The sequence below is a fragment of the Crocodylus siamensis genome, chromosome 5 (assembly GCF_052110815.1).
Source record: "Crocodylus siamensis isolate JL-2025a chromosome 5, ASM5211081v1, whole genome shotgun sequence".
Lineage (NCBI taxonomy): Eukaryota > Metazoa > Chordata > Crocodylia > Crocodylidae > Crocodylus > Crocodylus siamensis.
This window is the reverse complement of record NC_143399.1, coordinates 155,673,257-155,817,435: the sequence shown is the minus strand read 5'-3', so window position 1 is coordinate 155,817,435 and position 144,179 is coordinate 155,673,257. Positions and strand designations below refer to the sequence as shown.

General features: G+C 42.8%; 1 protein-coding gene across 6 annotated transcripts; it reads left to right on the top strand.

Annotated features, from left to right (window-relative positions):
- Nucleotides 1–29,241: 29,241 nt before the first annotated feature.
- Nucleotides 29,242–125,332, top strand: ITGB8 (integrin subunit beta 8). Of its 6 annotated transcripts, none has more exons than XM_090046806.1 (15): nucleotides 29,246–29,808; nucleotides 55,710–55,795; nucleotides 69,622–69,796; nucleotides 74,393–74,639; nucleotides 79,145–79,310; nucleotides 84,616–84,774; nucleotides 95,153–95,248; nucleotides 95,350–95,439; nucleotides 97,320–97,454; nucleotides 101,365–101,767; nucleotides 104,758–104,983; nucleotides 113,296–113,399; nucleotides 115,441–115,604; nucleotides 124,812–124,937; nucleotides 125,222–125,332. In XM_090046806.1, the coding sequence occupies exons 1-15, from the start codon at nucleotides 29,544–29,546 to the stop codon at nucleotides 125,273–125,275; spliced, it is 2,496 nt and encodes an 831-aa protein (XP_089902932.1). In that variant the 5' UTR covers nucleotides 29,246–29,543; the 3' UTR covers nucleotides 125,276–125,332. The 6 variants fall into 6 exon arrangements, 5 of the variants coding, with proteins under 5 accessions (XP_089902935.1, XP_089902932.1, XP_089902933.1 ...); XM_090046810.1 differs by lacking the exon at nucleotides 29,246–29,808 and adding an exon at nucleotides 33,809–33,827; XR_016442287.1 differs by lacking the exon at nucleotides 115,441–115,604 and having other exon boundaries at nucleotides 29,243–29,808.
- The last annotated feature ends 18,847 nt before the right edge of the window (nucleotides 125,333–144,179 follow it).

Sequence of the window (144,179 nt, the reverse complement as noted above, 5' to 3'; positions counted from 1 at the left end):
TTTCTGTGTGCTTTTGAATTTTTTATTTGGCATTTTCCATCTGCCTATCCTAAGATAAATTGGTGGACTATTCTGGTGAAAGGAATGAATGGTGTTGTTCTGTCTAAAAATTATTTTTCAGCGATGCCACATCCACATTAGTGCTGGCATGTGGATACTTTGACAAGAGGCATACAATCAAGAATAAAATATAGACCTGCTTTTTATAACAGAGAGTCACACCGCTGTTTCAGACATACACTGTGGACAATAAAAAAGAAAATGAAGTGTTAATGATTTAATTGCTCACAGCAGGCAAAGTCTACAAGCATCTCAGACTCTGCAAGTGTAGTCACTCATGGGTTAGTACTTTACCACCAGCCAAGAAAAGAATGTGTTCAGATCTATTTGGTGGGATGAGTAAACATGAACATTATTTTAGGATATCAATTAAAACAATGTATTTAAATAGTGTGACAGTGATTCAGATATCATTAGTGGATAAAAAGAAAGATAACATCATTCTTATTGAGGAAGAACACTGATAAAAAAAAGCTTTTCTTTCCTGTGAAAACTGAAAGCAGTGGGTTTACTTAAGTACTTTCATTATTAAATTGTGAATTATTTAAAGCAGGCTAAACTGAAAAATAGTAACATTTAGATGGGGAAAAAAAACTAAGTACAATGACAATGGTATCTTTGTTCTTCAAAATGAATTCCTTGTGGGGTGTATATGTGTACTGTCACTGCACTATGTGCTCTGCACTGAAAACCACTTGATTTCAGCTGGAGCCAATGGTACTTCGTGTCTGAAAACCAGGACCTAGCTAACTGAAGCACTTAGAATAATGTCACTTATGAAAACTCAGACAAAGGATTTTTCTCTTGCAGTAATGTTTGTCAGTCAACAATCTTTGCTAGCATAATACATGAGGAACTGCAGAAATAATCAAACAAATTTCAGCAAAATTAAGGAAACTGGAGGCATTTTACAGAAGTAGGGAGTCTACAGAATTCAGGACTCATATGCTGACACAAAATCATCAGGTGAATGAAATATAAACTAAAAACAGGGCAGTGAAGCCTTGAAAGATATTTTTAAATAATACATGGAAAAGAAGAACTAATAATTAGATACAATGCATTTATTTATTTATTTGTGAGATATATATGGAGCCCTTCCTCAGGAAAGGCTTGGGGCAGCTTACAGGAATGACATTTCTTGAAATATGTGGAAAATCAAAATGAATAATTGGCTGACTGTATTTCAGGAAACTGAAATGCACAATAGCTTAAATACATATATAGGCATACAAATATATATGAAAGAGCCAGTGGACATATGCTGCAATGTAATGCTGCTGTAATAAGAAGAGGAACGACTAGCTTTTTCATGGCAAAGGAATATTTGGAGAGAGATCAGATAACAGGAAAAAGTTATGCATAAATAAACTTCCTATCCTTTAAATCTAAGACTGTCTCTGAAAGTATGGACACATCTTTGGAAGCCCACGGGAATGTTGTGAACATGTTTTGGATCACGTAACAAGTAAATGCCTTTTGACTATGGTCAGATTAGAATCAATGGTATATCAAAGGTTGCCTGAGGATATATATGATTCAGATAGGAAGGTAAATGTATAAAGTAACTAATGAACAAAATAAAAGGGGACAACTTCTTGTTGGTCTATGGCAATATATGTTTTATATAGCCACATACTATTCTTATGCTGCACTCACCTCCACAGCGTATGACAGCCTTCTAATCCTGTACTTAACAAAATGATTTTCATGTATTATGTGCTGGATTTTCTTTTTTTCTACTATTGCAGAAGAGAAGAATGTCTCCCTTGTTATAATAGATTCTTCTTTTTTCCATTAATGCATTGCTGTATATTTGTATTGGAGAAGATAAAGTCATATAAATGTGCCTTACACTTGGAGTGGAAGGTGTGAAGTTTGAGGTTCCTTAATTCCTTCATGCGTGTATCCCACTAGATTGCCCTTCCCCTCACCACAAGAAAACTTTATCCTCTGTGCAGGTGTGCTTTTCTATTAGAAAGCAGAGAATTCTCTGGGTCAGAAGAATAAAGAAGTCTAACACACTCTTCATATAAGACAGTGACTAATGCCCTCGCACAGATCACTGGGAGATCATGAGAAAAGCTCAATATCCCAGAGCATATAGATGTTGGAGATGCCCATGCTAAGCAGCAGGAGAATGAAGCAGAGCTCTAGAACCCACCTAGTTATAAAGAAAATTAACCTTCATATGTTCCCACAGGATAATCTCCTACCCCAAATGCATATTTTGTGCCATATCTTAAAGTTAATTAAGTCTAAAAAAATGTCTTTTTAAAACATTGTCACTGGCACCACAGCACACAATATCCCCAAAGAACAGCCAGCGTACATGAATGGTTTGCTCTCTGTGGATGAAAAACTGCCCAAGGTAACATGTTACTCCTGGCATGAATGTGTTTTTCCATGTGGGGTAACAACCTACCCCAAGCCCATGTTGACGCATTGGGGTAACTTTACCCCAATGCAATTTTTGTATAAAATGACAAGCCTAGGCCTGTTTGGCCACTTTGGGTGGATGCATTTCAAAGGTCAGCATTCATTCACACCTCATTCATGTCCACTTCACTTATCCACGGTAACTAATGGGCCACCAACTGGCTGGAGGGCCGCATCCAGAGGGTGGTGGTGGACGGGTCCTTCTCAACCTGGAAGGACGTGGGCAGTGGGGTTCCGCAGGGCTCGGTCCTCGGGCCCATACTGTTCAACATCTTCATCAGTGATTTGGATGAGGGGGTAAAAAGCACCCTGTTCAAATTTACTGATGACACTAAGATGTGGGGGGACGTGGGCACACTAGAAGGAAGCAACAGGCTGCAATCAGACCTAGACAGGTTACAAGGGTGGGTGGATGAGAATAGGATGGGATTCAACACAGACAAGTACAAGGTGATGCACCTGGGGAGGCACAACCGGCACCATACCTACAGGCTGGAGAACTCCCCTCTTGTCAGCATGGAGGTGGAAAAGGATCTTGGAGTCATAATTGACTCCAAGATGAACATGGGCCGGCAGTGTGGGGAGGCAGTTAGGAAGGCCAACCGCACCCTGCCATGCATCCACAGATGCATCTCGAGCAGGTCCAAAGAGGTGATCCTCCCCCTCTATGTGGCACTGGTCAGGCCACAGTTGGAGTACTGCGTCCAGTTCTGGGCGCCATGCTTCAAGAGGGATGTGGATAGCATGGAGAGGGTCCAGAGGAGGGCCACTCGTATGATATGGGAACAGCAGGGCAGGCCCTATGTGGAGAGGCTACGGGACCTGAACCTGTTCAGCCTCCAAAAGAGAAGGCTGAGGGGGGATCTCGTGGCCTGTTATAAACTAGTCAGGGGGGGATCAGCAGGCATTGGAGGAGTCACTGTTCCCCCAAGCACCTCCAGGAGTGACCAGGAATAACGGTCACAAGCTGGCAGAGGGTAGATTTAGGTTAGATATCAGGAGGCGCTACTTCACAGTCAGGACGGCTAGGGTCTGGAACCAACTTCCAAGAGAAGTGGTGCTGGCTCCTACCCTGGGGGGTTTTAAGAGGAGTTTAGATGAACACCTTGCTGGGGTCATTTGACCCCAGTACTCTTTCCTGCCATGGCAGGGGGTCGGACTAGATGATCTGCTCAGGTCCCTTCCGAAACTAGAAACTATGAAACTATGAAGTCTATCAAGGCTGGTATGACTGTCCTAAATTACAGATTGTTACAACGCACCCCAGTAGAACCTTCTGCAAGCATGAGTGGACATTGTGCTTTTTGTCCAAAGACAGATGACCACAAAACCCCAAAACAATGCCAAGATTGTAAGCAATTTTCTTGTGTGCACCACAGTACATCACTGCTGGTTTATGAGGACTGCAATATTTAGTTAAAACAGTTAGGAAATATTTTTGGAAGTAATTGTTAGTTTGAAAAAAGTGTGAACTGCAGACTTAGCAAATTTTTCATTCATGTTTTGAAACTCTAAAAAAAGTTTAAATGTTATTCATAGTTTTAGTTAAATAATATTTTGGTTTCAAATAATCACAAATATTCTTTCAAACAAACAATCTGATTGCTTAATATGTACTTTTTGGTACATTTATACTGTTGTCACTGGTTCCATTTTTTTCATGCAAGTGGGGTAACAAGTTACCCCATGAGACCAACAATGTCAAACTGTGGAGTAACAAGTTACCCCATGAGAACAACAACCGTCAGGGTTTCATGAGAACAGATGAGGGTTAAAGCAGCTGGGATAAATGTATGAAAGGGATACAGAAAAGGGGGTTCTGGCTCACCACTTAGTGTGATATGTGGAGTTACCCTTGCTGTTCCCAGGGTACATAGGAGAATGGAGGGTATTTAGTTTTTCCTATTCTTCTGGGCTTTGCTGGTTGTCACATGGGGCCAGGAAAGGCTCCAGGCCAACCAACAGTTCTGATTCAGGTCTGCTTTAGTAATCATCTCTGTTCCTCTACTCCCTGGCTTTCCTAGTTCCTAACTCTGGTTTGTTTTGTTCTTAGACTCTGGTTTATGCATTTTACTTTGAATCCAGTAATTTGGCATCCAGTTCCTGTATGCTGACTCTGTCTGTGTTTTAGTCCCTGAATTTCCCACTGGATCTGGCAACTTGTCCTCAACCTTACGATCCTTGATCTAGCCTGTGTTTTGGGCTCTGACTTCCTGCTTGTATCTGGTAACTTAGATCCTAAACCCTGATTCAGCCAGCGTTTTAAACTATGCTCCTGGCTCCTCTCTTTCCTCAGTGGCCTAACAACTAGGCCAGACAGCCTATGACCCAGTCCATTACATGATGCTGCCTGGAGCAGGAAGTTAACTAGATGACTTTCAGAGGATCTTCCAGCCCTACTTTTCTATGATAAGCAACCTAAACCATGTGGAAGAGCAAGTAGTCTGTGTCTTCTGTTTCTAAATTACTGAAATATAGAGTCACAGTCAGATGCTAGATTTTCATTCCTGAACTTGAGAAACCTTGCCAGTGAAATTTCATGAAAATCAAGTGAAGAGAAATTGTTTTCAGTAGAATTTTTTTTTTTGGTCAAGAATACTTTGATCAGATTTTTGACAAAAGGTATGAATAATTTAGGTCAGGTCAGGGTGCAAAACAATCTCCTAACCAATCAGAGTAATTTATAAATAGTCATAAATGTTTTCTAGATGACCTGAGCACTAGCAAAGAATCCAGAAGAAATTCTATCCTATGGACTGAATTACTAAATGTAAGTTTGCATCTTCAAGAAAGAGAAACAGCACCAGGGCTGTAATTTCTTCAAAATGTTTTCTTCTGCCAACCAGCATCACGTGTCTTGCATGGATTCAGCCTCACAGAATCCTAGAACCATAGAAAGTTAGGGTCAGAAGGGACCTCAGGAGGTCATCTAGTCTAGGGGTTCCCAACCTTTTTATGTTGAGGACTAGCAAGCTGCAAACTGGAAGTGACCACAGACCGGCAAACTGCAGACATGCAGTGACCAGCAGTACTCAGTATAAAAAAGGGTTGGCTGCTGGTCCACAGCATGCCAGTTACCTTCAGTCCACAATTTGCCAGTCCGTGGTCACTTCCAGTCCAACAGCCAGCCCTCCTGTGGACTGGCAGTCAGCCCTTCACAGCCCAGCACCGGGCTGCGGCCTGGGGGTTGGGAACCCCTGATCTAGTCCAATCCCTTGCTTAAAGCAGGCCCAGCCTATAGCAGGTTGTACAGCAGAGCATTTATGCCCCTGGGGCAAACCTGCCCCATGGGACAGAATATAAATCATAAGATATCAAACACCAAGTACAAAATAATAAAGAGTTAAATCAAAACCTGTGGTCTTTTCCCAGACCCTGAGAGAGCGCCCAGTCTCAGTGTTGCTACCTCTTACCTCAGAGCCTTTCCTCCCTCCCCCTCAGCTCCCTTCCTTGGGAGCTTTTAATTTCCTCTAGACCAGCCAATTATCCTCATCAGCTGGCCCAGTCCTCCTAGGCACCCCTGCAATCATAGCCTGCAGCTGGGCTGCAGCCCCTGAAACATGTAGCTTGCTACACATCTTCAACTATATCATCAAAGCCAAAGCTTTGTGTAGCTGGGTCTTAAAAACCTCCAAGGATGGAGATTCCACAGCCTCTCTGAATAGCCTGTTCTGTCCACCTTAGAGTCCACTCATCCAACCCGTACTTCCTTAGTTTGCTGGTTGGAATGTTGTGGCAGACATATGAAAAGCCTTGCTAAAGTCAAGATATATTATATCTACTGTTCTCCCCACATCCACAGAGCCATCATCTCATCATAGAAGGTGGTCAGGTTGGTTAGAATTGACTCGCCTTTGGTGAATCCATGCTGACTGTTTCTAATCATCTCCATCTCTAAGTGCTTAAAAATTGACTCCATGATTTTTTCAGGGACTGAGGTGAGCCTGACTAGTCTGTAGTTTCTCAGATCTTCCCTCTTCCCTTTCTTAAAAATGGGCACTATATTTTCCCTTTTCTAATTGTCCAAGACCTCTCCCAATCACCAGAAGTTTTCAAAGATAATGGCCAGTACTTATGCAGTCACATCAAATGACCCCCTCAGCACCTTTGGGTGCATCAAATCTCACCCTATGTAGTTGTACACATCCAGCTTTTCTAAATTGTCCCTAACCTATTATTTTGCTACTGTCGCTTGCTCATCTCAAGCCATTCATTCTTTATGCATAACCTGTTCTCATAAAAGAAGCAGCCCTTCCTGGTAGCAGTTGTCTGTAGTAAAGGATCAGTAAGACCAGTATATCTATGAATATCCCTATATTACTGTGAAGGAGTGAGACAGAACTTACAGCATGGAGACCGGCAGGGCTGCAGTTGCAACCCGGAAAGGAAGGAAAGTACCCACCCAATTTCCGGAGCAGCATCTCACTCAGGATTGGTGGAGGGAGGCCACTCAAAGGTATTTCCAGCCCCAGAGAGGGGCAGAGAGGGGTCAGTTCCCTGCAGGCCACAGGGAGAGAGGAGTGACTGAGCATCTGGTCAGGCAGAAACTGCAGAAGGTGCCTGAGGAACACTCAGGGAGTGACCCTGAGGCAGGCAGAGGCCTGCAAACAAGTGGCTAGTGGTAATCTCTGGAGCCGATCTCCAGCTGAGGATCTGGAGCGAGGGAGTCCACAAGGCCTGAGAGAATCTCTGGATTGGAGTTTTCCAACAGAGGATCCGGAGGAGGGCCTGAAGGAAAAAAACTACAGCCACAGGTAAAGCCTTCCTGCACAGGGGGAACCTGTGAATGTTTATCGGGGTGCAGGGCAGGCTAACACACAGCAAAGAATGGACGGAGGGATTGCTTTGCCTGAATTATGGTGATCTGGAAGTTGAGCACCTGATCACGAGAAAAGGGGACATTGCCAGAGCCTAACAAGTAGGCTGAGAAGCAGCCAGGGTTTTCTGTGATTTCTTTTGCTGTTTATTTTGATTTTTTCTGAGCACAGGCCAAGACTGGCTCCTGGAAGGGTGTACCCAAAAGAGGCACTAGAACACCCTGGGTTGGGGCAAATAAGGTTACAACTGGCAGCACTACAACCTGGTTGCAGAAGAATATCGTAAACACCATCTGAAGAGGCTAGGCTGGGGTAAAGGGGAGGTTCTGGAGCCCCACGGAAGACACAGGGATCAAGACCAGGAAGGAACACCGTGAGCAATGTCTCCCAGAAATATATAGGTCATCAAAGTCATGTCAGGTGAGAAAACGTAAGATCCACTTCCTGGCAGACCAGGTGATCCAGAGCCAAGGTCTACCCTGTTGCCACCTGTAGGCAGACGAGCGAAGGGCAGTACTAGCAAGCCTACAGATGTCACAATTACATACATATTTTATATGATAAATGATCTAGATAGCAATATCTATGACAAAGCCCATGGACTACAATTAATATGCATATGATGCAGAGCCAAATCAACCAACAGTTTAATTCTATTCTAATTTGTACACTGAGAATCTGAATGTTACTAGTGAAGAAATAGTTATTTTCCTGAATTTTTTACATATACAACAAATTTCAGAGATGGAGAAGAAAATTTTAGATGCTCAGCTGCCTTGTGAATTATGCAGAGAGGGAGGCAATAGGGAGGCATAACTGCAGCAGGTACTGGTGTCTCAACTGTCTTCTAGAATGTGAGATGCCCCAAAGGGGCAGATGTTTCTAAAAAGTTAGGGCCACAGACCCACTCTTGAACAAACCAACAGGAAATTTACAGTGCAGAATTCTAGCACTGTAAATGTCACCAGTTTACTTAAGTTCAATGTTTTTCATTTCCTTGATGCATAGTAAGTAGTTAATACCTGCCTGTATACTGCCTGTATATTCCAGTATACTAAATACTGGAATGATGTATTATGATGTTTTAGTTCAATAAAAACCTAATTTTCCACAATAGAGTGTTATACATGTGTGTAGCTTATTAAAAATGATGGTCTCATATTGTACTCCATAGAGCATTTTCTGTAGAATTGTGAATGAGAAATGAATTAGAATGTTAGGAAGAAGGTCCTCGTGCTGACTGACTATATGAGATCCAGTGGACTAATCTCAAGCTATTGTGATAAATTATACTCTCCATATTAATGCAGTCTTGTATTGTTTATTTCCAACAGAGGATCCGGAGGAGGGCCTGAAGGAAAAAAACTACAGCCACAGGTAAAGCCTTCCTGCACAGGGGGAACCTGTGAATGTTTTTGTGCTTCAAGTATATAGAGAAAGTAGAAATAAAGGAGACGAGAAAAAACAAAAGTGTGCTAAAGTAAAAGAGTTGATTGAGAATTAAGTACTATGTTTCTCTTAACCAGCTCTGTCTGGCAAAATATCGGTTGTATAGCTTAATCATGAGTCTCAGACCCAAAACTTTAGAGACCTCTTTATCAATACATTAAATAATTTTGCCTTTAAAGGACATGAACAACAATAAATCCCTGGGCAGGAATGTATTTCCTGTGAAGTTTTATAAAAAATGGATAGATAGTTTGTTTCCTTGATTATTGAATGTATAGAATTATAGTAAAAACCAAGGTACATTTCCAACCACTTTACATGAAGCTATTATTTCTGTCATTTCTAAGACAGATAAGAATTCTATGAAGTGTTCTAAGTATAGACTAGTTTCTTTAATGAATGTAGACACCAAAAATCCTGGGCAAAACTTTATCATGTAGATTGATACTGGTACTTCAGAAGTTAATTCATGAGATTCAAGTAGGATCTATCCAAAAGAAAACCCAATGCAGGTTCAGATAATGTACGTCAGGTTCTTGATATAGTAGCAACAGTACAAAATTCCAAATTCTCTCTGACTGTTCTGGCACTTCATTGTGTTTTTGGAGGTACCTTTTTGTATATTACAAAAGATTGGCTTTGGTAAAGAATTTATAAGGGGAATACAATTGCTTTATAGAAACCCACTTTAAGAACTGTAACCAATAATATGTTATCTGATCCATTTCCATTGCAAAGGGGGATCCAACAAGGTTGCCCATTATCACCCTTCCTATTTAATTTAGCACTTGAGCACAAAATAAGTGCTCTGCTTCCAGCTTAGTTGTGGCCTGAGATTTTGCTGTGGTCAGATGAAATGCTACAGAATACCTCAAGAAAACGAATGCTGACATCAATGATGGGAGGACCTGGCTCTTCAGTGAAGTGGCAGCCCATTTTGAGATAAAGTATCTTGCCCTCAAAGCAGAAAAGAGAGACCCGAAGAAGGAAAAGGAGAGGAATCCTACCCTACAGCCTACTCTCCCCTGAAGAAAGACCTGCAATTAATGTGGATAGATCTATGGCTCAAGAATTGGACTCTTAAGTTACCTCAGAACGCATCACTGAGCTGTGGTAGAGACCGTCCTGAAATTAAGGGATTGCTGATGACAATCAGTTGATTTAGCACTGGAATCACTGGCTACAGCCATAAAGAATAAGGGTGATATAAAAGGTTTTAAGTTAGGATATAGTTAACACAAGGTCCTGTTGCATGCAGGTGATGCACTAATACTGTCACAGCCTGAGAGTTCAGTTCCTGCCCTCTTTTCCTTGATCAACAATTTTAGCCATCTATCTGGGCATAACATTAATTGGAATAAATCTGAGTTACTTGGTCTAAATAATGTGCAATACAAGAATTCAACTGTATGGTTGGTAAAGACATAGTCAGCTCTCAGGCATCACAGGCCTCAGGTCTGAGGAAGGGTACTGTGATACCTGAAATCTTGCATATAGCTACACCAACTATATAGTGGGTCCAATAAAAGACATCACCTGCAAGAAATCTTGTCTCTCACATATCTCCTGAACCATCACAACACCTCAATATTACCTCAACACTGCCTTGAACTAAATATGCACACCACAAAGTATATATGGCAATTACAACGGCAATTGAAACACATACCTTATTTGTCTATTAGAATACCCAATAATATTAATGTTATTGCCTGCTGAAATATTCAGAAGATTCTTAATATTATATGACAGGATCTGAACCAATTGAGCAGTTTAGCAGTACCTTTGTGGGGTGTGTTAATATTTTTTAAAAGAATGTCTTGTCTCCCCTAATTTACCTATTACATAACCTACAAGTTGTAATTCCCCAATCAACCGAATGTTCAACAGGTTCATCAAAAATGATGCAACTACCAATTGAAATGGGTGATTTTGATTTTCCACATCTTTCACAACATCCCAATGCCTTCTTAGTAAGTCAGGCTTTGTACTGAATAACTGATATACCAGTAACTGATAACTCTCCTGTGTGGGCAGAAATTAAATGGGCAATTATGTTTCCTCTTCCATTTTCAACCTGTGTAAGTTTGCTTATCACCACCTTTAAACTCTCCAGTTCCAACAACTTTTGCATCAGAACAAGCTCAGCGAATTTTGGCAGATTTACTGAAATGTCAAACTTTATATCAGATGGGCCAATCCCCTATTTGGGTCAATCCCTCTTTGAACCTGATGTGGAGAAAATGAATGAATTGTGCATGTAGGACTACTTTTAGTAGGAAATTATATGAAATCCTTTTCTGAGTTATGTGATGAATTCAACCTTTTATAGGGAGTAAAAGGAAGGCCCAGAGAGGAATAGGACCTCTGCTAAATGGGCAGAAACAATTGGTGACGGACAGAGGGGACAAGGCTGAACTCCTCAACGAGTTCTTCGCCTCAGTGTTCCTAAGCGAGAGGCATGACAAGTCTCTCACTGGGAGTGTAGGGAGGCAGCAGCAAGGCACCAGACTTCCATGTGTGGACCCTGCGGTGGTGCAGGGTCACTTGGAAGAACTGGATGCCTTTAAGTCGGCAGGCCCGGATAAGCTCCATCCGAGGGTACTGAAGGCACTGGCCGACATCATTGCAGAGCCACTGGCGGGAATATTTGAACGCTCGTGGCGCACGGGTCAAGTCCTGGAGGACTGGAAAAGGGCCAATGTGGTTCCCATTTTCAAGAAGGGGAGGAAGGAGGACCCGGGCAACTATAGGCCAGTTAGTCTCACCTCCATCCTTGGCAAAGTCTTTGAAAAAATTATCAAGGCTCACATTTGTGAGAGCCCGGCAGGGCAAGTTATGCTGAGGGGAAACCAGCATGGGTTCGTGGCAGGCAGATCGTGCCTGACCAATCTACTCTCTTTTTATGACCAGGTTACAAAACGCCTCGATGCAGGAGGAGGGGTGGATGTCGTATACTTGGACTTCAGGAAGGCCTTTGATACGGTATCCCACCCCATACTGGTGAACAAGTTAAGGGGCTGTGACTTGGATGACTGCACAGTCCGGTGGGTGGAGAATTGGCTGGAGGGTCGCACCCAGAGAGTCGTGGTGGATGGGTCGGTTTCGACCTGGAGGGGTCTGGGCAGTGGGGTCCCGCAGCGCTCGGTCCTTGGACCGATACTCTTTAATGTCTTCATCAGCGACTTGGATGAGGGAGTGAAATGTACTCTGTCCAAGTTTGCAGATGACACTAAGCTATGGGGCGAAGTGGACACGCCGGAGGGCAGGGAGCAGCTGCAAGCAGACCTGGACAGGTTAGACAAGTGGGCAGAAAACAACAGAATGCAGTTCAACAAGGAGAAATGCAAAGTGCTGCATCTAGGGAGGAAAAATGTCCAGCACACCTACAGCCTAGGAAATGACCTGCTGGGTGGCACGGAAGTGGAAAGGGATCTTGGAGTGGACTCCAAGATGAACATGAGTCGGCAGTGTGACAAAACCATCAGAAAAGCCAATGGCACTTTATCGTGCATCAGCAGATGCATGACAAATAGGTCCAAGGAGGTGATACTTCCCCTCTATCGGGCGCTGGTCAGACCGCAGCTGGAGTACTGCGTGCAATTCTGGGCGCCGCACTTCAAGAAGGATGCGGATAATCTGGAGAGGGTCCAGAGAAGGGCCACTCGTATGGTTAAGGGCCTGCAGGCCAAGCCCTACGAGGAGAGACTAGAGAAACTGGACCTTTTCAGCCTCCGCAAGAGAAGGTTGAGAGGCGACCTGGTGGCTGCCTATAAGTTCATCAGGGGGGCGCAGAAGGGAATTGGTGAGTATTTATTCACCAAGGCCCCCCCGGGGGTTACAAGAAATAATGGCCACAAGCTAGAAGAGAGCAGATTTAGATTGGATATTAGGAGGAACTTCTTCACAGTTCGAGTGGCCAAGGTCTGGAACGGGCTCCCAAGGGAGGTGGTGCTCTCCCCTACCCTGGGGGTCTTCAAGCGAAGGCTAGATGTGTATCTAGCTGGGGTAATGTAGGCCCAGCACTCTTTCCTGCTTATGCAGGGGGTCGGACTCGATGATCTATTGAGGTCCCTTCCGACCCTAGCATCTATGAATCTATGAATCTATAAACAATTCAATGGCAGTCTATGAGGTTGCATCAAGCATTAGAAAATCAGTCTGGACCTGAGTCTTTAAGTGTAGACATTTTCCCAAAATATTATTGCTTACCTTGAAATCTGCTTCTTTAGTCCAACCTGTGTTCTCACTCTATGAATATATAATGTTGCATAACAGGTCTGATACAGAGTATTTCTGACTGAAGTGGAACAAACACTTTGGTGTAGAAATGACAGAATCCCAGAGGAAATCAGATGTTTTGGTCATGCCTGATTACCAATTCTTTCTGGAAAGAAATTATAACTGGAGTTAACATGATTTTGAACACAACACTGATACTTTTCGGAAGGAATTTAAATGAATCCTTCCTAGACTGCTCTCCTACGGTAAGCCTTAATAGTGGTACACAGGATTATATTACTTGCATTGGAAGAGTAGGATATCTCCAAAGAGAAAATTATGTTTGTCAGACTTAACTGCTATGAAGAGTTTACCGTAATTTGGAAAGAATTCTTAGATTATTTTCATAACTAAAAAATTAGTCCGATAACAACAACATTCTTCTTCTATCCCTCGCTCTTCCCTCCTCTTTTCATATTCTTCCCATTTATTACTTATTGTAACAGACAAGTACATAGTTTGTTCTTCATATATAGTTGATATATTGTTTGTATTACATTAAAATATATACAAATAAGAAAAGAAAAAAAAGCAATGACCACAGTTGACCACAGATCAGGCCCATACCAACAGTTGTTGAAGGACTTAGTGGTAATATATTTTTTTAAATAAGCTTTATATAATGTACTATGTTTTATAAAATCATTTTGTCTGTGTCTATGTCCTTTCTGTCATGTGTTTGTTTTGAGATCACAGTGCCTCTGTTTTTATTATTTCTTTTAATGTAATGCTAGTGCGTGATATGCTACAAGTATTATGTGACTTGAGAATATTAGCCATTTAAAACGTTGCAGTCGTAGTGGCAGCTGTTTAGAAACTGAAATTTAGCCACTTTAAAATACATTTTCACTACAGGGCAATTACCAATAATTGCCTTTTTTTTATGGGAGCTGATGACCTAATTTCATCTGCACCACAGTCAAAATACGCCCTGTTATCTCCCATTATACAAGGCAGGATCTTAGGAGCTGACAGAAACACTATATACTCTACTGTGACTTCTGAGATATTTTCTAATGTTTTGCACACTAACATTTTAAACCACACATAACAAAAAGCAGGCAATTCCCTCTGAAATTAAGAGTGTCGCAAAAAAAATTATTTTAGCTCAGTACAAGATGGAATATAAATGATACACTGATCACAGATATTGAAAATACCACTGTATTATGAGGCATATGCTCAAAAGAAATGTTACCCCCTTGAGTCATTGCATGCCTGAATGAGATTCATTTAAAAATCTAATATAAAATGTTTGCTCAAGGACATATGATTTAACTAAAAGCAAGCATTTTTGTGCTTCTAAAAACTCATTCCCTGTTGTTTTGTTCTGTAAACAAAAATAAATTGCCAGTATTAATGAAAATTCACATGAGGGAACTTGCCTTTGGGTGAATGACTCTAATCTCAACCACTTCTAATCACTGATACATCTTTTGGTACTTCTACCAAAGGAAAGGGAATCTTTTGTAGTGCCTTCAGTATCTTGCACAGTGGGTAACAATATTTTATTTATTTAAAGAATTTCCTTTATCATTCTGATTAGAGAAGGTATGCTTCAATTCCTGGGACAAATTCAGCCAAATATAGCTATTAATAAAAAAAAAAGGCTCCACGCCAAAGTAGTGATTTAAATGTTGGGAGAATGGGTCTGAAACTGGGTATGAGTAGTTATAAATGCAAAGCTTGCAGTCATTTTGCACTCAGTGTGTATGCAATGCAACTTAATATCTTGGGTGGAAGAAGTAAAGCAATTAAGTGGAGGGTGCAAGGAAAGGCAGGGCTTCTTGATTGTAACAAATGCCTGTAAATTCAGCTGAGCCATTAGCAGTTAAAGCTAATTAAATGGAAATTGTTCTCCAGGGTTAAAATTATGGTATAAATTGATTTTATTTTGCACAGTTGAATACTAAATCAGTGCAAGCTTTGTGTTGTTTGGTCCATCCACCTGCTCTGTGATTGGCTTACACAATGACTTACACTGCTGTTAAATGAGCCCTTTTTATGTAAGGTTAGTAGTACCATTGCAGCAAATAATGCACTCTATTGCTTGAGGTGACATTAAAAAGTTCACTGTATTTAGCTGCAGAGAAGAAGGCATTCTGCTGTTGGGTAAAAATAAATTATTCAGAACTGCATACAGTTATTAAGTAAAGATGATTTAGAACTGTAAAATAAATATATGCAACTCTGAAAGTAGTTCATATTTCCTCTTTCTCCAGCTGCCATTTGCCTACCACAGACATGATCAAAGTTTAAGGGATGGGTGGTCAGACAAAGTTAGGTTCTCAAATGGCATGGCATACTTCATTAGTGCTGTAGAAATAAGTATAGATTTTATCTATAGCCAACTGGATCATTAGTTCTTCCTCTGAAGTTCCCAAGTTTTTTTAGGAGAATCGCATCTTGAATGCCAAACATTTTGACATCTTTAGATGTCTCCATGGCATACCATAAACATATTCTATAGTAAAACTCTATTTAATCCCATTTCATTGTTCTAACAAAATACGACGTGCATTTCTACAGCCCTGTTTCAGGTATGTATATTCTTGATGGCTTCTTTGTTTTTTAAACCTGTTTTGTTTGGTACATGTACATCATTATCACTGATGATGGACAAGGTAGTGCACAAAACAAGCTGGAAACAGAGGTCTTATTTACTAGTCATTTATACCCTCAGGCCTTTATCCTGGAAAGACTTAATGTGCGGATAATCTTCAGGATTTAATACTCCCCCCGAGTACACTGGTATTACTCATATGATTAAATGAATATGTGCATAGGTCTGCAGGAGCAGGGCCCTAATAAGACAAATGAAACACTACTTGGAGGGAGACACTGTTCAAAACATAGTACTGGCAGAACTACACCATGCCTTGGGGAGCAGCAGGGGAGCACTTCATAGTTTCAGTTTCATAGTTGGTAGGGTCGGAAAGGACCTGAACTGAACCAAGTCTGACCCCATGCCATGGCAGAAAAAAGTACTGGGGTCAAATGACCCCAGCAAGGTGTTCGTCTAGCCTCCTCTTAAAGACCCCCAGGGTAAGAGCCAGCACCACTTCTCTTGGAAGTTGGTTCCAGATCCTAGCTGCCATGACAGTGAAGCCTCCTGATGTCTAGTCTGAATCTACCCTCTGCCAGCTTCTGACTGTTATTTCTAGTCACTCCTGGTAGTGCTTGTTGGAACAGGGATTCCCCCAATGCCTGCTGGTCCCCTCTGACTAATTTATAACAGGCCACTAGATCCCCCCTCAGCCTTCTCTTGTGGAGGCTGAACAGGTTCAGGTCCTGTAGCCTCTTCTTGTAGCGCCTGCCCTGCTGCCCCCATATCCTGCGAGTGGCCCTCCTTTGGACCCTCTCCATGTTGTCCACATCCCTCTTGAGGTGCGGCGCCCAGAACTGGACGCAGTACTCCAGCTGCAGCCTGACCAGTGCCGCACAGAAGGGGAGGATCACCTCCTTGGACCTGCTTGAGATGCATCTGTGGATGCATGACAAGGTACGGTTCCTGACTGCATCCCCACACTGCCGGCCCATGTTCATCTTGGAGTCAACGATGACCCCAAGATCCTTTTCCACCTCCGTGCTGACAAGAGGGGAGTTCCCCATCTTATAGGTATGCTGCTGGTTCTTCCTCCCCAGGTGCAGCACCTTGTGCTTGTCAGTGTTGAAACCCATCCTGTTCTCATCCGCCCACCCCTGTAACCTGTCTAGGTCCAATTGCAGCCTATTCTTCCCTTCTAGCATTCCCACATCCCCCCACATCTTACTGTCATCAGCAAATTTGAACAGGGTGCTTTTTACCCCCTCGTCCAAATCACTGATGAAGATGTTGAACAGTGCGGGTGTGAGTACTGAGCCCTGGGGAACCCCACTGCCCACATCTCTCCAGGTCGAAAATGACTCATCCACCACGACTCTCTGGGTGTGGCCCTCCAGCCAGTTGGCAACCCATTTGACTGTGTAGGTGTTGGCACTACAGTCCCCTAGTTTTTTAATGAGAATGGGGTGAGAGACAGTCTTGAAGGCCTTCCTAAAGTCGAGAATGATGCAGAAGGATTTTGTGACCTGGTCATAGAAGGCTACTAGGTTGGTCTGACTGGACTTGCCTCTAACGAACCCGTGCTGGTTGCCCCTAAGTATAACCTCCCTCGCTGGCCCCTCATGTACATGCACCAGGATAATTCTCTCAAAAAGCTTACCCAGGATCGAGGTAAGACTAACTGGCCTACAGTTTCCTGGGTCCTCCTTCCTCCCTTTTTTGAAGATGGGAACCATGTTGGCCCTTTTCCAGTCCTCTGGCACCATACCAGAGCACCACGAGTGCTCGTAAAGCTGTGCCAGGGGTCCTGCAATGACCTCAGCTAATTCCCTCAGCTCTCTGGGGTGCAGATCATCAGGACTGGCTGATTTAAATACATCCAGTCCCTCCAGAAGTTCCCTGACTAGATCCTCACTGACCCTTGGCCTGGGTGCACTTCCCCTGGGGCCTGAGGGGGTCCCGGTGGAGGGGCTGCTCCGGTCCCTGCTCAGGAAAAAGGAGGCAAAGAAATTGTTAAATAGGTTAGCTTTGTTGTCTGGTGTGATGACCAGATTTCCTAGCAGGGGTCCCACATTACCCGGTTCCTTCTTTTCGCCTCCTATGTATTTGAAAAAGGACTTCTTGTTGTTCTTGATCCAGGTAGCTAGTCCCAGTTCCATCTCTGCCTTGGCCTTCCTGACTGCCTCCCTGCAGCCCCATGCAACCGCAGTATAGTCCTCCCTGGTGATGCCCCTCCCTTCCATTGGGTGTACGCCTCCCTTTTGGCTAGGAGACATTCCCAGATGCTTTTGGTGAGCCATGGGGGCCTTTGTGCCCTCCTGCCCCCTTTAATCCATGTTGAGATTACCTCTTTTGGGCTTGGAGGATCATCTCCTTAAGGAGCGACCACTCTCCTTGGACACCTGGCTCCCCTCCCCTCCAGGACTTCAGTGCCTCCCTAACTATTCTCCTTAGCTCATTGAAGTCCACCCTCCTGAAGTCTAAGGCTGCTGCCTTGCTGTAGGCCTTTGCCACCTTGTGCTGGATGGTGAATTCCAGCAGGCAATGATCACTGTCACCCAGGTGGTTCAGCACCCTCAGCCCCCTCACCAGGTCATCGTTGGTGGCCAGCACCACGTTCAACAAGGCATCTCCCCTGGTGGGGCTGTGCACCTCCTGGGTTAGATGGAAGTCCTGCATTTCGGCTAGGAACCTACGTGAGTGGTCAGACCTGGCTAACTGCTCTTCCCAGCAGAGGTCTGGAAACTTCAGGTCACCCATGATGACCATGTCTTTTGACCTAATTACCTCTGTGAGCTGACTTAAGAATTCCAGGTCTAGCTCTTCCCCTTGGTTGGGTCTAGCTCTTTCCCGTGGTTGGGTGGTCTGTAGGTCTCATGTCGTCTTCCATGTCTGCTCACTGGTAGGCCAGAAGAGAATAGCACCTATGCATCTATCTCCCTCAGCACACCCCCCAGAGCGTGGTAGTCTGCCATCAAGTAATTAGGGCTTCTCCTGGCCACTTCAAGAGGCACAGTCTCTCCTGAGTCTGTCACAGATTTCTTCCCCAAAGAGGGCCAGACCTGCTCTGCAGGCCAGTATTATATAAGTGCAGAAGAGTCCTCTTTCAGGCGGTTTGTTGTCTTCACCCACAAAGACTGCCATTGCAATTAACTTAACCCTGGTGTAGGGGGGTATTGGATGAGAGACTTCCCCTGTGCCCCTAAACCCCCTCTGCATGCATGTCCAAGGACTAACTTCAGTCTATCCCACAGGTAGAAGACCTAGTCCATAGGGATCAGGCTACAATACAGTCAATATTTTTATGCCATATTATTGAGGGGGCTTAGATTTCATATTTCACTGAAGAGATGGATCTGTAAGAGTAACCTGAAGAAGGGAGTGGAGGTCTGAGGGACTGGGTGAAGGAAGGAGTTCCCAGCTAGAATCCTAAGTATCCAAATCTGTGTGTTTAACAGTTCTTGCTTTAAACTGTTAAGTTTTTCACTGTGCCTTTGAATGAACAGTAAATTCATTCTTCACTTAGGAATTCTCTATACTGTTAAACTAGACACCATATACCATACATCCAAGTAAATCTAAGAATTTAAACAGTAGCTCTTGGCTGCCACCTAAAGGTTTCATATGTTGTTTTAAAGGGACGTTATCAGCTTAAAATCATATTTTATATGGAGATTGTGTGTACAGTATTGTTCAAAGCAACTTATATGATCACTGTAGCTGCAAGAGGTTACAGGGGAAAAAAACATCTGCAGGGGGGAGGGGAGGGAAGGAGAATTTATGTGCATCTGGTAGCACTCCAAAAAGTGTAAATTCTCCCATCTGTACATGTTTAGATTTGTGATGACAGATCTAAAAATTACGACAGATTCCCAGCAACACAAGTTAGTTTCAGTAAAGGAAGGAAAACGAAAAACCATTAAGCAACAGATGGCTAATTTAGGGCCAAATTATGCCCAGCTGCCTTGTAAATTATGCAGAGAGGGAGGGCAATAGGCAAGCATAATTACAGCAGGTACTGGTGTCTCAACTGTCTTCTAGAATGTGAGATGCCCCAAAGGGGCAGATGGTTCTAAAAAAGTTAGGACCACAGACCCACTCTTGAACAAACCAACAGGAAATTTACAGTGCAGAATTCCAGCACTGTAAATGTCACCAGGTCACTTAAGTTCAATGTTTTTCATTTCCTCGATGCATAGTAAATAGTTCATACCTGCCTGTTCACAAATGCTGGAATGATGTATTATGATGTTTATTTCAATAAAAACCTAATTTTCCACAATAGAGCATTATACATGTGTGTAGCTTATTAAAAATGATGGTCTCATATTGTACTCCATAGAGCATTTTCTGTAGAATTGTGAATGAGGAATGAATTAGAATGGTCCTCATGCTGATTGACCCATGAAGTATTCACAGAATGACGATATGAGATCCAGTGGACTAATCTCAAGCTATTGATAAATTATTCTCTCCATGTTAATGCAGTCTTGTATTGTTTATGTAACACCCATGTTTTTGTGCTTCAGGTATATAGAGAAAGTAGAAATAAAGGAGACTAAGAGAAAAAACAATAGTGTGCTAAAGTAAAAGAGTTGATTGAGAATTAAGTACTATATTTCTGTTAACAAGCTGTGTCTGGCAAAATATTGGTTGCATAGCTTAATCATGAGTCACGAACCCAAATCTTTGTTTCTCTAAAAATCTGATTATTTATTTCTGGTTTACTGTCTACAGGAATGACACCTCTTGTGCTTCACTGGGGAAGTGAATTGACCAAATGTCGGTGATATCATATTAAGTAAACCAAGAGTCTATGGAGAACTATTGGTTTTCGCCCACACATGGAAGAGGTGAAGTGATGACATCACTTTCACTGTAAAAATGAAAACTCATAGTTTTTGTACTAAATGCATGACTGCACATTTTCAAGCTCTGTTCAATGGTAATTGAGACGTGCTAATCCCTCTTCTATCCTTAGTTAAATGGCCAACAGCAAAAATGATGCAACTCTTCTGTTTTATCCCCACACGTAGTCCATGCACATGGCAAAAGCAAACAGAAAATGATTTTACCCGAATATCGTAGAGAAAAAAAATCCCCGCTTAATCCATGTAGTATAAATTACTCATGATTTACACTAAGGTAAATGAGAACCCAACCTGGCCCTGTATTCCTTCACCTACATGAAATTGATATTTTGCCCATGTTATTTTCTAAAGAAGAAGTCACAGTCTGTAGACAGACCAAACAACATACCATGTTAAAGGAGAAAAAGAGACGTATTGCTCCTTTAATGCTCGTCAACAGATCTACTGTAATTGTTCTGTTTTTGTTCCTATCCCATAGTAAATGAAGATAAATTAGGCCCCTCACACTAGAATATACTAGCTACTAGTTTAACCTGTTTGCTTCCATTATTAGGAGAGAGCAGGCACAGTAAACACTGACAAGGGAATGCTCAGCAACATAATAGTCCCCCCCACCCTCGAATGCCTGCGATCAATATAATTTTGTTTCTCCATGCCATCTTCAGCTGAAATGGCACCCTATCTTGTTTTATCACATCTTTTCTCTACTTTCCAAGTACTTATTTGTTTCAGTACTTTATGTACCAGAGTGATAATGAAACTGGAGAATCTCTGCATTGCTGGAGATACCACCACATCTGAGCCAGCACTGAGGTGAGAAGAACCAGTTACATTATTTACAAAGCAGCAGAACTTTAAAAGATTCATAGATTTTTAAACATAGTAGGAAGACAGCCCATGGAGCACTGTTCAATAATTTCTTCATTATTGTTTGTGTTGTTCTTTAGAAGTTCTTTTTGAACTACAGAAAGATATCCAATCTTAATTTAATGACTGAAAACAAATAGAGGGAAGAGATTTAATTGTAGCATATTTTATTAAATTATTTTACAATATTTTTTCATGTTGTTCCCCAGAGTTCTTCAGTATATCATCCCACGTAGAAATTACTTGTTGAATTTTAACATGCTTTATTAATAGTTTGCATATAATTATATAAAGTCCTTCCCATTGAGATAAGAAGATACAAAATGGGCCCTGAATCAAAGTTGCTATATGCTTTTACCATGTGTACAGTAATAAAACGACCTGTACTTTTAGTCTAAGATTGCTCCATTCCTCAACATACACTACCTCTTTAAATATTGGTAAGCATATTAACTATGCCCAAAATTTTGCCGCAACCCAGGCAAAGATAGTAGGAATATCATAGACCTAGGATCCATCTAGCCCAAAGTCCTGTCTCCAACAGTGGTTTGTACCAAAGGAAGAAAACCTCAGCAGAGGATAATTGTGTAATAATTATTATGTTATCTCACTGAGAAAGTCTTATCCCAACTAGTGTAATGGCAGATAACACTCATATAAATGTCTCATCTGTTTATAAATCCTGTACAGTTCCTATCTTGAACCAGCAAGTTCCACAAATTAAATACTTCAAGAACCTTGGCTCCGTCTACTTTCTACCATGACACGCATTCTTGGGGTGGGGAGGGGCTGCAGGAGGGCAAAGAGTGGGAGGGAGTTATTTTTGTCTTGTTTGTTGGTTTTTGGCTTTTGGCTTTTTTAAAACAGTTCTATTTGTTCTTGAAACTGGGGGAAAGAAAAGCTGTCCTTAATGAATGAGTTATTGGTATTTAAGAATAAGGACTCTGTTAAGTGCTGCACTAACATGCTGCTAAACACTATTCCAGTGCCAAAGGGAAAATTGAGGCAACATGTGGAAAAGTAGGAGAAGGAGGTAATTTATATACAACATTTAGACACATATCTACATGTGCAGGTAATATGCACACATTTCAAATGATTAAATGTCAATGAATGATTTTTTTCCCCCAGAGATCCCTTACCTGTCTGCCATTCCTCTCCCTTCATTTATCTATCCAAGTGTTTCCTGGTCTCTCATAGGTATGGGATAAATGAGTTCAGGGATGACACTTACAGGAGGAGGGAGAAGTCTTATGTGTCAGGCCAGGGAGGGTGTTCCTTATACAATTAACACACCCAGGTTCACAGCAGTAACTCAACTTGATTTCAGCAGCTGAAATCCAAACAAGGCTTGATGATCTTCTGATGACTTTTGCTACAATTTTTTTATGTGATTTCTGGATTTTTCTGGGCTTGTCAGTCCATAACTGAGTGGACCAGATTTCACAGGTCTAGTCATGGGATTTTAGAAACCATTTATGACCATCAGTCACAAGTGTCCATTTTATAACATGAGTACTAGCTGAGTCCTGTGGATGATTTTCTGTTTAAAACCAGCCATTTATTTTTACCTTACTTTAAGTCTGTTAATCACTATTATGTTTGCATCCAAACCAGGGCTCTTCAATTGGCAGCCCCTGGGGCCAAATGTGGTCTTGGAGAGGTTAACCTTTAGCCCCTGAGCACCCAGTCTGAGCACCCATCATCACTCTCCTGCTGCTACCATCTAGCTCCTCTCCAAGCTCCCTCTTCCTCCTCCAGTTTCCAGTACCTGTCCCCTCCCCTGGAGGTGGGGTGGCACAACCCATGGGAGCTGATGGAGGCTGAGGTCAGGAAGCTTGGGGAGACCTGGGGAAATTATGAAGATAGGGAAGGGGGGAGTATGCAGTGCAGTATGGAGGCACAGGTACATGCAGGAGAGGTGTGGCACAGTTTGATGGAAGGGTCCACATGGCTTTGTGTGCAGCCTATGCACATGAGACCCAGGGGGGTATGTGGCATGTACAGCATTGGACAGCCCTGACCTAAATCTCAAAGTAAATTTACTTTTCTATCTATTTGAAACATAACTACTTGATTTCCTAAAGGATTTCTTACCAGGAGATCCTTTTATTATATTTGTTTAATGTCTACTTTTGCTGTAGATGGCAAAGGACATCTGTTCTACCTGCCTTATTACCAGAAGAAGCCTTACTACAGTGAGTAATAGTGACTCCAGTTTCTCTGGGGAGTTTTCAAAGGAAAGAAGTTTCCAAGATGTTGTTAGAATTGCCACATTTTGATGTAATATCACCACTTCTCATTAGAAGGAGGATATCTATACTAGGAAGGGGACTAAGAAGAGACTGCAGGATCACTGTGGACAGACTACAGAAGAACAGGCTTGGAATTCCAGTACAGAAGTGAGATGAAATGGTTTAGAGGTTTAGCAAGGAAAATAAGGCAGTGGTTTTTGGGGGATATCTGAAAGACAGCAAAAAATACTGGAACAAATTAAGAAGGAAGTAGAATAAAGGAAACGGTGCTGAGGACAAAGGAGGGGAAAATGGTCTTTGAAAATAAATCTGAAAAATGCCCAACAATAAAGATTAAGGATGGAATTAATTTACCTTTTCTAGTTTCCTGGTCCTTTGGTATCTGACATCAGTTATCAGTGGACACCATAGGCCATTTTCCAATACCAGGTCAGACACAAGGAGGAAATAGGTTTTGCTAAAGGGAATGAAAATATGAACATATAATACAGATGAAAGTGAGAGGGTTTTTTTGTTGGTTTTTAATATGTATGAATCATGTTCAACTCTGATGATAAAAAGTCCATTGATATCTATCTTATATACATCTAGAGATGTATATAAGCACACATGATGTTCATGAAATACTCTGGGCTACCAAAGCAACAGAAGGAGGGAAAGCAGCAGCAGGAGGTGAGTGCAGCTTAAGACAAGGAAAATGTGAACAGATAACACATGAGAACAAAAGGTAGGTATACGTACGTATATTAGTTATGTTAAAATATTCCATACATTGATTGTATCTCAGATCATGTGTGGTATAATAATACAAATACATGCATCACACAGGGTCAAATCCAAGTAGTTTTCATAAATAAAACCTAGGTAGAAATTAAGTGTTTTAGTGACAAAAAGCTGTGCAAATCCTACCCAAATTCCAAATTCCACTTTATTGTAGATTGGAGCTTGGAGACCACTAAAGTCTCCCTAAGCATCTGATCCATTCGGCTTCTGCAAAGCATGCCTAGTTCATGATTGATGGTGCCTGCAGTACTGGATTTAGTGCAAAGAACAACATCCGTGGCTACTTTCACACTCAAGCATTATTGGTACTGGTTCCTGCCTTGTGCACACATGCCTGGTGGCTAGTGCACAAATCCAGGAAGTAGGAAGTATAGATTCTAGCCCTCCTCATCCCACCTCTCCTACTTCCCTGGAGAGTGCTGTAGTCAGGCTAGGTAGGGCCTCCACCCACCTGTCCTGCTGAAGCTGGACAAAGAGAGGGTATATGACAGGGCTGGCCCATCCTATCCTGCAGAACCTGTGGCCACAGGGTCCCCACAGCCAAGGGACCATGCCCCACTCACCCCCCCACCCCCCGGCTGCCTGCATCATGTTTAAATAGCTTGATGCAGGCAGGGAGCTCCATTTCGGCCGAGTGGGAGAGGAGTTCCCGGCTCTTCTCCTGTCCTGGCCCTGGGGAGGGAACCCAGACATCCTCAGCATGTGCTGCCCCTACTCTGCATCCCCTGCAGCTCAGCCCACGTGTACGCAGCCTGGCCCTATTTTATTTCAGTGAGTTTATACCTCAATTAACTGCAATTTTGATTTCTGATGGATCATGGGACCCCAAAACTATATCTTGCAGGGGGCCCCCAAAAATTGTGGGCCGGTTCTGGTGTATGACTTCTTAGTTTTGTCATATGGAAATTTCCATGGGAGAGAGGCAACCTGGGCTTCAGTCCCTTGTGCAATGATTATTTCTGTGTTTGAATCAATGACTGTCTAATGGAAAAAGCATAATCAGTCCTGGGGCAGTGCTGTATTGGAACCCAGAAGTTGTTTTTTTCCAGGGCTCTGTCCTGCACCATTGGGCTACAGGAGCATGAAAATCAAGATCCTTTAAAATGGGTGGGCAAAATGCGGCCCAGCGGCCAGATGCAGCCAGCCAGGCCATTCTATCTGGCCCAGGGGGCCCCTAAAAAATTTAGAAAATGAATATTAATCTGCCCTGGGCTGCGCGTCATGCGGCCCTCGATGGCTTGCCAAAACTCAGTAAATGGCCCTCTGCTCAAAATAATTGCCTGTCCCTGCTTTAAAATAACATGTTGGGCACTTCCCCAACCAGCAGTCATTTCTGAAAATCTAGGCCTAAATGCTCTGAGATTTTTAAATGAGTGTAGTTATGACTGTTACTATAAAACCCTAAGAAAGTGAGGCAGACATTGCTTCAGCTCAACTTTCTGTTTTTTCAAGGGGCTATAGCAAGGAAAAGAAATCCCCAAACTACCACTAGCTGCTCTCCTGAATGCAGGCATTAAATTTTCCCTCTATGTTGTCTTGAAGTCAATTCTTAAAAGTGAATTAGTTCAAGAATCATCTCTAGTTTTTGCTAAAGCCCCACAGGTTTCTTCCCAACAGCCATGGTGTCTCATTCATGGTGTATCTGCACATTTGCTTACTGTTGTGAACACTGCTGCATGTTCTGGCTAAAAGACTTCTTCCTTATTTGAAAATTCCTGTTGCTCCAACTATGATATATTCCCTGCATGCAAATATTCAATTCTTACCATCAACAGTATTAGTGGAACTTTCTCAATTATGTCTACGCTCCAAGACAACTGTAAAAGCTAAATTAATCCCCAGTATCCGGGGTCATTTGACCCCAGTACTCTTTCCTGCCACAGCAGGGGGTCAGATTTGATCTGCTCAGGTCCCTTCCGACCCTACTAACTATGAATCGCTGATTTCAACAGAAACAGCTCTTACAATCATACTCGCAAGAATTTGGCCATCACTGCCCCTGCCTAACTGAACAAAAACATACAACTAAAACAAAAGTAAGCATTTATTGTTTTTGTTATTATTTGGGTGGGTTATTTTCTTCTCATTACAATGAAAACAAGAAAATGTATAAACTTCTAGTCATCTTCTACACTGTTGGCCAACAATTCTTATTTTTCATTTGCTTGAAAAATAAGCTGAGAAATGAATCTGCCAGCAGATTCTCTCATTCTTATATTCCAGCCACTGATGTAGACAGGAGCTGCAGGCTTTTAATACTCCTTGGCTATGACATTTCCAAGTGTTCCAGTAAGGATGCCAAAAGTGAAAACCCTATGAAATACTTCATAATTCTGCTTGAGGGTAATATTATCTCCCAATACAACATTCTGACTCATTCTTATTTTGAAAGTAGCAGAAGCCTTTTTTTTTTTGAATGATCATCAAGAAAATGTCAGAAAGACATTAGCTGCATAAAATATTTTCAACAGTGCTTTGATAATACACAGCTTTGGTAATCAGGAAGCCATTGCAGGATTTCCACAAGTTTTGCAGAGCAACTAAAATATTCCAAATAAAGATGTTGCATCAGAACACCAGAATACAGCATGACATCATTTTTGATGAGCTTAGGGTGTCCCTAATGTCAGAGCCTCCTTTTGAGGAATCACAATTTTAAGTCCAAAGTTACACAGCATTTGCAAAAGCTTTGTCCTTCTCCTTCACTGTTTTAAATTATATATAATTTAAATATATGATGTAAACTGAGTTATGCCAAAGAAATTAATCCCAGAAAATTTGAGTTCCTTCAGTGAAAAAAAGCTTTGTTCCTTTCATTGTCAGTCTTTGTTGCATGGCCATTTGGGCTTTTTCAGGTTGAGATGTGGTAGTCAGCATTAACTGAGTTGAGTAGGAAAGTTTTTTTTTAACTTATTTGAGCAACTTTAATAACAAATCTCTAACACAGAAGTTATATATACACAATATTGGAGTTGTTATATTTTTATAAAGAAAATACACAATTCTTATAAATTATCACCTATACTACCAATATAATGATTAATATATGTAAATATAGCATTTAGTAATATTCATAAATATTCAAATTCACTGGCACACTGGCTAATGGGTTTTTTTAATTACTTATTTTTGTCCTGTGCATAGATCAGAAGTGGAATCCTTTTTTTTCCAAATCTAACCTGATGGGCCAGTTTTTCCATCAGCAGGATGTCCTATACCATATCTGCAGTGAGAAAGCAAGGTAAGAGACCTTATAGACTGAACAAGAAGCATAGGTCTCAGTGAGGCTTGAGGCCCAACTATACTAGATGCTGTTCAAATACAAAGAAAAGAAGTCTCTGCCTTAAACGACTTATTAAACGGTAAAGCAAAATAGAAGTGGACAGGGCCAATGAATATAGTTCCATTGATTTTTACCTGACACACAACAAGTTGAAAGTCCATGGCTTGAAAATGCCATCTCTAATCCTACTGAGGCACAAGTTCTGCTTCAATCCTATAATTTACAAGAAGGTATGGTGTTTTGAAAACCGTGCCCTAAAGAAATAATTTGTAAATTGTACAGAATTTTCTTACAAAGATATGAGATGTTTGTTTATTAGCTTTATAAGCCACTCCTCCAAAAAAGGCTCCGGACAGGTTATAATAAAGGACAAAATAACTTAAGAAATATTAAAATGAGATGATAGAATAAATCCCCTCCTTACCCACAAATGCAAAGATAATCCAACCCACCCTGTCCACTCTCACTTCCCTGCCCCTGACCTAGGAGACTGCTTCCCCTTGCATTCACTAATTCTACAGATTTTTTTTCTTTCAATATTCCCTCCCATCCCTACCCTCTCTCACTCCCATTTCCCTGTCTCACACCCAGAGGAGTCCCTTCTTACTACCTTAATGTCCCTCCCAGTATCTTCTTTCACAGGAGGGGCTGTGGCTTCCCCCACCCCTGCTCCAAAATCCCATTCATCATCCCCTTCCTGGAAAAGAAACACATTATTCATGGAAATCCAGGACTCCCTGCCCTGCCCCTGGCTGGATCCCTGCCAGAGGGTGTCCTTGAACGTTATGCTGGGTGCAAGTGAAAGAATGCACCTGAGGGAGGGAGTTTCCTTGCTTTTGCGTGAAGGCTAGGTACTTTCCGCTCAGGAGGGTGTCTTAACCTTTGCTTACTCCTACTGTGCCTGGCGGGGGCGGACAGTCTGAAAGTAGCAGTCTGCTTGAATGGGGTGCTGGGAGGGGTGGAAGGGGGTTTACAAACTCCGCTGGGGCTGGTTTTCTAATCACGAGACAAGCCAAGTAAAAGAAGTGCTGCCAGGTAATGCCCGCGGGTGGGGAGCCAGGGTAGCAGCCGAAGAGCTGCAGGCAGCACTGCCTGGCAGGCGGGGGACACAATATCCCGGGCGGGGGGAGGGTGACAGGCGGGGAAGGAGCGCAGGCTGCTGGGCCTGGGAAGCAGGGAGAGGAGCCCATGGGGGGGGGGGCAGGTTATCACAGCCATGGGGCGCAGATGCACGGGGAGGGGGTGAGTAGATACACGGGGTGTGCCTGTGTATATACCGAGCGCGCGTGTAGCACAGCTGCCAAAGCTCGGGCCCAGCGCCCTGCTCCTCCGCACCGCCTCACCCCCGAGGCGGAAGGACAGGACCCCCCCGCCCCGTGCGGTGCTCTCCCCTCAGCGGTGGGGTGCCCCGCGGCCCGGGACTGCGGGAAGGCCGCGACACGGGCAAGGGGCTCTGAGAAAGACGCGGCAATTGCGGAGGGGCCAGGGCTGACGCAGAACGCGGGAGCGGGACACGCGGAACAAAAGCGGGCGGGCGACGGCGTCGACAGGCGCTGCCTCCCCCGCCCCGCCCCGCCCCGGGCTCCGCCCCCGGCCGGCACTGGGACCTGCCCGGCAGCGTCGCCCCGGCAACCGCGGACCCTGCCGCACGCGCCCAGTTGCAGCCGCAGCCCCGGCCGAGAGCGTCGGGCGCCGCCAGCCCCGCGCGGCGGGAGGGAGGAGGCGGTGGCGGCGGCGGCGGAAGAAGAAGAGGAGGAGGAGGAGGAGGAGGCGGCGCTGCGCACCTGGCCGCGGCTCCGGGCGGGGGATGGAGGCAGGCGCTGCGGCTGCGGCCGCGCCGCGGGGCCCCCGGCGGCTGGCCGGGCGCTGGGCTCGGGGGGGCCCGCGCCGCCCATGACATGCGGCGCCCCGCGCTTTGCCGCCCACCTGCCGGGCCCGCCCCGCTCCGCCCGCCTGCCCCGCCGGCCCGCGGGCCCGCGCCGGAGCCAGCCGCCGCGCCGCAACGCGCTCGGAACAATGTGGATCCCGCTCCTGGCTTTCCTGGCGGCCGCGCTCGTCTCGCTGCAGCGCTGCCCGCGCGGCCCCGGCCCCGGCCCCAAGCTGGCGGCGGCGGCGGCGGCCCGGGTGCTGGCGGCGGCGCCGAGCTGGTGCCAGCGCGGTGAGTGCCTCGCTCGCGGCTCGCGGTGCGGGGGCTGCAGGGGCCGGGGCATCCTGCGCAGGCCGGCTCCCCGCGCTGCGTCCTCGGCAGCCCCGCGCCTCCCCGCAGGCGGTGCCACCGCCCGGCGCCCTGCCGGGGAACTGGGGACTTGTGTGCCGGGATTTGATGGCAGCCTTCAGCCACCTGAAGGGGGGTCGCAAAGGGCATGGAGTCGGGGCTGGCAGGTGACAGAACAAGGAGCCACCGTCTCAAGTTGCAGCAAGGGGGGTTTAGGTTGGCAAAACTTTCTCACTAGGCGGGTGGCAAAGCACTGGAACAGGTGACTCGAAGAGGTGGCGGCATCTCCGTTGTGGGAAGTTTTTAACACCAGGCTAGACAAAGACTTGGCTGCAATGAATTCATTGGGGATGGTCTGGCTTTGGGCAGGCGGCTGTCAAAAATGACCTCCTGAGGTCCCTCCCAACCCTCGTTTTCTATGATTGTAGGAAAGGAGTTAGCCTCTAGCCAAGACGATGAAAGCCTCACCTGGATATTTAGGCCAGGCCCTGATGGACTGAAGGGCTCCTTGGCTCTTCTCCCTCACCTAGAAGAAACAACTGTGATGCTGAGAGAGGGTTTCTATGGTACGGGTGCTGTTGCCAGTGGCTGCAGCCCCAATGTCAGACATCCATGCATTTGCTAACTTCCCCGTGGCATCTTTATGCAGCCTGAGAATGTGTTGCTATGCTCTGAAGAAAATCCAGCTATTTTAGCGCCTGAGCAGATTTAGGAGGAGTAGCTGTAGCTGCACGTGGTCAAGAAGCAGGTTGGGTTGCTATTGACCCAAGCCCTGGTCAATGAGCAGGTAAAAGATATCACCAGTTTTGGGGTTATTCTTTTGTAGCCAAAATGTCTTCTGACTCCTAGAACCGTATGCCAACTTTCAGCTTGGCATTAATTAAAATGCCTGTTGGGTCTACCTTTATAAAATGATAATTTTTAAAACTAAATTACCACTTTAGTTTTAAGGAATTATTGCGTATGTGTCAAGCTAGTCAGGACCAGTGTGCCGTGGCACCCTGAAGTGCCTGGAAAGCCTTTCGAGGGTCCCATGGAGTGCCATACAATGTTAGCAGTGTTAGCACAGTTAGGTGTGCAGACATTATTCACGAGGAAATGGTAGTGTTAAAAACATTCTGAGCAGTTGTGAACTTCGTGAGTTCTCTGTACCAGCAGAATTGTTTTGTATTTTTCTGTAGCCAAAAAATGAGTGAGATTTAAGAACTGGCATTTTCTGAAGGGTGCCTTGAGTCTAAACAGATAGATACTAGCTCAGTGGCTCTCAAATTCAGTAAGAGATATCCATTGCTATTAAATAAGGTAACATGGGAATAATTTCTCTTAACTTTTAAGGCATAGTCATTGTTTTGTTTTTGGCATAAAGCTTTGAATTAAAAAACAAAATTAATGTTAATAAGAACAATAAGTTTAGCAGAGCATGTTCCCTATGAAACAGGACATTTTACATGTTTGTATTCTAAATGCAGTTCAAAGGCTAATTGAAACTTTAAGCAGGGGGCATCTATATATGGCTTGCCCAGTGGGGTTCTGATCCATAGCTGTGGTTCATAGGCCTTCCACAATACAGATAAATAAGAGTAGAAATACACTGGTGAATCTCGTACTTCGGGCTTTGTTCCAGTTAATCTGTTGCAAAATAGCTGCAACAGAAACTGTTGTGGCATGAGTTAGACTAGCTTTTGGACATTCAGGACATGTCATAAGACTATATACTGCCCTTATGACACTTGCTAGTGAGTTAACACCTGAATAATATATCTATAAACTGAAACAGCAAATATGGAACACAGGTTATGGATCAAGCCCAGTTTACAACTAAAGACATAATTTTCTTAAAATGTGTATATTCAGTCTCTGTTAACTTTTGATACCTGGAAGTGATGGCAAATGCTTCCCTTTATGTGTACCATTTACATGTTTAAGGATTCCGTCACATTTGAAGCTAGATGAGTTGTTTGGTTGTTTTTTAATGAATGATATGGCACTATTATTTGGGGAGATGAGATTGAAGTGAAATCAATGTAGTCTATATTTTAAGGACGGGTTGAAAGTCATTATGCTCCTGAATTCCCTGAATGTCCAAAGATTATTCAGCAACAAAGTAACTTGAGCAGACACACCCCTGTGCCAGGTGTAGCAGAAGGTCATTTTGTTCTTTCAGTACAACTAAAGAGTTCACAGTTTATATATTCATAGATTTGGTATACGGAAGCCACATCAGATGTTGTAATCAGGACCTATACGTGTGCTGTATTGCACCTGTAGCTCTGAAAGGAGAAAATGAAATAAAATTAACTCGGCTGCATAATACCTCTGTTTATTTCAGTCATTCTTCTGATGTGCTGTTTTTATTGGTAAAGTATAGTAAACTACAGCTGCATTAAAAATAGCACCAAATGTTTATTTCACTTAGACCCATGACAGTCTGAGAGATGTTGCATGGGTTTAAGCAGAATTTGGCCTTGTATTTAGATTTAAGTAGGAGAACAAAAAGAAATCTTGTAAAATTGCAAGTCCCAAATGAAGTGTCTTATAAGCTCAGATAAAAGATTAGTTTTGCTGCTAGTGACAAAGGATCTCTTGTTCAGTAGCTTCTACCAAAGGAAGTTTTGCACTTCTGCATTGCCAACTAAGACAAATACCTGACACGAGAACGAAACTATTGCAAAATGAAATTTGTCAAATAATTTACACAGATCCTGCTAAAAAACTGTCTTTTAAATTACTAAACCATTGAATAAAATAAAATTTAATATTAGGTATATTTGTACATGGGCAGAGTTAGCTGCTCCACTCCACTGACTTCAGGAGAAATAGAGTACTATTAACTCCTTTTGTTGAGGAACTGGATAGAGAAAATTCTGCAGCTTTTGTCTATTAAGTATATACAGTGCTTTTTATATGCATGTCAAATAAGTTCATGCTTGCTTCACTGTATTGCATGATGCCGGTTGCATCATTCATTACCTGTTGCTTATGTTATAGTAGTTATCTACCTGGGGTTTATATGCACACACTACTTAAGAGTCTGGAAACTCTCAGCCCCACTGCCTACTTTATAATCAAAATGTATTCCTCCTAAAGTGTGTAGTTGGTGAAACTGATTAAGAGCTGTCAATTTGAAGGCTGCCATTAGGGCATAAGGTTTTCTGATGAACAAGATAATGAGCCTTAATGATGTGTAAATAACTTAGGGTGGCTGTTCTCCTAATTAATTAACATTCTTTATTTTGATTTCTGGTAACTTTATACCCCAGGTAAATTCATAGTATTTTACAGTCCAGACATTATGTACTAAAAACTTTATGTATATGAAACTTTCCCAGTGACCAGATATTAAGGAGTAGTCAGTAAAGTTAATGGAGAAAGCGGGTTCAAACCCCAGGAATGTTTGAACAGACACTTTTGCATTTTTAAGAATTTACATGCTAAGGGGATGGGAGCAGTGGAAGTACCTGTCACTGCCATGTAAACTTCAAGTATCAGGCTTTGTTGGCTGGTTGGGACTAGAGGTCTGGAGTAGCTACATTGGGGTTTCATGGTTGCCACTATGATCTCCAAGGTTGACTAGACTTTTTATCATTTAAGAGTTTGTATTTTCTGTTTTTCTTTAAATATCAGGCAGTTGGCCTGATTGGGAGGAGTAGGAAAGTGGAACTCATGAGGAGCACATATTAATTGATCCATCCTACTAGAGTGATTTCTAATTCTAAATATAATGCACAATTGTTCTGTCTTCTCCCGTGGTATTTTGTCAGTCTTACCGCATGCAATTCCCCTGTCTGTTCACTCTACTCTAGGTTAGAATATTTCATATTTTATTGTTGTGTTATTTTCCTAAGGTATGCAAAAAACCCCCAAAAAGAACCTTGAGCACTCCCGTGAAAGAAATACTTTTGAAAGGAGGTGCTCCGGAAATGTCCCTACATACAAAAATCTGAAACAAGTGGTGCCTTTTGGTAGGTAGTTTTAACATGTGGGCAGGCTTGCTTGTTGATTTCTCTTTCTTGCTGTCTCATTTCCATTTAGGACTCTCAAAGCTGCATTGTATAGAATACTCAGTATTCAGACAGCTCTGCTTTTCCTGAGTCTTACATGAAAACAATCCAGGAAAAACAAAAATCACTTTTTTCATTTTCAGTCGGCCTGCTAGGGTGGTCTTCTTTTAGAAGAGACTGGATTCATCAGGAAAGCCAGCCTAGAGGTCACCCTTGGATTTGGGATATAATTTGTATTTGGAATACAAATACACTTGGGATTTGTAGTTCTTTGTGCTTTATTTTAAGTTAAACTATGCTCATTTGCTGATGCAATTTTGTTATTTCTGGTGACCTGGTGAATGTTGCCACTTTTGTGGAAGTTCCATGCAAAGCTTTGCACAATACAGAAGCCTCAGGACTGTTTTTTCAGTAGGAATGGAGTAGGGATGGGGCATGAACAACGTGTCCCTGGAAGGGGAAAGGGCTTGGATATTTGATGCATCAGAGATGTTGGCTCTATATGTGACTAGATATTCACCATGGCAGGGGTACCATTGAAGGCAGACAGGGTTTGTATTAGCCAGAAATTCATAAGGGACAGTTGTTGCTTTTCTGGGCCTCAGTCTGTTAAGAGCTTGAGGTATTACAAGCACCAGTCATACTCCACTGATCAAGGGTTCTGAAATGGATGGCTCTTTATTTCACTCTGAAATGTGATGCAAGAGAATTCTCACAAACAAATTACAATATGGACTTTTTGGGATGTTTAACAGAATTAAGAAAATCTGTATCAAGTAAATCCTACCTGATCTACTATCCAACAAAAGGTGACCAATAGTAAGTATTATTTTTCATAGAATTAATGACTGGCTTGAATGTTTGACTTACTTTTCAAACATGTGTCTAAAAGAACTAGGAATCACAAGATAAAAATGTGTGCAGCACCCTGCACAAAAACACATTGGTGATCTGTAGGGGGTGCACATGGGTACATGTGTACCCCCTGAGATTGGCATTGCACTACCTAAGAGAAGCGCCGCTGACATCTCTGGCAGTGCTGCAGGTGGTTGCTGATCGCTAGTTGGCACTTGCCACCCCTCCCCGCCACTGCTGACTCTGCCATGGTCATCTGCAGGAGCTCCCCACTCACTGCTGCCACACCCCTGCTGCCACCACTACTGCCTGCGGGCAGTCACCATGCCCCCCCCAGCCTCTGGAGGCATGCGTCGTTTATGCAAAAACCCACATCAATTTAAAGAATGAGCACAAAACTAACAAAAAAAAAAAAAGACTTCATGAAGACATTTCAACTTTGATTTTGTTATTAATAATATGCTACCCATCAGAGGTGCATCACTAACTCTATTAAAAATGGGTGATGGATATGAGGAAATTTATGGGGATTGCTTAATTTGAGTATGCCTGTTTGGCTGTTAGAGAGTACTGTAGCATGTATTTTTAGATTATTTTTGAGATTATTGTAGTAAGGCTGGCTTCACCAAGATGCCAAGAATTACTGTGAATGGAAACTTAGGACCAGAGTCTGTTCCACATATTATGCATCTAAGTGTGATCGTATCCTACCCTGCTTGAGTCCCTGAATAAAAGGTAAGTGGGTCCTCCTCTTTCTCACTCCCTTTTGTGACTTAATTTTAAGGCTAAGATGCCCAATAGGTGAATTAGGATCTGGCTCTTACTTTTCCCAGCACTGAACCAGGTTCACAAATTCTAACCCTATTTTACCACTTCCACTCTTAGTATCTCCCATCTCAGTCTAATCTAAAATGAGAGCTCTATTTAGCTGACGTCTTGCTAGCCAAATACAAAGATCCAGTGTTGCCTTATATCTGTTTAGGGAGGCAAAACTTATTATGAATAAAATAGGATGTGTTCTACCAATTTTTTCTTTAGCTGCCTGAACTTTATTAATTAAAACCATTCCATTTTTGGCATTTAATATAAATGGACTCAGGCTATTTTGTTTAACGTTTGGAAAGGAAGTACAGCTCTAATGAATTAGCTTACTGTCTACTGTAATGGAACCTTTCTTCAGAAGAAATGTGAACATCTTGCCAGCTATTCAGGAGTCCCACTTGTTCTGGTGGTGGCAGAACAAGAATAACCCCTTGAGCAAAATGTGAGGGGGTTTTCAGGATGGTAGGAATTTACAGCACTTGCACAGAAGAGCAACTTCTAGCAGAGACTGCATTTGCTTAAATACAAGTGTTTGCAAAGCTCATAATTGACCTTTCTCTTTAAATGTTCCTATACTTCCCATGACTTCATTGTTATGAGTTTGAAGTAATTTCTGCCTGTTCTAGTGAATAACACTAATACAGCTGAATAACTTATAATGCTTGAGACATTTGAAGACTCTGAAGATTTTTTTCATCCTTTTTATTTCTGGTAATAAGCATCTAAGGAGGGGAAAATACCCTTGCTTCAGGTAAGTGGAGTGATGCTTAAAGGAGTGACTTCACCAGGGTGCTGGAGAACTGTGAGGTGCACAATATTAGCAATGTTGGGTGTCTAAATATCTACACAAGTCACAAGATAAACCTAGAAATGTCAAATGGAATTGGTAGTGTTAAAAACTTCTTGTTGTCTGTCTTATTTCTTTGCAACATAATAATTGCTCTATTTATTTTTTTTCAATAGTCAAAGAACAAATGAAAGCTAAGAGCTAGTATTTTTTTTGAGGGGATGCCTTGAGTTTAAAAATGTTGAGAACTACTATTTTCAGGTTGTGCCAGTTTTCCAAGAACCCTCAACTCTCATCCGTTTCTTTAGGAGCTTGATATTTGTTGCCCTGCAGCATGAGATTCACACCTTTAAAACATTCAGCATTTTTGGCATAGAATTGTAACTTGGGGCGTATAGTTATAGGTTATAATTTAGTGCTTATATAGTCAGTTTTCTCTGGATACAGGAGAGAAGTGTTTTCTCTTTCCATAATCCCCACTGCTTCTTCATATTTCTGTCATACTTGTGAAGATTCCTTTCTTCTCCCACTTCTTTATATTCTGTATCCCATTTTATAACCATGTTCCTTCCCTCCAAAGATTTGTGGGCTGGCTTCCTTTTAGATACCATTTCTCTGTCATGACTACCATGTATTCAATAGAATTGCTTAATTGACTGAAGGGGTCTTGTTGAATGATTTGGCAGGTCCCCTCATGGTCCCATTTTAATCCTAGTGTAGAACAGGATTTTTTTGGGAAAACAGCATATTTTTGATAGACAGGAAAACAGTTTTCTGCCCAGCTTTCCTGGGACTTGTATCTGTGTGCCATAAGAAATGTTTTTTTAATAAATCCCTTTTAGGGTTTTGATAACTGGTTGCTCTAATTCCTTTCAACTGAATGATCCACCTATTACTAATAAGTCATACTGAGCTAATCTATTTTCTGCAGTAATTTGTAGATGTATGTAAATGCATAAAGGGATGAATTCAAAGATGAATTTATACTGGTATAACTCATATGGTGAAGAATTTTTAGTAAAAGTAACTAACAGGAACACAAATATTTTAATATGGTTTTCCCCTAAGGTATTTTAAATAATATCTTTAGGTTCTGCCAAAAGTTATTGAGTTGCACCCATTTACAAGTACATAACTGAAATATTTCTCTGTCTTTCTGATCCAGATAGGCAGTGTTTAAGCTCTTTACTTGGGATCACACAAGAAATTGTAGCAACAGGTAGTTGGTTGTATTAGCTGTAAGTCAGACAGAAGGCAGGACAAGGTGGCACCTTAGGTTCAGTACAGATATTAAAAAAGCCCCTGGCAGAAGTGCTCTATCACACTTTACTTATAGTGCTATAAGTAAGAGCGCAAGTGAATTCAATGGGTATGCGCTGTTTGGTGGGGGGTGGGGGAGAGGGCTTAGAGCCTGCCCACTGGGGGTGCTCCTGCATGCCTCCCAGGGGCTGCCAGAGTGGCCTCTCTCCCCAGTCCTGCAACCCCTGCTTCTACTAGCTGGCAACTGTTGGCAGTAGCTAAGAGGGGAGGGCCTGCAGGGAAAAGGGGTCTGGGCTCTGTGTGTCCACAGCCACCCCAGCCAGGTCCTGGTGCACTGCAGGGCCAGGGCAGCTGTGGAGAGAGAGATCCCCCTCCCCACTACTCTCCTGGAAGCTGCAGCTCATAGCTAGCCAGACAGGAGGCAGGGCTGGGATCAGAAGCTATCATTGACTTGGCAGCTGAACAGTGACAGCTGAGGGAGCAGGGCTGGCCTGGCATTCAGGCAGAGAAAACAAGCTCTACTAGAGGCTAGAGCACAGCCCTGTGCAACACTATGACAACAATCATGCTCTAAGTTAACCCTTGATGGAGTCTGGTACAGATATTGGATAAAGCACTCCTAACAGAAAATGCTATAGTCTAATACTTCATCCATTCAGGGTTAACTTAAGAGTGTGATCCACCATTTTTAAAGCACGCTAAGAGCTGTGAATATCTGTTCAGTTACGACTTTAGAGTACTGTGCGCTTAAAGTGCAATAAATATTTCATCTGTACCTAGCCTTAGAGACTGATTCAGAAATCCTAAACAAAAAGTGTGATGGCCTGTTTCATTATATGCTATGAATTGTAATAGAAGTAAGTACTAAGCAGCAGTCTGTTCCTTTTAAAAGGACATCCTCCCTCCCTTTTTCATGCAGTGGGGCAGATTCATGAATGTTGCATCTCACTCTGTTTTCTCTTAGTATTGTGTGTGCTTCCTGCCTACTTCTGGTTTAACAATAAAACAGTGCATATTCTAAAATATGCAGTAGTTCTAGTATCAGACAGAAATTTCTTTCCTTCATTTTCTGTGAGAATGGTTGGTGTTACTGGCAACACTCATGAGAATAAATTTGTATTTCCTAATTATTTGTTTTCTATTACCTTGGCAATTTCAGAGGTAATGCTGTATTGCAGAGTTGACATCCCCATAATATGTTGCTTGGTTTTTTTCCTGTAGAGGTTGTTCATTTTTGCAGAAGGAAGTTTGTAAAAGATTATCTTTCTGACTTAAAAAGGGTACACTACACACTGGTCACTATGGAGACAGAATTCATGAGATCATTTTAGAAAAGGAGGATGAGAAAGTGAACTCAAGTAACAGAACTTCCTTATTTTTTACTCCTGTACTCAAATCAAATTATAGACAACTTCTAACAGGACTAAAGTATTCATAATTATAACCTGTATTTCAATCTTGTTTTTCAGTTCTATGTTATGACACTAAAACTGAGGCTTGCATGCCCAGTAATTTTAACAGATCTCTAATTAAAAGAGTAGAGACCGAAAGAAGAGTGGGGAAAAAAGTACAGTTCTGAAAACGTGAGATGATATCCTGTCTTTTCACATAATAGTTAAAAGTACATCCGTCCTTCACCACAAGATATATCTTGTAACTACTATCTGTTAGGCTGAATTAGGTAGGAAGCATTAAGTCTATCTATGTGGTTTAATTGGTTTAATTCCTGTTTTTAGCTCCTCAGTCTGACAGGGTGTAGCGCCTTGTCACACATTGATTTTAGGCAGCTTCTGGACCTTTTAGCCCCTAGATTGTTCACACAGTAGCACCTGAAACTAGTTTTAAGCACACTTAAAGCCATCTAAAGTTAGACCACTACAGAGCAGGTTCATCTCTGATCTGTGTTACCTAGTTCATGTTCTATTAATATGTAGTCACTCCCCACACATAAGCCACCCACATTTCAGCACTCCAGCCTCCCAGGACACAGTGTCTCCTCCCCAACCCATGGGTGACTAGTGCCTCCTGAGTCTGGGGCCAGTTGCTGACCCTGGAAACACCAGTGGCAAAACCAGAAGTGATGGTGGCAAAACCAGAAGTGCAGCCAGCACTGCTCTAGATGCCCCTCACTCCCCAGCCAGTGAGGGCCAATCTCAGGGGAGGCATGTGCTCCCTTTGTGCATTGCCTATGCCCTACCCTCCTGTTCTGTGTGAACAAACTTTCCACCTCTGAACTCTAGTGCCCAGGGGGCAGTTCTGGCACCAAGCCAACTCCCCCTCCCACCTCCAGGGCTAGGAACAGAAGTTATACATAAGCTGGTTTAAGTGACGAGAAACTAGTTTAACTCTGTAATAGAATAGAAGTTCAGTGCACATAAACCAGTTTCAATGTGGCTGAAACGGGTTTAAAATAAACCTGGTTGAATGTAGTATCAGACTTAACAGATTTTGGTCAAACTGGTTTAGACCCCTTTCTGGTTCAAGTTAAATAATTTTTCCTGAGCCTGAGAAAGGGTGCGTGTGTCTAAAAGCTTGCAGAAAAAGATAATTTCTTTTTGTGATTTCTTAGTTGGTTTAATAAAAGGTATCATTTCTGAACCAGGGGTTCTAGAGTTTTGCATTTCTTTCTGTCTCATACCAACACGACTACCAAATACATCCCTGAATCAGAGGCCCTCAGCATTTTTCAGCCCTGGGCTGTGCTGTGCTGACTCCTCCAGAGAACAGGACTGGCTTCACCCCTCTGCTCCCTAAGTGGAGTAGTGAGGGCTGGCACAGTCTTCCCCCCCCCTTCCCCCCACTCCTGGGCAAACATTTGCCCCATGTTCTGGGGCCAGGGAGGGGGGTTAAATTCCCCTTCCCCCAAGTATGGAGCTGGCCTTCCCTGCTTGCTTATTGCTGACTGAAACTGTGGATTACAAATCCCAGAGGCACCTGGAAACAGGAAGAGGAAGTGATGAGCAACCCTGCAGAGTGCTGCTACTGTGATTGTGGACTGCAAATCCTAGAGACCTCAGTGGCAGCAGGAAGAGGAAGCGAACCCATAGCCCATCCTGGCTATAAGGTAGAGAGCTGTGCTCTACCGCCCCCCTGGCTTCTGGTTTAAGCCACTGCAGGCATGTGGCTGCATTTCCAGAATCAAAAGTGAATGTACTTATTAGCCTAGGAGTGTGACCTTCCCATTCCCAGGAGTGCATCCCCACACACACAGCCTTCAGAGTACATGCCAGCTAGCCAGCTTTCAGGGCACAGACAGGTCTAAGAGTGGGGTCAAGGAAGGGTGCAGGGGAGCAAGGGGAAGGGTGCAGGGGGATTGAGTCCCCATGAGCTGGGGCTTCTGTCCTGGGGCAGTAGGTTCCCTAAAAGTACCTTCCTGCTCCACTCCTACTTTCCAGCCACCCTGGGAAGCAAGACCAGCACCCCACACCCCAATCTCAAATCACTGTTTATTAAAACATAATACTTTATTTAATGTACTTCATTTCTTTTTAAATGTTTTTTACTTCTTTTTATTTTATCCTTCAGCTGACTTCATTCATTTCACCACTCTTTCCACATGCATTTCATTTCTGGCTTCTATTTCATTACATACCCTCCTCCCATTAACTCTCTGCTTCTTAGCTGCATGTTCTCACCTGCCTGCCCAATCCATCTCATACCCCCCTCCCCCAAATACAGGAGGGATAAAAGCCTGTCCTGGCTCACCTGCTCTCTAGTGGCAAGTCACAGCTGTAGCTCCTAGTCAGGCCCCCGCTTCCTAGTTCTCTAGTGGCAGGTCACAGCTTTGCAGGTGGGGGACAGTCAGAGAAGGCTTTTACCCTTAAGGTGTGACTGCTGTAAACTTGAGCTAGCACAAACACCAATCAATATTTGAGTAGCTCAAAGTACAACATGTAACAAGGCCCTAAAATGACAAAATGAGGATTCCTTAGCTTTCATGACACCTGACCCATTCTAAAATGGGAAAGTTATAAAGCCAGAGGAGAAACATGGGACTCTGCACATGTGCAAAGAAGACTCCTAGACAAAACTGAAAATATTTATACTCTAGCAAGAACACTGCAGAATATCTTTAGCAAAACCAAAACTAAGGAAATAAAGGTGGTTTTCCAACCTAAGCAATTGTAGATTTTGATTGTGCCTTAGAAATAAAATGGCCTTAGAACAGTGATTCACTGACTGTTTAAGATCATACAGTGTGTATTCTATAGACTTAAAGGGCCCATTTTCTCCAGTGGACACTTAAATTCACCTGCGAAATATATGTACAAAGAAATACTTATTTGCAAGTACAAATGGAAACTTGCATATACAGGGTTTTTTTAAGTGAACATGTAATTACTGTTGGCATATATGTCCGCATAATGTGTGGCATTTGGGGGTTTTTTTGTTTATTTGGATTTTTTTAATCTTGGCTCAAAACTTGGAAATATATGCGTTTTCTTAACCAACATTTTCTAGAATCTCTTCTATTAATTATTACCATATCATGTATTTTGGAGTGTAATTCCTTTGAAGGCAATGATAGTTCTCTAATCACACACAAGGTTTTAAATATTTTAAAAGAAACATGGGAGTTGTCTGTTCTTAGTTAGCTGTATGTTTCAAATTGGTGCAAGGGAAGTATATAATCATGATCTCATAATCGTGAAAACAGTAGACTTCAAAATATTGTATTAAAAGGTGTAAGTTTACATCTTCAGAATAACCTTGTAGTTAGCCTTTATTTATTTTTACTTGTGTAGTCACAGGAGTTTTCTATTACTTTTGTGCCACAGGTTAAAGATTAATTAACTGTTCTAAATTCAAGGGATGTAATATTAAAAAACAAACACACCTGGGGTTCTGTTAATACACCAGCATCCACGTATCCTCCTAGTGGCCAAATTAAATAGCCGGAACTATTTAGCCAGGGGGAGTTGTCAGCTTTCTAGATGCTGCATATTGCAACTGTGGTGCCAAGCAGCCTAAGTAGACCTGTCAGAACTACAACAGCAACTAATGCCTGTGGGAAATGAATATGTCTAAATTATAAAATCAGTTTAAATTAGAGTGTAAGTATGCATTTAGTAAGAGTTGGATTTAGAGCAAGATGGTTTCTGGAACTCAGTGTTCTTTGACTCATTGTTTGCAGTCAAGGATTGTATCGGAGAAGTTGAACCATTTTGTTCAAAGGCAGGCAGCTGCGCATGGAAGTTGTTGGGGAGAGGCGAGATTTTAAGTAGTTTTGACTGGAAAACAAAAAATTGAATTCTGTGAAGTATTTTGAGGTTGCAGTATTTGGATTCATTTCACATTGGATCTAGTGAACAAACCCAGGCCCCAAAAGTCCATAGTTTGGTCTCCCATAACCTATGCCTGATCTGTAGTCTGTCATATCCTGTATGTGTACCCTAGCCACTGCTCTGGAGTGGGCATCCTATTCCAAAATGTGTTTCTGTCTTGGACTGAAGACTTTTCTGATGAAAATTTTAATCAAAACTGATGCATTTCCTTAAGAAAAATGTCCCAGTGAATCGGAATTTTTCAATGAGAAAATCAGTCATTGATTTCCAGCAGAAGGCAGGTTAGATTTGCACTTTATAATTTACATACACCACAAGTTTTCATGGGCTAAAGCTTACTGCATCAGGTATTGTGAAAGGATGTTCAAAAAGCAGTGTATAAGAAGGAGAGGATTTGAAAGGCAGAAAGTGGGGGAGAAGAGAGGGAAGGGGAAGTGCTGGGAGAGGCAAACAAGCAAGCAGTAAACCCATAGGAACAAAGGGGTCACAGAAGCTAGTCCAGGTAATGAGATAAGAATCCACAGTCCCTGTTTAAACCAACTTAACACAATCCAGTCTGTGGATGATTATGCGTTCTGCAGTTTCCTGCTCAGTTCAGTTTTTAAAGATTTGCTGCAGTTCTAATTTTCTGGCAGTTCTAGCTGCCACAGGTGAAATGGATACTCTCTGATATTAAGGATCACAAAGACTTACTAATTTTAGATATGAGAGACAAGAGTAGATTCAAAAGTAGCATCATGATGAAGTCCTGTATAAATGTCATTCCTACTGTACACTGATTATAGGCTCTATCTATATCTGCCATTGGGTACTCAACTTCTGAAAAACTTGACCAATCCCTCAACCCCCAGCCCTCTGTCTCCTCTCTTTCCTTCACAGCCTATTGGGAAGTTGTGTACCTGAGACTTCCTTCAACTCTCCCTCCTACCAAGAATCTTCTGGCTTTGTGGAAGAGGAGAGAGATTTTTGTTTATTCTTCCCCTAGCTTCTGTTTTCTTGGTTGCTTGATATCTCAGTGAATTATAATGACAGCTACTGCTTCTCATAACCTCTCTTATGCAGTGTAAAATTGAGGTGAGTCTTCAGTGTTTCACTGCTCACAGGATTATGTTACTTTGCAAAGCCATGAGGAACAGGAGACTCATGGAAACAATGTGCCATCCATTTACATTTTGAAGGTTTTCTTTGCAATTCTGAAGGCTTTGAAACTCCACTTTTCAGATGAAGTTTACATTTTGCAGTAAGTGATTATTTAGGAACTTACAAGCTGGAAAAGGTAACTTCTCACATCCTGACTTTAATAGTACTTAGCATGGGCATTTAATAGCTTTTCTTTTTATCCACAGCTCTCAAAATGATTAGCTAAGGTAGTGGTTTAAACTGTAGAGTGGCTGAGAGTTTGTAATATATCCATAGTAAAAAAAGTGAGACGATAGAGTTAAAAATTGAATCCACATGAGACTCATCTTGATTACTAATAATAATTTCCTCAGTACTTATCTATATATTTATATTTATATCTTACTGGGTGCATCTACATGAGATAGTTACTGTAGAGCTGCCTAATTAACTCTGCAGTAAGGCATCACTGTCTTCATGAATGGTGCTATAAGGCTGTCGTAAACCAATTAGCTCTGCCATGGAATAGCCCAACACAAGTACTATTCTATGCCAGAGTTATTTGTTCTGCCACAGCCCATGTGTAGATGGTGACTGGAGCTGGCTGGGGCATGAGGATGCTACTGTGTGAGGCTGCCTACTGGCTAGTCCCACACGGTAGCATCCTTGTGCCCCTCTCAGCCCCTCCACAGCATGTTGAGCAGTAGAAGCCCTGGGGTGGCAGGCTAACCCTTTTCCCTCCTTCCCCCAGCCGTGTCCCCTGCCAGCCAGAGCTGCACTGCCCATGCTTAGTGTGCTGTGGTCCTGGGTGCATATGTATATGCTGCACCTGCCAGCAATAAACTCCGTCACTAATTGTGTCAAGAGTTTATTGTGTTGAATTAAATTCATGCATAGATGCACCCCCTGTGTGGATTTCCTTCCCTTTTTGTGGCATTTTGCAAGAGTTTGTCAGTATGCATCTGCTGTTTCAGGCTAAATAAATCTAGATACTGTGTATAATTTGGGACATGTATTTGCTGTTCCACTCATTCAGAATGAAGTTTTCTTAGAGATAGAAAGATAAAGGTAATACTATATCACCAGCACAGAAACGGTACATGATTGTTGTTGAGGGACACAATAAATATGGAAAACGTCATACTGGTGGACTGAGACCCTTTAAAGAATGTTTTTTGGTTCACCAGAAGTTAATGGTCTTGCTGCACAAATTGGTGATTGAACTTATCTGTATTCTGCAGGCTGAATGACCTTAACTGTCTTATATCATTTTACCTTAATCTTCACATAGGAATTCATAGTTTCATAGTTGGTGGAATAATTGGTGGAAGTCTAAGGGGTTGACAAGCCTCTAGTTACTGCATTTACTCAAATCCAAGAGGAGACAGTTTTTTATTTCTAGTTAACACTAGGGAGGGGGAGAGAGAGTGTGTGTGTGTGTGTGTGTGTGTGTGTGTGTGTGTGTGTGTGTGTGTTGGGGAGGGATGGGAGGAGAGGGAAGCAGTTGCTGTGGCTCTGACTGGCTGCTCTAGCCCTCATGTTGGTGTATGGTTGGAGTTGGAGCTGCACTTCCCACTGCCACAGCCACTGCCTGAACCTCCCTCCTCCCCCTCTTCTTTATGGCAACCCTTCAGATATTGGAAGATAGCTGTTGTCTCATCTTAATCACTTTTCTGCAAGCTGAATATGCCTATTTCCTCGACCATGTCCTCATGTGACTTGCTGCCCAAGCCCTTTATCATTTTTTGTTTTCTACCTCTGGACCCTCTCTAACTTCTCCATGTCCTTTTTAAAATGTGTAGCACAAAACTGCACACAATTTCTCTAGTGCATCCTTCAGAAAGTGATGCAGACATGTTCCGACAGTCAAGTTAATGTAAAGCTGAATATTGTCCTAGTAGTGGCAGGAGATATACCTGTGTGTGAATGGGCTTGGATCTCAAAACTGCTTCATGTCCTCACAAGTGAAAGTGTACCTACAGCGTGCACAACTTTTATTCTTTTGCTGAAATGGAATATGCTAACTGTTATATAAGAGTATCTGAATAGCATGGGCAGTGGGATGCGTTTCAATCTTATTTTATTGCTCCCTTTTGGTGCTGAAGCCTTTTTCTTGCGTCATGTGATCATTTTAGACTTGTTGAGGAATTGGACATGTTTTTTTCTGCATGAATAGCTGGCTAGGCAATATTTAACCTGCTACACTTTTTATTTTGTATAAGTCTATGTGGTTCTCAAGCCAAAATCTGGCCCAACTACTTTAAAATACCTTCTGGCATATATCTGTTAAAACTAAGCCAGTAGAAACTTGCCCTTAACTTTGGCTGGTTGGTAATTAAGCCTTGTCTGGACTTTTTCATTAGTGGCAGGGAAAAAATTCTGCTCTTTTCAGAGCCAACTTGTAACATTTTTTCTTGCTTAAGCACAAGATTTTAAAAATTAAAACTGAGAAGCTTATACTAAATCAGTTTTTAACGTAGTTGTGTGACTACATGATAAATACTTTGTGAATGAAAACATGTTCATAACTGTTATTTCTATAAGAGATTATGTTCTTGGGAATGCAATAATGATATATCCAGAATCTATTGGGTATTAGTTAAACTTGTTTCAAGTTTCTCTCCTCATCATTCCAAATGAATTAGGGTAACATACTTGTCCATTGCCAGTCATTGTCTTTATACCAGAAAAATGAAATTATGACACTGAAAAGTTATCAACGTAAACTAAACAGCGTTAAGTAAAGGTTTACATCCAGAAATATTTCAATTTCCTTAGTTAACACATTTCATCTGACACAGATGGATTAAAAATCCAAACTGTGGAATTTTAAGGTGTTCTCTCTCTCTGCTTTCTTATTTCTTTTCCACTTCTTTTATTTCCCAAGTCATTGTAGACAGTAGATATATTACTAAACAAAAATAGACTCCAGATATATCACCAGACTAAAATAGATGTGAGATATATTTATGAAGTAAGATAACATTCAGGGAACAAAAAAAGTCTGGGAAAAAATTTGTGCCAAATCCATTTTCTGGTGTGTTAGTTGCACTCACCCTGTTGATGAAATGTTGTCATGTCATTCATATATGTGTGTAGTTGTGGAGTTCATATTACACATGCAGTAAGACTTCATTCATGGAAATATTAAAAAATATGTATGAGAATTCTGAGCATGTTATACACATTATATGAGAGTTTAAATTTGCAGTAAGGACTCTCCTATATACCTGTAGGAAAATAATAGGGCCAAATTCATGTGCCCACCAGATCTGTGCACAGGGCAGGTGCAGGCTGCCCACTATGGACTTAGGCTCCCACCCTGTTACCTTCCCCCAGGACCTCCATACTCAGCGGGTGTGACCTGGCACTGCAGGGAACAGTAGGGCTGCATGGGGAAGATGGTTGCTGCTGTGAGCTCCACACTGCCCTAGCAATGCATCCCCTGCACATGTGGCAGCAGTGGGGTGGTGGTGTGGAGCTGTGCCCCCCACTGTTGCCACACATGCAGGGGATGTGTCACCAGGGCAACGCAGAGCTCACAGCAGCAAGAAGATTGCTATATGACCCCACTGTTTCGTGTAGCGCTGGGTTGCACTCACTGGGCTGCAAAGGTCCAGGGAAGGGCAGCAGGGTACCCAAGCCTGCAGCAGACGACCAATGCCCTCCCCCACCCTGTGCACAGATCTGGGGAGCATTGGTCCCCCTGTTTCCAGGAATGTGCACAGTGTTAGGGAGTCGGCACTACCCTGCCCAAGCCCATAGCAGGCAGGCAGCAGGGGTGGAGGGACCTGAGCTCTGCTCCACTGCAGCAGCTGTCACCTCCTGCCAGGGGGCTGTGGACTCGACCCTGGCCCCGTAGCCATGGCAGCTGGGGGCCCCCGGCAGCAGGGCTGAGGAGGGCAGGGGGCTGTGGGTGGGGGATGAGGGGCATGAACAGGGCCAGAAGGCTGTGATGGGGTTTAGGGGCACCAGCAGGGTTGGGAGGGCTATGGTGGGGAGTGAGGGGTCTTTTATTTTAATTATGGATTTTGCAGCTTTTAACAGAGAATTAGCTTTTTTTTTTTTTTTTGGTCCTTAAATCAGGGAAACCCAGGATCCCTGATGATTAACAAGGATTCATTTGTCCCATTTGTATCTTCTACATCGGGGTGGGCAAAATACGTCCCTCAGGCCAAATCCAACCTGCCAAGTGATTCCATGTGCAGCCCCAGATGCATAGGTGCTACATGGTGTGAAGCGCAGCTCAACCCATCCCTATGCACAGTTCTTGGGTATGCTGGGAGCTGTAGTCTGCAGAGTCAGATGGTGCAGCAGTGGGGCAGGGATGGCATAGTAGCTGGACTTGATTTCTTGGCAGTCCCCGGCTGCTGCTGCTGCCAGTGTCTCTGCCACTGCTGGACCTATCTCCGCTGGCCAGGCACACTGGCCCATGCATCCCACACTAACTACTGGGGGCACTGGATGGAGCAGGTGGGGACCCTCATGAGCAGGACACACTCAGGTGGGCAGATGGAATGGGGCCACAGGCAGGCAGGGAGTGGCACTTGGGAGTGGGACAAGCAGGTGGGTTCAGGGCCAGGATCACGGGGCAATGGTAGCTCAGGGCCAGGGCCCTGTGCAGAGCCATGATCTCACTCCCCACACATCCCTGTGATGGGCATCCCCTGCAACCTCCCTCCAGGTATCCCTGGCCCCCATCCCCCCGCCACATTGAGTGGTGTAAACAGCTGTGATGTGGGGCTGAGGCTGGGTCACCACGCCCCATCTCCGAACTCAGGAGTTCACCAAAACCTGTTAAGTGGTCCTCCAGCCCAAATAATTGCCTATCCCTATTCTATACCATTTGACACTTTCAGTGACTGCTTTTTTGTTCCTTTCTTCACCTGCCATGAAAACATATCAAATTGAAAAACAAAGTTTGTTTTTTAATCAAGCAAAATCTTGAATTCAACCCCATTCCCTCTACATTCCTCCTCCAACACCTTAATATTATTACAGGGCTTCTAATTCTCCAAATATTGTCTTCCAGTCTGTTTACAGCCAACTCCGTTGTCGATTTATGTACTTCTTTGAATCTGTTCAGACTGAAATTTCTTATGTGCCACCTCCGTCCTTCCTTACAAGTTGTAATGATCTCTCTGCCACAAGAGTTTCATCTCCCTAAATTCCAGCACATGAAGATTGCTGCTGGTCATCATCTCACCAAACTTACTTTATTTACCTGAATCCAAGATAACCTCAAATTTAAGATGACCCTGCCATGATTACATTCTTTATATGGAAAACTTACAAATTTATTATAATTTCCTATGTATAGAATCTAATTATAGGAGGGTCATCTTAAACTCATCTCCCCCACTGCTGCAGCAGGAAAGCATGACATATAAAAGATGGATTTGAGAAAAGGATGATAACAGGTGCTGTGTTTGTAGACCTGTTATCAGCATACAACACAAGTAGCCACCAAAATCTGCTTGCCAAACTCTACAACATGATGCACAACTACCACCTAGTGCAGCTTATCCAATCTTTTTTGGAAAATAGGCATTTTTACATCAAACTGCAAGAAATGGAGCCACTGGAGATGACAATGAAACAGCCTCCCACAGGGTAGTGTGCTAGCACCAATCCTTTTAAACATATGTTCCAATGATCAACCCATACAGTGTAATACAAGGAGCTTCATATAGCATCACATCACAAGAGAAGCACTTTGCCACTGCCAAGAACAGTGACATGCCCTAAGAAACCTCTCAGATTGCTACACTGAGAACCAGCTTTGTGCTACCCCAACCAAAATGCACACCTTTTCACCTACACCAGACAAGCCAAGTAGAAGTCAAATATTGTCTGGAATGGAATCCCACTGACTAATCACTCGAACCCTGTGTACTTGGGGATTACTTTGGACTGAACACTTACCTTCACAGCACATGCAGAGAAGATGAAAGGGAAAGTCAGTGCCTGCAACAATATACTTTGAAAGTTGATCACCTCAAAGTGGGGAAGAACTCCAGCTACACTTCAAACCACTGCTATTGCCTGTGTTACTCCACTGCAGAGTATACATGTCCTGTATGGGAATGATCAGTTCATGCCAAGAAAATAGACTCAGTTCTAAATGATGGCTGTCGTGAAATAACAAGATGTCCAGAGCCAAAACCAAAGGGTGGTTTGGACTTACTGGCATCCTACCACCTGATATCAGAAGAAAGGTAGTCATAAACAAAGATCACAGCAGGCAGAAGACCTCAGGCATCCATTCTGTGGTCACACAGAAGTAACTAAATGACTTAAAACAGTGTTTTCCAACCAGTGTGCTGCGGCACAAAAGTGTGCCATCAGAAACGAACAGGTGTGCTGCGGAATTTTGCCTCAGGAATGAGCTACAATAGGTATGTCTCAATAGGTGTGCTGCAGAAAAAAATTATTAATTTAAGTGGGCCTTGGGCTGGAAAAGGTTGGGAAACACTGGGTTAGAACACAAAAAAGTTTTGTGACCAGCATTGTGCCATTAGACAACAACTGACAGGGCATGACTGAGGTTATGGAAGGAAAGATTACGTGCAGACAAGTGCTGTGAAATGGACCTGGAACCACAGGAGGATCTTCCAAGAGGGGCAAATCTAGATTGGCCAGCATGGTGATGCTTGAATTGCCTGAGCATACAAACTGGAAGATCAAAAACAAACATGATCAAATGGGGCTACTCTAATGACATGAATATATGAGAATGCAATGAAGTGCAGACTATGGAACACCTGCGTGTTTGCTGACTCCTTGGTGAGACCTGTTCAAAGGAGGATCTCACTGCAGCAATGGAAAGATCCATCACTTGTGCACAATTCTGGAAAAAACATCTAGTGTATGACAAGGATATGAGAAGAAGAAGAATTTTAAGGTGAGGTCCAAACTAAGTGTCTCCAGCCTCATTTTGTTCCTGTTACTCTCTTCAGTGTTTTCTTTAGTCGCCTAGCACTGACCACCTCTGCCTTTTCAGGCAGTTTCACTGTGATCAGGCCTACTCTTTTGTCTCTCTTATGTAGCCCAGATAACATGGGTGTGTACTCCCTTCTCCAATTGAAGGGGATTGTTAACTGGCAGGTGTGCTGTGGGGTGGGAACTGCAGTCCGCACAGTTTCCCTGCATCCCTATAGAACCAGGCTAGGACAGTCAAGGGACTTAACTGTATACACATTTATTTACATTAACTTATCACAAGGGAAAGGAACATGGATATAAACATATGTACAATGTGTATATATATACTTGCAAGAAATCTAAACCAGTAACGTAAACAATACCCTCTGGGTAAATGACATAAAACCTTATACCAGTGCTCCAGATACAGGTAAGTCACATGTAAGTATCTGATCTGAAACAGATAAACCTCAAAAATAAACAATCCGAAGGGGATACCCCAATGACCTTGGGCTTTTCCCAAGCCCTACAAAGAAGCTGGCAACTTTAGGGGGCCCTCTCAGTGGGACCTCCCCTTTTAGGAGCCCTTAAGTAGCCAGGGGGGGACTCCCCTCCCCTGTGGGGAAACCTCTTTTCCCTGCAACTCACTGCTCCCAGGCCTGGAGGGTGGTCTTCGTCCTCTGCACCAGGATGCTTTCTCACCTGCAGTGGGCTTCGGTGGGGGGGGTGGTCCTCTGTCCCCTGTAACAGGGCTCTGTTATGCAGGGCTTCTTGGACCTCTGGCTTGGGCCTGTTGGCTGGCTCAGTAGCCCGATTACTGTCTGGTTCTCTGGATTCAACCTTTTGCTATGGGTTGGAGGCCTGGGCTGCCTTGTGCAGCGCCAGGCTTGGTCTACTCCCAGACCCTCTGTGTTGCAGCGCCTCCTGCACCGAGCTCCCAGCCTCGTTTCAGGGGTTGAGGACCTGAGCCACCCAAGCACTCCAAACTGTTAGACAAATTGCCAATTGCTCAAATCGCAAGCGAGACTTTACAAAAGGGGATAAGGCAAGGTGCCACATTTATTGATTACATGAGTTAGACATAGAGGTTCAGGCACACCATTCATACAAACACACGCATATCATCATACACATCATTACGCACAGGCATACACATACACAAAAAAACCATTTCATCCACACACACACCAATATAGTTACTGGCAATAGTTGCTCAATATCAGCCCAGGGTGGCCAACCCGGGCTTATTGAGTAGATGATGATGATTTGAAGATAGCAGATTTGAAGATAACAGCTGGAGTGGGGTGAACAGATGCATCTGTGCTCCGATGAAACAGCAGTAGAGAAAGACTCACAATTCGGCATTTTCAAAGTGTTCTTTTATAGGGATTGGCATCCTTTGTTTCAGTGCTTTGAGGTTTTTCCATGCCCAGCTGCTGTTTTTGTGGTTGTTCTTCTTTTGTCTTCAGCTTATCTTAGCCTTGGAGTGTTTTTATTGCCCGTCTGGCAGAATTTCTTCTTCTGTTATCTCCTTTGTGCCTTCCAGTTTCAAAGGGATTCTTCAGCCGTTTGTTAGTTAGTGGTTGGTAACTTACATTTGGCACCTTGTTGCTTACATAAACAGTTGAATCTTCTTCTTCCATCTCTATGCCATTCTCTCACCATTCACCCTTTTACACACACTCATACATAAAGGCTATGCAAAGTTCATTCACTTATGTCAAGCAGAAAGATACAAAATGGAATTTTCATGTTGCTTACAGGACAAGACTAACATGGTTACATTTCACTATTGTTACACTCTATGTTACCATCAGCTACATTAGTTCAGTTTATGCTACAAAAGGTCCTCCGTGCACCAGCCTGTGCACCATGTCTCTGGCCACACGCCAGAGATTGCAGACCCGAGCTGCCTCATGCAGGTCCCAGGGTCTGGATGCTGTGTGCCGTGCTGCATGCTGAGAGCCTACTGCTGGAACCATCTGCTGTTCCCCTTTGATGGAAGTCTTCAGGGGTGCTTCTGGGCTACTGCTTCACCCTGCTGAGCAGCTCTTCTAAGCCTCGCTCTTCTCTCCCTCCCGGATGTGCTTTCCTCATGCTGAGCACCCAAATTCTTTTATATGCTCCAGAGCTTCGCCCCCAAAGTCTTCTGGATCTGAGTGTTGCAGTCTTCAGTCAGGCCTGTGGGGGGGGGGGCAGGGAATGATGATTCCTCTCCTCCTCCCCTCAGGAAAGGGGTGTGACTGAACTCCTCTTGCTGCCTCCTGATTGGGGGATGAACTCCACCAATCAAAACAGCAAGATTTCAAGCCTGGGACTCAACCCAAGCTCCAGAAGGCAAGCCTGCTACACTTACCTCATAGAACTCCATGATTATTAACTAATTCTCATGTGCTACCTTATGTTCTTCCTTTCTTATGCACATTAATCTTGCTTCTCATGTTTCATAAAAAAAAATTGGAAACAGCTTATATGATATATAGATATAGGACTGATTATGCCTTTGTTGAAGTTGAATATTTTGCCACTGTTTTAAAAATGTAGGAAGGATTATGCCTTAGAATTGTATTGCATGAAACATAGATGTTTTGTTTTTAACAGTAGTTCACAAGCTATGATCAATCCCATGACATATCAGTTATGTAAAGCACTCTTGTGGGTGGCCTGTGGAGAGTTGGCTCATCACAAGGTGCTGGCTTTCTTGCTTGAATCTAGCAGCTGAAATCACATATTAAAAGAAACTAAAATATATTGGATACATTCCTAATACGAGTTTTTAGTGTGAGTAACTGCTTTTATTACTCCAGCACTGGTGTTCTTAAAGTGGAGGTTGTTTGCATTATAATTGGATGAAAGAGATTTGTGAAGTCTTAAAATACAAAAAAGGTAGAGAGCTCCAGCTTTATTTAAAACAAAAGCATTGGATGAAAAACAAACATCTTATAAGGCAGCACAAGTGTGTTGTGATTATAACAAGTTTGTACTGTTCTGATAGAAGTATATCCAGGTTCTTGCAAAGTGGGGTGTGGGAGCAGCACCTAGCATTGCAGGGGTGGCTACACCCCTGCTCCCAGCCTCCTAGACTCTCTCCCCTTCCCCCCACTCCCCTCCCCTGGGATGGGCAAACTGTATGACAGGAGCATCAATCAGGGCCTTTTTTACGTCCCCAAAGCAAGTGAGAATTTTCTCCACTCCCCTCCCTGCTCAGAGGCACATCCCCTCCACTCCCCTTTTCCTTTCCCTTACCTCCCACTGCCCCTGTCCCCATTATTCTGGGACGAGGAGGAGATCCAGAGTCACTTCTGCCAAGCTGCAGCCAGGCTTCATGAGGGTTGCACTCAGTCTGGGACAGTGGCAGTGAGCAGGCAGGTTCCCCCTCCTCACATCTCTCCCTGGGCTGGCAAGGGGAACCTGCCTATCCACTGTCACCAAGGGGAACCAAGCAGGGAAAGAGAACCCACCTGCCCTCTGCTGCTGCCTCTCTCTTAGGCTGAATCCATACAGCCCTGCTGGAGTGGGACAGGAGCTCCCCTGGGACAGGAGGGATGGTGTTAGCAGTAGGAAAGGAGGGGGAAAGGTGAGGGGAAGGAAGAAATTCTTATCTTCTTCAGGAACTTAAAGTCCCAGCTGCTGCTCCTGCCTCAGAAAGCAGGGTTCAACTGCAATACTGGATCCACCCCAGTGTACTGACAGACAAAGGGTACAGATTAGATGTGCTAGCTCACTACTAAGCTGTAATATAGTTCTGTGCTTATTCACTTTTGTTCCCAATATAAATTATGGTTTTAATATTTGGTTTCATGAAACTAAAAGTCTGACAACCAAAGTTCCAGCAATGGAGACTGCAGTGCCATGTCAGATACTTTCCAGTGCTGGTGCTGGGTATTATCACTTTACTGAACTTCGTCTGTAAAGGACACCTTCCTAATGACTCATCAGGAAGATTCTTTCCTACATATATGCATACACAGACTCTCTAAAGTCAGGGTCATTCAGGATGAACATGTTAAAAGAGTAAATAAGTTGTGATGTTTGAGGAGAGCTGATTGGAAGTTTGTCTTTGGAAGATCTATTCTGTTTGGTCCTGTCCAAATGTTGCATCAAAGGTTTGAAAATAGAGGTGATACCATGACTTCCAGTATGCAGACATGAAACAGGATGCTGACCAGCATAAAGATAGATCTGTCATAGTAGACGTTATTCCCAGTAGCTCTAAAATAAGACCACACAGTCTTTAACATGTGGCCTGGTTAATTGAGCAGTAAGCGTTATCAGCTTGAGAAATAAAATGTTCTGTGGTTCTTTGTGGAGAAAATAAAAACCTTCCCAGAAGATGCAGGCAGGAAACTTTTATGAGACTACAAAAACCCCAACTTCCAATTAACTTGTTCCATGTAATACAGAAGAGAAAATAGTTACTATGGAAAAAAAAATGGTTTTGGTTGGAATCTGAAGGAAAAGAGAGACAATAAGAAAACAGTCCAGGAATAGAGAAGGCAGCACATAAGAGAGTCGCTTGTGCTTTAATATCTTGCTGAATTGGGGCCTTGGAAACTTAGAACTAAAGATGAATTTTTTGTCTGCTCATTAGATTCTTAAAATCTTACAGATTATAATAATGGCATGTAAAATTGCTTTGCTAGCTTGTCTTATTCTATTTTGCTTTTATTCAAAAGTAGCAGCATTAAAATACTGCATTAGTTTCCTTATTCAGATTTGAAAAATAGGCATTTTGCAGTTTTTCATTTTACCATCATAAATCATTAACATTTGGTTTTATGTTTACTACAGCGGAAAATAAATGTGCCACCTCAAATGCAGGAACATGTACAAAGTGCCTTGCTGTAGGTCCAGAGTGTGGATGGTGTACTCAAGAGGTATGTTGTCTTGCAGCTATATTTATCCATTTTACCTGGTTCTCATACCTGTGTGCACAATTATATAATTTGAACTTACTTCCAAATTATGGGAAAGAAAAGGTATTGAAGTAACAGAGGAAAAAAATCTGTTTCTTATTCTTGGAGATGGCACTTGAGAAATCATGCAGTACATATTCAGTCTCTAAAGAGAAAATGTAACATTTTTATTTGCAAATTTACAGTGTTCTTTTAAATATAAAGTGTGAATCTTTTCATGTTTTCCATCTGCTTTGTAGACTGCATTGGCAGGCAAGTGGTAACTTTTGAGAGTTCAAAAATTTGTTATTTATAAGTTATTTATCCATAATTTGTAAGAACTGTTATCACTAAATCAAAAACAAATCTATACAGTTATCTTACATTTCAACAGGTAGTTTTTCTAGTAATTTTGGAAATTCCTGACACTAATTTCTGTTTCACTGTACAACATTACCTTTGTCACGTGGAAAAACGTATGCTTTTCTGTTCTTGACATATGAAACCTTCAGTTTTGAGACTTATCATGAAAGCATTTACGATCTCTGGTAGACAGAATTATTCTGATATCATTGTTGTTTTGGTAATAGTGAGATTTCAGAGGGAGGGTGGATTGAGTTGGCAAAAGACCAGTATATTACAATTAGATATGTCTAATTATGAGTAGTCTTGACATTTAAAGGTAGGAGGGGCATGTTCAGGATCTGGGTTTTTGCCAGATTGCAAAGCTAGTAATTAGCAGTGTACCCACACTTGAAGGGTATCTGTAAACTGTTGAACAGGCAATGAAAAGCTCATGAAAAAGACAGAAATGATCCTAATGGGTAAGGAATAGAGATAGGATCACATTAATGCCAGTAGGTAAGATACTGGTAAGAACTCTCTGGAATATGGCATACAAAACTGGTCATCTGTTTTTTAAAGAAGAAGAATTCTTACTACAGCATGTCCAGAGGTAGTCTTTGGGGATGATCAATGAATAGATAACCTACTTTACAAGAGAGGGGGTAGATACCAGGGAAGATGAAGAAGCAATCTGGGTTCATGGTAGCGGTAATATCTTTTATTAGACCAACAAGATTTTTGCAGAAAAAAATCTTGAATTGCAAGCTTTTGGGCACAAACACCCTTTATCAGGCATTGGAGAAAAGATTGTAAAAGTTTTCCTGGATAGAAATGAAAGTTCATATTTCACAGGATTTCACAGAGGAGTCAACAGATGGAAAATTTCTTTGGGCAGGCAGGTCTTAGGTGTTAAAGAGTCTCTCACCTCTCTTGTGCAAATTAGCTTGGACAAAGGCAGGAGCAATATCTCAGGTTTCAGGTGGTCAAAGTTGCTTCCTCCTTGGGAAAATATAAGTATTTTATTTTTAAAAAAATCAGTTAAAATGCTATATCTTCTATGTGTCAGGTATCCAGGTTATAGCCATATTGGTCTAGAGGAAAAAGCAATCTGGGCTCATGGTAGAAGGAAGATGAAGAGCTATTTAACCTAAAGGCTAACATTGTCACAAGAACAGCTAGGTATAAACTGAACATGAATACATTTTAAGCTTGAATTCGGAAAAAGATTCCTAATTATCAGCAGAATGAGGTTTTAGGCCAATACATGTGCTAATTAACTTTCTAATTAGAATACTGTAACATCGCCACAGTGTCACATTGTATTAAGCCCCTTGCGTTAAGATGGCTGTGGGGCGCTTTAAACCTCATTAAACAAGGTTTAGATAAAGCATCCTGTGGCCATTTTTAAATGTGTGGGGCTTAATACATGTGACAGTGAAGCATTTTAATAAGAGCAGCTGCACAGGAACTTCTCTCATTAAAACATCCCCACCTCTGAGCATGTGTATAGGCAGCCTGGATCTTACCCTCCTCCTGTAGGACTAATGAAACCAAACAGCTATCTGTTTTTCAGATGGAAATTAATTCTATATGGGATTATATGATATGGTAAATTAATTACAAATTTGAAATGAATGTGTGTAAGATAAGATGTGTAAAACCTTTGTTTGGATGCTCTTAGGAAGAACTAACATGATGTGTGATTTTTGGGAATGGGAAATAAAATCTGTCAGATTCCTAACATGCAGCTGCTGGCATACAGGGAGCCTGGCATCATGGTCTGGTCACTGTTGGGTTCCCTACATGCCAGGAAGTTGAAACCTGCACAAGCCAGATGAGCTCCCTGTGCGCTGACACCTGGTTGTTAAATCACCCATTAAGACTAAATATTTCTTATGGAACTTGCATTGTACTTGAATTTGAACATGTGGCATGTTTGGCACTTTCTCTTGCCATAACTTGGCTGAACATGTGACATATAACAATTTATAGCACAGTTAACATGTTAATTGTGTGATTAAATGTAACTTCTTCTGTGGTCCTTAGGTTCACTGGCACCAGCTTTTATTTGATTTACCTTATCTTGCTTGAGTGTCTCCATGTGGATATTAGGGCTGTGCGAAGCTTCAGTCCCTGATCTGATTCAGCAGAGATTCAGCACAATTTGGTGGCCAAATCTCTGAATCCATATCGAATCAGAGGACCCTTTAATCTCTCCAAATTGAATCGGAACCCTCTGAATCAATTCAGAGAGATTCGGAAAGCTTTGAAGATTCAGAGAGACAGCTTTAAATGTTTTTTTTCTACACACCTCTAGGTAGCAGGGGTTCATGAGTGCTGAGATGCTGGGGTGCATGGAGTGTCCCACAGAAGCACGGGGGGCTCCCCAAGCACGCTCGGCAGCAGACCCAGAAGTGGACCAGAAGCACTTGCGGTCCATTTCCAGGTTGCCGGGGAGTGCGCCCCTCCAGCTTGGTGACTGGTGCCTCCTGGGTCTGGGGGGGCACCCAGAGTCCCCCTGTGGCCGATATGAGAGGGGCGCCCCAGCATGCTCCATGGCAGACCCAGAAGTGGACTGGAAGTACTTCTGAGTTTGCCACTGAGCATGTGGAGGGCCCCCTTGCACTCCTGTGGACACTCCATGCACCCCCACTATCGAGCTGATCACGAGCTGCGCCTGCCACCGCAAGGTATGTAGAAAAACTTTTAAAGCTGCGTCTGTCTGAATCACTGATTCTCTGATTCAGGACTTCAAATTTCACTGAATTGAAATCAGGGACAGTGATGGAACGAATGGAATGGAATCACTGTCCCTGATTTGGGTTGAATCCAAAGCTGGATTGAATAGGGCCCTGTAGCAGGACACTAGGGTGCCTGCTACTGGATAATAGTAATGTGGGCTCCGCTGCCACTCACCAGGGCAGCACAGGTGGGGGTTTCCAAGGCAACCAGTTTGGTCAGCTGACCAGAAGGGGGAGGGCCTGTCCTAGATGAACAGAGAAGGCTGAGGCCAGAGGTCAGTTCCCCTTCTGGCAGCCAGGGAAGAGGGAGCTCTGTTGGAGCAGGCAGAGCAGAACATAGCGAAGAGGCCTGAGGGCTGGAGAGTGTCTGCTTGACAATACTGGGCAGAGGAAACCCTGAGAAGGATACATGAGAGAGAGCCAGCTTGGCTTGAAGTTTAGGTTGTAACCCAGGAGTGGGAGTTTTCTGTTTTGGTTGTGATATTACACCGGAGGACCGGGTGAGGCTATAAGGGGTGGAGGAGGCTTCATAGGAGCTCCCCAGTAGTGTGGGAGGTTCCTGGTGCCCTGGGAGGGCACAGCAATCTGGTGCCAGAGAAGGTGCCGGCAGTTTGAGCGCCAGAGAGTGGCGCTGCGTTTCGGGGTGTCCCGACCCCAGCCCAGTGTGGGCGGTTATCGGGAGGAGCCCAGTGTGGGCTCCAGCAAGAAGCCCCAGTGGGGCGTAGGACTCAGAGAAAGGGGTCTGGGGCCAGATAAGGCTGAGGCCGCCTGAGCCCCAATTGGGAAAAGCCCAGTGGGCGTCAGACCCGGGAAATGGGTCTGAGGCCAGGTAAGGCCGGGGCCGCCTGAGCCTCGATTACAGGAGTCGCAAGCAAGGCCCCAGTGAGGGCGAGCACGAGACACAAGCCCCAGTGGGGCGTAAGACCCAGGAAAGGGGTCTGGGGGCCAGGTGAGGCTGAGGACGCCTGAGCCCCGATTCTGGGAAGCCTGAGTCGGGCATAGGATCCGAAAAGGGGTCCGGGGGCCAGGCAAGGCTACGGCCACCCGAGCCCCAACTGCGGGAATCACGCGGAGATAGGCCCCAGTGTGGGCGGGCATGAGTGCAGGAGAACGTGGGAGTGCGGAGAAACAGGCCCCAGTGGGGCACTGTCTGTGTGGGAGAGACCCCAGAAGGGGGGCGAGCCTATTGAGAAGCCCCAGAAGGGGGCGAGAGTATACTGAGAAGCCCCAGGAGAGGACGGGCACACGCTGAGAAACCCCGGGAGAGGGCGAGCACACCGAGAAACCCTGGGAGGGGGCGAGCATATTGAGCAGGCCCCCAGGGTGGGCGACATGAGCACAGGGGACAGGCCGTGCAGGCGATGGCCGGACTTATGGGTAGCCCTAAGGCTAGAGTGCACTGGGGCAACTGGACAGATCACTGGCTAAGTTAAATCAAGGCACCGTGTCAAAGCAGATAGAAAAGGCAGCCTCCCTTAAACATTTAAACATCAAAGATGTAGTGGGCAAGATCGGTGAGGGTGCATTGACACCGGCTTGACATGGTAGCCAGGGGGTGCTAGGGGAGGTCATGGCGCCCCTAGAGGTCGTCCTGCCACAGGCCAGCTTCGCATTTCCCTAGTGGATATGGCCAGGAATGTTATCCTAGCACTTTGCTTTGATTCTCTTTTTGGGCTCAGTCTAGTTCTTATTGTAGTCCGCATGTGTGTTTTGTTTTGTTTTGTTTTCTTTCTCTGTAGATCACTCTAGCATAATTTTAAAGGCTGGGTAGAGGGTCAGTTAAAATACTACATTATTACTTTAAATTTTTGCTTATTTTTCACAGTGTTGTATTATAAATTTCACTTTGAAACTGGACACTATCTTAAGTCCATATGTCTTAGGAAGAAAAATCAATATAATCACATCAGCAGTTATGCATTTTGAATCCTAACTTGGATCTGTTGTATTATTTTTTTTCTCTTTCTGTTTATGCTCCAGCTCAAACTTTTACATGTGTATGGTTTATACCCAAGCGCTCACAAAATAATTTACCAAAAGTCACACCACAGAAAGTTTGTAAGCTATTCCCTTTTACTATGTTTTTAATCTTAGTGATGTTTCATATTTTTATGTGTGGTTGATCATCTGAATGTCATAGTATTTTTCAAAACAAGGAGAAAAAACTATTGTTGTTTTTGGTTCTTTTGCTTAGGATGATTCAGATAGTAACTAGCAAATAATGAACAGCATACTTCCAGATACATTTTCTAAATGAATCTTTTTATGTCTGTTTAATCTTCATTAAATTTTCTGGATATGCCAGGACTTCAAAAATACCTAGTAGTCATTTCAGATGCAGAAATGGAAAAAACAAACTATATAACATCTTGCAACATTTATTTATATGTACAGACATAGACATTCACTCTATCCAACTAATCATCATTACTAAAAAGAAGTAAGCCTGCCATCAAAATTAATAGCAAAATGTTCTTATCCCTGTAATGAGCCTCTTCCCAAGCTCACTGTTAGAGAATATTTTTCAGGCACATTTTTATAATTTTTCTTTCCTTTTTCTATTAAATACTCCTCATGGTTTTTATTTAACTGTATATGCTACTGTAAGAGAGTTTTATCAGTGTCAGCTAACCCATGTTTAGTTTCTTTGCTAATTCAGTTAAGAAGGTTGATTCCCTTTTGTTTCAGAGTAAAAGAAAATCTCATAATTTCATTTATCATCATAAAAATGCTTTCTTTGTTAAAATAACCCATTCAGAATAATCTGTGACATCAGAATTTCATGGATTAAAGTTGAATGAAGGGTCATCCTTCTCTGTAATTAGGCTTGTCTAAAATGAAAGTCTTCTCTTAGTTGGTGGGAAAAAATAACAAAAACCTTTCAAACTCTGTTTCTAAGAGGGCTCTTTTGAATGAGTTGTCATGTGCTGCCATCCCCATCTCTATGACAGTTTAAAAGACTTCATGTGCTATGCCCAACCAACCACAAAGCAAATAGGGTGCTAGTCTAAGTGTCTTTTTCATACTTCAAATGGGGGGAAATGGAGACCTCAAGAGTTCATTAGTTTAAATCCAGAATGACCAACATTTTATCTGATCTGACACAAGCCCATAGAATTTCACCCAGTTAACTCTGTATTGAGCTGAAGCCTTTTGGGTATGATGCAGAGCAGTGGGGTTAAATTTTAATGGCCTGTGATCTATAGGAAGACAGACTTAAGTTGGACTTTAATTGGAAATTGGAATATTTCTGACTATCAGAGGAGGTTCTGGAATGGTTTCTAAGTCACATAGTTAGTGGGAGCAAGGACCATGTATTGCCTTAAGTTTGAAATTGACAAGTCTATGAAAGGGATCATATGGTTGGATAGGGGGTTCTTGGTTCAACAATCAGTATGTACAATCCACACATGAAGGTAAAGACTCTTGTGGTAGGTGTCTGGTTGTCCCATGCTTCAGGATTTTGGTGGTAGCTTATGGGGCTAACCACAGACAGTCAGAAATCCTGAGTCTGAATCAGTTCAATCTTCACAGGTTAGTCTAAACTGCATAAATTGAACCTATAAGCAAGTGAACAGATACTCACTTTTGATTCTAGAAATGTGGCCACATGCCTGCTGTGGCTCAGGCCAGAAGCCAGGAGGCACTAGAGCACGCCTCTCTGCTCAGATGGAACAGACAGCTTGGGCCTAGGTTAATCCACCCACCGTACAAGAAGGTGTTTGCGGGGGGAGGTTCAAAGCATCCTGGGATCCTGGAGGACAGTGAGTTAACTGGAATTTGGAAGGGAATTGGGACAGAAGTTCAATAAATAGATTTAACCTAAATCAGTTAAGTCTGATACTACATCCATCCACATTTATCTTTAACTGGTTTTGGCCATTTTGAAAGTGGTTTATGTGCATTGAACTTCTATTGTCTTACAGATTTGAACTGGTTTCTGATCACTTGTACCAGTTTATATGTAATTTCTGTCCCTAGCCTAGAAAAACAAGAGCCGGGCCCCAATGCATCCAAATTAAGGAGAAAGAGGGGTACAGTTTTGCTTTCTTCTGAAGCATTGAAACATTGGTCACAGCTAATGCTGGGAGGTTTTGAGTTGGGGGTTCTGACGCTTTTGCAAGTAACTCAGAAATTCCTAGCTAGAGGGTCTTGCTGTCCAGACTTATGGACTGGAATTTTCTGCTTATGTCAGATTGGTAAGGACTATGCACCTTCATCTGTAGTGCTGGGCCTGGCCATCCTTCTAGGATTTTTGAGCATATATCACTGTGGCAGAGCACCTTTGCTGTTTGCCATTTAAGGCTGAGAGCAGGAAGCCAGCAGGTGTAGGCCAGCCCTGATGAGGCGGCCATTTTAGATCCAGGCCCACAGGGCTGAGCTAGCAGTCTGCCGCAAGCAGCTGGGGAGCAACAACACCTGGCTGAGCTGCTGCTCGCAATACCTCAAAGGTAAGGAAGGAACTAAGGGGATGGCAGCAGGCTCCTAGGTGCCCAGTTAGGTCCCAAGGCTCAGAGAGAAGGCTTTGGGCCTGAATAGAGTTTGGCCCAGCCTGGGAAGGGGTTTATGGCCTACACAAAAGCTAGGCAAGCTCCTGACTTAGAACAGGCAGGGATGAGGCCTGGGGCTCTGCTGAGACCAATTGAGAGTAGAGCCATGTTATTAAGATCCCTGGGGCTCTAAACAAGCTGCGCATAAGAGAGCCATATGGTGGGGCCCTGGAGGGGACCCCTATTGCCTAGGGACATCAGCTGCTGCACTGCTGGGACCAGAATACCCCAACTGGTCAATGCAAGAGAGCCAGGGCCGAAAGGCCAAAGGGCATTGATGCCCAGTGCGAGGGGTAGGCTTGGGTCATGATGAGTCATCTGGCACCCTGACTGGCCTGGAGGTGGGGCCAGAGCCTAAGGAGGCTGAAGGTCCTCTTGATGGGGAGGACATCACTATCTAGGGGAAGAAAGGCCCACTGAGTCGGCAGACTGGAATGAAGGAGGCTGAAACTCGGGCTCTGGGGGAGAGGCAGCCAGTAGCAGTCCCAGGACAGCATGTAGCCCTGTAGGGAGGAGACCAGGGAAGGTAGGCCTGCTTGGTCCTGAGTAAGAATGAAAATTGCACCTTGCTGGGGAAGGGTGGTCTGGTGGGGCTGTCTGTCAGGACAGTCCCCCAGAAGTGCCATGCCAGTTACCTGCCCAGTGAAAGGCAAGGAGGGGTGCCTCAAAACTCCAGCCCGAACATCTTGGTGGGTTACCCAGACCCAGGGAAAGGCACATCTCCAGACACCTGAGCCACATGGGGTGCAAGACCCCAGAGGCCCCAGTGAGCAGGGCTAAGTGTGAGGCCCTGGCAAAAGGGCATGAGTCAAAGCCTCAGGAGGAGGAAGTGAGGCCAAGGAAAGTCTATGGACACCTGAAGCCGCAGTTGGGCCAGAGGCCAAGACCCCAGTAATCCTCAGATATGGTGAGGCCAAGTGTTGGGTCAGAGGGAGACCCCAGTAAGCCCTCAAACTTGGTGAGTATGATTTTGGGTCAAAAGGGTGAGTAATTGGCCCTGAGGAGGGAGCAAGAACAACAAGTTATTCGGAGAGGGGCTCAGGTCAGAACTCTGCTCAGGGCAAGGTGAATTGGCTGGCCACTGTTCAGATGAGCCTTTCATAGACATCAGACATCAGGGCTGGAAGGGACCTCGGGACATCGTCGAGTCCAGCCCCCTGTCCAAAGGGCAGGAAGTCAGCTAGGGTCATAGGATCCCAGCAAGATAAGCATCCAATTTACTCTTGAAGGTGTTCAATGTAGGTGAAGACTGTTCCAGACCTTGGGGGCTCGGACAGTAAAGAAATCCTTTCTTATGTCCAGCCTGAAACGGTCTTGCAGGAGTTTGTGACCGTTCGACCTTGTCATCCCTTGGGGCGCTGTGGTGAACAGACATTCCCCCAGATCCTCGCGGTCACCCCTGATAAACTTATAGGTGGCCATCAGATCACCCCATAGCCTACGCTTTTCCAGGCTAAAGAGTCCCATGTCTCTCAGCCTATCATCATAAGATCTGTTTTCCTGACCTCTGATCCTGCGCGTGGCTCTCCTCTGGACTCTCTCAAGCTTCTCCACATCCTTTTTGAATTGTGGAGCCCAAAACTGGACACAGTACTCCAGCTGTGGCTTCACCAAGGCTGAGTACAAGGGGAGAATGATGTCCTGGGATTTGCTCGAGAAGCATCTATGGATGCAAGCCAGCATTTTGGTTACTTTACTAGCCACAGCATCGCATTGCAGGCTCATGTTCATCTTGTGGTCAATGATGACCCCCAAGTCTCTTTCTTCTGTAGTGCTATCCAATGTAGCACTGCCGAGCCTATAAGGATGCTGCAGGTTTTTCCTCCCAAGGCGGAGAACCTTGCATTTTTCAGTGTTAAACACCAGCAGGTTCTCGTCTGCCCATTTGCTGTGCTCGTCCAGGTCAGCCTGGATCACCCGCCTATCTTCTGGCGTGGATGCTTTGCCCCAAAGTTTGGTGTCATCAGCGAACTTGGCCAGTCCACTCCTGACTCCAATGTCTACATCATTAATGAAGATGTTGAACAGTATGGGTCCCAGGACATACTGAGGGACCCCACTGGTCACAGGGCACCACGATGAGTGACTGCCATCAATTACAAACCTCTGGGTCAAACCACAGAGCCAATTTCCCAGCCAGCAGATCGTGGTGGAGCCAAGGCCACAACTGGGCAGTTTGGCCAAGAGGTGATCATGGGATACCAGATCAAAAGCTTTTTTGAAGTCAAGATATATGACATCAATCTCTTCTCCCTTGTCCAGGTGATAGGTCACCTGGTCATAGAAGGAAATGAGATGGGTCTGTTGCGGGTAGGTCTTGTTTGACCAGTGCTGACTATCCCTCAGGATGTTAGCCTGGGCCAGTCCATCAAGGATGGCCTCCTTAATAAACTTTTCTAGGATCTTCCCCAGGATAGAAGTCAGGCTAATGGGCCTGTAGTTAGCTGGATCCACTCTCCTCCCTTTCTTGAAGATCGGCACCACATTGGCCTTCTTCCGGTCTTCGGGCACTACACCAGAGCGCCAGGAGTTTTCAAAGATCTGTGCCAGGTGCTGGGCTATGACGCTCGCTAGCTCCTTGAGTACCCTGAGGTGCAGATTGTCAGGGCCGGCTAACTTGAAGGTATCCAGCTTCTCAAGGTGTTCCTTCACAAGGTCAGCATTTATGGAGGGTAGGGGATCCCCATCACCCAGATCTCCCTGTCCCAAAGCAGGCATGGGCTTCCCATGGGACTGATGAAAGACTGACACAAAGTACCTATTTAATAGGTTGGCTTTTTCCTAGGCGTCAGTTGTCAGTTGCCCCATCTGGTTTAGCAGGGGTCCAACATTGCCCTTGCTTTTCCTCCGGCTCCCCACATATCTGAAAAAGGACTTTTTGTTGTCCTTGATGCCTGAAGCTAGTTGGAGTTCAGTTGCAGCCTTGGCTTTCCTGGTTTGGTCCCTGCAGGACCGGACCAGCGCAGAATAATCCTCCTTGGAGGTGAATCCCGTCCTCCATCCTTTGTAGGCTTTCCTTTTTAGCTGCAGGAGGTCCGCTAGGTCCCTGGAGAGCCAGGAGGGCTGCTGTGCCTTCTTGCTGCCTTTCCTCCGTGTTGGAATAGATTGAGCTTGTGCATTGAGGATCGCTTCCTTGAGAAGCAACCATTCTTCTTGAACTCCCATCTCCCTGGGGTCATGGTCCCTGAGGGCCTGACCGACAAGCCTCTTGAGCTTGTCAAAGTCGGCTTTTCTGAAGTCAAGGACTTCTGTGTTGCTGACTGACTTGCCAGCTTTTGGCAGATGGTGAAGGTGATCAGCTCGTGGTCGCTGTCACCCAGCTTCCCATCGATCACTAGGTCGCCGATTAGGTCGTCCCCCGTAGCCAGTACCAGGTCGAGCAGCGCTTTGCCTCTCGTTGACCCATAGACTTCTTGAGTCAGGTAGAGGTCATCCACGCACGAGAGAAAGCTTTGCGACCGCTCGGATTTTGCTGAGTGATCTTCCCATGAGATGTCCGGGTAATTGAAGTCACCCATGACAACCAAGGTCCTGGAGCAAGCGGCCTCAGTCAGTTCCCGGGCGAACTCCTGGTCAAGCTCAGGACTTTGAGTGGGAGGTCTGTAGTAGACTCCCACCGTTGTGTCCCCTGTGCCGTATTCCCCACGAATTTTTACCCAGAGGGTCTCTAGCTGTCCATGCCAGTCGCCAACATCAGCTTGCAGGGACATGTAGCTTTCCTTCACATAGAGAGCTACACCCCCGCCCCTTTTGTCAACACGATCCCTCCTGTACAGGGTATAGCCCTCTATAACCGTGGTCCAGTCATGGGTGGAGTCCCACCAGGTCTCCGTTATCCCAGTGACGTCATAATTCTTTGCACTGAGCAGGAGAATGAGTTCCTCCTGCTTGTTGCCCAGGCTCCTGGCATTAGTGTACAGGCAGGCAAGTGTCCCCTTGGGGGCTCTTGCCTTGCCCACAGATTGTGCCAGGGCTGGGACAGGGGTGGGCTCCCTTAAGTGCCTTGGTCTGCTGGCTTTGCAAGGGTTGCTCAGTGGGCCAGCAGTGGCAGTAGTCCCCCCATCCCCCAGCGGGCTTAGTTTACAGCCTGGTGGAGCAGGTCAGCCAGCCTGGCTGAGAAGAGCCTCCTCCCCAGGGGGGAGAGGTGGAGGCCATCTCTTCCCAGCAGCTCGCTGTCTCTCTCGCCATGTGGTCATGGAAGCCAAAGCCTTCCCGATGACACCGGCTCTGCAGTCTTTGGTTCACTGCATGGATCCTCCTCTCCCTCCTCAGCCCATAGCCCGTGACTGGGAGGATCGATGAAAACACCACCTGAGCTCCCAGACCCCTAAGCCCCGCTCCCAAATCCCTGTAGCGCCTCATGACCTGGCTGGGGGTGCTCCGAGCTGTGTCATTGGTGCCCATGTGAATAAGGAGCATGGGATAGTGGTCTGTGGGCTGGAGGAGCTCTGGGATCCTCTCCGCAATGTCTCGGATGAGGGCTCCCGGGAAGCAGCAGACTTCCCGGGCTAAGGGGTCGGGTCGGCAGATTGCCCCGTCAGTCCCCCGCAGGATGGAGTCTCCCACAACAAACACGTTTCATTTTGTCTTGGGGAGAGCGGGGGCAGTAGCTGTGGTTGAGCCTGGGTTGCCTGCAGGAGCTGGCAACTGAGCAGGCTCTGCTGGGGCTGCAAGAGGTGCGAACCTGTTGCTAAGCTCTGGCAAGGGAGGGGCCTTGGTGTGGTGGGCCTTCTGGCCCTTGACCACCTTGGTCCATGCCCCTGAGTGGGCAGAGCGGGAGGTCCCAGAGTCCTCCTTAGTCCTGGAGGGAGACGGTGCTCTACCCTGCGGCTCCTGGGGGAGAAGGGCCTGGCAGTAGGAGTCTAGCTCCTGCTCGCAGTCCCTGATGGCACGCAGTCTCTGGGCTGTGGCCTGGAGCTCCTCCAGTTGGCGCGCCAGAGACCCCAGTAGGGAGCAGGGCCCAAGAGGCTGTGCCAGGGCCAGTCAAGGAGCGTGAGTAGGCAAGCCAGATGGCCTGTGTGGTCACTCAGGGGATCAGGGCAGGTTGGGTGAGGCCCAGAGAGGGGCAGCATGTAAGTGGCCTAGTGAGAGCGGATGGAGTGCAAGAGGCCCCAGTGAGAGGGGTGCAATATTAATGAGGCCCGATGGAGCAGAATGAATGGATAAATGCAAGCAACTCAGCAAGGGACTGAGTTTGGCCCAGCTACAAGTCAGAGCCTAGAGCAACTCAAGGAAGCCACCTGCAGGGCATGGGACATGATAAGGGGAGGCTGGAGTTGTGTATAGTGCCCCCTAGCATCGGGGCATTAAAAATGGGCAACCTCCCATATTTATACATCAGTTTTGGGAGCAGAAAAGTTGTGGCAGGAGAGACTGGGTGGACTGCCCTACTTAGACAGGTTGGCAGTCCAACATGAGATCCCAGCTCCTAGATAGCCCTCTATCACAGTCACCAGATACTTCCCTGTCATTTCAGTGGCTGGCCATTGGCAGTGCTCTCATCTTCCCTGTTTTTATCTATGATGTACTTGTCCCTGGTGTTCCTGGTTTTATGCTTTGTAGTTGTGTGTAAGGGTTGGAAATGGTGATTTTGAGTCAGCAGTTGCCTGCAAATATAGCAGGGGCTGGACTTGATCCAGGAAAGTCTTTCAAATGCAGTCAATTCTGGCTTGAATGGCTATTAAAAAAAATTGGGGCACCTCTTTTTAAAAATACTGAATAAAATTAATAGTAGGTTCCCATGTGAACAGAAACATATTTTGAAGTAGAATGTGAGTAACACTTTTTTTCTGGAATTGCTATAGTGAACATAGTCCAAAAGATTTTGTTACGTGTGCATGGGTATAGGTTGTAGCCGTGTTGGACGTCTAAGGACATAGGCAGACAAGGTTCTTTGGGTAAATCTGGTATCTTATGTATAATATTATTTTCTTTAAGTTTTAAAGGTAGCTTTATGCCTGTTAAGAAAAAAATTACAACTAGATTTAATTTTTATTTAAAAAAAACCACTTTTTTGTCATTGTCTCTGTTATGGCATCAATGGACATGAACTACAGTTTGTGCAATTGTAGTAGCCTGTCTTAAGTTTGAAATACTTGCTTTCCTTTGAAGAGGTTATAGAGTTTATTTTTTTAATTAAAAATAACCTGTGGATTTTTCTCTCTCTAAACAGGATTTCATGGGAGAAGCAACACAAAGTGGTCGGTGTGACACTGTCTTCAATTTAATAAAAAAAGGATGCCAATCAGATTTCATAGAAAATCCCACGAATAGTATAACAGTACCCAGTGACCATGAAGCAAATGCGCAAGTAACACCAGGAAAAGTTTCTATTCACCTACGTCCAGGTTTGCTTACTCCAAATATTAATACTATATTTTATTTATATTTAATGCAACATTTAAATCCTGCTTGTGAAGCAATGGCTGGAAGTATTATTTACAAGAATGAGACTAGCTATTTCTTGTCTATTCATTTTTTGTAGAAGAATAGCTACAGTTTTTCTGTACATCAAAATGGGTATAACTAAAAATGCACATATCTCCAGCTATGCCTACTAACTCAGAATCAAGATTTGTACTGGGTTTCCAAGAAGAGTATTGTCAGGGTGGTGATAGACAACTTTTACAGTATTTTTGTGGAATTTGCTTAATTAAAATAATATCTCGTACTGTTAGGTTTATACAGGTGACTAACAAACAAGTTTTCTTTAATTACAAACTAACTTAGTGTGCAGTCATTCATTTAATCAAAACAAAAAAGACATTTAAAGTTGTTGAGTATAGTGAATCGGAAATGTTATTTTTTTTGGTATGAATAAAATAAGTACTTCAGTGACAATAATGAAACATGATGTTTTCACACAGTTTAAAACAAAGATATAATGTGGTTCCTAACCATTCCCCACCTTTTATGCAATTAAAATAATCTTTTAATGTGCAATGTACGCCTACATATTTTTGCACATAATGTGTTGTGCCATCTCATGTGATGAATAGCGCACAGAAGGGGAAAAGGGAACATGCACCATTCAATCCCTGAAGCCACAAAAAAAAGCAAAACTAACCACAAAAATAAAAAAAAGCCTAACAAACCAAAACCCACAAATTGTGTCCTTCAGAAGAGAGAGGTTAATGGAGTCTTCTAATCATGAATCCACAGAATGGTGCTATACATGCATATTCTGTCTCTTTGGTCTTGGAACATCAATCTGAAATGGATTACTTTAAAAAAAGATTTTCACTCGTATTTCCATCCTTCTTTTCCCAAATTTCTGGCCAGCTCAGTCATGATGCTGCCATTCAGGGCTGGCCCATAGTTGTTCACCCTACCTCTGTCACTGTAAACTCCATCCTTGGAAGTTTTAAAGACCCATGTAGACAAATCATGGGCTGGGATAGGTCTTGCACTCCTGAACACTTATTTTTTTCTTCACTGGTGTGCCACAGGCTAAATTTTGTGGTAATTTATGAGCAAATTTTGCATCAGAGATGGCACAATTTGGCCTTCTAACCTTAGAATTACTACACCTTTTTTTGTCCTGGCCTGTTGCCTGTATCTCTTAATGCCTTTGACAGAAGGATAAGAATTTTAAATGCCATTGAAGGCTACAGCAATGTAAATAGTAAGCCTGGTAAGGGTGTTATATTTCTTCATATGGGACTATTGTTTTTATAGAAGAATGTGAATATTTTGGTCCAAGAAGGAATGAAGTAGCCTGGTGGTTGGGGCACTCTCCTGTGAGTTGTGAGATGTAAGTTCATATCACCCTCAGAGGAGAGACTTGATTTTGGATCTGTGACATTTGGGTTGAATTCTTTAAGCAATGAGATGTTGAATAGAAAAGTAGTGGAATAATGGCATCCAACATGCTAGACATAATTTTATAATGCTTCCCAGACTGAGCCATGCAGTCAAACTAGGTAGAGGAGTGCCAGGTTTTTGTGTCTGGATGGGACTGAGTTGCTGAGCTGGACAGCACTATTAAGACTGAGTTCTTTTGGGAATGCACAGAACTCTAAACTGAGAAATGCAGGTGCCACTAAATTTTGGGTAGAAACTGAGTAGGGGTTTTGAGGATCTGGGTTGTGGATTTACCTGCATAAAGGAGGAGTTAGGTGCCAAGTCCTGAACTATCCCTTTAGGACTCTAACTCTAAATTTGCCCACTGCTGAATTAGGTCATTATCAAATATGCATGTGCATCTAGGTCATGTGCATCTTGGTTGACTATAGCTTAAAAGGAGATGACTTGATATTAGTATAAGGCTAAAAGTGGGTTTCTGTATCCGTACTATACCAGTTATAGCTACAGTTCATAAAAATATAACACGTAAGGAGCAGTCAGGATACTTTATAGAAAAGTTCTGAGGGCATAGAAATGAAGTGAGGCATCTCCATGCCTCTTGCTACATCTGATTGTAGTAAATGACCTGAGTTTTCATTTGTCAGTGGCAGAAAACAAAGGAAGGAACTTCAAAGTTGAAGAACAAGGGAGTGCTAGCCCCCATCTTCTCTACCCCTTGGATTAATAAAGTTGTGACATAGCCACTGCCAGTACTTCCACTTCTTTGAAAGGAAGCCCTGTCATCCTGTGCACATGGAGCAGTAAAATCCCACTGACTTCAGGATTTGTAGGGTGAGGTGCTGCTCATATTGAGTACGGATCTTGAATTTGTCTCTAGAAGTAATTGCAATTGAATTCATTTAGGAGGGCAGTGAGACTTGTTGGGGTAATGCATGGTGCTTCTAAAATCCAGTTTAAATAATCTTCTTATTGTAGACATAAGTAAGTTTACAGCTGTCATGGTCTTAAATGAACATCTTCCTCTCTAGAGCAAGAGCTGTGATTTGAATTGTATTTTGTCATATGGTATGGTCAGAAGACTGAAGTAGCTAGAAACTGAATATCAGAATCCACATTCTGCTTAGTTTATAGTCAAGGCAGTTTTGTTATTATGTGTATAATAATAAACATGTTTTGGCTTTTTATATGACACTCATTTGATGTACTAATGCATGACTGGTGCGAGTCGGTGCAACTCTGTTAAGTTCTCCAAGTGATGCTAGCTATTCATCTCGCTTAACAGTGTTGTAATTTTATAGTATCTGGCATAAAGCTAGGGAAGCATTTTATTTATGCATTTTTAAATTATTCTGTTTCAGCATGTGGGACGTTAGCTTTTTATCCATGCATCTCTTGAGTCATAGGTGCTATTTGCAATACACCATCCTGAGCGTACCCTGAGTCTAGCCTCTCTGCTGGGAAGGTGCCAGCACAGCCCCTGGCCCTGAGCTTGCAGCAGACAGCCCACCGTTGCCCTGTGCACAGATCTGGGAGCACATCCCTCCCCCAGGGGTGCACCCAGTGACAAAAGCTGTCTCCCCTTGCCCCCGCACACCATGGATGAGCTGTGGTTCTGTCCTGTGCACTGCTCCACCTCGACTGTGCAACGCCTGCCCTTCCAGGCCTGCTCCTGTCCCACTTCCCCCATCACCTCAGAGGCCTCGATCTGCCCTCCCCCGCCTCTTTTCTCCCCAACAGACTGGATGCTGCTCTCCAAGCTGCCAGGCTGCGTTCCTGGCTGTGTACAACCACAATTTTTATTAGTGACATTATTGACCACATCAGCTAAAAAAAAGCCAATTGCTAATAATGTCAATTTTCCTTTTATTGGTGCCAATACAATATGGATCGATGTATCAGTGCACCTCTAGACTGTTTACGAAGTACTTATGTCAAAATTTGCAGCAGTTTAAAAAAATGATAATGTGCATCAATCCTGGATACACTAAATGCATAGGTATTATATGCAAACTGTTACAGCGATGTTTAATTTTATGGTCATTGTTTTCAGATTTACCCCACACTTCCATGTGCTCAGGGAGAGCAGTAAGAAGAGAGGGAAGGGGGTTGCCGGGGGAAAAAGCTGAGGGGAAGCAGAGAGCAAAGGGTTACCTGACCACACCAGAATTATTTTTCCTGCTGTAGCAATGGGAGGGAGATAAATATAAGGCAAATCTCCAATAATTAGATTCTGTACTTGGAAAATTATAACAAATTTATAAATTTTCCATGTATAGAATCTAATTATTGGGGGGTCGTCTTATAATCAGGATCCTCTTATATTTGAATAAATGTGATAAGAAATGATTCAGATGTATAGAATGCTGAAATTATGAGTACACAAGTGAGTAGCATGTCACTTCTTTGTGCTGGCATTGTAGAAACTGATGAATAATGTATTTTGGCAATCAATAGTGTAGGGACTGTTGAGTTTTTTTACATAAAAATTGCAATGTTGCTCTGTTGGACAGATGGACATTTGCCATACTGACATGAAAGACCGGCTCTCTTTTTGGGGCAGTGGAGCCAAAGGAGTGCTTTTCTTTTCAACATACATTTATTTTTTCTTTGATCCTTGAAATATATCTTACTGACTTCCTTGGAAACAGGTTTGTGGTAAACTTGAAGCCTAATATAGAGCAGTAAGGAGAGTGGGATTTTAGTTTTCGTTCTAGGCATTTTAGTTCTTGGGACTGATTTATTCTTAGAGTGAGCTGGATCATTTAACTGTTATCAGCCTGGAAGTTACTGACCACAATTTGTATCCATACTCATGCCTCTCTTGAGTCATAGATGCTGTTTGTAATAAGTGGAAAATAGATTGCATAACATAAACTAAAGGAAAAATGGGGGTGGGGAGGGAATTCAAACTTTTAACAAGAAACTGCTGCAGAGTCCATCGAAAATAGTAAGTGTGTTTTACAAACAGGTGCTTTATTACTCTTGGTCTATATTTAAACACTACATTTTCTCTCTTAAATTAATGTTTCTGCTTTGCTTGCAAATCGTTTGTACGTTATAGGCACTGTGGCAGATGCCTTTATTTTTTCAATATAACCCCTTAAAAATACTGTAAAACTTTATTTCTTTTGAACCAGGAGGAAAAACGAGCTTCATGTTAAAAGTCCGCCCTCTAGAGAAATATCCTGTGGACCTTTATTATTTAGTTGATGTGTCAGCTTCTATGCACAACAATATAGAAAAATTAAACTCAGTTGGATTTGATTTATCTAAAAAGATGGCAAACATTTCCCTGGACTTTCGACTTGGATTTGGATCATATGTTGATAAAACTGTGTCACCCTATATTAGCACTCACCCAGGTAGAATCCATAATCAGTGCAGGTATGTAGTAATTTTATGTTTCTCTGAATAATGGAGTAATACCAGGTGATGGAATTTATGTGTAATAATTACTTCAGTAAATGTGTTATAATTTTTATAAACGTTAATATCTCATCAGGATATTTTTTTATTTTGATATCACATGCTTTTCCAAAGTATTCTGTTTGTTTAGAAACAAACTTCTCTCATCCATTCCTCCCATGATTGTATTTAAAGTGGGCAAAAAGGCATTTTTAGGATGCAAAGCAAAAATATAGGCTTTGTGTGTAGGCGAAACGAGAGGCGTGTATGCATGACACTTTAAAGCGGGCTAAATGCTTTTGCACTACTTTAATGGTGTCAGTGTTTGCACGCCTCGGCAGCATATTGTGCATTAATTCCAGCCGCTGGTAGGAAGCTCAGCAGCGTAATTCACCTTAAATGACTTGGGGTGCAGCAAACAGACTCCTCTGAAGAGTTTTAGTTTGCTGCCCCTACAGCCATGGACGGGCTCCATGCAGGCAGCCTGACAGCATCCCAGGAAAGCAGCTCTGCCCAAGAAAAGCAGTGAGCCTGATCTTTTTTTTTTCTACACCCCCCCCCCCCGAGCCTGCCTGCTTGCCTGAGCTGAGCAGGGGGCCTGGTGCTTTCCTCTGTGCCTGCACTGCCTCCCGGGAACACCCAAGCCTATGGGCGTGTGCCGCTTGGAAGGGGGCCACCACTGCCACAGAGGGAAACACCAGCCTCCCTCCACAGCCCAGGGACCACTGCACCCACTGGCAGCTCACCTTCCCCTCCCACTGGAGAGGCAGCTAAATCAGCGAGGTGTTTTTTCATAGTTGGTAGGGTCAGAAGGCACACCTGAACAGATCATCAAATCTGACCCCCGTGGCAGGAAAAAGTACTGGGGTCAAATGACCCCAGCAAGGTGTTCATCTAGCCTCCTCTTAAAGACCCCCAAGGTAGGAGCCAGCACCACTTCACTTGGAAGTTGGTTCCAGATCCTAGCTGCCCTGACAATGAAGTAGTGCCTCCTGATGTCTAGTCTGAATTTACCCTCTGCCAGCTTGTGACTGTTATTTCTAGTCATTCCTGATAGTGCTTGGGGGAACAGGGACTCCCCCAATGCCTGCTGGTCCTCCTCTGACTAGTTTGTAACAGGCCACTAGATGCCCCCTCAGCCTTCTCTTGTGGAGGCTGAACAGGTTCAGGTCCTGTAGCCTGTCCTCATAGGGCCTGCCCTGCTGCCTCCGATCATGCGAGTGGCCTTCCTCTGGATCCTCTCCATGTTGTCCACATCCCCCCTGAAGTGCAGCGCCTGGAACTGGACGCAGTACTCCACCTGTGGCCTGACCAGTGTCGCATAGAGAGGGAGGATCACCTGCTTGAGATGCATCTGTGGATGCATGACAAGGTATGGTTGGCCTTCCTGACTGTATCCCCACACTGCCGGCCCATGTTCATCTTGGCATCAACAGTGATTCCAAGATCCTTTTCTGCCTCTGCACTGACAAAAAGGGAGTTCCCCAGCCTGTAGGTATGCTGCTGGTTCTTCCTCCCCAGGTGCATCGCCTTGCGCTTGTCAGTGTTGAAACCCATCCTGTTCTTATCCGCTCACCCCTGTAACCTGTCTAGGTCCAATTGTAGCCTATTCCTCCCTTCTAGCAGGCCCATGTCCCCCACATCTTAGTGTCATCAGCAAATTTGATCAGGGTGCTTTTTACCCTCTCGTCCAAGTCACTGATGAAGATGTTGAACAGTGCGGGTCCGAGGACTGAGCCATGGGGGACCCCACTGCCCACATCCCTCCAGGTCGAAAAATGACCCATCCACCACCACTCTGCGGCCCTCCAGCCAGTTAGTGACTCATTTGACTGTGTAGGTGTTGACACCACAGTCCCTTAGTTTAATGAGAATGGGGTGAGAGACAGTCTCGAAGGCCTTCCTAAAGTTGAGAAAGATGCAGGGGTAGCAGTGGACGTAGTCTAAGGATTTTGTGACCTGGTCATAGAAGGCTACTAGGTTGGTCTGACAGGACCTGCCTCTTATGAACCTGTGTTGGTTGCCCCTAAGCATAACCTCCCCCGCTGGCCCCTCATGGACTTGCGCTAGGATAATTCTCTCAAAAACCCAGGATTGAAGTAAGACTAACTGGCCCATTTTTGAAAATGGGAACCACATTGGCCCTCTTCCAGTCCTCTGGCACCACACCAGAACACCACGAGTGCTCGTAAACCTGTGGCGGGGTCCCGCAGTGACCTCAGCTAATTCCCTCAGCACTCTGGGGTGGAGATCGTCCGGACCAGCTGATTTATATATGTCCAGTCCCTCCAGAAGTTCCCTGACTAGATCCTCACTGACCCTTGGTCTGGGTGTGCCTCCCCTGGGGCCTGAGAGGGTCCCAGTGAGGGGGCTGATCCAGTCTCTACTCAGGAAAATGGAGGCAAAGAAATTGTTAAATAGGTTAGGTTTGTCATCTGATGTGATGACCAAATTTCCTAGCGTGCAGGGGCCCCACATTACCCGGTACTTTCTTTTGCCCCCTATGTATTTAAAAAAAGGACTTCTTGTTGTCCTTGATCCGGGTAGCTAGTCCCAGTTCCATCTCCACCTTGGCCTTCCTGACTGCCCCCCCTGCAGCCCAGAGCAACCACAGTATAGTCCTCCCTTGTGATGGCCCCTCCTTTCCATTGGATATATGCCAATGAAATATACCCAATGGTATATATACCCAATGGAATATATCCTTTTAGCTAGGAGACGTTTAAAATCCACCGCTTCAATTTAGGGCCCCCATTTCATCTACACACGGCCATAGATATAAACTTACTAAAGCCTAAATATATAAGCTTTCTGTTGCATTTTAAAGCATGCTTTTCACTTAAAGCACGTAGCCAAGATGATAAAGTCTGATTGTTTTGCATGTTGGTGCCTATTTCCATTCCAAACTTTATGAAAGGGATTAAAAGATGTGGTTGCCCTTGATATCAGAGACTAGACTTGATGACTCAGAACATTGCATCAAGTTCTTTGTTCCTAAATGCTTTTCTTTAAATTATTCCTTTTGTCCTTGTACTATGTTAGTTCTTTGAGCTGATTTAACAAACAGAAATGACCCATTGGCTCTGATCAAACAACTTTTAGTTAGTTAAATACCCATTTTATGTGAAATAGGAATGCAGGGTTGGACCAGGGGATTTTGTTGTTGTTGTTCATCCAATACACTTTGTCTACTGCATTTATCATTTATACAAGGTGAACAGTTGTTTTCCAACCTTACTAAAAAACTTCACAATATGTCTAATTAAATGTACATGTAAACCAGTTCACTAAAATGATATAAAAAAGTTAAAATTTAATTTGTGAAAGGGGCAGGGGTTGAAAGAGGATAAAACTAGGCTGTTCTCAGTGATGGCAGATGACAGAACAAGGAGCAACAGTATCAAGTTGCAGCAGGGGAAGTTTAGGTTAGATATTAGGAAGAATTTTCTCACTAGGGGGTAGTAAAACACTGGAGCAGGTTACCCAAAGGGGTTGTGGAATCTCTGTCCTTGGAGGGCTAGACAAAGCCTTACCTGGGATTGTCCCGTTTTAAGAATGGGGTTGGACTAGATGATCTCCTGAGGTCCCTTCCAGCCCTAATTTTCTATGATTATATGATTTTTGTTGTCACGCAATAACTCTTGTGTGACAACTTGATCCACAGTTCTTCCAATTCAGTGAGTAGCTTTCCACTACTTTTCCTTCAGTGAATTGTAGATGGGGGACTAGATCTCCAAGTCAGTAAACATTTTTTCATGTACATGAAGTCTGTTGCTGGGCAAGGGGATAAGTAAAGGCTCTAGAATTACCTCTTACTACTTGCTCAAGGCTTTCTCAACATAATGTTGTAAAAGGTATTGTTAGCATCTGAGACTGGTTTATATCTACATGGCTAGGTAACGCATTAATATCAGGAAGTATCATACTTGTGTATCTAGACCCTTAGATTTGCTGGTTTAGGTTTTGATCCTGTAGACTGATTTGTGTGGTGGTAAGATAAGCTGCCCTTAGTGTTATCTGGATACTTAGAAATTTGAATGTTAAGTCTAGTTCTTTCATTCCTTAAAGATTCAGAAACAAATAACATTCTGCATGAGGTGGTACTGTCTTTTACCATTATTATTTTGTATGTTAATTTGTGCACGATAGTGTTGCATACTTACTACTGTTATTTGTTGTAGTTTTCTGAATGATTAGATACACTTTTAAATAATTACCCAAAAAACCCTTTAATTGTTTTAGTCTATATATATATATATATATATATATATATATATATATATATATGAAATAGCTGTAGCCCTAGTGCACCTAATAAAGACCTTTTATCATGAAATTATTGCATATTTTTAAAAATATACAATCTGTGCTAAATATTTAAGTATATTTTCAAATATTTCATAAAACCTGATTTCTATTGCAGTTATTAAGATTCCTTTCAAATAAGAATGTAAAATTTGATTATGTCTTTTTTCCGCTTACAGTGATTATAATTTAGATTGCATGCCTCCTCATGGTTACATTCATGTCTTGTCCCTGACTGACAATATAGCAGACTTCAAAAATGCAGTTAATAAACAAAAAATTTCAGGGAATATTGATACACCTGAAGGGGGTTTTGATGCCATGCTCCAGGCAGCTGTGTGCCAGGTAAGGAGACTTCTGAACTGCCATTTATTTGTCTGTTCAGATACAAATTCATATTTGTGAGTCAGTGGTATCTGAGTGTCAGTGATGTCCAGCCTTATGATGTTGTAACAGCTCCTACTGTTGTTTTTCTTCCTGACAAAAGCATTTCCTCATTTTTTAACCATTAGTCAAAGCTTTGTAAAATCTGGGGCAGGACCAGATAGAGATGGCTCATTCATTATTGTTAATGATGATTTGCTACTCAGAAAATCTGTTCCTTGGGGGTTATTGCAGCCATACTTTTAAATTATTAACAAAAAATAATTCTTTACTCAGTTCTGTTGGTTCTTCTGGCTAAGCAAGAATGAACAATGGGAGATTCGACTGCAGATTTATCAGCATCAGTAAAACTGTTTGATCCAATCAGTTTTACTTGTCCAATTATGATGAGGGGGCTGGACTCGATGATCTTCTGGGGTCCCTTCCAGCCCTAATGTCTATGAAATCTATGAAATCTATGAAATCTATAATTTGAACTGAAGAGGTACAGTAGAGTAAATAAGGATCATATTTGACCTGAAAACCAACTTTACGTGAGTCAAGGTGGCTATTTTTCATCATGAGTAAAGGCAGAGTCTTTTGGTTTAGTATTTAGAAGAAATGTTTTTGCTAGTGAACTTAGAATGTTTGATATTTGCAAATCAAGTTGTAATAATGATAAACCTCCACATGGTACTTTTAGACTGTCTTTACAGAACACGCTTGGCTTAAATTGAGTAAAAGGAAGGTCCCATTGAGTAGTGCAAAGTCTTTTCTCCTCTTCTAGTTGTTGGGAACGTGGTTTGAAGTTTGACACCCTCCATTTTAGAAAATATCTGAAAACTAAGGGCCAGTCTAAGGACTTAGGTGTGAACTTATTTGTCCCTGCTCTAGTCCCTGAAAAACTTAATACTAAAAGATGCGTCTTTCTTCTTCACACTAATTTTTTTTATGATTCAGTCTAGATGATCAGATGCAAACTATGCTGCAAACTAGATGCAATGTGCATGCACGGATGCAGCTTGAGGAATGATTGGCTTGGCTGGGCTGCAGGACTGCAGGGAAGGACCTTAGGGGAATTGTAGACTATAAGATGATTGTGTGCCATCAGTGTGCTCTTGTTGCAAAAAAAAGCTAATGGCCTACTGGGTTGTTTCAATAAGAGTGCCATTTACAAATCAAGGGAAGTGATTCTTCCACTGTATTCAGCACTAGTGAGGCCTCACCTGGAGTGGTGTGTCCTGTTTTGGGACCCATACTTCAAGAAAGATATGGACACATTGTAGAGAATTCAGTGCTGAGCAACAAAAATGATTAGGGGTCTGGGAAGCAAGACTTAGGAGGCAGGGTAAAAAAGCTAGGGTTATTTTGTCAGGAGAAGAGAAGTCCGAGACAAGGTGGCTAGGATTTGATGACAGTCACACTATGAGAGAGGCACAGTATGGGAGAGGATGCAGATATGACCACAAAGAAAACCCTAGGGAACAGGATGGCCTCACGCAACAGCAGAGGAAATTAAGTTTGGAGAACTTTCTGACTATGATTGTGGTAGTCAAGCACTGGGACAGACTGCCTAGATAAACTGTAGAGTATTCATCCTTGGAAATTTTCAAGAGCAAGTTGGACAGACACTTGGCTGGGATGGTTTAGTCAGGGAAGATCCTGCCTTAAGGAGGGGGCTGGCCTTAGATGACCTTGGGAGTTCTCTGTGTTCCTATGGTCCTTTCCTTACCTTTCAGTAACTTGAACAGGGTAGAAAAGAATTGCACATAAGTGTGTAAGCCCACTTAGGCACCTAAAGTGTCTTAGGTATCCTAAGGTAGAATAGAATCTGGTCATCAACTGTCAATTACTTGCATGGTTTCTGCATTTCAGTGTCAGTTTAGACTTTAAAGAGTTTGTATTTTAAAAAGTAAAACACTAAAATCACCTCAAGTTTTAGACACAGAATTATCACCATCTATTTCAGACTAGAAGAGAGTGAAGAAAGATCTACATCAGTGGTCCCCAACTTATAGTTTGCAGTTATGTCAGTCCCACTGAGACTGAGCAATGCTGGACTAAATCAACAAAAAAGATGGATGGGGAGAGCAAAGTCTGATGTTGGCTAGAGTACCTTTGTCTAGACACCAGAAAGTGTAGGGCAGTTGATCTTCACATTCTCTAAATGTCCTTCCAATCTCATGCCTTTTGCTACATAAGATAATACAGTCACTGCCTGTTTAACTTTGCAGGCTGAGGGCACTTGTGCTGGTCATGTTGAAAGGCTTGGGTCAGAATACTTCATCCGTTTCATCCATTTATACACACTTTGTTGGCTGGTGGGTGAATTTAGAAATAAAGCTCATACTAATGTTAGCCTCATTTTTATTTTTAAAAGACAAAGAACTGTAAAATGGGCAAATAAAAATCACAGTATATAGACATCTTGATCACAGCTGTTATAAAAATCATCCTGAAGCATTGGGAGGATTTCTCGCAACTAAATGTTTATCATTGAACACATTCCATACTTATGACATTCAAGTTTAAAAGGAGCGTATGCCTCCAAGAACAAAAGAATGGAAACGTCTATGTGCATAGGGAGTCTTTCCAGTTAATTGAATTATGGATAAAAATTGATGGGAACAGCGTGCAATTTATAACCACAAACATGAGTTGTAATTTATATTAATAGACACTAATTTTGAACACGGTAGACTTTATGATGTGCTCTGAGAGGCATATTGCCAATTACCAAATTTACAAATTAGAAAGTGAAGAAAAACAATGAAGAGAAATAAACCCTACTGTTTCATACACTCTTTTCTCATTCATTTTTAGTGTTGTGGCTTTAATTATGTAGGATATTGCTGAACAGCCCTCTCTTCTCCATCCTGCAATTTTACATTCCTTTTGGCTTGAAAAAAGGTACCACATTTCAAGCGTTTAATCCATTTCTGTACTTCTGAAGGTCATAACTGACAAGATTTTTGTGCCACACCATTTGAGATTTTTATGCAAAGATTGAAAGGGTTCATTGTCTGTGCCCATACTGAGCGTGTAGTCAACATACCCAGTCCCAGGCAGTGGCATAGTAGAACATACAACTACACAAGTCTTCACTGGAGTGGGCCAGAGGGAGTCTAGGGTGGGTTGTCAAGTCAGTTCTGAGTTTTGAAAGTGAAATTGGGTGTAGAATGGAAAATTTGTGGAGTGTGAGTCAAGACTATCTTTACAGAACACGCTTGGCTTAAACTGAGTAAAAGGAAGGTCCCATTGAGTAGTGCAGAGCCTTTTCTCTTCTTCTAAGTGTTGGGCAGGTGATTTGAAGTTGGAGGAAGCTCTCTGCCATGATCCCTCCTCCTTGGATTTCTTAAGAGTATTTTAACAGTCCTTGCAAAGGTGGGAAATGCATAGTCCTCATCCCTCTGCTTTACCTGTGGCAGGTTTGGGTGGTTTTGGTGTATTTGGGCAATATGCCTTGTGCAACAAGGCTGATTATGTAGTTTAAGGAACAGGTTAGGCAAGAACCTGTATGGAATAATTAAGATTGAGATGATCCTGCCTTCAGCAGGGGGTTGAACTAGATGACCTCTAGAGGTCTCTTCTAGCCCTACTTTTCTATGATTTTGTGATTTTGTGACCTGGCGTTACAGATGCTGGCATTTAAGCTGGAGACGCACTAGACCCTGTTCACCTTTATTACCTACAGGCACCACAAGCTGCTCCTTCTGTACTCAGATCAATCAGAAAGTGAAGTGAGAAGGAAGTAGAGCTCTTGTTTTCAGAAAAGGTCCTACAGCAGCTCCTCATAGTCAAGAGGAGCAGCTGACCATCCTTGAAGTACATTTTGTGCATCTTGCACAAGGCAGGATACTTGACAGCTCTGCAGAGGGAGTGGTAGAGATGATGCAGTGGTGAATGAAGTGGGAGGAAGAGGAGGAAATGAGTGAGTGACAAGTCAAATGGAATGATGGAGGGGGTTCAATAAAAGAAAAAGGAATGAAAGATGGTTTTTATGCACAAAGCTTTCAAATTTGAGCTTGGTCAGCTATTTATCCTATGCACCAAAGTAAAATTCCAGAGAACATGAGTTGATACCCCACCCATTTCTGTACTTAGAAGATCCCCTGACAACTATATACCAGGGAACATATTTTCATTCTTGTTGCTTCTGATGATTCCGCCCTATTGGATTTTTTTTTTACTGTGCTGGTGGTAGAGACCTTACAAACAGTCAGCTTCTGGTGCATCATAAGGGGCTCCCCACCCTACAGATGTGTGAAGATACCAGTAATTGTGTTTTTGTAATATTAAAACTTTGGTTACTAGAATGTATGTTTGAATTCCCTTGGAGAAACTACAGTGAAAGCAAGTAATAAGAAAAGATACTAAATTGAAAATAAGGGGGAAATGTAACATATTTGGATGTTAGCTATAAAGCAGTTCTCTAGATCAGTGCTTCTCAAACCATCTGATGTGGTGGACCAGCAATTTTTTTTTCTAGTGGGCCAGGGACTGGTGCCCGGTTCAGCCAGTGGCAGCAACTGCATGTAACAGCGCTACACAAATGTGCGACTGGCTGTTTCTTTCTCTTTCCTCACCTTGCACAACATGATGTCACCTGGAGTGTTGGAATGTATGAACTGTGGCACTATGACATATCAATGTTATGCTTCTGAAAATATATTTCTTTCTTTCCTGGCAACTCACTGCAGACCGGCGACCACTTTGAGAAGCACTTCTTCTCAAATGAATATTTGTTTTATATGTGTAGTAATATACATTTTAAAGAATTTTATAACTGTCATCTGAAGAAGTTGATGTGCAACATCACAACTGTCGTTTTCTATTTATGTTGTATTAACACACCAAGTACAGCTCAATATACTTGTGACTTGTTTTATTCTAGAAGTGATTCTTCAAAACCAAGAAAAATAAATATCATAGCATTTAATTTGCTTATAAGGTATAGAGGATACTACCAGAATCTGTTTCTTGTAAGCTTGTGAACGTAATTTGAAGTCCTGCAAATGATTTAGGCATGTGCAAGATTGCTCACATAAAATGCTTTTCAAGGTCAGACCATTATGTTGAAGGCCCTGCATAGGAAGAATCAGTGCTTTAACTACTTTGACCTACTTGGCTACATGCCTAAACTCTAATTCAGTGCGTATGTTTCAAGCAGTGCAGAAACCTGAAAAAGAAGCTTTTATGATTGCCTTTCCTAGTCACATTTACCATTACAGAAGCAAAGAAGCTAAATTTCATTCTTACACTTGCAGTGTTTTGCTTTTTATTTTAGAGCCATATTGGTTGGCGCAAGGAAGCAAAGCGACTACTTCTTGTGATGACAGATCAAACCTCACATCTGGCCCTGGATAGTAAACTGGGAGGGATAGTAATTCCTAACGATGGGAATTGCCATCTGAAAGATAATATTTACATCAAAGCTGCAAGTATGGTAAGGTATATGTCATACACTTTATGTTTGGAAAAATAATGCATTAAACAATTTGAAAAAACACATGTTTTTAATACATGAACAAGTCAGATTGACATGACATGCTATCTCTTTGAGATAAGATATTTCACCTTGCACATTGTTTCTGGCACTGCCAAAGCAAAATATACAGTGCTTGTTATTTTTTGATAAGAGCACATGCATCTATTATGTAGAATGTGAGAGGGCAAATATTTTGTTGTGGTGTTCCTTCACTGAAAAAAGGTAACAATAAATAGGAGATCCTCATTGTTTTGTTAGTAAAGTAAGGCATTATGGTCATTCTTTAAGACCGTTTGATAGTGATGATTATGTTGAAGGAAGTAAATGGTAGGGTCTAATACAGTGATTCTCAGACAGAGTACCATGACACGTTGGGGTGCCTTGAGATCCTTTCAAGGGTGACACCTTGTGCTGCATAATGTTAGCACTGTCAGGTGTGAAGACATGATACACAAGATAAACCCAGAGATTTCAAATAAGAATTGATAGCGTTAAAAACATTTCTTACTTGGTGTGGTCTTTCTGAATTCTTTGCAGTAAAAGAAATGCTGACACTTTGAGAGGTGCCTTATCAAATTTCCTTGAGTCTGACAAGGGGTGCGTTGAGCCTAAAAAGGTTAACAAACACTGGCGTAAAAGTCTGACAGTAATGGTGACTTAGAGTAGTGAGAAACTAATTCAACCTTAGCAAGCTGGAAGGAGTCTTCATTCAGAAAGGTTTTTAATGTTAGCGCAGATTTGGAGGTGACTGAATTTCTGGTTTTTAGGTTCATTTGAACTAGTCACAACTTGGCTTATTTTATTGGCTCATGCAAGAGAAACTGCATCAAATATACTGTTGTGTAATTCTTGAATATTAAGGTTGTATAAAAGGCTTGTTTTAGTACTCATAAGATTTCTTCAGCAATATGTGATTAGATTCTATGATCATTAATTATTTGGAACAGGAGCGAGCAAAATATGGCCCGCAGGCTGGATTTGGCCCACCAAACACTTTTATCTGGCATACAGGGCACCCCAGTTGTGCCCCACACAGCCCTTCTGCCCACAAAGGTGGAAGCGAGGTGCCCATGTGTACACAGTGCCTCAAAAACCTACCCTAATGCCATGGCTCCGACCCTCGTGGGTGGAAGGACCCAGCCAGCCAGCATGCAGCTTCTGTGCGGAGCTGCTGCTGCAGTCTGCGGCAACCTGCTCCACTTCCCCAGTCACCTGCTGCCCAGAGCAAGCAGGAAGGGGAGCGGTAGGGGCGGGGCTGCAGCTGTGTGGGAGCACGAGCCTGGGGCTGGTGGCAGCACGGAGCCCACGCCCAGGGGAACAGGGCGGTGGCAGCGTGGAGGTGGAGTGGGCAGGATGTGGGTGTGAGGGAGAGAAGGGGAGTGTGGGGACCTGCTACACTCCCCCTCCCTATGGTGCACAACCCTGGCAGGTAGCAGCAGCAGCAAGTGGGGCACTCAGGGTGCAGACCCCTGGAGGAGCACGGCTCTGGCCAGCGCTGCATATCATAGCAAGGATTGCAGCCTCCTCCAGGCTGTCTGTATCATCGGTGCTCCCCACCACTTGCATGTAACCTCTGCACTCGCCGGGCATGGGAGGGAAGCCTCACGTGCTGGGGCCAGCTGCCTTCCCTGTCAGGACTGCACAGCACTGGAGAGAAGCCTCAGGCGCTGTAGCTGGCTGCCTTCCCTGCAGGGGAGGGAAGCCCCAGGCACCTTCCCCTGAGGGGAGGAGAAGGCAGCCAGCTTCAGCCTGAGGCTTCTCTCCAGTGCTTGACAGCCCCAGCAGGAAAGGCAGCTGGCCCCAGCACGTGGGGCTTCCCTCCTGTTCTGTGCGAGTGCAGGGGATGCATGCGAGTGTCAGGGAGTGGCGGCAACCCAATGAAGCCTGTGCCCCTTTCTGCAGTGTGCAGCGCTGGCCGGAGCCAGGCCCCATCTGTTGCTGCGCCTTGGGGGGGAGTGCAGGGGCGTCTCCATGCCCCCCCAACCTCCCTCACAGCCACAGCCCCCCACATATACACAACCACCAACATACCCTACGCCCCCCTTACATTGTACCACACACACGCATATACATACACGCACACACCCTGCCATACACCCCCCACGATATACAAAACTAAGAATCTATTTTTGAGTTATTATTCAATCACCTGGATATACACTATGCAAACACAAATCATGACAAAAATATTTTTTGTAATAAAATTAAAATATATTATAGTGGATATTTGACTCTTATTGTATGATTTGGTTTTTTTCTGGTTCTAAGATGGCAACCCCTTTCTCCCAAAAAGAGTATTTCCCAAGGACAAGGGGAAAGACTTTCCATGGCCAGGGTCAGGGGCTAGGGGATGGGACTGTTGGTCCCAACTAGGCAACAAGGGGTGGGGCAACTGTCAAGAGCCGGGGCTACCCCAGGGGCCGTTGGCAGTTGACCAAAACTCGTTAAGCAGCCCTGCACCTAAAATAATTGCCCACCCCTGATTTAGAAACTAGCTCATCTTATTTCAGTCTCGGGAAATAGAATTTCCTGCTATATAGCCAGCAGTAAACAAATACTGGAAATCTAAAATGACAGGTCACTCATATAATGCCATCACGGTACATGACACCACTCCCCTCAAGACTAACAAGTTATATTTGTTGTTGCAAGGAATTTTTAGTTTAACAAATACTCACATTTAGGTCTGGGGCAAGCAGACAACAGACCTAGTGAAGTCAGTAAGAACTTTGCCTACTTATGCCAGGGCTGAAATTAGTCCCAAAGACCAGTATTTACAAAAATAGTATGGTACAGAGAAAACTCTGTGTGTGTGTGTGTGTGTGTGTGTGTGTGTAAGAACATCTATTGTATGTTGTGTGAAGCTGAAATGCTTATCAGAATAGGTGGGTGTTTGGAAACTCCTTGAAAGGAAGAGGGAACATAGCATACACTGATTTAGAAGGCTGTTTATATTTCAAACGATCTAATGTCCTTACATTAATTTTCTCCCCTGCCACCTTCTAAATATTCCCTCACTCACTTAACTGGATATTTTACTGCCCTTTGGCTAGTGTGCTCAATTTTGGTATCATTATGCTGCTGTAATGAGAGAAATAACCTTTTAGGTTATAATTCTGTCATAATTCTGTTTTATAAAAGTAATCAACAATTTTTTCCATTCCCGGTACAAAGGACTGCGTAGTCATGGGTTATATAGGAACTTTTCAGTTATATTAATGTAACCCTTTTTATTTCAGAGGATTTGCAAAAGCATAACTGAGATAAGAATTTGGCTCAGTATATTAAACAATTGCTTCAACTATAAACCTTTTCTAGTACCCGAGACGCTATTGAAATTAAAGAGATTGGCTGTTACAAAACCCAATGTTTTTGTTTTTATCCTGGTTGAGAAATTTAATACATCTGTTCCAACAAGAAAATATCACAGTATCAAACAGAACAAACTAATCTCCTACTAAGCCAGTACAACAGGCTCGGCTGCTGATTGCAGAAAGAATTTTAAATGTTCTTTCTGAACCAAAGGCTTTGAGGTCATGCTCCTCTTGTATAGGTGCTTCCCATTTGTACTGATTTTGGTGGTGGAACTTATGTGAAATAGAAAGTAGATTTGGCTTCCCAAATGAAAGGGTTTTTGAAGATCCACAGATCTGCCATGCACAAGCATTTTGGCACAGGCACTCTGCTGACTCAGTTCTATTCTACTGCTGACTGATGCACAACTTCACACATCTCTGCAGCAGCAGAGGTAGAAAGGAATTACGAATCTTCACAGTTTTGAGGAGCTAATATGATATGGCAGAATACCACTTTTCCTTCTTACCTCATGCAAGGGTGCCTGTGGTAGTTTCCTATACATGTTGTTTTTATATGTCCCAACCCCTTCTCCTGCAGCATGTATCCTGTAATAATCTTGTTAGTCCTCTAGTGACCCAGAAGCCATCCCCTAAAAAAACAGTAACAAGCTTGATTTTCTAATGAACTACCAAAACCAGAAACACAGATGCAAAACATATAATTTGATTTAAAAAGAAGGCATAAAAGTGATCATTTAAAAAAGAACATGACAAAGTAGGAAAAAAAAACTTTGTTATTTTTCTTTTCCATCACTAATCACTTTTTAATGTCTTGTGGAATAACAGAACCAACTGCCATCATATATTATCTTCAGCTTATGGTAACAATCTAGAACAAAATGTAATTTAACATATTTTTGTTTCCACCTAGCTGTACCAGTTGAGAGGAATGTGCTGTATTTACAGACATGTACTTATCCTTTAAGATAGAAAATGTTTCCACTTTTAGTCACTATTTTCCTTATCTTCTCTCTAACTTTTATGAAGTAGTCATCCAAAGGTCAGCAAAAAACACGAGTGAGGACAGGAAAGGAATCTGTTCCTTTTTAATTAGAAGTGCCCTTGATTCACTCCCTCCCCTTCTCCCCTCAAATACTTTATATCTCTTCTAAGATCAGAAAAACAGTAAGTTAAAGTAGTAAAAGAGCAGTGATTTGACTGGAACTGAGAAGGCCATTTAGAAAGGGAGTACATTCTCCTGATTAATGTAGGGAAGTGATAAGATAAAATACATAAAGCATAGTAAGATTCTTACAGGAAGAAAAATGAGAACTCGTTCAGTGGTCAGCAGTGCCTTGTTAAGATATCTAAGTTTGTAATGGAATAGAAATTGCTAGCATTTCTTTGGGATTTTCTGTTAATACTCTTTACTTGACCTTTCTTAAAATAAGAAACAAGTTTTCAACATAATCTTCTTTAGCAGATGAGCTATTTCAATGCATTAGAATGAAAATATAGATAATCTGTAGTAGAGTTTAGAACAGGGAGTATACCCTGGCCTGCAGACCAGATCCAGCTTGCAGGGTTCCCCATGGGTCCAGATATTTGGCAGCAGGAGAGAGTAGGAGTTGCTTCTGTACCACCAAATTTCCAGATCCATGAGGAGCCTCACACTCTGCACAACGGATCAGGTGCCTGGCAGTGGTGGTGCCAGGCCCCCGGGACCCAAACCCGATGCAAGGTAGTGGGACGACCATGCCAGACCCAATCCCAGTATGGGGGGCCAAGAAGGAGTGGTGCCAGGCCCTTGTGGACCAATCCCAGGGCACAGGTGTGGGAGGAGGCAGTGCTGGCCCCAGGACCCAATTCTGGCATGCAGGGCTTATTCCAGCCTTCAGACCAGCCCCACTCCTCAGGCTGGTGGGTGCCAAAATATTGAGCACCACTGGTTTAGAACACTGCAACTAATCAACAAGTGGGCTGAAATAGCAGATTTGAGACACAGTCCTGAATAGCTTAACTTTTATAAGGGTTGGAGTGTTGATGTAGCCATGATAGTCTAGGAAATGTGCAAGAAGTAAGTTTTTTGTTTCTTTGGTTTTTTGGTGATACGTTTTATTGAAGGAACTGTATAGGATGTTAGACATGCTTCCAGACACCATCTTTTTTTATCTAACTTGCTCCAAAAGGGATCAGTTTAAACAGGACATACTTCTGGACTCCAGTGAACTTGGAGAAATAAACCTGAGACATACTTTGTTGCTATGCAGCAGACCCAAAACTTCTATCAAAAAATCCTGATGATAGCCAGCAAGAAAGAAAAAATTAGAACCAACTATCACAATAAGAGCCATCTCCCAGGCAGTAAACCAGCAACAGAGGAGAGAACAAGGATAATACCGACCAGAGTATGAACATCGTTAAACTATCACAGTCTTCCCTATCTCAGTCTGAAATTTCTGCAGTATTCAAAGGTCTAAATTTCTGCCTGGACAAAGAACCTGACAAGGTATTAATATGTGGGCCCAGATGTAAAGAAGAGCCCTTTGTGCCTGAAAGCTTGTCTAGCATCTTTCCCACTATACAGTTGGTTCAATGAAAGGTATCACCAAAAAAGGTTTTTCTCATTTACTATAGGGCATACTTATATATGTTATTTTTTGACTTCACTGGGCTCTGAGTGTGTATGACAGCTGGCCCTAAAGCCAGAATCATGATAATTGTGAGCTCATTAAGAGATTTCCCATTAGTTGAAAGCACGCATTAGTCTATCTGTGTTTGAAAGATTGTGGTGTCTAGGCTACTAGCTAAACTCCAGCCACAAACTCCATACCTTGCCTACCCAAGAAATTTTAGTACTGCACCACTCTCCAAGCACGTAATGCCTACTACCACATCTCCCCTCATCCCAGTTCACTGACCTTCACACTGCTGTTTATAAGTATGCTCTCTTAAAACTATGTTGCTCTTAGCATATTTTTTCCCTGTCCTCTTAAGCAGGAAACATTGTAGCTGCAATCATGCAGCTAGTCTGTCTCCCAGTCTTTCCCAAATTATCCTAGTTAATAACAGCTTCACTTGTCTTCCTCTTTCTTCTCCCATTTCCATAGAAATTCACGTCTATGCTTGGCTGGTTCCAACCTACCTCTAGCAAGTTAGTGCTGTATCTTGTGGTTGTATGGCAGGGTTGATTGTATAGTTTTAATAAGAAGTTAGACAAGGATTTGTATGCAGTGGTTTGGATAGAGATGATCCTGCTTCAGGCAGGGAGTTGGTACCAGGGCTAGGTACAGCTATTCAAAAAGCCTGAGGTAGAATCAATTTAAGTTATGTGGTTTTTTTTGTAAGCAGTGTTGTTTAATACGCATAGCAAACAGAACACACATTCACCCTTCGGTGTGGGGGAGGAGCAAAGCTTAGACTGGGTTCCACTATTTTTTAACTGCTCTGTGTGCCTCTTGTGTTCTCTTGTGTTCTCTTATAGTTATAGACCAGTTTCTGATTGCTCACACTGGTAAAAGCGTAATGTCGGTACCTGGTGTAAATGACCTCCAGAGGTCCCTTCTGGGCCTACTTTTCTGTGTTGGTGTGATTCTGTGAGTCACCTATTGTAAGCAAACTTTCCCAATTTTTACAACATGATTTTTTTTAAAGTACAGGTAGGTTTTTGAAGAAGTGCCTTGTAGTGTATTTGGATTTTTAACCTTAAATGTTTTGTTTCAAATATTTGAGATTTTAGTTTAAAAAAACCCCCAAACAAACAAAAAACCACAGGCATAATAGGTTATACCATGCTCACAGATTTCAACAACATAAATGCAAGAGAATCAAACTTACTGTGCAGAGACTAATTACACTAAAGAAATAAAGCAAGCTGAACTAAGAGCACTGAAACTATGCATCTGATAAAGTTTAAAGTCTGCAATCAATAACACCATTGCATTTCCTTTCTGAAGTAAAATGTTGACTAAAGTCAGTTGGTGACTTATAACTGATTTCAATAGATATCGGTTAAGTTCTAAGATAGCAGAACAGTGAATATTAAATGTTAAAATAATGCTTTTCTGTTCACTGCAGATATGTATTAAAAGCTATTTTCCCTGTCTTATCCCATTTATTTACTGAACCAGCAGGTTATTAAGTCTGTGTTCCTCAGTGTAAACGGCCACCCCATGACCAGGGTATGTGTGTGGGAGGGGAAGTGGGGGAAGAAGGGGAAGCAGTGATGCAGACTGAAGGAAAAGGCACAGAAGGGATGAGCTCTATAATCTATTCTTACTCCTATTTAGTGAGCAACCTCCCTTCTTTTTGTGTACCTGCAGTATTCTTTCAGACAGGAACGTATAGGAGATTTACAGTGTTACCAGTGAGTTTAACAATACTGGCACAACCAGCACCTTTTTCTTCCATGGCCTGTTATAAAGTCTGTTCCTGCTGAACCACCAATGAATGCCCCAGTGCAAATAAACATCCTACCACCATTGCCTTGAGCATCGTGTTGGGGATCATACAAATGAACAAAAGAAGGGGAGTGCACAAAAAAAGGCAAAATGAGAGGCATAGTCACAGGCAAAAATCAGCTCTGACCAACTGTTTATGCTTACCCATTAATAGCATGCATTGAATTTCATTTTTCTGAAACATCCAGAAATTGAATTGCAATAATTTTGTATGCCTGTCTGTCTTGAGATGCAGTAGACCCCATGGGTCCTTTGCTCTCCATACTCGTACGTTCTAATCTTTTGAATAGCAATGTCAATTCAGGCTATGCATGTGCTCTGTCTCCCTGTGCTCTTGTGAATGGCATAAAAGATGTAGCAGCTGCAAGCCAACAGTCCTGTCCCCCCTTACTCCCAATCCCTTGCTTTTATAGATGAGACTGAACTTGGTTATTTCCAAATCAAAGATATGGAGGAATCTTTTGTACAGTGAAATGAGACACTTTCTCAGCAGAATAGTAAACCAAAGCACAGTCTATTTTGCCGTGAGCATGTGTCTTTTCCTTGGAGAAGTGCTTTGTCTGCCACTCTTTCTGATAACACACTCAAAACTTGAGACAGTGACCGTAGTGTCTGGTTCTGGAAAAGAAACATCCAACAAAACAGATATCAGCACAACTTGACAAGGAGTGGCCAGGTACTATACCAATAGCTTCTGCAAGGAGAAGCCCAGAAGAATGGCAAGACCATGCATTCCTGTGCTAAAATCTGACATTGACAACAGTGGCATTGACACTCAGTGCATCAGCAGAAATTCTGGTCAGAGACCTGGAATCCATGCTGTCCATGTCAAACACAGAGCAGCGTGTATCAAGCACAAGTATAGCTCAGAGTGCAACAGACTTATCCCAGAGGAGGATCACAAGATTCCTTTCAAAGATGGATCTTCTACTTCTTTAGCTATCAAGGTATGGGAGCAAGGTGCTGGAGCCAAAGAAGGCTAAAGTACTGGCAGACGAAGTAGACCAGAATATTGCAAAATATGTAGACCAACATGACCGGAATCAGTACTAAAACTGATGCTGGCCCAATGAGCCATATCCAGTATCAAGATGCATCTTTGAAAGAAACTACCTTTACTCTTTGCCTCACCACTGGAGCAAGCACCAGCAGCTCCAGCATCAGTTCTGTAACTAACCATGTCATTTTATCCAAAGATTAAGTTTTCCTTGCCATTGTCATGATCTTCCTCCTTTCTCTGACTGAGCAGGGAACCCTCTCCCATTTAGTCTGAACAGTAGCCTACGGAGACCCCCCACCAGTTTCCTGTACTAGGCAGTAGCGCATGGCTGGCAGTGGACAAACTAGTCACAGTTTGGCCAATACTTTTATCATCTCCTATTTACACCCTGCGGAGCCAGGACTGGTTTAGAATCTGGTACTTACTCTTAAAAATAGCAAAGATTCTCTGTATGGGCTGCTGAACATGGCCTTGGATCTGGTCCAAGACCTATTAATAATTTTTTACTTGATTCTTTGCTGCAAATGTTCTGGACTGTCGCTGCAAAAATCAAGATACGTTTGACAGCAATATTATTCGTCACCTTGACCAGAAGAGTGGGCAAGCTTTGGGCCCTATGGGCAGAATTCTTGTATCCTTCCTTCCATAAAGACAAGTTGGAACCATTCCCTTGTGTAAAAAAAAATTCCAAGATGCTTTCTGGGTTTCATTAAAACAAATCCATAAAATGGCCCTTTTTCTTCTCCAAACCATATTCCACACAAGGACAGAAAGTGATAAAGACTCTGAACTTACCTGAGGTCTGCAGTGTTGTAGTGACAGAACTAAATATTACAAATTTGTTACTAAATCTTTCTGCTGTAAGAACCAGAGTATTTTATCACAAGACTGTCAACATGGTTAAAGCATTTTATGTGACTGTTACCAGCTGGCCGGTGTCCCTCTTCCATTTAAAGTCCTTGCCTTTAAAGATTTGATCCACAGGCAACATCACTGGCCTAGTTCTGAACTGTACTTAAAGCTGAGATGTGCAAAGCACCTGCTTCTTAATAATTATCTTCTGGTTGACAGCTAAATCAGGTACCAAGTTTGGGAGAGCAGTACTACAGGATTTTTTTTTTTTGGTGTATTTAATGTGCCTCATCCCACCATTCTGAGAAGATGCTGCTTGTGTCACTATGCATGAAGAGGCATAGAGAGACTGGCCAAAACAAGGTGGTTACTTTCCAGTACTGTAGAGTTCTCCACAACAGTATTGCCAGAGCAGATCCTACAGTATGCTCTTTATCTCTGCTTTCAATGTCTTCAGCAAAGGGAATTGAGGAAGGGGTCATGGACTCTGTCCTTTCTGTCCTTGCGCATAGCGTAAGGAAGCACCAGGCAATCGTACAGCCTTGATAGATACTGCTGTTAACATTATTCTGAGTTTGTCCACATGGAGCCCAAATGCATCTGAAGTGAGATTCGCTCTGCCCATATCACTTATTGCAGCATTTGTAACCATTCATTATTGCTCACTGTATTATGAACATGGGTTTCTCTCACAAACGTAGTCTCCTCTGGTTTACTGTATTTTTCAGGAGCATCCATCTCTTGGACAACTTTCTGAAAAACTGATAGAAAATAACATTAATGTTATCTTTGCAGTTCAAGGACACCAGTTTGATTGGTATAAGGTATGTTAAAATTTGGAATTGAAATTTAGTCCTTTCATGAAAGTGCAATGTGTATATAAACACTGTAACCCTACATGATTTTTTTTTTGCATTTTCCATAGGATCTTTTGCCTCTGTTGCCTGGTACTGTTGCAAAACAGATAGAATCACAAGCAGCTAATCTAAATGATTTAGTGATCGAAGCCTATCAGGTATGTTTTTTTCTGCAAAGGATTTTTTATACTTATTCCTATGTTTGGTTTAAAGTTGGGATATTCTAGGATACCAAAAAGAGTTAAGCATGGGTTGTTGTATATTGCCTCCTTTGAAATCCCTAGCCCAAGATCCATACCTGGTGAGCATTCTGAGTGATACGACCTGGTAATGGTTAGATTCTTAGTTTACTGGTGCCGTAAGTAAAACCAGTAAGTTACTGGTGCCGTAAGTAAAAGTAGATTTTCCTAAACAAGGGTAACTATTTTAAAGTTGGGCAGGGAGGGGAATTCTGCATTTCTGTCATGATGAAGAGCCAGGGTCCCCATCTGTCATCAGTTAGTGGGACATTTCAGCGCATGCATTACTTGCGGGTCTTGAAAGCAGGCACTGTGGAGTAGCCAAAGACACATGAGGGCATGTCGAATTGATTCAAATCAATTTATTTCATTAGATTTCACCTTTACTTTGTGTTGTCTGTCAAAGTAAAAATACCTATTTTGAGAAAATTCCCAAGGTCTTCACTAAGTAGTATTTCATTAAGGCCACAGTATTTTAGTATTCTACATGATGGATGGAATATTCCTTGCAAAGCTAGTTCAGATCTGCAAGCACAGCAGATTTCTATGTTCCATTATAAATATAACTCCAGTGTCTAGATATCCCAAGATTATTTGTCGTGAAAAGAAGTGAAAATTCACAATGTAACCATTTTATTTACAGGAGTTTCTTTGGGACTTTCCTGTTCTCTCCACCCACTCTTTCATCTTTTCCAGCTTTCATTTTCCAAATCCTCTTTTCCTTTTCTTTCTTCCCACTCTGATGTTTTTGAGTTGGAGACTTCCAGTTGTTTCATGTTTCTAGCATTTTTTCACACAAATACAACTGTGAACTGGGCTTGCACGTTTTGCTTTCATGAAACAAAATGTATTAACCTAAGAAAATGAATTTAGTGTTGATTACAGTGGGCCTTATGCACTTTTGTTCCAAGTAGGAAAACCTATTGGTTTATTTATGGAAAACCCTGGTTGAAAATCCCTGGCCAAAAACATCTAAAATGAGTCACTGATGTTCAAAGTTACTAAGATAAACATGTTTTCAAATGCATGTAATTAAGTTTCTTTTGGTAACAGTGAAAATGTCCCATTAAGCTAAATTTTAAAACCTATTAAAACGTGAGATCTTTTTGAACAGCTTACAACTATTAGCAATCTGCTTTAATATAGCTGTAAAAGACCAAAAAAAGTACTATTATTTTTAAAATTATCATGTGAAATATTGAGATTACCCCAATGTCTTTTGCTAAGTTGTTAGTCTTTATTATTTTATATTACAGTAGCATTGACAAGTCCTAACTATCTTATTTGTCAGCCAGGCTACTTGACAAAGTACTAACTATCCTGAATAAATTGGTAAGACTAATTCCAGTAGCTTTTAAATCATCCTGAGGCTTGTTTATAGGAGACAAGCATCCTGAACAAATGTGAGATGTCATAAATGAAACTGTCAAGCCAATTTGGAACCTTTTGTTTAGCATGGTGTTAAATAATGAAATTGTCACTAAAACAACCTGTTTTTATTATACATAATCATTACAACAGGTTCTCAAATGATCAGAAATATAGTCACAAAACCATGTAAAAACAGCTGGAAACTTATATACAGATATCCTAACCTTTTTCAGAGTTACTAGCTCTGTGCTTGTGTGAAATATAATTGAGTCTTTATATGCAAGGCAATGCTCTTATTCATTCCTTTTATTCAGTCAGACACGCTTTCTTCGTTTTTAAATCTATTGAGTCAAGCATGCTGGTGGCATTAGATAGGTGAAAATGCAATATTAATAAAAGTATTTTTTTTATTATTATTATTATTATAGAAACTGATCTCTGAAGTGAAAATCCAGGTGGATAACCAGATCAAAGATCTGTATTTCAACATTACAGCAATCTGTCCTGATGGAAGTAGGAATACAGGCATGGAAGGGTGCAAAAACGTGAGATATGATGAAGAAGTATGTTGGGATTTTTTTCCTAGTCTCAAAGAAGTTGGGCTACTTATTGTGTTTTTCTGTTAATACATATCCAGTTGTCTGAGATATACTTGGGCTTTATTTCAATGGAAATTAGATTTTTGTGACTGCAGTCACAGACTACATTTCTGTGGCTTTATTTCTCCTAAATCTTTTTTTTTCAAATCTTGCTCATCTCATGGAGGTAAGGATCAGAGTTTTGTTAGAACCAGCTAAGGTTTCTCAGAATCATTCTTTTAATTCCATCATCAAATAAGATTGGGAAGGCATCTTCAATTGAAGAGTCTTAAAAACATCTGAGTAAAAGATGTCATTAGAAGCCGACTGACAGCAGCCTGATTGCATGAATTGTATTGGAATGCATTGGAGCTCTTGGAATAGGACTGGGTGGGTGGCCAGAGCTTAATTTTTGGTGACAGTCGTGAGTGGCATGAAACCAGTATAGACAGACCCTTTTTTCTCCTTACTTAAACCCCCCCCACAAAAAATCCCTACGGTATTTACTCAAATCCAAGACAAAAATCCCCCCTCCCCTCCATTTAACATCAGTGGTCCTTGTTTTGGATTCAGATACAAAGCAGTGGGGGGGGGGGGGGGCGGAGGTTGCTGCCACTCTGGCCACAATCTGGGTTCAGGGTCCAAGCTGCACCTGTTGCCTGACAGAGCTGGAGAGTTAGCACAGCCAGTGGGGGTAGGTCAGGAGGGATGACAGAGGGGGCAGTGACTGTGTACTCACTGAGGGGAGGACACATGGAGTGCAAGCATGGGGGGGGTTAAGTAGCAAGGGGGAAAGGAGTGCAGGTACTCTAGGGGCAGGTGGTGCAAGAGGACAGGCCTCAGGGGGCAAGGTATGGGGCGGCAAGCTGTTTGACTCCCTCACTGCCTGCTCCACTTCTGGTTCCTCTACCATCTCTCCCACCACCTACCACTGCTTTCTCCACTGCAGTGGTGTGGTGCGCAAATGTAAAACAACCCTCCAATAATTAGATCCTGTACATGGAAAAGTATAACAAATTTATACATTTTCCATGTATAAAATGTAAATATCGGGGGGTTGTCTTAAATTCAGAGTTGTCTTGGATTTGGGTAAATATGGTAATTGGTCTGTATATTTTGAAACTTGGGATATTTCAAATAAAAGTAATGGGCTGGTTTATGTCCATCTGTGCTAGTAATACCTATTCATGGAATTGATTCTAGGACTATAGCATCTTGCACCAAGAAAATGAGATGCATGGGGAAAAAATTGTTTCCTGTTGATTAAAAGCACGTGTCCTTATGCAAAAGCTTCTCTACTGAGTCCTTTATTTTATATATTTATTCCACTACTTGAACTAGCAGAGTAATTCATTTAGCTTTTCAGGAAGGAGTCTGTTTTTTTAAAGTAGGAGGTCAAGGAGTTCTGTTCATTTTGCTTTGGGCAAGCTGCTTAGCTGATGTCACTCGTATCTATGTACATAGGCGGTCACAAAACAATGGATTTACAGTGTGACATTCAGAAATTAGAATGTAGCTCACAATTGTTTACATTTTATTTGCATGGTTGATTGCAGCTTAGCTCCTGGGGTTATAAATGGGCTTGCTAGGATTTTGTGGGGTTTTTTTGTTTTTTTTAATTTAAGCTCAGCTACAATGCACGTCGTCATAGCAGTAGGATTGGAATCTTAATGAGCAGAAAAATAAATGTTTATATTTGTTTCTGTTTAATTCAAAAAAGCTGAGCCAATTCAGTGTAAAAGATTCCAAGTGTAATTCTAAAGCTAGATGCAACTGAAAATCAGTCATCCTTGAAGTTAACTCTCCCACCCTTTTTTACAGTAAATCTGCCTCGCAACTTTTTTTTTACCAGCAGAATGCTTTTTCTTAATTCTTGCATTCCTTTCATTGTCTAATCCTTCTTCCTTTCTCTTCATACTAGAAACAAAACTATACTGTATACTGAAGAGACCTATAACCTCCTCACAGTACAGAGACCACAGCTAGCCTTGGTTATTATATGTGGCAGTATTCATGCTGTTTCCTAGAAGTGTGTTAATACTGTGTGAGAGCAGCCCAGGACTATCGCATCCTGCACCAAGAAAACAGGGGCGAAAGTAATAAGTAAACAAGCAGAAATCATATCCTTCTGGTTTAAAAGCACATCATTCTGAACAGAGCTTCTTTACTGTTGTCCATGAGTCATTACTGAGGCTTTCTTTAGCCTGCCTCAACAAAGGGTCACTGGCAAAACAAAATCTAGCCTACTCTAGCGGGGAAGGGCAATCATGTGGGAAGGAAAGCGAAGCAAAAGTGAATGGTTTTATTTTCTTGGTAGATAATCCTAACTTCCTAAATACATTAGAGAGTTTCTTGTTTTTCTATGTCTGAGCTTTGATTCCTTTCCCACAGATTGTTTTGCATCCATTCTTTTTGTTTGTGTATCCTACTCTGATTAACTCAAGTACCAATCTTCTCTTTCCAGTCAGCCCATTGAGCAGCTAGTACCTTTCATAAGCAGTTAATTCAATCCATCGAAAAAAGGGTAGCACTGACTCTAAAAATTCCTGAATCTGGTATAAAGTTTGAGGGCCAGTCAAAAGTTTTTTGCTCAGCCAAACATTATTAGAAAATAATAATAATTGGAATTTGCATAGAGAATGTGTACATTGTCACTGAACACACAAATATTTTTCACTGTAGCCTTCTACATCAAAGGCCTTTTTCTACTAGTAAACATGGGTATCCCAATCTTCTAAAAGACCTTGTCCTTTTTGCTCAACCATTGTCACACAGCTTCCATCACTTTGCTGTCATTCAAAAAATGTTGCTCTCATATTCTGTCCTTCATTTTCTAGGATGGCAGTCCATCCAAACAATGCCTCTGTGGTGCACAAATGGGTATGTGGGCAAGTGTCATGCAGAAGCAGTACATTAGACATATCTCCTTTCAGTTGTTTGCATGAAATGTTTCCATTTCTTCAGTGTCTTGCCATAAACTTCTGAGCTTGCTGCAGACCCCTTAAGCAAGAAGTCAACAAGAAGAGCATGTCATTACTATGGTTTATTTATGAGACAAAAATTAGGAGGCAGCTTGTTCTACCACTTTTGGAGCTTCCTGGGCTTCTCATAGCCATAGATACCTGTTCAGTGGCAGGGTGGCATATTCCAAAAAATGGATGCAGAAAAACAAAAAGAAAATCAGAAAAGTCAGTTTGAAGGGATTTGTAGCATACCTGAAAGTTGCTACTCTAGCCTTCCATGTTCTCAGCTCTCCATCTATCTCTCTTCTCGCTTGCTGCTCTGTAGCCACCAAAACGTAACACTGCCTGCTTTTCAGTAGAGCTAATTAGTTTAGGCCATGCTAATACTACATGGCATCTAGTTCTTCATTGATGGCACTTTTTTTTTTTTTAAATAAGTTTCAAGGAGCTTTTCCATATATAATCACAAGAAAGTTACGGGAATGCAAGACCTCTCCCACTGCTGGACACTCTTTATGGGATGCCTTCTCTATCATCCCCTCCAGCTGACTCTCTTCCTGATGGAAGAATGCCAAATGAGTCACTGGTTTCTGCTTCCTGGTAACAAGTGAACTGAAAACAGAGATCTCTCTCTCTCTGGACTACAGCCCTTATAAAAAAAACACGTTTGCTATCTCATTGATAAGTTATAAAGAGAAGCACTCACTCATGTACTGCTAATAAACTCATAACAATATGTGACACTGAGGAGGAGGGTATATTTTGAACAGTGGAAACTAAGTACGGAGGGAAATGTAAGTAGTCTTTTAGTAGCAAAGGCCATACATGACCGATTCCAAAGTATACATGCTTGTCTTAGAAGCCAAACATGATGAGCCTTTAGATGTTTCTATAATATTTATATATAAATGCAGTCTTTATTTTTGTCTTAGGTGCTTTTCAATGTATCCATTGCAATGAAAGGATGCACTACAACTGGAGGACAAAAATATGCAGTACTCAAGCCTATTGGTTTCAATGAAACCACGATAATTAATATATATAGAAATTGTGCCTGTCTGTGTGAGGACAGTGCAAGGCACAAAAAAGTATGTGCTGATGAAACTTTTCTTGATGGGGAAAAGTCCCATTGCAAAGCCACTAACTGCAGTTCTAATGAAGATGCATCTTTTGAGAAGTGCAAGATGCACCAAAATCAGCTTGTTTGCAGTGGTCAAGGAGATTGTATACGTGGGAAATGTTTCTGTCACAAAAGCAAGCTGGGCAAAGTGTATGGCAAATACTGTGAAATGGATGATTTCTCTTGCCCATATCACCATGGAATTTTGTGTGCCGGTAAGCTTTAGAATTTAAGTGCACTTCCTTTCCCCTCCTTCAACCATCTGTTGTACAGAGTATACATCTTACTAATAATGAATATGATTGTCAAATACTTTTTAAAATAAAACTGAATGAATCACTAGCCATGGAAACTGAAGTTCTGATGTATCAAAATTTTTCCAAGCTAATTAAATTGGTGTCTTAGATACCTTTGTTAAGGCATTCCTACAGTTAAGTACTGGGTCCTTGCTCTGGAGATGTGACCAAGTTTCAGTTTGACCAAGTTAGGCTTCTAGGATCCCAGTCCAGCCAGTGAAGAGAACTGAGAAGCACCAATAAGCATTTTGGGTTTAGGGGTGCATGGTGAATGGGGGCTGGGAGTTTCTTTAAAGTGTCATGAATAATAACTGCCTAGAGCAAATGCTAAATGTGATTGGTAGGGACCTACCAAATTCGCAGGTGTGCAATTTTTTTTTTTGTTTTTTTGTTTTTTTTACAGAAAACAAATAATGTGAGCTCAGTTAAAAACAGTGGGCTCTGTGATTTTGGCCAGGCTTGCTGGGAAAAAAAAATCTTACCAGCAAGCAAAAAAAAGGGTGTGAAACTTGGAACATAGACGGGAGAGGAAAGAGAGGATGGCAGAGGGGAGGGACCCTGGTGCAGCTGCTTGTACAGCCTCCCCACTTGTGGATGTCCGAAAACCGCTGTTTAGTTATCCTGGAGAAGCCTGGGGAAGCCCGAGGAAGCTTAATAATGCATGGATTAATGGCTTCTACCAGTTTAATCACGATAATTAAGCTGCAGTTTTGGGCCATCTGGCAATCTTTGGAAGAGGTGGGACTGTTGGGGCCCCTTGGCCAATCAGAGGCATGGCATCCCCCCCCCCCCCCCCCCCCCCCCCCCCCCCATGCTCAGCCCATGAAAATGGCGGCTAGCCCAGGATCTGCCTATGATATTGGCTGGCTGCCTCCTCAGGTTCAGTCGCCATCTAAAAATGGTTTCAATTCTTGTCTCCCTCGGAAGTTTAAACACTTGACTCATGCTGCTCTTTATGTATCACTGTTTGCTTCTGAGGAGAGATGCCTAATGATTTCAGAAGACATTTTGGTCTCTGTGTAAATGACACCAAACTATAAGAAAACTTGCTTTCAGATCTGAGTCTTAATTGTATACCCTGAGTTCACCTACAGCCCTAATGTAGTGTCAGATGCTTTAAGTATGAGTATGGAGTAAAATAGTAAAGCACAGTGAATATACAGTATAACATAATTTCACACCATCCCAAATTAGTGCTGTCAGACTTGAGCGTGATCTTCAGTTAGATATTGTAATGTGCTTCAAAATACCTTGTCCAAATGGAGTGCAGCTTGAGAAATATACATAAAAAGAAGAGATTTTGATTTATTGTCTAAAACCTTCATTCTACTATTGGGCTCAATCCTTTATTTTAATAGAGAAAATGATTTATGCATTTGTGCTACATGAACTTGTCAATGTAGCATAACAATGTTAACAGAGAGAGATAGCAATGATACCTTGCAATATGTCTACCAGAATTATTCTTTTTTAAAAGTAAAAATTCAATTCTTTGAAATGACTTTAAATCTGGAAAAAAATATTCAGGATTTAGGGGTTTTTATGCTCCCTGTTTAATGAATGCATTCATTTATTTCATTTCATTTTACAGTGTCTGTATGCTAAGGGTCAAACTTTACTCAGAGTTAAAGGGAGTACATTTGGAGTAATTCCACTGAATGCTGTATTTTATAAAGTTATTATGAAAAAAGTTGCTCAAAGTGAAGCAGAAATAATAATACATGAGTATCTTGAACACTACATTATAATTAAAATTGAGGTTTACTTCTAACTTCTTGATTTACTGAATACCTAACTACCGTTTCTTAACATATTTTTTATATCAGTGATCTTCAAGCAGGGTGCCACAGGGTACAATGTAATGTTAGCACTGTTAGGCATGCAAACAAAATTCACAAGGTAAACCAAGAGATTTCAAATAGAAATTCATAGTGTTAAAAGCATGCTATCTTGTTGTGGTTTATCTGAATTTCTCTATTATTTTTCTGTAGTCAAAAAAATACATGAAAACTAAGAGCTGGCACTTTCCAAGGGGGGCCTTGAGTCTAAAAAAGTTGAAAATGACTGCTTTATATATTAAAACAAGGAAAAATCCTTTCCTTAGGGCCCTTTTGCCCCTTCTTTTGCCCCCATCAGAAATAGAAGTGTAAAAATAATAATAATCCTCTTTATTTCTTTGGAAAAATGTGGCTAGATATTATCAGAACGTAGACAATGAAACTGTGCAAGTCTGCTGCAATGTGTAAAACGTGCTTTGCACATGTTTTCAGTAGCCCCAGGCTTTCACATGAAAAATTTATAAGGAAGTAAGGGCTTTTCTATGGCAACTTCACTCTTGCAGAGTGTACATTTTAAATTCCCATGAAATGAAGCTAAGCTCATTACCCTTTTTATTATTATAAATTTTAAATTAGATTCCCTCACCTGCACAGTGCTGGCCTTTCATACTTGCATCACTTTTATTGTTGCAATGCTGTCTTCTAAAAAGAAACGCCAAACTGCCACAGATACCTGAATTAGTTATTTTTGTTTTTGTTTTTTGTCCCTCCATAAAACATTGTAGCAACTCTTAGTAAACCACCAAAATGAATTTCTCCTTGCTAAATGTATTCTTTTAACACCAATAGCTTTAAAGTAAGGCCCTCATAGAAAAACATCGCATAACGTTTTATGAAAAAATCCATGTAAAGGCTTTTGCTCAGACTTTCAGAAAACATAAACAAGTAAGTGTGGACCAAATTGGCAAATTTCAGCTTGAATGTTGACAGTTTTGGCAAGTTACAAGCACGTGGCTATCTTAGAATGAAAGGCCTTACTTATAGCTCAGACAGTGATGATGTGTATCTATTAAAGCAATCTATCTGTCTTTAACTGAAACCATATGTACTGATGACTATCTGATGTTGCAGGTAATGGTGAATGTGAAGCTGGTAAATGTAAATGCTTCGATGGCTGGGAAGGTGAAAACTGTCAGTGTTCATCATTATCAGTAAAGCATTGCATAAATTCAAAGGGCCAGATTTGCAGTGGAAGAGGACACTGTGTGTGTGGAAAATGCGAGTGCACTGATCCAAGAAGTTTTGGCCACTTGTGTGAATATTGCCCAAACTGTAATAATGCCTGTGATGAAAACTGGTAAGTTTCTAATGCGAGACCTAATCTATTTACTAACCATGTGTTCCATCTGTGAATAGTCCTGTTCAGACAGACCCATGCTGTACTCATTAGACTTTTACGCTATATAAATCTAAAGTTTTGATTTTCTGCTTGAGAATTCATGGTGTTTCCACACAACTTGTTAACAGTGATGTAACCTATACTGATTTTGAGACAGCTGTCTGCAGTAGGCAATTAAGGCACAAACAGACATCACCCTTTTGCCACCATAAACATTTTTAAAGTGGCATTAGTTCACAGAATCTTAGAGAAGTAGAGCTGGAAAGAATCCCCATTGGTCATCTAGTCCAACATTGACATATGCATTGTCTAACCTTTTAGCAAAACTACATAGTCAAGCATGGGGACCACAGCCATCAACACCTTGTTTTTATAAAGGATGTTAATATACACTCAAGAGAACCCAGGAAAAGGACCACACCCCCAGGGATAGAAGAAGAATGCGAAACCCCCACAGTCCATAGCAATTTGCCCATAAGGTAAAATTCCTTCCATATAATGATCAGCCTGATCCTTAGTGGTGGGGCAAGTCCCTCTAGCCCAGGGGTGGGCAAAATGCTGCCCCTGGGCCAGATCCAGCCCACCAATTGATTGGATCCAGCCTGTGGCTGCCCCCACAGCACTTTGCATGGGCTAAGACCCGCCCATTCACGCTGCACCACGCTTGCACCCATCAACATGGCCCCGGCCAGTGAGCACAGCTTCCCAGCAGGGCTGCTCCACTGCAGCTGCTCAGGTGATGCCTTCATAAGCTTTTTCCCCTGCCTCTAGCAGCTGCTTCTGCTGCACTGCTCTGAGTGAGGGGAAAGAGAAGTTGAGTGGCTCCTGTCACTGTGCACGGGGCTCCAGCTCCTGGCTATCTTGCACCAACTCCACCTGCCCAGCGTGATGAGCAGCCACCTGCAGGAGGCTGAGTGGGTGGAAGGTGGTGGGGACCTGAAGCCCCATGTGCTGGGGCAGGAACCTCCTGGCTCCAGCTTCAGAGAGAAGGGCAAGAGGCAAGGGCAGGGAGGAGGAGGAAGAGCTGTTTTGAGGTGGGAAGAGTCAAGCAGTACCCAAGCAGCTGTGGCTGCACTGGGAGTTGCCCTGCCGAGAAGCTGTGCATGTCGGTCAGGGCCAGGGTCATTGTGGGCCAGTGGTTGCACAGCATGGCTCAGCTCTTTCTGAAGTGCTGTGGATGGCAGCTGCAGGCTGGACAGGGGAGCATGGACTGGACTACTCCTCCACCACCCAGGCAAACTTTGTTGCATGTATCCCCTGCCCCTCCCATGGCCTCCAGCCTGGGACTTAGTGCACAGGCATCCCCCCCACACACACACCCCTACACCTGACATACACACATCCCACTCTCCCCCCAACTCCACACACACAATATACAAACGTAAGACTTCATTTTGAGCTACTATGCAGTTGCCTCTATATACGCTACTTAAACATAAATCAGGGCAAAAACAATGTTTTTAAATAAAATTATAATATGTTATAGTAGATGTTTTATTTTTATATATGATTTGTTTTTATCTATAATTTTGTTAAAATGTTATCTTCTGTAAGATTGTGTGTGTGACTCTTGACAACTTGACTAGTCTCAGCAAGTGTATTGGCAGACTGCAGTCAAAATCCCTTGCTTTGGCTGCAGCCAATGCCCAGTGCTTCTGAGGAAGGCTTTAAAGAACCCCAACATGTGTAGCAGCAGGAAAGATGGAGAGGGGGAATTCCCTTCTGGCCCCATGCAGCAACCAGGAAGCCCAGAAGCATGGGAAATACCCATAGATGAACACCTAGATCATCCTCAACCTCTTCTTGAACACCTCTAGTGATGGTCCACAACTTCCCTAGCCAGTCTATTCTAACAGTGAAGAAGATTTTCCTGATCTCCCATCTAAACCTACTTTACAGCTACTTTAAACCATTGTTCCACATCCTACCCTCTGCAGTAAGAGAGAAAAAGTGTTTTCCCTCTTCTTTATGGCAGCCTTTCACGTATTTGAAGGCCACTATCATATCCTCTCTTAAGTGTCTTTTTTGCACTGAACATGCCTACGGACTTTAGGCCGTCCTTGTATGGCTTGCTTTCCAAGCCATTTATTATTTTAGTCACCCACTTCTGGACCCTTTCTAACTTCTTCACATCTTTTTAAAATATGTAGCCCAAAACTGCACACAGTACTCTAGATGAGACCTAACCAGTGCCATCATCTCCCGTGTTTTGCATCTAATGCTTCTATTGATGCATCCCAAAACTATATTTGCCTTTTGTCTGGCTGCATCACAGTGCAGATTTATACTAAGTCTGTGATAGTTTCATAGTTTCTAGGGTCGGAAGGGACCTGAGCAGATCATCTAGTCCGACCCCCTGCCATGTCAGGAAAGAATACTGGGGTCAAATGACCCCAGCAAGATGTTCATCTAACCCTTCTCTTAAACACCCCCAGGGTAGGAGCCTGCACCACTTCTCTTGGAAGCTAGTTCCAGACCCTAGCCTCCCTGACCGTGAAGTGGCGCCTCCTGATATCTAACATCCCACTCTCCCCCCAACTCCACACACACAATATACAAACGTAAGACTTCATTTTGAGCTACTATGCAGTTGCCTCTATATACACTACTTAAACATAAATCAGGGCAAAAACAATGTGTGATCTACCAAGACTCCCCGATCTCTCTCCATAGTGCTGCCTTCCAGCCAAATATCCCCCATTCTGTATTTGTATTTGTAGTACCTTGCATTTGTCAGCACTGAACTTCATTGTTAGCTTCATCCCAGCTTTACAGTTTATCAGGATCTTGCAGCATTGGGCTGCTGAAGCCCTGGGAGCTTGAAGGGCCAACCCTGCAGGACAGTACCCCCAAACAAAGTCTGTAAATGCCAGTGAAGTGGATCAGCTGGGCTGGGACACATCCTGGCACAGTTGATCTCCCATCTAAAGATCACCCCTGTTTATTTTCTGAGGGGTTGCTACAACTGGCATTTATCAAAAGTTTATACCTGTGTAATTATTCAGATTGTGACCACCAGGCTTCAACTAGCCGCTCTTGGGCGACTTTGGTCTGCTAGCGGATGTCACACCACTTCCAGGCCGGTTTGTCGTCGAGGTGGTTCTCTCCTCCCACGTTGCCAACCCTGTTGTCTCCTGTCACGTCTTGGTGTTCCTCAGTAGGCAGGGTCAGTTAGTGGGTCCCTTGGTGGCTACCACCTCTACACCCCGGCCTCACGCCACCTTAGGTGAACCGCCTAGCTGTTATCCACGGTCTTCCCTGCAGGTCACGTTCACCGCTACGCGTCCTTGAGCCAGAGGCCAGACCCTGCAGCGCTTCACTCCTCGATCCTGTCCCACGGGGTATCTTCCCCACTATGGCCCCTACCAAGGCTTCCCTACAGCCCCGCCACAGGGCGCTATCCCTATGGTCTCTGCCCCATTGCTCGGGGTAGCCCAAACAAAACAAGTACACGTACACCAACCCATAACCTATTCCCCGTCCCTGAACCCTTAAGGGGAGAGATGGCTCTCTGCCCAGTTTGTCACTCCCCGGACTAGCTCCAGTCCATCACTTAACACCTGGGCCCTGGCAGCGATCGCCGCCCCGATTGTAACCCCCTTCAGGGCAGTCCCCGGGTCTTCGCCCCTTGGCGTGTCGTCCTCCGCGCCCTGTCCTGCTGCGCTCAAAGGTGCCACTTCCACTCCCTCCACTCGGCCAGCCAGTCACTCCTCCGTTGTTCAGCAGGGGTCTTCGACGGGGTGCTCCTTTTTCCCCAGACAGCGTCGCCTCCAGCTTGTCAGTCTCCTCAGGGTCTGTTCTTGGAGCCTGCTCTGCTGCTGGCATCGGCTGCAGCTCCATCTCCTGGCTATCCGCTCCCTCCGCAGCTGTGGCTGCCATTTTTATTTTCGCCGGCCAGCGTGTGATGCTGACGTCACTGACTGGCTGCAACTGTACAAAGAGGCGGCTAACAAGCTGTGCGGGTTCCTCTTTCCGCCCCACGTGCTTCTCATCCCAAGGTGCTGGTGAGTGCCCTGCATTACTTTGCCTCCCGGGACACAGATTTTACTAGGGCCTGTGCCTGAGATATTCATGCTGAGAACTTTGTGAGTTGTATGTTCATATTGATGGTTGAGGCCTGATGTGTTGTGCAGCCTGCCGGGTGCGTAGCCCTGCCCCTCAACTCGTCCGCCACGATGTTGATGTTTAAACTAGCTAGAGAGGGGGGTTCAGTGGAGATCTTCCTGAAAGGGCCTGCCAACAAACAGCAGTACTCACAACTTGTCTGGCACAATGTTCCACGGAGCTCCGCCTCCCCTACACCCCGTCCACTCGCCAACCGGATGGGTGTTCATAGAATGGGTCCTTCGCCTTGTGGGGTTGTCTGCAGCTTGTTCTGGGTGGGGTCCCATGTCGACATGGATGCAGCTGGCCCTCCTCCCTCCTGAGGTGGGTGCAGCTGGCTTCAAAGCGCGGCCTGCCTTCTCTCAGCTCTTGGATTTGGGGGGGGGTTGTTTATTTTTGTTTGTTTGTTTGTTTTTTAAGAAGAAATATTCCCCTGAAGAGCAGAGGGCTGTGGAGCTACCTCTTTGGCCCCGGCCTCCTCCAGGGGGCTCAAATGGCTCCTCCACCCTGCTTCCTACAGGGAGTTTAAAGGCTTCCCTCAGCAGGCGTTCAGCGGGGAACTGGGGGGCTTCCCCTGCTCTGCCTCCTGTAGGGGGATCACAGGCTTCTCCTGCGTGGCCTACAGGAGCTGTACAGGCTGCGCTGCTCTTCTTCCTCACTGGGGCCTCAGCATGTCTAGCGTGCTGTGCAACAGTGCTCTCTCTCCCAGGCTTCTCCTCTGCCCTGGTTCTGGCAGGGCTTTTCAACTTTGCCGCGCGGCTGCCGCAATTGGTCCAGCTGTTTCCCACTTGGGAAACAGCTGATTAAACAGCCGGTGTAATTCTGGCTCTCGCGGCTGCAGCTCCGGCCGCGGTCCTGGCTCCTGCTCCGGCTGTCTGGCAGAGGGTAAGTCGCCCTTGCCAGGGATCTGTTTCCAGGGTCTGGGACCTGCGGGGATTCCCCTCTCCCCTTCAGGAGCCTGTGGTGGCTCCTCACTGCCACAATATCCACGTGTGCTACACTGAAACTTACTACAGGTAAAGAGAGTCCTGTCATATTGGTTATGTAAAGGTTTTAAATCCTTCTAGAGTGATTGTGGCAATTTTTCCACTGACTTATTAGTAGCTCAGAATGACTTAGAGGTTGCCTGTACTGAATTTTAACATATGAAAGTGATATCACTACAAAAATTAAGCCCCTTTTAGAAATTGGGAAAGGCATAAAAAAAAAAAACTCATCGGTGAAAATGAGACTAAACATAAACAATTGTGGTTAAACATGACTGTGCGGAAGCACTCTTGTTTTTGGAACATAGTAGTAGTTAGTGTGGCCTCATCCAGATGAGCACGGCCATGTGGTATGTGGTGCTTTACAAAGGATGTGAAGAAGCTTGAGAGAGTCCAGAGGAGAGCCACATCCATGATTAGAGGTCAAGAGAACAGGACTTATGAAGAAAGGCTGAGAGTCATGGGACTCCTAGGCCTAGAGAAGCGAAGGCTCATGGGTGACTTGGTGGCAGCCTATGAGCACATAAGGGATGTGCATTGGAATCTGAGAGAATGTCTGTTCACCAGGGTACTCCAAGGAAAGACAAGGTCTAATGGTTATAAACTGCTGGAAGACCTTTTTAGGCTGGACATCAAGAAAAACTTCTTTACCATCTGAGACTCCAGAGTCTGGAATAGACTCCCCCCAGAAGTGGTGCAAGCACCTACTCTGTATACCTTTTAAGAAGCACTTGGATGCATATCTTGCTGGGGTGATCTGACCCCAGCTGACTTCCTGCCCCTTGGGCAGGAGGCTGAACCCGTTGATCTGGTGAGGTCCCTTCCAGCCCTAATTTTTATGAATCTACGTCTGTGGCGCCACATGCCGCACATTCAGCTGTTTTATGCACTGCAAAGGAGCAGCTTGGGGTTTGTTTGAGGGTGTTTTGTTTTGGGTTTTTTGGGGGGGGTTGACCCCCTGGGTATGCTTCTGGGGCCCAGCCAATTGATACCTGGGGACACTACCCCTTGTGCCAGCTGGACTGCTGCAGCAACATCCCAAATCCATCTTTTAAAATACCCCAAAATCCATGTTCTTCCACATTTAAAACAAAAAAAACCACTCTATACATGCACACATATATCTTACAAGAGAGAGAGACAGTGATAAGTTGGGTAATGCTTTATTGGTATATTTACAGTGTTAAAGCAATTTGGAAGACTACCAGTGTCTCTATCATCATGAAAAGATAAATTCTGAATACCTATATGTGTTGATCTGTGCTTTTGGTTTTCTTCATACATGATGGGTGTGTGATGGGGAGGAGTGGTGTTTATAGAAAGGGGGTGATGAGGGGTGTGGGGGAAGGCAGGTGGGTAGATGTGGAGGGGTGTGAGTTGGTCTGTGGGTAGGAGTGGGGCAATTGCTGGGGGCACTGTGGGTGTGGGGGACGTTGTGTGGGGGCTGCTCATTAGGGATGAGACCCCTGGCCCCCACAGGGTGAAGCCCCCCCAACACTGCACATGGAATGCCCTCCCCTGCCCAGGGTCTCAGCTCCTCCCTGGAGGGCCACAGCCTTTATCCCCCACAGAGCCCCAGCCTCCCCTGCCCAGTGCCTGTAACTAATTTTTAACAGCAGCAGTGGGGGAACCATACGCTGAGCCCAGCCTAGTTCTGCCGGCCCTGGGGCTGCTCTTGCTGCCCAGTCGGGCTGGTCTTGTGGCAGCAGGACCTGGTGCGGCACGCGGGGACCATGTGCCAGGCCCAGCTGGGTCCTGGGGCCTCTCTGCAGCCCAGGTGGGCTGGGCCCAGGTCCCTGAGGCTCGCTAGTCTGGCTTTGCACTGGAGCGGCTCAAATGGCTCCAGGAGGTGTGCACAGGAGCCACACCTCCCAGAGCCCTGTGGCCCGCTCTGTTGCAAGGCAATATTAGTGAGCCACATGGGGCTGGGCAAGGTCCTCACCCCCCCCGCAGGCACAGGGGGCAGAGGCAGGAGCTCGCCCTGGAGCCCAGCCCATGCTGACAGGACCCGGCTCGACTCCTTGCGGTCTCTGCGTACCGGGCTGGGGAGCATGAGCCGCCCGGGGACCATGCAGCTTGTGCTGCCTGGCCCGGCCCGGTGCATGGGGACTGTGTGGAGCTGAGCTGCATCCTGCCGGCCCCAGGCAGCTCGTGTTCCCCGGCCTGGCCTGGCACGCAGAGACCTCTCAGAGCCGAGCCGGGTCCTGCCGGCCTTGGGGCTGCTTATGCCGCCCAGCTGCCAGGTAACACAAGTAGCCCCAGGGCCAGCAGGACCCGGCTTGGTTCTGCGTGGTTGCCGCGCGCTGGGCCAAGTTCTGCAGCTATAAGAAGGGCCCGGCCTGGTGGCAGGACACGGCACATGGGAACCGCATGCTGTGCCAACTCCTGTCAGCATGGGCCGGGCCCCACGGCTGGCTCCCGCCTCTGCCCTCTGTGCCTGCGGGGGGAGGAGTGAGGACCTGGCTCAGCCCCATGTGGTTCCCTAGCCTGGCCTTGCACCGGAGCATGTCACAGGGCTCCAGGGGGCTGTGTGACCCACTCCAGTGCAAAGCCAGACTAGTGAGCTTCAGGGATCTGGGCCAGGTCTTCCCCCGACAGCCCCAGAGACATCCCCCCCATCACTCTCCAAACCCCTGCCCCCCACATCCCCCTGCCACTCCTCATCACCCCCCCAACTTACCTTGGACAGTGTCAGGGCAGCAGGAACACAAAAGAGATGCTCTGGCCAAAACCAGAGTGTCGCTTTTGGAGGACTGGCTCCAGGCACAGTCTTGAACCATGCCTTGCTCCGCTCTATTGCGGAGCAGTTTTTTTAGATTTGCGGTGCGGTGAACATTTTTTCATTCCTGCACATGCCTGTTGCCCTACCTCAAAGGGGTTTGAGGTAGGGCAACAGGCATGTGCGCACTCATCTGGACGCACCCTTTGAGAGGCAAAGCACAAGAAATGCAGTACTGAGGCTAGGGGAGAGCAGAGCCTTTAACCAGCATATGTCTATTTAATTGTATTCACTTCACCAAATCATTGTGGAAAACTTTACTAAATAGCCTAATGATTTTCAAGCAACAGGGCAACATTATCAGAAATGAATGCTGAACTCTGTTGATTTCATCTCCTAAGGAAAATGCAATAAAGTAATTAGATTTTTTTAAGTGATTATATCTGTGTGCTTGTTTTCAGGAGTTGTGTTCATTGCCCTCGTTCCAACAATGTATCCCAGATTATACTTGACCAGTGCAAAACCTCATGTGCTTATATGATGCCGTATAGTGACAAAACTTCAGGTATGTAAAAGTCTTTCCCAGATAACAAGAGGAAAACTCATCAGGATTCATGGTGAAATTTATCTCTGTTGTATGTTTCTGCTCGAGTATATTGTGATTTGTTCAAGGGAGGGAGAGAGAGAAAATTCACTCTTTGCTTCAGGGAAAGTAAAAGATAAATAATAACAGGAAACATGATTGCCAAGCATGCTAAATCATTTTCCAGCTCCTTGAGTAGTCATATCTAATCATAATAACTCCTAGTCAATAACGTTTGAAGAAATATTTACAGAAACCTCTTAAAGTATTTGTCTGTATTATTAATTTGAATATGTTTACATTATTTAGCAGTACCAGAAATGAACAAATGAAGTGCACATAGCTTAAAAAAAATTTAATGTCCCTTTAAAGTGTACAGCATGTGAAGGGTAGTTTTCTTTTAATAAAAACATCTAAAGCCCATTCAAGGCCCAAATTTCATGAAAATCATTAGTGTGATCACTTCTTGTCAATTCATATTTTGTATGTGCGTTTCCATTTTAAAGAAGCCTGTTACAAAGCAATTGTCGTTGGGACTTCTGAAAGGGAGCTAGAGAGTTTAATGGTGTGAGAGACAGCTGGGCCCAGTAAAACAGTGCTGGACTGGGAATCAGGAGACATTGGTTCTATTCATCACTGGTATTGCTAGGTTAGAAAAATAGATACATCTATATTTTGGAATCTTAGAACTATTGGATTTAATTAAAAAATATTGTACATAACAAAAGTTGGACAACATACAAATATTTTTTCTTTCTTAATATATGATCAGATTGACCTAAATAGAAAATATTTCATCATTTAACTCAGTCATCTCTTAAAACTTTAATATTTCAAGTTCCTTGACAGAGTTGCCATCCTTTGCTACTACAAACCTACCCTTAAGACCAGTTTTAATACGTAGCTGGCTTCTGAGCGAATCCACACACTTGGAGGGCAGTACAACTACAATTTAAGATAAAAGATAGAACATGGATTGAATATGAATATGAATTTCCAATTCCAAGCACTCTTTTTGGATCTTCTGAAATATCATACACCATGGACACTTCCACAATTAACTATCATAAATCAGAAGAGGTCAAATTTGCTGTGAAAAGATGATAACTATTGAGCGCCTGGCAGCACCATTTATGACCTTCCAGTGTGCACACAGAAGTGCAGCTCCCAGCTGTAACTCAAAATAATTTCAGCAAAGTGTTCTGAGTTACATTACCCCAGTCCAAACAGATGTTCACTGTTGGTTCTAGCAGAGAAGAGAATCTAGTTGTGGGCTGGGAGCCTGCAGTCAGTTTCCCATAGTAGTGGCCAGACTTTCTGCCAGTGCTTGCTTTTTTTTTATAAGAGAGAGGGAGAAAAGCAGCAGAGGGAGCTCCTTTTTGGGCTCCCCCCACAGCCAATGCTGAAGGGTGGGGTAGGTGAATTGGAGCCCTCCCACCTCTGGGGTGCTATGCATAGACACGGGGGCTGAAAAAACTGCAGACCGAACTTCCTCTGCTCCCTTTCATCCCTCCCATTCTGAAAACAACAACAGGCTGGGAGCTCCACAGACGCAAGTTACGGAAGACACTACATTTTGAAACTTCTTAGATTTTCACTTGATCAGCCTTTTCTGAAGAAGTGTTGAAGCTACCTTTTTTTATTCTCTTTAAACTGTGCGCTTTGGGCAGAGATTGTTTCTTGCAGTGTATTTTTATGACGTGACAAAATGGGGCTTCATCTTAGTTAGGCCTTCTTGATATTAATGTAATGGAAATATAAATAATAATATTACAACCATTGATCTATTCATCATCTTAGCTGGAATTACTTTTTTTGATAAAAGCAACTTTAAAAGTATCTGATGTATAATAATACAAATAATTGCCCCTTCCTTATATACTTCAGTAAATAGAGTACTCTTTTGTTTTATTTGGTTGAATTAATCTGTGCTAGGTTAATCTCTGTTGTTAAATTCAGTTTGTTTAATGGTTGTACCTTATCAGTATTTTAGGTTTACGCTTCTGTTTTCCTTTTATTGCAGAATGTTTCTCTGACCCAAACTACTTTAGAATCTTTGTCATAATCTTAATAGTAACATTTCTGATTGGGTTGCTTAATGTACTTATCATCAGGCAGATAATCCTACAATGGAATAGCAATAAAATTAAGTCCCCAGCTGATTACAGAGTATCTTCAACAAAGAAGGTAACTGATTTTAGAGAAAAATATATTCAGCACTTTTTTCTTGCACATAAATGTTAGCTAATTGTGTTAAAAAAATTGTATCTTCTCCTTTAAGGATAAGATGTTTTTGCCTACTGTTTGTACAAGAACAGTAACATACAGACGTGACAAACCAGAAGACCTAAATATCGACATCAGCAAGTTACGATTAAATGAATCTGTCAAGTGTGAATTCTGAAGACTGTTTTCTGCAAATCTGTTTCCTACATTTACACTTTAAAAAAAAAGTTATCTTTTTACTTTGTAAGAGTCTTTACTGACTGTTTTGTGTCATGGATTGTGTTGAATACTGTAAGTGACATGTAAGCATGTTCACTTAATGTGACTATGTTTGAAGTTATAGCTGCTGTATTTTTGAAAGAGAAATGTGCATTACTACTGTTTCAGACCATTAGTGTTGGTGTAGCACTTTAATGTAACCTAATTTATTTAGTTATGGGATAGAATGTAGATATGAACAGGTGTCTGACAAAGCACTGATCTCACTTTACATGTATCTGTACTGATGTGCTCTGTGGGATGGGTAAAACTGTGACACATTGCTGTACATTGCAGCAGAGTAGATGGAAATATGGGAGTACTTGTACACAGAGCAAGTGTAGTTTTTATTATACTTATTTCAGAGTTAATACCAGTTCCAATGATCTTGTACTCTTTTGGCAATGATCTTTTACTCTTTTGGCATCCTGATTTCCTCTTAGTTCCTTTTAACAAAAAAAAAAAGACTGGATTAAATAAGTGCTTAGTTACTACTGGTATTTTGAAAAAAATCTACACACTCTTATGTCACTTAAACAAGGTTTATTCCTTATACATGAAGTGGCTATATTTCAGTATTTACATTGGAACAAACAGAAACCTTTTTTATATATATTAAGATCAACAAAAACTATATCAGTACAAAAATATAGGCTATTTTTTGTTCTTTTTACTGCCTTGCCTGTTTATAACAATTAAACACTCCAGTTAAATTCAGCTCTGAGCTTAACAAGAGCAGCTCCATTGAAGTCTGAATTACACCAGAGCTGCATTTAGTCTCCTAGCTCTGTCAGTATTTGGTAAAGTAATGGCTCTTGTTGAGTCCTTACTTTGCTAAACACTGACAGGGCTAGGCAACCAAATGCAGCTCTGGTGTAACTCAGACTTCAGCAGAGCTTCTCTTGTTCTGTCGGGGACATCTACACTTACACTTTACCATGGAGTTGACTAATTAGCCCCACAGTAAAGTGTCACTATCTGCACATGCGACGCTATTAGGCTGGAGTAAACTAATTAAATCCTCTGTAGGATAGTACTGCCCACCACAAGTATTATCCTACGATGGAGTTGTTTACTCTGCCACAACAAGCATCTAGGTAGTGACCAGGGCTGGCTAGGACATGAGACTACTACAGTGCGAGGGCTGCCTACCGGCTGCCCCTCCACTGGAACACCCTCATGCCCCAGCCAGCCCTTCTGTAGCATGTTGAGCCAGGGCAGAGCAGCTTTGAGCTGGCAGGCCGACCCCTGAGGCCCCCTGTCACCTGGGGCTGTGCTGCCCTGGCTCGACATGCTGCAGTCCCAGGTGCACGTGTAAACACTGAGCCCAGGAGCAATAAATTCTTGCATGAACTGTACTGGAGTTTATTCAGGTACATTAATTGCATGTGTAGATGCAATCAATCTGCTTTTCTACACCTACTATTTTTCTGTGTAAATTAATAGAATTAGCTGGCATGAATCCCTCATTTAACCACCCATGTTTTTCTGGCGGGCAGTAGAAGAAATATGGGGTGTGTAATGGGAAATCAGCGTGTAATCAGCATCTTGGGGGGTAGAGTAAATAATACAGAAAAAAGGGGGGATGGTTCCCAAGAGAGTAAGTTAGCTGAATTCGCTTATGCTGAGTAACAATGAAAATTAGCAATTTTTTTTTTTTACATTTAGTGGGATCAGTGTGGGTGCATGTGAGAGCAGAATTTGCATCACAGAATAGGTTGTGCAGAGGCCCTAACCTTAAAACAAACTGTAATGTCTTATTGAAATGTGCTGTATGAAATGCATAGCTAGCAGTGAGTCTGGCATATTTTATGTTGCCGTAGAAGTAGGGAATTCTGGTAACCCTTTCTGAAATAGGTAATGAAACCTCACTGGGAACAAAAGTCCCCTCAGATAACAGCATACAGTTGCACATGGTATCTGTTCTGAGCACAATACTTGTCTGTGCCTATTATAGAAGAAAGAACAGAAGTGAGGGGGCATGTTATCTACAGATAGAATAGATGTCTTGCTTGAAATTTTTGATAGCTTTCAAAGAACTAAAAAGCCCCCAAACAAACAGGTTCCAGGTCTGTGTACAAGCTATTCCAGGTTAAATCCATGAGAATGTGCATGTAGGAGGAGTGCAGGATTTGGAGTAGATCAGCATAATGGCAAGTGTTTCATAGAGAGAATTGCCTAATTCATAACTTTAAATGAGGGTTGGGAAGGGGGTTAATTAAAAAGACAATTGCTGTGACTTACTATTGACATTTATCTACGAGCTCTAGTTTTCAATAATGGAAACTGGATATTCCTCCTTAGGGAGCCACCATGAAGTATGTCAGTGGCACTCTTCCTAGTGGTATCAGCTTCAGATCAGATGGATTCAAAAGCATCTCACAAGAAAATGGAATCTCTTACAACACTTTTATTTCTGGTGTTACAGTGATAACCTGATCTTTTTTTCGTTAATTAGATATTACTGAAAAACACTCCATGATGACTCAGTCACATATTAACATTTATTCAACTGTAATGATTTTCTTTTATGATGCACAGTGTGGGTCTTGGTCCTTTTTCAGTGGAAGTTAATGGACTATTCAGTACTGATTTCATTGGGAACAAGATAAATACTAGGGCTGTGCAAAGCTTCGGGTGCTGATTCGATTTGGAGGAGATTCAGCCCGATTTGGTGGCCAAATCTCTGAATCGAATTGGGAGACCACTAAAAACGTCTGAACCAAGTTGAAGCCTCTGAAGTATAATTCAGAAAAGATTCAGAGAAAGTTGTGGCGATTTGGGCAGTCCCCACTCATCGCTCCAGGGAGCTGAACCTGGGCTTTGTGCCAGTAAGTAGGGGGCAGGTGGGGCAGCCATTGATGGAGCTAGGAGAGTAGATGGGGGATGGGGCCTGTTTGATTTGGAAATTCAGCCAATTTGGCAGCAGCTGAATCTCCAAATCAGATTTGGCCAAATCGATTCGGGACAGTGATTCGAATCACCAAATCAAATCACTGTCCCTCAGATCATCCAAATCCAAAACAAATACTAGCTGCTTTGCACAGGCCTAATAAATACCTATGAGAAACAGACATACTGAATATTCTCTTTACCAGGGTTTTTTATTTTTTAAAAGAAGATGGAAACAGTATACAATCCATTTAATGGAGCCAAAAAACTTTATTCATTTAAGAACCTTTGTATGTTTCACAAAACATACAACATTTTTCTTAAATAACAACTTATAAGGCATGATTGTTTTTTACCCAATTCTTCTCTGAACAAATAATTCATTTTACAGAATAGTTCTTAGAAATTAGAGTTACTTAATACCACTGGTTTGGTTTCAAATAATTTTGTCTCTTCAGTATTAATGGAAATCAAATTACAGGGAAATTGAGGCTTTGTACAGAGGAGCCAAGCAACTGCATGTTAACATCTTCCCTTCCCAAGCCATGGCACATCTGCTGCTTTCCTTCTGTAGTACATTGTTGGAAGTCCAAATCTTTTCAAAGGAGACCTGGTTGGCATGTTGCAGTCAGAACACTCACTCAGTGCATCATAGTTCCCTCACAACAGTGAAAAGAGCTTAAACGCAGATTGCATTATAAGCAACTGCTCTACTGAGTGGTAGTAAATCTTCCTTCTACTTCCCTTCCCTAGTTTTACTGTACCATAAAGGACGAGTGGGTTATTGACAAAGAAGCAGTTGCTAACCACACAGCAGGCCAAGAATTAAACTTCAGCTAAATGACAAGACATGAGGTCATTCAGCTAGCATAAGGTCTTCTCCGCAGAGCTTTGTTCTGCCAAATGGGTGCTGTTCATATAAACCAGGGCCTTGCCTGCTAGCTGTTCCTTAGAACTAGTGGCTGAGCTATTCAGAAGAGCTCCTGCAGGAAAGAAATAGCCCAACAAAAGCTGTACTATTTGGGTATTCTGTGCTCTATTTGCATGTGGCCTTAAATGAGAAAGCACTTAGCCCATAATTTACAAGGAACTTGTTGAGCTCTTACAGTACAGTGCCTGTGCAGTTACTCTGTGAGGTTGTGCAAACAACTTGGTTTCTGCAGAGTTTGTTACCATTCCTTCTTTCTGCATTGTGCCTTAAGGAGTTCACTATCAAAAAAAAAAAGGGTTTGATCTCTAAATAAGTCATTCTAGATTTGTTAGAGAAAACTTAAGTTTTCTGGGAAATGATGCAAAAGTAAATCACACAGCTTTAAAATACACAACATTAAACACACACACAGAAGATGCCACTTTTGTATTGTTACCTGATAATTAAGACAATGATTTTTTTTCATTTTGCCACCCCCCTTCTCTAAGAGCACAGTATTTATGACGAATCACTAAAAAAAAATGTTAAGTTGTAGTTAAAAAACCCCCTTGAATGGATTACTGTAAACTGAATCCTTAAATGTAAGGAGAATTGGGTTTATTCATCTTTAACTACTTGTTTGTATACATTTCTGAAATGGCAGATGTTTATGCACTGGGGAAATGTACAAAATCTACTTCAGGTTTTTTTTAAGGACATGCAAGCTGAGTCACTGTAATACTTTTGATTATTTCCAAGTGCTAAGAGCACATTAACAGCACCATCATAAATGAGTGTGGGAAAATAGTTTGTTCATCCAGAAAATGTGCACATGGTATGTGTGGAATTTTTATTGTGCCTTATTGAAATTCCCTTTTGTTTGCAAGTGATGTTTATAAAGGAAGGGCATTTGCATGACTTATTTTTTTTCTCCTGTGATGATATGAATCCCCTATGTAAAACATGTCTTGCAGTGCATTGGAAGAAATGATTTTCCGTATGAGATATGTTTGTTTTTTTCAGATCACATAGAAGAATCTGTTCTTCTTGACAGGTGTTATGTGATTGTGAATGTGTTGCTACCTGTAGGAGTAAATCTGTGAAACTTTACAGTGTATTCCACCTGACCACTTACGGTGCCAGGAAATGCCCTACTGAGATGCATTATGCCCTGCTCCACATTTCCCAATCCTTGCTCCCCCAAACTGAAAGTAGTGCAACCACCTTAATGTAGTGCTATGAGTGGGCTAAATGACTCTACTGAGCGGACTTGCTGGCCCCAGTAGGCCTCAGACTCCAGTAGGATTTCATGGGACCTTGAGTAATACAAGGCATAACTGGAAAAGTGCGCATCTGACTGATACATCAGTGCTGAAGGAAACATACGCTGTCCTGCCTAATTAGAAATTAAATTAATCTATAATGTTCATGCCAGGGGTTTTAAACAGCAGAATAAGATTTACATAATAAGCCATGATGAAACAGTAGTTAGGAGGGATGCTACTGTTTTAACATAGCCCTGCATTTGTTCAGTGCACAGGCCTCTGATGGAAGTTAAAACAATTCAAAGTACAGATGGTAAGAAGAAGCTAAAATGTTCCTAGTTTGAATAATATGTATAGAGGAGACCAAATCAAGGGGTGCTGTAGACTGTGGAAGTCCACTCAGAACAAGAGCCAGTAGAGTTTAACTTTCTTCAAAAAGCTTCTTTCTGAAAGTACCAGTATATGTAAAAAAAACAAACAAACAAACAAAAAAGTTGCTCATCTTTTAAAAAATGTCTTCTCAGCACCTTTTCCTCTTTGATTTTCTTTGTACATTCTTGAAACAAGGTACCTGCTCAGGATCCATAAATTTGAATAAAATGTCTGGCTTTTGTTATAAGCCAATATCTGTGTGGGAATCCTAAGGCTTTTCGAGTGAGTGGAAGTTTCTAATCTCACTCTGGTACCTCTCTTATCCCCATTTGGGAACATTTAGTGTTAGCCACACTCACTGTGCTAAGGTCTATTTCACATTTACCTACAACTGCTTTAAAAAAAATGAAGCTACTTAAGTGTCTTATTTAGCTATGGTATGACAGGATTATTAATAATATAACAAGTTTTGTTTTATATTTACATATTTAACATATACTGACTTTGTGGAGGAAAATTAACTGACATTTTTTAGATTAAAACATTTTGTCAAAAAAATTTTAGAAAAGGAAATAGTTTTTAAATAATTTGTAACTTTTATTGTTCATTCCTGCTTTAAACAGTACTTTAAAATAAATCACTACTCTAGTTTGTCTGGAAATAGACTGGGTTTTTTATTATTTAAGATAATGTAGATAGTAGGTAGTTGTTTTGTTAATTGTTTTTGTAGATGTTTTGTTAATTTCAGTTGACTACTAACTTCTATTTTGATATTTATTAATAAGTTGACACTGTAGCATACTGAGATGTTTATTTTTCTATCAGAGCTGTAACAATATGACACAGCATTATTTTAATGCAACATTATTGTATTTGCTGTCTAAAAAATAAAACCAGTGTTTAATGCACATGGAATTTTATGTTTTTTAATATATTAATTGCACTTTATCTATGATACTTTAAGAAGAAGAGGATAGCTCTTAACCTTGCTTTAGAACTGTGAAAAGAGTAATTTCAACCAGCCTAACATGGTGTAGGACTACATCTGGAGTGCTGGACCCACATCTGAAAAAAATGCCTGTTAAAGTTATGTAAATATAAAATTGTATCCTAAAGCCTAAACTATCTGATAGTATAGACAGGAACATACCTGTAAACTGATGGCCAGCAGTAAACACACTGGAGGGAAAGCTGTCTTTCTTTATTTTGCCCCCTATGAAGCATTGCTGGAACACCACTGAACAGATCATCTGTGATCTTCAAAGGGATATGACTGGGCATAGGAAAAGTTTGAGGCGTGGTTCACTAATTAATTTGGGGCTAACAAGATCCTTCTTTCTGCTGTATACACTATTCTTCCTTTCTATTCACGTTAGCTAGTGGAGGGGTGGGGGGTTACACAGAATGAGGGTAAACTTTTAAATATACACCTGTTTTTACTTAAAACATAGACTGCTTTAAGTCGTGACAGATGTCTGTTTTGTTCTTGTGTAGGAAAGATTTCCTCTACGAAAGCCAGTGTTAACCCCTTAACATGAAAGGGACTTCAGACACTGGGTGCATCTAGGTGAAATTAAGCAATGTGATAAACTCCAGAGCAGTTTACACCACAGTACACTGCTCCCAGGCACAGCGTCTACACATGCACCTGGGACAGCAACTCTTTGAGCCAGGACAGAGGAGTTTCGGGCTGCCAGTAGGCTCGGGAGGTGGTCAGGCTTGGGCTCTGGGGAGCAGCATTATGTGGCAGAGGAGCTGGCTAGGGCACAAGTGTGTGAAACTGCAGAGTTGTGTGGCTAGACGGCAGGCAGGAGTCTGTCCCCCTGTTGCCTGGGCTGATGGTGCAATTTTCACCCATAGTCACCAGCTACATGTGTATTTAGTTGCACTTAATTGTTTTTCCATAAGATAGTAATGTCCCTGACAGTGCTTTCCAACAGTGGAGTTAATTAGTTTACTGCAGCCTGATACCAGTGCAAATGTAGACTGTGATGCTTTACTGCAGAGCTAATTAGTCTATGCCAAAGTAAAGCACATGCATAGATGCACCCACTGAGCATATCTACATGAGATGTTTCGTAGTTTCATAGTTGTTAGGGGCTGGAAGGGCTTACTGCAGAGTTGCCTAATTAACTCCTCAGTAAAGTCTCAATGTCTGCACGTGTGCTTCTATTAGGCCACAGTAAAGTAATAACGGCGAAAGCTAGGGCACAAGGGTACTTCAGTGTAGGACTGCCTGCTGGCTAACCCCACACTGGATCACTTTCATGACCCTGCCATCCCCTCTGCAGCATATTGAGCTAGATCCGAGCAGCCCTGGGCTGGCAGACTGACGCTCACTCTGGGCCTGCTGACAGCCGGGGCTGCTCCTCTGACCCGGATCAATATGCTGTGGTCTTGTGCTCATGTGTAAATGCAGTGCCCGGAAGCAGTGAGCTTCACTGGAGTTTATTCAGTCACGTTAGTAGCATGTGTAGATGTGCCCACTGTATAGTAATGATAGCCAAACTGCTTTAAGAACATCCCTAATCAACAACAGAGACCAGTAAAAGGTCAAGAATGTCTAAATGAGCAGAATGTGCAATTACAAAATTGCACATAATACAATACTAGCAAATTTCACTTTTTAGCGTTTGGGATGAAACACAATTTTCTAGCATGAAGTAATTTTTGCTTAGTGGAAGGAAAAACTGCATAGCAATGTTGGGAAGAGAATTAACAGTCAAATGAAAGCTGCTGTGTTCATGACAATCTAAGTGACTTGCGATTCCCTGGGCTCAGCAGTGCCACAGAGAAACATAGGAAAAGATAGAAGGCAAAACAAGAAGAAAATTCTCAAATGACCATAAAAGGATACAGTCATTTGTCCCCCCACTTTTTCTCTATGAAGAATGACAAAGAAGAATTTAATAACCTTAGCAGAAAAGAATGAAGTTGCTATGGCACTCTCTGAGGGCAAGTCTGCATTTTAAAAAATTAATAAATGTAGGTGCACACCCAGCTCCCAAGTGTATATCAAGCGTTATGAACTGCAACAAATACACGGTTTTTTTCCATAAAAGCTCTTGCAAAGTTGAAATTTTCTTTGTTTGTTTGCTTGTTTGTTTTATTCATCATGTAAGGCATTTGGTTCCAGATTTGAATTACATGGGTATAGACATAAAGTCTATTTTGCTACAGTGCAGCCTTGAAAAAGTCATTGTTAACTGTTAACCATAAGAAATCTCCATTAACAGTGGTCCTAGTAGCAGCCTATGTTGTGAGCCTCCTAATCTTCTCTCATGTTATGGAATAATGGTAAGTGACCTTGTATGAAACCTTTATTTATTTCCATGTAGGATGTTGTGAAATACAAGTATCATATAATATGTAGTACTCATTTATTTTATTTCCCCCCCTTGATAGTCACTGGGCCTGGTAGGGAGCAAGAGAGTCTGATTACAGTCTAATGCTGCTTCTATTGTATTACAGATGCCAATGACAAGAAAAAGCCTTGCTGTTCAAGCTCTCCAAAGAGGAAGGAAACCTAAATTACAATCTCTAAAGCCTGAGGATGAAAGAGGGCCAGATTTCAATTGCTTCTTTGACAACAGTGATGTAGGTACTTCCCTCTTTGTGGATTTTTAGTATCTGCATGATTCCCACTGTGGAGAGGACAGGATTTGATCTAATCTGCACACAGAAGGGGAGGAAGAATATGCATATGTGTGATTTCGCCATAAAGAATGTTTAGTACAGCAGTGGTTTAAAGAAAGTTCTTAATATGCACAGCAGCAGCTTGGCACTTGCAAACTGATCTTTGGGGTTGGAGAGAATCTATTGACATGCTGAATACTAGTATAGAAGAATTCATTTTGTTGCTTTTGTTGTTGTTCTTCCAGATCTGCAATAAAGAAAAGAAGCTTGGAAATGCAGTCTTGCTCCTCTGGGTTTAGAAGAAAAATATTTAATGTACTATATGTTTATAAATAAAATGTTAGTTTTACAAAAAACTTGGTTGCCCTGAAGTTCTTTTAGATTGGCTAAATGCTCAGCTCTGTAATAATAAGCATGCATCTTCTGCTGTGGCTCCTAGCTTCCATTAATGCTGCTGGCAGTTCTTGTATGGATCCAATAGAACTGGCCTCCAAGGGCCAGTTTCAAAAGGTATTTGGATGCATTATGTGTCTAAGCTTCCATTGATATTAATGGTGACTAAATAGCTTCTTGAATTTGGCCCTAAATGTATAGTTAACCAGGTAAGTTCTTAAAATCTGATCCATTTTGGTCTTGAAGATACCTACAGTTAGGCTTCCCAGTGACTCAAATCTAGATGCTTCAGCCAGGGATGTGACACACTTAAAGGCACCTTCTCCAGGCATCCCTCACTGGGTCCTCCTTTTCTGTCACATCAAAGGCTACTTGTCTTCACTTTCACACCCATTCATGGCCTATCTCCAAGCTAATTGCCACTTAATGCCAACCACCATCACGGACATCTGACTGCTCAAAGAAGTTCCTTTAGGCTCCCTCCAATGCTTTTCTGTGTGGAAGGAATTCCCCATAAATACTTTCAAAGTATGTTTTTCTGTCATACTCCTCTTCAGAGTTTTCTAAAAACATGACAGTGGTTAGATTGCTAATACACTGAGATCACTGCCAAGCATGGTAACTGATACTGTCTCAGTGTTTCCCTGTATTTTCCTCCATGAGTAAGGCGCCAAAGCTGGTTTCTTGCCTTTAAATTTATATTGTAAGCCTTTTGGGTCAGCAAAAGAATAGGGCCTGTGTATGCATTATGTTTATATACGTAAACATATAATCATAATCTGTGTGTGTGTGTGTGTGTATGTATGTATGTATGTATATGTGTGTGAGATATATGGATAGATCTATAGTAGATGCACCTTAGTGGAGAGGTTATAGAAAGAAAAAAAATAGGTCAACATTTTTCTGTTCCGTGTCAAAAAGTTATGATGGAGAATGAGTGCATACTTCTGCAAACTAGCAGAAAGATTAAAATAAAATAGTTTTCAACATGAAAAAGGGGAAATATACCACATATACAACATGCTATCAAGAATAAAAACTGATTAAATCAAGTTTCAGCAGAAGGGAGCCAAGACCTTGGGTTACAATGGTTTTATAGACAAACTTTGGTTCCTTAGATTCTTTTCTGTTTTGTTTTAACTTGATTGTTTACAGCATCTCCAAAGTTTCAATGGATAAAACTCTTATCGAGTGGTTTAAACATGAAACTAGGAGTCGGAAGGTCTGGCTTGCTCCCTGCCATGACTCTGTGTGTGACCAAGCAGTCACTTAATGGATTTAGAATAGCTGACCACCAAATATTCCAGTTCAAGTCAGCTGGAACTGGAAGTGCTTAGTTCCTTTGAAAATCAAGTCCTCAAGCTCTTCTCTGTAATTGGGCATGCTATTGTAACACCAGACTTATAGAAATGATGATGTTAATTAATGTTTGTAATATTGTAATTCCCTATTAAAAGGTCAAATGATTACACTAGTTACTTTTTACTTTACAAATACAAATTTTAAAAAAGAAAGGAAAACTATTTTCATTCCCTAATTTGATGTTCCCAATTTGTTTGGGAAGCATTTTTTGCAGAATGTTTTCACATTTTTGTATTTATGCCTGTTTGACTCACTGAAAACTGAGAGCTTGGAATGGAATTACTTAAAAATATAATGGAACATATGGTTCCTTAGTGTATTTTTCCCCTAAAAGGTTTCGGCTTTCCTGCTTTCCTACTTAGCTACTTTTGGTCAAATGTGTTAATTAAAATCAATCTTTTCCTGAAAAAGAAAAAATCAAAAAAGGCCCTATGCTTCAGCATCACTAGGAGGAAAGTGTGTTACAAAACTTAATTACTCTCATACAAATGATTTTGATGCTGACTTTTAGTTACATAGTTCACATGGAATTCAAGTGCTGTATTTTGCCAAATTCTTACTTTCATTTGATCAGTACCTGGTTACTATGTCTTGGCTAGCATAACGTGGGCATTTGCCAGCAAACTGGAGTCTGCAATGTCTTTTCAACTACTAAGATAAGGAAATTGTTATTCTTTAGCTAACTTTGGCAGTGAAGGCAATGTTATAATTTTGTTATGACTACAGTGCTTAGATTACTGTGGTTTTATCCAATGTGAAATCACAAGTGAGATTCAGGTACTCCTGAAGTCTCCAGAATAAATTTAAAAATTGATCTAAAATCTTGATACATCCAGAGATGATGCTATGAAGAGAGACTAACTAGAAACAAGTGTTAATATTTTTTAATAATATCATTGTGAATGTTGTCTCCAGGTGATATAAATTACTTCTCAAATATAGTTTCAATTTTGTTAGGACTTAATGTTGTACAATCCCAAAGCCCTGTTCATTTAAAGAGTAAATACCCTGGTATGGAAAGCCATTAGCAAGTGCATAGAATGTGGCATGAGTATAAGAAAGGAGAACTTTTTTCTAGGGGTATAGAGTCAGGCTTCAGATATAAATTTGTTGTAGCACTCCTGACTTCACAAGAGACCCAAGTTGTATCCTTGGTTACTCCTTGGCTGGCTTACATCTCCCAACTACTCCTATCTCATCTTTTCTCAAGACTTTTCAGGAAAGTCAGAATAGCAAGATAGCCCGAACTGGGCCACAAAGTGAATTTTATGTGAAATCCCTAAGCCCTTCTGCAGGATACACATTTTGCCCACTAATAACTTGTCTCTTTGGTCACATCAGAGGTGAGGTTCCCAGAATGATGGGCACAAGAGATGGGGAAAAACCTAAAAGATGATGGAAGCAGATGAGACTGTTTAAAAACAGTTCATCTCAAATAATGGATTCAGGATTGCCTAGGGCCTTTGGGGGTCTCTGGCACGAGTGACTTTCATGTAAGGGACTAATTGTTAAGAATAAAGATTGGAACCTAATTATTTAAAGCGGGGTGTCAGACTTGCATGGATCTGAGGGCTGGATGAATGGTACGGGGTAGGCCTAAAGCCTGGATCATGCCCATGGACCTCTTACGCTTAATACAACTCATGATGTATCCTGCTCTGGACTATCCCATCCAGTGATCCAGTGGAAAGAGGCCAGGAAGCCCAGGCACTTGGTTGCTACCATGGGAACAAGTCACAGTGCTGAGTTTCTTCCTGCAGCACTGCTCAGGCACTCCAGGTCTTTTCCAAGTGCTTGGCTGCTACTGTTCCTCATCAAGGCTGCGGACTAGATGACCTGGCTTTGCAGATCAGATCTGATCCACAAGCCAAGTTTTGACACCCCTGGTTTAAAGAATGAGGACCTGAGTCTTTCTATTTAAAATAGCAGCAACTGATTTGTTGGAGGAGGATTGCAACCTACCTATGGTTTTGTCTTACTCTTGAGAAATGAATAAGGAAGGAAGGAAAATAAAAATTAAATGCTGGTTATCCAGCCTCTGAAGGATAAATTCAACCCTGAGTGACTGCCCATAGGCCAGATCTTTTGGGGCTCATGTACACAGGGCTGTTAATTCAGATTAAGGTAGAACATGAATTTAAAGTGGACTAGCTATTCCTGATTCATTTCGTGTGTGTGGACACTCTTACTTCAGTGTTATGCTTAATTAATTTAATCCAGTTCCAAATAGCCCTGCTAAGTAAGGTAACTCCATCCTAAGTGCAACTTGTAATAGATATTGCAGGCATCTGCCTACCAGCAGAAAAAAAAACTACTTAAATTTGTTTTTCTTGAGCATGAAATCAATAGGAAAGGAAGGCTGAGGGGGATGCCAAATCTTCCCTGTTTGAAGAAATTATTATACAAGTAAATTCAACCTAGTGAAATTTATATCATATGGTAACTTTTGCATTTGCATTTCTGATCCAACCATAAGAGACTTTTGCAGTCTGAAACAAGGGACCAAATTCTGTTGTCAGGCAACTACAAATCCCCCCAGTTTCAATGGGAATTGCATATGCATAACTAAGGGCATGGTTTGGCCCATGGTCAATGCTCTCTGGAAAGTCAGCCAGCTTTTTCTCCTATGTGTTTTTTTTTTTCTTATAATAAGCATCATTTTGCCTCCCAAAGGTTCTGATGTCATTTCATCTGTTGAAATTACAGTGATCATCTGTATATTTTTTAAGTATAATTATATTTCTTTAGAAAGACCATGGATAATATGAAATACAAATCCAAAGGATTGCTGTGGGCCAAACACATCTCTCATCAAAATAAGAGCAGATACTATGTAAATACCATGCAAGTCGTGCTCCTTGTCAGCCAGGGGGTGGATTCCAAAACCTTGTGGAATGTACCTTCAGAGAAGTGGAAAGATACCCAACATGTATAGCATACATATTTTATATGGCAAATGTCCGTTGTTGTGTTGTGATATTTCCTCTCCTGCATGATGCTGTATTACATCAGTATCATCTTGTTGATGTCAAAGGTTGAATGGGTGAAGCAAAAGCAGAATTTAGCCCCATTGTGTTCAGGGACAGAAACTATAATGAAAATTATTGTTAATATATAGGGAATGTAAAGGGGCTTGATTGCAAATGTAAAAGAGGAATCACTGTAAACTGATATCTACCATCTGTCAGTTAAAAAAGGGAAAGTATAAGGGCAACAGTGCAACAGTCCTATTGCTATCTATCCTCAACCTGATCTGCAAATAAAAGAATCACTAGGCATAAGATAAGAACTACAGTAAGGACTAAATTATCTAGATTCGAGATATTCTCCAGCTGTCCATATAATTACAACCTTTGTAAGTAACTATCCAGGACCACCTACAGCCAGTCTCTAAGTAAGGTAAATAGTTTCAAGCAGGATGAGGTGTCACTGGTACAGACAGTGGCTCCCCATGTCTACTGTCTGGGGTTGCGTCAATTCATTTCTACTGGTGTCAGCCCATCTATGTCTGAAATGAGGACAAATCTCCAATGTAGACAATGCAAGGAGTTCCTCTTCCCCCACAGAAAGTAAGCTTGAATGCACTGTTTAGTAGGGCTGTGCAAAACTTCGGTCACTGATTCAATCTGGTGGAGATTTGGCCCAATTCAGCTGCCAAATCTCAAAATCTGAATAGGATAAGGAGACCCTTTAATCTCTCTGAATCAATTCAGAGAGATTCGATGATTCAGACATAGATGCAGCTTTAAATGTTTTTTCTATATGCCTCAAGGTATACCAGGCAGCTTGTGAACACTGAGATGGTGGGGTAGATGAAGCATCCCACAGGACCATGGGAGGAGGTCCCCAGTGTGCTTGGCAGTGGACCCAGAAGTGGACAAGAAGCACTTGTGGTCCACCTCCAGGTCCAGTGGGGAGCACATGGAGGACCACTCCCATCCTCCAGCTCGGCGACTGGTACCTCCTGGGTCTGGGGTGGCATGCAAGGTCCCCCTGTGGTGAAACACCAAGCTGGGAGAAGCAGGGGGGAGGGGGATGCATGCTTGGCAGCAGACCCGGAAGTGGACTGCAAGTACTTCTGATCCACTTCTAGGTTTGCCACCAAGCGTGCTGGGGCCTTCCTTCTCCCCCCAACCCCCCGCTCCCTGTACTCCTGTGGGACACTCCATCCTCCCCACCATCTCAGCATTCATGATCTGCACCTGGTACCTTGAGGTACATAGAAAAAACATTTCAAGCTGTGTCTATGGCCAAATTGCTGATTCTCTGAATCAGCATTGAATCTTCAGATCTGAATTCAGCCGAACTGAATTGGGACAGTGTGACCACCGGGCTTTGAATAACTACTCTCGAGCAGCCCTTGCCCTGCAGGTTGATGTCAAACACCTGTCGGGATTTTGTCTGTGCCAGAGTAGCTCTCTTCTTCCCATGTCCCCAGCCCCGTTCTTGTCTGCCACGACTTGATGTTCCTCAGTAGGAGGGGTTGGTTGACAGGGTACCCTGTGGCCCAGGATTCCCAGTGGTCACTCACGGGGATCCGCCACCCCTACAACCTGGCCTCACGCCACCTTCAGTGCATCCCTCGTCCATTGTTCTTGTTCCCAGCTGTGGGGCAAAGCCTCTTGGCCTGCCTCTAAGTGCCCGCAGCCCCTAGCCACAGTGATCACCGCAAGGATCTGCCCCACAGCCCTCCTCGCCTGCACCCCTCCCTTCAGGGGAAGGTATTCAAAGGTAAAAGATAGACTTACAGAGGCTTCCCTTCAGCCTTGGTCCCCAGGGCACACTCCCCTAGCTCTCTGCCCCTTAGCCAGGGTTGACTAAACAAACGAAACAACCAAAATGCCAAACACCTGGTCTCTCCCTACCCTCTAATTGGTCTACCCTGAACACTCCCCGGGTTTCCTTCTGGTCTGACCCAGACTGATCACCTCCAGCATTCCTGCCTTCTGCCTGTCACTCTAACTGGGCCTGGCAGCAATGACTGCCCCGATTGTACCCCCTCAGGGCTCTCCAGTGGTCTTCCCTCCCTGGTGCAGTTTTCTCCATGCCCTGTTGTCCCGGCACCCCACCTGTGGGTCTCGTCACTCCCAGGTACTCCTCCAGCCGCGTCCTCAGGTGCCGTGGCCGCGACCGCCATTCTTATTGCTGCCGGCCAGCATCTGATGCTGACATCATCAGCTGGCCGTAATTGAACAAAAAGGCGGCTAACGAGCCGTGTGGGTTCTTCCCTCTGCCTTGTGCATGTCCCGTCCTGTGCTGCTGGTAAGTGCCGCTCATTATTTTGACTCCCGGGACTAATCAAACCACTGTCCCCCAATTCAGGTTGAATCTGAATTGAATACGGTCCATTTGGATCAACCCTACTGTTGATCTACTCTTGTATCTTTCAGGAATGTAAAAAGTATTGCTTTAATTTTTTATACCTTTAATATTGTTTATATTAACAATTTGTATCTACTGTTCTACTGCATTTGGAATTTCCAGATAGCTCTGAGGGAAAATTATATAACATTAGACATTAGAATGCATAATAAAACGTCCATTGCGTGACCCCCTTTACCTGATATCCAGCACCAACAAGGTATTTTCAGTTGCTGTAATTAATAACAATAAAAAATCTATAGGATTTTACTCTGCTGATTACATCAGTAACTGCCAAATCTCTCCCGCAATTTCACCACAATCATGTTCTCATACTTGTATAAAGGTGGGCCCTGGGTGTATTCATTTATGCAGGGATGCAGAGTCTATGTTGCAAAGAGTGCATGTTGCTAGATGGGTTGCAGATGCATATAACTGGGTTGCTAGATGGGTTGCAGATGCATATAATTGATACTAAATAAATACTGGTTATTTTCCAAATTGTAGATTCCTTGCAGCAGAAATGGTTACCTGTTTTCTTAGGCTTGATGTTCACTAGTAAAGTTAATCTGGTATAAACAGGCTGGTTTGAGGGAAAGTGGATCAGAGAATGAATCCTTTTGTAACCAGTACAATTATAATCATAAAAGCAACAGTGTAGACACAATTATATTAGTTTAAAAGTGTCTTGCATCAGTAAAACCTATTCTGCTTCCTGAATAGCAAGAAAATTTTCATAGGTTTTTTGGAGGGGTCAGGTTTGTAAAAGTAAATGTTAGATCCTGTTCTGCTTGTATTAAGCTCAGGGAACTTGCGTGTGACTGGAACATGCATTCCAGGAAGGCATCCTGTCCTGATTTGAAGACATCCAAAGTAGGAAAATTCAATGTTTCTCTTATCAGTTTGTTCCAGTAATTAATCATCATCTTTGTTAAAACTGTTCGTCCTTATTTCTAAGTTGAATTTGGCTGCTTTTCTACTGATGTAATCGTAGCCACACTGGGGGGAGGTCTTGATACTTTAATTATGAGTATGGGTTTATGAATAATTTACTGGGGAGGGGGAGTTAAAAGCTTGCTGCATAGTAACTGCCTGTGAAGCTAAACCACACCAACCAACCAACTCTAAATGAAAGAGGAATAAGTTACCATGGTTTAGCTTCCACTTACTGAGGACTAAGAGCATGCATGTGGGTTGCAATGATGCATGGTAAAGCCCCATTCCCTTTCACTGTAAGGTTTTTTGTATGTCCATAAAGGTCAAAACTTTCTAGGGTGAACAAGTCCATTCCCTCTTTTGTTTCTCCTTAAATATTTCTGGGGAATTACACACACGAATCAAAGAATTTACAAATCTGACTTTACAGTTAGGAATTTGTTCTTTGAATTATTATTTATTGTAAATGTATTTTTCAACCTTTTTTTGAGGAAATCATAATTTACGTGTTCTTTACATGAAAATGACATCTTCTGGCACTTCCAGCAAATTCTATCTCCAGAAGGTTCCAAAAAATTTCTACAACTATGGACCAAACATTGCTCTTGAGAACACTGGTATTAATCCCTAATTATTGTGTCTTCCCTGGCATTATGAAAATAGTGTCAGATTTTTTTTTCCAGAAATAATGTTAGCTATTACTATCACCTGAATTTAACTGCTTATATGTTAGAATGTGTCATCTGTTTAACGATGCATAACAACTAACAGTCTTTTAGGACAGAATAATATGAAGAATGGCTTATCCAGGGTTCATCACTTCTGCTGATCCTTGAATGCATTACAAATCTTCTGTGGATGTAACTTTTTTGTGCTTGTGTTTTGTGTTTTCTGTGTAATGTTAAAGCACTGGACATGAGCCATAGCTAGATATCGCAAACTGTATACTGGTGCTTCTCCTGGTACTGAGCTCTCTCTCAGGTGTCTGATTTGGTGGGTCTTGCTCACATGACATTGCAGGGACCCAAGGCATTGATGGCTTCTTTGGGTCTTGTATTCTATCTCTGCATCACACAAAGTTTTTTAAATTTTTTTATAGGATGTTAGGGAGGTGCTTTGTGACTTTGATATGTAGAAGAGGGTAAAGTGGATGCTTTTGTGAGACTTTTTGGAGTTAATATCTGTTACATTGTTATCAGCAACCAGAAAACTGGATTTTGTGATCCAGACAGTCCCTTTCAATCCTATGCTCTTAATTTCAGAAAGAATTCAAGTAGTAGAAAGTAATTACACATATTGAAACACAGGCAACACATTTGGATTGGCAACCCTACTGCTGAAGAAAGTGGTACAGATCTGTAATAAGTATGAGTAATAAGTATCTCTATTTTTTATCTCATTAGCACAATATCTCTGGCCCAAACTGTAGAGCTAGGGACAGACATCACACACAAACTGGTTTAAGTGATCAAAAACTGGTTTAAGCCTGTAACAGGACAGATGTTCAGTGCACATAAACTAATTTGAAAATGGCTGAAACCAGTTTGAGATAAACCTAGTTGAATGTAGTATCAGACTTAACTGATATGGGTCAAACTGCTTTATGCAATGTCTGTCCCATTCCCCTTCCTTGTTTAAGTTAAATCAGGATCCTCCAGCATCCCAGTTACTTTGCAACCCAGGGTGGGGCTCTGCTCCAACCCAGCTGAGCTGGCCCTTCCCTTCTGCTCCCTAACTGTAGCTCCAGCAGAGACTTCAGGGGCAGGGCATCTGCCTGGCTTCCTCCTGCTTTCCCCCCCCACACCCTGCTGAATATGGAATTCTCCCTTCCCCTCTCCCTTACACAGATGTCTCTCAGCATTAACTAGCATACCACATTCTGGCTATGGTCCATGCTGTGGGAGACAAGGCAGACAGGACAGTGCTGCTTAGGGCTTTTTGGAGCTAATCAGCAGGTAGCTGGTAATGTCCCTCCATTCCTTCCTTGGAACAAGTTGTTTAAGAAAAGCTTGAACTAATGAGAGATCCCTTTGTTTTGCTGATGGGGTGATAAATAGCACCATCCTGTATAACCAAGTGCTTGCTGGCTCCCCTGCTTACCAGTAAGGTGGGGACAGGGACTCCTCCCTAATCAGAGCATCCCATCAGGGCCTGGCCACACCCTTCCCCCTCAGCTCAGCATTGTGGAAGGGAAGGGAGGGCTTCTCTAGCCCTCCCCCCACCCCCCCAGCTTCTAGCCTGAGCCACTGCAGGCGTATGCCTGCATTTTTTCAGTCCAGAGGTGATGTATTTGTGGTTACAAACTGATTCAGCCTAAGCAGGTTAGCCTAACCAGCAAAGATAGAATCAGTTCAGTCTTTTTGGATGTCTGTCCCTAGGCTATGAGTTTTGAGTCAAAGTCAAGAAGGATATCTGTACCACTTCTGGGTTTTCACTGAAGTGTTAAGCAAGGCTGACCCTGTTAAGATCTGACAAGATCACAACCCATGGTGGTATGGCTTCAAGCCATAACTGATGTGCACTGAGCAGACTAGGAAAAAACAGTTTAGTTTTCTATGTAGAAACCTTGGGACAGATACAATAGTTATCATGACTTGGTATGTGTGTTACTCAAGGTCACAGACATGGGTTTTTTTTTCAAGGCCCCTATGATACTGCTTTAACTGTTGTGATGTAGAAGTAACAGTTTTCTTAGTAAGCTGGAAATGGTCTCTCCTTAAATTCTTGGGTGAAAGCACCTGCATGGCTGTAATTGAATGGAAAACTGCAGACTTCAGTATGGCAGAGAAGTTTTATGAGTGAGTACAATATTTTATGGTAGAGGGTCTGAAATATTTAAACTAGGAAACTGTTAACAAGAACTCTTTTAAGCAATATAGAACATAATGCAAGATATTATAGTGTTACACCAAAAGAAAGTCAGATGTGGTATAATCTCCTGGACAGAGAGAAGAACAGAGTCTGAGTTTATTTTATTTTATTAATAAAATTATTTTTAAAGTGGCATAGAGTGATGGATATGTTAAACTGCAACAGAATTAATTTTAATTTGGATTTCTTAAAAAAAGGAAAGTACCAGCTAGTGATACTTCTACTTCATGTTTACTTACAAATTACATTAACTCTTTACCCTGTACAATTAATAATTCTGAAAGTTTTAAAATATTGGCACTCAAAAGTATTTAGTTTAAAGAACATGATTCATCAAGGATAGGGAAAAAGATAATCAACTGATAGTATGGAAATATTGCTTAGAGAAGCTGGATGTTTTCAATGCAGCAGTGCCAGACAAGATATATCCTAGATTACTCAAGGTAATTGCAGAGCCACTGGCTATTCTCTCTGAGAATTTATGGAAGTTGTGTGTCATCTGGCAGATGATTTGAAAAAGGCAAATACAGTGCCTATCTTTAAGAAAGGTAAAAGGACAATCTGGGGAATTACAGCTTAGTCAGTGTGACCTTGAGATCTGAAAAAGATAGATTTGTTGAGAGCAAGTAATGCTTGACTAGCCTGACTTCCTCTTGTTGACAAGGTAACATGACTTTCTGGATGGAGAGAGAACAGTAGATAGCAAGGCTTTGAACTCTGTCTCTCATGACAGTCTCATAAGAAATATATGGTTTTCCAGATTAGGGAAAAGTACTGTAAAATGGACACACAACTTGTTAGATCCTGTTACTCAAAGAATAGTTGTCGGTGGCTCAGTGTCTAATTGGAAGGGTACCCAGGAGCCTGTCCTGGGTTTGGTACTATTTAATATCTCAGGATCTCCATAAATCATGCCAGTGATCAGCAGCAAACAGCCCACCTGGCAGAGTTCCTTCACCAGTCAGGGACAGGGGAGAGGGAGGCAAGTGTCAAATTGAACATTAAAGGAGCCACTGCAAGGGATACTTTTGGTGTGATTTGTGGAGATCCCTATTAATATCTTCTTTAATGATTTGGAGGATGAAATGCACAGCTAGCAACAGTGCAGATGACATCAAGGGTGGAGTTGCAGATACTGGGGGGTAGGATTAGGATTCAAAATGCTTTTGATAAATTAGAGAAATGGCTGAAATGTATCGTATCAAAAAGGACAAGCATGGCGTTCTGCACTTACGGTGGAACTGTCATCCCACATAAAAATACAGACTGGAGAATGACTGGCTAGGTGCAACAAAGTTGTATTCCAGAGATGGCCATGATGCCACTGGAGGCCCCTCACCCCTTATCAGTTTTTGGCCCCTTTCTCTGGGCCCTAGGTCCACTCTTAGGCCAGTTAAAACTCATGGGCTCCCCTGGCCCTACCAATCTGGCTGTGGCCCTCCTCAGCCTTTGTCCCCTATCTCTGGGCCCTCATCCCTCTTGGACTACAAGCCTCTAGGCTCTCTGGCCTCGCTTACACTTGCCCTCTTGGGCTAGGGACAGACATCATACAGATCAGAAACTGGTTTAAACCTGTAACAGAACAGATGCTTAGTGCACATAAACCAGTTTGAAAATAGCTGAAACTGGTTTGAGATAAATCTGGTTGAATGTAGTATCAGACAACTGATTTGGGTCAAACCAGGTTATGCAATGTCTTTCTCTGACCCCTTGCTGGTTTAAGCTAAACCAGAAACCTCCAGCACCCCAGCATGGTCTCTGGGCTGGGCAGGGGTCTCTGGTCCACATCAAGGCTGGCCCCTCCCCCCGCTCCTGGCTGCAGCTCCGGCACAGACTGCGGGCTGCTCCCCCTCTCCTCTTCACCACTCCCTGCTAAACAGGAATCCCCCCTCTCCTCTGCCTTACTGGGGAGCCGTCTTTATATTGGGTAGCAGACCACACGCTGGCTAGGGTTGGTGCTGAATAAACAGGTGGAATCAACAGGCAGAATCAACTGGTATCTGGTAATGTCCCTCTGTTCTTTTCTTAATAGGGTGATAAACACCGAGTTAGGGGGGTGATAAACACTGTTATCAATTCCCTGCTGAGCTAATTAGAGCATCCTGCTGGGGTCTGGCCACACCCCCTCTTAGCTCCATGTTGTGGAAGGGACAGGAGGACTGCTCTAGCATCCTCTTGCCTCTAGCCTGAGCCACTGCAGGCATGTGCCTGCATGTCTGGGTTGTCTATGCAGTTACATATTGGTTCAGCCTAGCCAGGTTAGACTAACCTGTAAAGGTGGAATCAGTTCAGGCTCAGGCTTTTTGAATGTCTGTCCCTAGCCCTGGGCTCCAGCCTCTCCCAGTGACTGAGCCTCAGGGCTTTTTTCTGTGTCAAAATTTCCAGCTCTATCCCCTGCCTACTCAGCCCCTCCTGGGCTCAAGTTCTTTCCCTCTGGGCCCCAGGCTCTCTACCCTGTGTTCTCAGGCCTCTTTACTTTCAGGCCTGTTGGGACTTCCTCTTCCCCTTAGCCCCTCCCTCAAACTTCCAGAGTTGCTTGCCCCAACTCACATATTAACCAAGAAGCCTGTTCCATCTCTGTTTCCCATAAGCTCCTCTATCCATTCCTTTCAGGGCTAGACTGCCTGACCAGCTCGGGTCCTGGGCTTTTAGCCTCCTAGTCTAGCCCCTTCCTGGTCAGGTGACTCTCTAAATGGTTTCTGCACACCTGCAGGCTGCTTCTCATGCAGCCTGCCTTCTCTTAAAGTAGCAGGAGTACCAAGTCTCCTGCTGCACTAGATCAGGGGTAGGCTACCTTTTCTGGGCTAGGATGAGGTACTGCAGGAAGGACCTAGGGATTGTAGTGGACCATAAGCTGTGAGCCAACAGTGCGCTCTTATTGCAAAGATGTCATTAGCATACTGGCTGTATTAACATGAACACTACTTGCAAGTCAAGGAGAGTGACTCTCACGCTATTCAGCATTGTTGTGTCCTCACCTAAACTACTGTGTACAGCTTTAGAAACCACACTTCAAAAAAGTTGTGGACAAATTAGAAATAGTCAAATGGAGTGTCATAAATAATTATTAGAAGTTGAGGAAACAAGATTTACAAGGAAAGGTTGGAATAACTAGGATTATTTCATCTGGAAAATACTGAGGGGGGTTGATAACAGTCTGCAGGGTGGATGGTTGATGGACTATTCTATGTGGCTGCATGAGACAGGACAAAAAATGGTTTTAAACTGCAACAAGGAAAATATAGGCTGGGTATTAGGAACATCATTTTAACTGTGATTGTGGTTATAGAACTGGAATAGGTTGTAGAATCTCCATCCGTGGAAGTTTTTTAGAGCAATTTAGGCAAACACTTTGCCAGGATGGCTTAGACAAGAATGATCCTGCTTTGAGCAGAGGGTTGGAGTAGGTGACCTCCTGAGGTCCCTTCCAGCCCTAATTTTCTATGATTCTGTGGCATTATGCTACTAGTGTTACACCAGTGTAAACCCCACTTACAAAACTGGAGTCATGCCATGATGAATAAGGCCTCAGAGCTATGCATTGTAAACAGATGGCTGTAACTGAATATAGGTTTTAATTCACACTCGGAGTTCTGTTGCTATTTTGTGGTTTTGTGGCCTTCGCAAAACCCTGAGACTAAATTAGAGCCTTAGAGTATATTTATTCTATATAAACTATTCTCTAGACTGTTGTTTCTATTTTTTGTAAAGATTAAACACTATAAACATGAAGGAAGAGTCCCTTATCTTAACCTGATAGTTGCCTGTGTTCTAATTCTGCTCATGATCAACATATTCAAAATAGTCCTTCATTTATCTTAAATTATTTTTTAAATGATGTATTTTTTATGTTCCAACTGTACCAAGAAAACCCAGTCATGGAACCCCACTATGTTAGGTGCTATACAAATACAGGACAAAAATGTTCCCTACCCTAAGGAGTTCACAGTCCAAATTGCTAAAAGCTGTAGCCTTTCTTCTTACTTTTAAAATATTTGCTGTGTAATGTAAATGGATACATTATTTGAATTGTGGTCAATACACTAGGCTTTATACATCCTGTGAATCTCTCACCTCCACAATAATCATCTGGTAGGCAGCTTTTGGGAAAGAACAGCACAGAGCAGCCTTTTGAGGATTAGGACCACTCACTCTATCAGGGTCTCTGAACATGTCTGCTAATGTCTTTGATAATGGTACCTGTTTAAATCAGCCAGATCAGTCCTTCCATACTCTACAATAGTTGGTATCTGTTTCCATATAATAAAGTTTCTGAGGAAAAAAAATAAAACCTATAATGATCTAAGACAAATGTGCCTTCTATAAAAGCTTCAACTAGCACAGCAAATACCAGTGGCCTGTCAGTATTCCTTTTTTCCTTACAAAAATAATCTCTTTATGGTAATATCTTGGATCTGTGCTAGGAGTATTTGGTAGTATTCAGCATAAGCTTTATTCAGTTCTGTCCAATGACCTACGTCTCAAGGGTCTACTCTCTTCCTCATCAAGGATTCCTTCCTCCACACAAGAGCTGGTCAGCTAGTCCTACAAATACTGTTTATGCATCTGTTTCTCAATTGCGCTTATTAAAAATCTGCTTTGTTGCAGCAGCATAGTCTCGAAGCTGGCCAAGTGCCATTGTTTCCACATGTAAACCCTTGAGTTACTCTCACTCTTTCCATAGCTGCTCTGTGCTTTTGTAACTTCATGGGCCTACTTTTTTTTCCTCTCATTTTTTACGGCGCCTGTCTGAAACTTAGGCATTTGGTTATGCTTTCCACATCTTAAAGCAGTAAATATATATCTATATCTATATCTATCTATATATATATGTAGATATATATTTACTGCTTTATATATATATATCTTGAATGTTTAGGCCAGTGATTCTCAACCTTCTGAGATTTAAGGGACCCCTCATTAAACTCAAGGCACTCCTCAGAAAATGCCAGGTCTCAGCTGTTACTCATTTTTGACTATAGAAAAATAACAGAGCAAAGAACTCAAAAAGATCACAACAGGTCAGAAAGTTGTTGACATTATGAATTCCTGTTTGAAATATCCAGGTTTTTCTTGTTAATCATGTGGAGATATTCACACATCGAACACTGCTAATATTGCATGGCACTCAAGTGGCACCTTAGAAGGATTTCACAACACCCTTGTTGGGAATCACTGGTTTAGAGATTCATCCCGTGACTTGTGTATCCATGTATTCATGTTTCCTGCTGAAATCAGAGGAACTCCACTCATGTGAAACAATTACCATTCAAAAACTAGAGATAAAAAAAACCCCTGGGCAGAGATCCACCACAAGGGTTCAATTAACTCAGACCTGAAGTCCAAAGTATAGGCGTAGTGCTATACCTGAGAGAATCTCACCTGAGAGAATTTTCCTTTCCCAGTAATACAAGGCTGATTATTCTAGTCCGGGGTGCTCAGTCTCTGGCCCATGGGTCAGATGCAGCCCGTTCTTTGCATCTGGATCAGGGCCTGGCCATAGCCCCTTCCCCCCAGAGGGCTGGACTGGGGACAGGCCATGCCCCCTTCCCCATTGTGAGGCCAGGCTACTCCTCCCCTCACCCCACAGGGCCATGGGATGTGCCATGCCCTCTCCCCCAATATGAGACTGGGTTGGAGACAGGCCATGTTCCCTTCCCCCTACAGAGCCAAACCATTCCCCCTTTCCCCTGTGGGGCTGGGCCACAGGCGACTGACTGGTAGGGAGAGTGCCCTGAGATTGGCCACCGACTCAGCATTGCTCAAGTCGGGGCAGTTTTCTTTGCTGCATAGGCTGGCGGCAGGTTTGGGCAGGGTGGGGCTCACTAAGCTGTGGCACAGAAGTATAGGAGTGAATATGGGCTTTTGCCCACAAATTGTGCCCCCGCCAGACTCAGGAGGCACCAGTCACTCCTGGGCCAGGCTGCTTCCCCTCACCCCTGCTCCACCCCTCTGTGTGTGGCCACCCTGGATGCTGGATTAGGACCACTGGCCAGATCCAGCCTGTGGATGGTGGGGCACTGTACATCCAGTTTGGGAGGCGGGAGGGGAAGGCTGAGCACCACCTCTAGTCTATAGTCTAACCCTTCCATGACATGGCATTTACACAATCAATTTCACATCTTTCTTTAAGAAGGTGCAGAATAGAAGAAATACAATGAGACAAAAGAGTACTGTTATACATAGCAATGATGTTCTAGAAACAAAAAAAATCAAACCTAGCCTTAGTGAACTCAACTGTGAACTCAACAGTGACTTCAATGGGACTAGAAATGATCCTGTTAAATGTAATAGTTTTTACAAACATAAAATTATTGGATCAACCGGCCTTGGGCCAAATTTCCTCTATATTCCTACAGAAGTTTCAGCTTCTTTTATTTTTACTTATGTAAAGATACATGGATATACATTGAAACAGAATTCAGCCTAGCATCTATTACTCAAATAATTGCTTTCTACTTTTAAAAAAAATTCTATTAAAAATAATGGTTAATGTTATATACGTAGTAGCAGCAGCATAGTCAGTGCTTCTCCTCCTGCTGTTCTTAGTTTATATTCTAGGCATACAGCATAATACAACTGTACTTCCTATTTGCTTTATACCTTTGTTTTTGTACTTACATTTATTATACTGTTTATAAATACAGAATCCAAAATGTTTGTTCATGCCTTTTTAAAAGGGAACTGGTTTAGTATTAGTTAAGTAGAACAATTGTGCCATCCAGTGGCTGCCTAAGTTAAGTCATACAGACAAACATTTTCATTGTGATGCTTCAGGTAGGTTTTTTTTTAAGGACAGGTTCAATTGTATTCATTTTTTCAATTCCATATCCAAAATGATAATGCAGTAAGGAAGAACTATTTTCATGTATACTTCTGCATCAGCTACAGGTAGTACACAGATTAATATAGGCCCTATCACCTAATATCACTCCAGTCATGTAGAATCTAATCCATTTTAAACAACTATTCTTTGGAATTTTTTGACCCATAGATACTGATGAGAGCCACTGAATTCCACTCTCATTAACATTTGTGCAACTTTATTGCTTTTAGTTGAATATTTCTGTTGAGTAGCCGATGACAATGGACAGAAAATGTAGCTTGATAGTCCAGCCGGACACCTGAATGCATGCAGGCATTGCTGTGGCTACACATACTTCAGTGAAATGACCCCTTATGTACACTGGATGCATCTACACGAGATTACAGCACAATAGGCTAGTCTTCTGCACAGTAAGGCATCATCATGTAACTGTGTGTGCAGCAGGTACTGCAAAATAGCTAATACACGGTTTTCTACTGTTGTGAGGGCAGACAACACCTAATTAGGGTTGTTCATTAAGTGGCTGACTTCTCAGTCTGACTCCCTAAAGGGGGTGGTCTTTTGGCCCCGGACCCATTGACAAAACGAGGCGCAATGTATCCATCACTGCCAGCCAACCCGGCAATTAGTCTGTGAGTTGATTAATAGGCCTGTGCAAAATGGCTGGTATTCGCTGAGGATTTGGATTCGGCTGATTCGGGGGGCAGTGATTCAATTTGGTTATTCGAATTACTGTCCCGAATCAATTTGACCAAATCACACAGGCCCCTCCTCTCTCCCAGCCCTGGCAATGGCTGCCCTGCCTGCCCCAGCTTCCAACACTATGGGGGGGGGAAAAAAAATCCCCACTCACTGGGCGCTGCCCAACAGAGGGGGCAATCCCTGCTGCCCCCACTGCCTCAGGCTGTGTTGGATGATCTGCATGAACCCCCTCACCGCCACCCACTCCCCCAACCCACCCCCCATGGCTGCTCTGCCCACCTAGCTATGGCCCTTTAAGGAAAACAAAAACAAAAAAAGCCAGAATAACCGGTTCCTGAGTGATAACGGTTTATTAAATACACAAATAGCAAACAACAGGTAAGTAATATTGACCCTGAACACAGTACTCACATACTCTTATCAATAATACCCTTTACAGCTAACTATAATATTCTATCTATATCTATCTAAATATAATATATCGATCTATAACTATCTGTCTATTCTTTACACTATTATTATCAAGGTACAGAGTGGCATAAACTTTCTTAAGAAAGGGTAGGGAGATCTTTATTAAGCTCCAACCACTGCAGTCTCTGAGCTCCTGAGGACTGTCTACCTCACAAGTCCACTCCAAGCTGACAGTGGCTTACCTTCCACTTGTTAAACAGGGGTCACGTATACTAATACAGAACAGATGGAGAGGAAGGAGATGGAGCAAGGTAATACTTACAACAATGGGGCAAAGGGCT

Bases quoted from the DNA above. Each gene is read 5' to 3' on its own strand.
- ITGB8 (XM_090046806.1), top strand. From the start codon at position 29,544: ATGACATGCGGCGCCCCGCGCTTTGCCGCCCACCTGCCGGGCCCGCCC. The intron at 55,796-69,621 runs GTATGTTGTCTT...CTCTCTAAACAG, and splicing joins GTGGATGGTGTACTCAAGAG to GATTTCATGGGAGAAGCAAC. The intron at 95,440-97,319 runs GTATGTTTTTTT...TTATTATTATAG, and splicing joins TAGTGATCGAAGCCTATCAG to AAACTGATCTCTGAAGTGAA.